Here is a 144,179-nt window from a genome sequence, read left to right as displayed (position 1 = left end):
ATACTAAGCCATCAGGGTAGCTCAAACTATCGGTGAGAGGAGTTTTGGGTTACGCTAATACCCAATAAGAAAGACAAAGTTGAGCATAGAGGAGGAGGCTATCAGTATGACTTACATCGACTAAGGAGAATGCAGATCGTATATTTCGAAATCATTGGGATATCGGACAACCTAAGAAAAAGCTACCCCGATACCCGATAGGGTATATATCATGATGGATGGAAATGAGGTTTCATCGGGATAGCCTACACTAAAGCAAGTGACTAAGAGAGCGACAAGGTAAAGTCATCGGGATGACATTGACCCTTTGGAGGAAGACATTTTCCGTTATGCTGATACCCAATGATGAATCTGAAGCAGTTATCAGGAAGGAGAACTCATCGGGGGAACATAAGCCGATGGATTTGAAAACAAATAGGCTGGATCCCGTTGTCATCGGGTCATCGAAGAAACACAAGAAGGGTTATCCCGAGACCTGATAAGCTTTGCAACACGATGACCAAGAGGGAAGTTTTATCGAGAAATCATATGCCGATAGACTAGAGAAGTAAAAAGGAAGCACATGCATGAAGTAAATGTCATCGGGTCATTGGGGAAACATAAAATAAGTTGTCTCGATACCTGATGAGGTGACCTGATGTAATGAATGAGATGTGGACTACCAAAAGGGGATTCATCGGAAGAAATTTTCACTATCGGAGGAACATATTTGGAGCTATGTCAAAACCTGATTGGCAAAATGCCACGGAGGAATAAAAGGAGGGTGTATCAGAATGACCTATGTCAGTGTGATATAAAGGTGAAAGTAGAACATAGCCAAGAGGTGAAGTGATTGGTAAGACCTATGCCGACTGAAGGACAGGTGGTTCCAAAGAATTGAATTATCAAAAAAGTTATGTTGATTAGCCATTGCGAAATTTGATCACAAATGGATCGACCAACCATTACAAAATGCAGAGAATGGGTAGATTGGTGTTCACACGAGGCAAATCATAGCAGGATTTCAGCTGTGTAAATTCTTTTAATCCATCAAATCCATATATGAAGAGTCGGTACAAGGATTTTGTATAATAGTTTGAAGTTAATAGAGAGATTGAAGCAAAATTAAACTACAGAGAATCAAACTACAGAAAGCTTGAAAGATTCAAAAATGGAGGGTTCTAGTTCCAAGGGCAAGAGGAAGGTCACAAAAGTCTCTGAAAGTGCTTCTAAGAAGTCTAAAGGGGGAGAAGGTGTGCCGAAACGAAAGCTAAACCAAGATATGATCGATCAAATGAGCTCACTAGGAGCCAAATCCTGAAGATTAAAAGTTAATCTACCCATCTATGACCAACTAGAGGATGAGTTCAAAGAAATTGGCTATGTATGGACTAGGATCAAAGGTCACGAATTATTCTTATATCATTAAACAAGGAGAAATAAGCCGACCAATTTTAAACCCATGGACGACTAGATTGGGTAAGCTTGTAGTCCCTAACATCTTTGTAAATGTCCAATTGATGAAAACATTGGCTAGGGCTTACAATGCTGCAAAAAGATGTATCCAGTTACCAAATGGCAACGCTTTCATCCATATCTCAGTAGCCACCATCCAGGAGATTTTTGGTCTAGGTTTTGAATCTAATGTTCCTTTGTCCTTTGAGAAGCTAGAGAAAGAGTATACAAAGATGGACACCGTGTACAATGGATGGAATTTGGCCATTCATAAGGCCAAAAAGGGAAAATTGACAGAAGAGGACGTGCCCCCATTTGATATCAATATCTTCAGGCAGTATATGCAATATACCTATATGGCAAGTGGTCAAGTGGGAGGAGTTGAAGTCACTGATATAGCTCGGATAGGACCTCTGGTCCTTGCTGCCGACACACAGATGCATGAGCTGAGGTAATTCGACTATGCTACTTATGTTGTTGAGAAAATACATGAGGGTTTCTTGAGCCTTCAAAATAACCCTGATAAATATTTTAAGTTTTACTCTTTGTTGATGCATGTGGTCTTGTTTTATGGATGACTTGGGGGAATGTGGCCTGAGGAGCTAAAGTTGAATATTCATGGTAAGGATGGAGAGGAGCAGCCTGTGCAGTTATGGTGGTCATTGTGGAATTCATGTTTCATGAGATCCCATTATGCTAAGTTTGAAGAGTTTTTTGTGCAGCCTTTATTCGGAGCTTTTGGAGTGTCTTTTGATGGGTCTTTTTCAGAGGAAATCAAAATACTCCTCAGACCCCATGAACATGGGGATACCAGAGTAAACCACAATTGGGGTAACTGGTATGTATGCCAGGACTTCACCTATGTTAGGGTTTTCAGATTTGAAGAAGCTCCTTATGTGTTGTTAAAGCCTACACCTGACAGGATTGCTTATCTGGAGATTGTAAGGCAGATGAGTGTCTCAAATGCAATGCATTTTGAGGGTGCTCACAAGCAAGTTTTCTTGTCTGGGACATTACATTTTGGTTATTTCAGTATTATCTCCACAAAGGCATATGATATCATTGACAAGAGGTTGATAGAAGACTACAAACTTTATGAGCACACAGGTCAGAAGAACTATGACTCTGAGGGCTATATCCACCAGGGCAGGAAAAATCAAAATATGGGTGATTACTTTCATGAGTATGTAGAAGCTTGGGATATCTTTAGGAACAAAGAGTTTGAGGAGGCTATGCAGATAGTCCAAAGTTTAGAATGGAAACTGGATGAGAAGAAGCAACGGCTATAGGAGATAGGAGAGGAAGAAGAGGCAGAGAGCGAATCAAGAGAAAATGAAGCTATTTCAAGATTTAGGAGGCCTGAAAGGGAGGAAGAACTTGAAGCATGAGACATAACTGTTGCAAGGATAAATGTGGATGTGGATGTTAGGCTAGAGGAGCATACCTCTTTTGTGTCCGATGATGAGTTCATCAAGTCAAAGGAATTCAAGTCTTTCTTGTATCACTTCAAGGGGAAAAGGCTAAGAGAAGCAAGGCCTGACATAACACTAGAGAATGAGGTAGAGATGCTTAGGAAACTAAAGGAAGATATTGATGTAGAAGTGGAAAGCATGAATCCACAATGGGGAAGGCAACTTCTTGTAGAGGCAGGGATTATCTTGTTTCCAGGCTGGGATCTTAGCGCATCCTTTATTTTTTATAGCTTGTTACATTCAGAGAAGAAGGATTTCAAATTGGACATTCAGGGCGTGAATGACATCTTCATCGGATCAAAATATGATCCAGATGATGAGGCTATGTGGTTGTGGGTTATTTATCCCCCAAATAAAAGGCCAAAGATCATAGATGTGGACAAGGATTTTGGACACATGATGAAGTTGAAGGTTGGAGAGGTTGATCCCATGGTCATGACAAATATGGGAGTTGATAACTCAAAATTAAACAAAGCACAGATGAAGATGTTGATGAAAGAAGCAGGAAAGTATAAATCATTGTATGAAGAACTTTTGAGGAGTAGGGGCCAGCCTATACCCCAAATAGAAGACAAATCTAAATTGAAAAAGAAGTGTGAAGAGTTGTACAAGGAAAACAAAAAATTGAAGGAAAGAATATAGAGCATAGGGACAAACACAATGTGAGGCCCTACCCCGAGCCGTCATAGCATTTCAGTTATATTCATGTTGGACCTACTATTGATACTATATTTTGAGGCATTATGGACATAAATTTTTATATGATCCAGTGTTTGGATAATATTGATATGATTATGTCATTTACTTTGATTTGCAGTACTTTGTTTTGATGCTAGAAATTATGGATGCCTGCTCTATAAATGATTTAATTCCATGATGATTATGATGATGTCATTTAGTAGATTATTTTATGTGGATGTTATTAGATAATTGGAAACTTGATTATTATAATTGAAATTGTATGCAATGTTTAAATTGTATTCTTTTCATATGATAATATTATATGTGATTTTTGGAAATTACTAATGTGCAAAGTGAGATGTGCAGGAAAATTATTCCATGTGACTGATGAGTTGAGACATTAGCATATTTTTATCCTTAGAACTCTTAAGCTTTTGTCATATTTTGATTTACATAATAGTAATGATGTATCAGAAGTTTACTATATGTATTTCAGATGTTAGCCTGAACCTATCAAAACCTGTTTTGTCTTTGCCAATTTATTCCTGCAGCCATGTTATTCATTCTTGTTGCCATGTGGATTGTTTAGGCAATATCATGTGTGAAATTAATAGATGTTTTGATTAATTAAAATAGATGTGATGTTCTTGTATGTTCTTTCTTTTTGAGATTGCAGGAATAAATTGATGTTGTTAGGAAGGCTCTCTTGTCGTCCCAGTTGTAGTAGGAGACATTCAAGGAGGGACTAAAAGATCAAATCAGCAGAAATGTTGATGAGCGTAAGGAATGATAGAGGGAAAGTAATTGCACAAAGTTTACTAATTTCTTACTCAAAGTAGACATTAGTGTTGAAAATACTGCCACGATGTGTCATGATTATGGTTCGGTTTAGATCCACTTTATCAGTGACTTAACTCCGGCTATTTCCTTTCTTGTTTAGTTATCCACCTCTTCAAATTGGTGTGATCTATGTAATAGGAAGTATTTGTTTTCTTTTCAATAAAGGTCTTTATCTCTTTTCTGAGGTTAGATAGAAAAGAGAGAAAGCAGAGCAGAGGATTTTGGAAATAAAGTTACAAGTATTTTGAGTTTCTTTTGATGTTGAGTCATGTAATGATTTCCAAAGAACAATGAATAAAAATATGTTATTCTGAGCACGTAGAGTTGTTTTTGGGAATCCTGGAATCACTCATCCAAGGGGGCCCACTTGGTGAGTGTTCCTATGCCTTTATTAAGATTAGTTTTCATTTTTAGCTGCAGTAGACGTTCTTGCATTGACTGTTCCTGTAGCCATTGGAAATAGATCCACTGACTGTTCCTGCAACCAAACCAAAACAGAGTAATTTATGTTTATCAACATTGAACTTAGCCAATATTGCTTGAATGATTTTTTGTTAATGCAGAATTTTTCCTATAGCCTTTCAATAGTTTCAATTCTTGCTTATCTTTTCTGCATAATGCTAGTTGTTGCAGTAATGTAGAGTAGCTATTGCAGGAACTTAGTGCATATATAGTGCAAACCCATTTCAAGTATTACATCCCTGGGTTGACAATCAAATGAACACTAGCTATGAAAATAGTGACTTTACCAAGTGAAAGTCCAAACTTCGGGTTGAGACTTCAACTAGAGTTATTATTCTTATTGTTGGGTTGAACATTTTTGGTGTCGTTGTTGAGGATGGTATCAAACTAAGAACCTGTTAGGGTTACTGTCTTTTTAGTTTTTAATTAATTATTTTTTTGGCATACCTGATTGTTCAAAAAAAATTATGAACCTGCATGCATAGGTGAAGAAGAGATGTTCTCGGTAGATTTCTACCCAGTCATCCTAATCATGCAGAAATTAATTCCCTAGATATAAATCCTTTTGCTAAACTTTATCAAACCCCAGAGAATTTCAACCACCAAGAATTTGAATTTCTAGAAGGCACTCTTTAGTTCCTTTTTGGAATACCAGAAGAAGAATTTCATTTAGTAACTCCCCCCACTAGTCCAATGCAAGGAAATCCACCTCTAGGTGGGAATAATCCACCTCTTGGTAGGAATAATCAACCTTTGGACCCAACATTTGATTTCCCCATATCTGATCAGTATGTTAATGCTAATTTCAAGAATATTCCAGCTTCTTCCCTCCCTAAATTCTATGGATTGGTCATACAAGATCCAGACACATTTATGTTTGAGTTTGATGTTCTCTATAGGAGTTTTGATTATATTGCAGATGCCCATAGACTCAAAATATTTCCTGCAACTTTGAAAGAATCATCTTTAAGATGGTTTATGAGTTTGGGTAGTAGCACAATCTATACATGGGATGAGATGAAATGATTGTTTCTTGTAAAGTATAAAGACTATTGTAGAGGCATTGATCGTCATGGGGGTGATATTTTTAGAATGACACAAAAAGAAGATGAGAGTCTTGAAGATTACCTGGAAAGGTTTCTGTTTGGTGTCAAAAAGTCCAAGCATATTACTCTTAATGAAGATTCCCTCAAGCTGATATTTTTAAGAGGAATCAGTGATGAATGCACTGATTCTTTGGATCTTATGGGAGGATGTGACATTACACAATCTACATGGAATGAGATAGGACAAATTTGTAAGAAGTATTCTAGACCAGCATCTAAAAAACCAGGTATTTCAAGCCAGGAGTTCCTTCATCAGCATCTAGTACTAAAGTTTCTAGAATGGAACTTATCCATTTGTTGAAGGACTTTCAGGAGGACATCATAAACAATATGGCTACTTGGTTGGATACACTCTCAACTAAGAAGAAGCATGAAGAAGTTGATGCATTTCTTGCAGAATTTTACCCTCATTGTAGACAGAGAAAAAAGGACTGCAGATGTATAATGGTTGCAAATCTTGAGGTTCTTGACTTGAAGCCAATACAAGGTGAGGATGAACAAGTTTTCTATGTTTCTCAAAGAAGGCCAAATTTCCAAAGACAAGGTATGCCTCCAAATCCACTTTCTTTTTCTGGTTATGGTGGAAATTCTTATGTACCAGATAATCAATGGCAATCACCATATGCTCAAAATTCTGGTAATTATCCAAACTTGTATGGTCCTCAAGGCCAATGGCATCATTTTGCTAATCAAATGCCATAGTGGCAACAGCCACAGGGAAATTGGTATCCACCTCAGGCACAAGGGAACCAGTTTCAAGGGAATTGGCAACCTACTCCTCAATGGAGAGGGATTCAGGAATGGACTACCCAATCTTTTGGATATCAACAACCTATTCAGCAGTCACAACCGCTTGCAATAATGGCTTATTCAGCTGACTCTAATCAATACCTAACCTATTCTCTATCTATAAGTGATATTCACCTCAGATCCGGGACAACTCTGCCTAATCCATCTCCTCCATTTATCACTGAGGTGCAATAAGAACAAGAAATCTCTAATCCAACAGCCACAATACCTCAAAAGCAGGGATTACCGCCATTTCCCAAGAGATTGCAAGAAAAGGAAGTTCTTACAGAACATGAGCAAGGTTTTGATATCATAGATCAACTGAAACATGTGTGTTAAAATTCCATTGTTGCAAGCAATAAAATATGTTCCTATATATAGTAAGGCACTTAGGGAGGCATGTCTAAAAAAACCTGGCAGGAAGAAGAAGGATCTGCAAACAGTGCATGTGATGGGTCAACTGGCAGATATTATGCTAGGAAAGGTTTCAATTCCTAAATATTTTGATCCTGGTAGTCGTGTTGTGAATATAGTCATTATTGGCACCCAGATAAGGAATGTTTTAGTTGATTTAGGGGCAGCCATTAATGTGATGACAAGAGAAGTGATGCAGAAGCTTGAAATCAATAGTCTCATGCCTACACCTACAGTCCTACAACTTGTTGACAACTCTACAATGCGACCTAATGGTATGATTGAAGATGTGGTTGTTACTTTGGATTCTTAGGAATACCCTACAGACTTTATGATTCCGTCTCCAAACGTGACATTGGGAGGATATCCAATGATTTTGGGAAGACCTTATCTTGCCATGACTGATGCATATATTGGATGTAGATCAAGGGATATGACTATTTCAGATGGGAACTCTACAAAAATATTAGCTTTGTATTCTCCTACTTAGCCCCAGTTTGATCAACAACAAGTCATTTGGCCTACTTTGGGAGAAGAATCTGAGGGAGTTGACTCTATTAATCACCTTATGATGATTAATCAAGGGCCATTCATGCAATTACATGATGAAGACTCGATTCTTTATAAAATTCTAACAAATGAGTTAAAACAAGAACAACAATTGCAGGAGTTGGTACCAAATATTGTAGATTTAGACTTTCCTGCAACCACTGATATATTGCATACTTTGTTGCTACATGAAGTCTGTACTTCTCATTTTTATGATATATCCCATATTGATCTTACTGTCAAAATATAAGTTTATTTGAATAAATATTTGAATATCAATAGTGATCTTGCAGATACTCAAAAAGTAGCACTCATGGACTTGGTTAAATGTCATAAACATGCCTTTGCATGGGATTACAAGGACATGCATGGAATAGATCCAACAGTTTGTACCCATCGTATCTATATAAAAGAAGAATGTTACGCACTCAGACAGCCACAAAGAAGAATCAATCCTACATTAAAAGAAATAGTTAAAGAGGAATTGCAGAAGTTGTTAAAGGTTGGGTTTATCTATCCTATCTCTGATAGCCAATGGGTATCACCTTTGGTAATAGTTCCTAAGAAAGGAGGAAAATGGAAGGTATGTGTTGATTATAGAGCTTTGAACTTAGCAACAAGAGAAGGTCATTTTCCATTACCATTTGTGGATCAGGCATGAGACTCTTTGGCTCGGAAGAGATACTTTTCATTTCTTGATGGATTCAATGGTTACAATCAGATTCAGATAGCCCCAGAGGACAAAGAGAAGACTACATTTACTTGTCCTTGGGGAACATATGCATATTATGTTCTTCCTTTTGGATTATGTAATGCTCTCGCCACTTTTCAAAGAGCAGTGATCGGTATATTTTCAGATATTTCTCAAGACATCATGAAAATTTATATGGATGACTTTACAACTTAAGTTTTTGAATTTGAAGAAGCATTAGGGAACCTGAAGAAAGTTTTGCAACAGTGTGAAGACTATAGTTTGTCATTAAACAGTGAAAAGTGCTTCATAATGATGCAGGAAGGAATAGTCCTTGGTCATCATATCTATATAAAAAGAATACAGGTTGACCCAACAAAAATTTAAGTCATTCAGAATATCAATGCACTGGTAAGGCAAAAAGATGTTAGAAGTTTCCTTGGTCATGCTGGATATTATAGAAGGTTTATCAAAGATTTTTGCAAAATTGCAAATCCGTTATATTCTCTACTTACCAAGGATATAGAATTTAAATGGACTTCTTCATGCAATGAAGATTTCTTGAAGCTTAAGCATGCTTTGACCCAAACACTTGTTCTTAAAGGTCCTAATTGGTCTTTACCATTTCAAATTCATACATATGCATCTTATTATGCAATAGGAGCAGTCTTAGAATAGAAGATGGATAACTTGGAAAGTGCAATATATTATATTAGCAAGAATTTGCAGGGGCCTGAGTTAAATTACACAATCATTGAAAAGGAAATGTTAGCAGTTATATATGCACTCAACAAATTCAGGCACTATATAACAAGGTATCCCATATTTGTGCATACTGATCATACTGCAATCAAATATCTCATGAATAAGCCTTCAATTACTAGTAGATTAGCTCACTGTTTATTGTTGATGCAGGTCTTTGATATCACAGTTATTGATAAACCAGGCAAGTCAAATATGGTTATAGATTATCTTTCAAGACTTCAGTTACAGGAGGATCCTACAGCCATAGATGATGCTTTTCTGGATGAATATCTATTCCTTATACAAGCCCACACTCCCTAGTATGTTGATATTGCCAACTATTTAGGTGTTGCTAAAATGCCACTTCATTTCTCTCCTAAGGAAAGAAGGTTGTTAGTGGATAAAAGCTTTAACTTCTCATGGATTGTTGACTGTTTGTTTTATACTGGACCTGACCAAGTCATGAGAAGATGTGTAAGAGAGGATGAAACATATGATATCCTGCATGCATGTCATGATGAGCCATGTGGAGGACATTTTGCTGCTAAAAGAACAACACTCAAAATACTGAATACAAGATACTATTGGCCCACATTATATAAGGATACAACACAATATACAAGAAAATGTGACAGATGCCAGTGCATGGGGAGACCTACTAAATCAAATGAGATGCCATTGTATCCACAAATATTGGCTGCATCGTTTGATAAATGGGGATTATATTTTGTTGGCCCAATTGATCCCCCTTCTAATGGAAAATCCTACATTTTAGTATGTACAAATTATGTAACCAAATGGGTGGAAGCTCGTGCCATGACACATGCAAGAGATAATAAGGTGGCTAATTTCCTTTATGAAGAGATATTTACAAGATATGGAGTACCAAGAGAAATTGTATTAGACCAAGGTCCACAATTTACTTCAACATTGATTGCAGCCTTAGTCAATGAATACAATATAAGACACAAAAAATCTACCCCATATCATCCACAAGCTAATGGACAAGTAGAGGTTACAAATAGGGAGCTTGAGGCTATTCTTACCAAGATAGTAGTTGTTCATAAAAAAGACTGGTCTCATGGACTTTCAGAAGTAATTTGGGCATACATAACAACTTGGAATACACCAATTGGTTTTACACCTTTTGAGATGGTGTATGGAAAAACAACAATGATGCATATTGAGTTTCAACATAAAACTCTGAGGACAACTTTGCAATTAAATATGTCACTTTTTGAAGCACAAAAGGAATGTATTCAACAATTGAATGCTTTGGATGATTGGAGAAAAATGGTTGTCCAATAGACAAAACTGATACAAAATTAGAGAGCAAAGTGGCATGATAAATACATCAAAGAGAAAAAGTTCAAAGTAGGTGACTGGGCAATATTGTATGACTCTAGATATAAAGATACTATGGGAAAGCTGCAAACCAAATGGTTAGGTCCATATGAGATAGAGGAAGTTTTCAACAATGGAGTTGTTCGTTTGACCATAATTGACCCGGTTCGGTTCAAGATTTTGGTAAATGGTCACAAATTGCGTCTTTATCATAAGTCAGCCAACAAATAGGAGTTCCTACAACAATTTGCTAAAAAGGATCAAACACAAGTTCTTGCAGCCACTGATCAAGTTCCTTCTGCAATTGAGCAAAGTATTGGAGGTAAGGTTCCTGCAGCAATTGTAGTGAACATGCTTGCCACTTCATAATTCTCCTTACGTCATTTCACAAAAATATTTCCATATCTTATCAAAATATTATTCTCCATAAATAATTTTTTTTTCCATCCACATCATCTCATCTCATTTCCTTATCTGTTATTTCATTTCAGTTCTCCATTCTTTTCGCGCGCCTGCAGGTATGTACATATTTTATTTTATTTTAATTGGGCATTTATGATTTTATTATGATTATTGCCTTTGCTAAATCCGCGTACACTTCCCTAAATCCTTCCAGCCTATGTGGACACGTGCCAAAGTAAGTTGGGGGGGGGGGGGGTATTTTATGGTTTGGTTTCCAAAATTAGTAATTACTCGTTCTTTTCGGTACCTTGATTTGATTGCTTGCCATCATTTCTTTAATAAGACATTCTTTGGCATAAGGAAGTAATGAACTCTACCACCAAATTTGGAAATAGGTAAGGAAGTTTCAATTTTTAGCCTGTAGAGTATTTTGGTTCTTCATTTCTCAACTACAGAGTTTGCTACATTAACAGATTAAGAAATGGGTGGAGATCCAATCCGCCATGAACCAATAGTCCATGATGCGTTGCTACAGGATGCTCTTTATGAGCATTATTTTAGCCAGCATGGTTGGATTGTCTACTTTCTGAAAATAAGGGATTATAATAAAGAAATTGCCTCAGAGTTTATGCATTCATTCAATGAAGGAGAGGCTATTGTTTAAAGGATTAAGGGTCATTGCTACAGAGTAGCGGATAGCTAAAGTTACAGGGTTTCCGCAAGAAGGAGAATTATTTCCATAATCAAAAGATGCGAGAAGCACCAGAGCAGAATTTACACTCCCCACAGATGGACCTCTAACAATGGACAAGCAAGGAACTAGGAGGGTTTCCCTTCCAGCAGAGTGGCCCTAGGTGGCTTTATATGTAATGAAGTACATTACTTGCGAAGGGAGGTATTCAAATTTACATTCACCTCAATTCAAATTTCTTAATCATTTACGGCATGGTCAGAGAGTGAATGTTCCTAATTTTTTATATCACCTCATTTCCACAAGTGCCAAAGAAACACGAAAGAATGGAAATCATTCTATTAGCCATCATGGTCTGATAAAATTGTTGGTAGAACGTTCTCTTAGGGATGTTTCACAGATGGAATGGGGGGTATTTGAAGACATATTGTAGTTTAGGGTTGAAGATGCTCTTGTTGCAGATGAGATAGCAGTTGAAAAAGAGGAAATGGGAGAACCCTCTTCTCCCATAATTTTTGCAAAGAATGAATTGCTCATTGTTGAAGTTGTGACTATTACAGAAGAAGAGATGGTTGAGGTAAACGTGGAGAAACCCTCTACTTCTTTCCAAAGGGAATCACCATCTTCTAAAAGGAAAGGGAAGGAATTAATGCAGAGGATGAACCTATGGTTTGGTCATAGGAAATTCAAGTTTCTCCTATAGCCAAGAGGCATAGACTGAAGAGAAAAACTCCTATAGTAAAGTTGTAGGTAGAAACCGTTCCTGCAACCACTCTAAAGGTTTATGCAAGAAGAAATAGGAGTACTACCCAAAAATTCTATCTAGTAAGTAATGCAACAAAGATTGTTTTAGTAGAAGAATCAAAAGAAGAGAGCCCATCAGAGGTTGAAATTCAGAAGGAGGATGATGTTGACAAACTTTCAAGTTTGGCATATGTGGCATGACAACTTGAGGAACCTGTTGAAGAAATTCCACATCCAAAGGTAACAGCTATTAGACCTCCATTATCTCTCAGCAGTTTATCTATTGCATTAACATTGTATAGGCAGTGGGAGATAGAAAGGGCTAGATTACAGGAGATTATTGACAAACAACGGAAGTAAATTGAAAAAAGGGATAATAAAATTGAAGAATTAGAAGCCAAAGTTGATACAATCATAGATATGGTCTTGAAGTTAATGCAATGTAGGCCTCTACCAAGAGTTTATGCTTTGCATTTGCAAGAGCGGTATTTAAATTTTAAATTAAACTGCATTGTCAGGGACCTTAGCCCTTCTTTAGAAACCCCTGAGGAATTTTATGATGCCTATCAGACTTCCCCAATAGCTGTAAAAAATTGATTGTGTGAGCTTTACTTGCATAGCTATGCTGTAACTTCTGATAGTGAGTGGAATCCCTCGTTATACATTGGGGATATCCACAAAAAAGCCTTAATGTCATGGATTCAAAATGAGATCAGCATGGGAGCACAGGCCAAAACACATAGGAATGTTGAATTTGATTGTCCATTACCATTGAGGAAAGAAGAAAAAGAACCAAGAGTTCTCTATTATGAATGGCAGAAGCTATTGGTAAGGCAAGATGTGAGGAATCAAGTGTTGCCAATGAGGGAAGAAATATTCCAAGCATATAAGCATTTAGTTCAAAATGAAAGTGCAGTTGCAATTCAAGGCCTAATTCAGCGATGGAATAATTTGCCAGAAGAATTGAAACAAGGAGAACCTCATTCACTACCAAATTTTCATGCAACTATGCAAAGGGCCCCTAAATATATCCAACTGGGCAGAATGAAAACCAATAACTGGCTACCTTTGATCTTTCAGCCCCCTATACTTATGTAGCCATTGTTGGGATGTAAAGTTACAGATCACCCTTATGACGCAGCTACAAAGGAGGCTATATGGTCTAGATTAGAAAATATGAAGGGGTTTTATTGGAATCTACCTTCAGGAGGAACATGTCAAGGAACCACTGGTGACTTAAGATTTAGTGTCAGAATCAAGAATTTTCTTCTTGCTAGAGGATCAACAAGACCTTAAAGTTGGGGGGCATGATGAGTTGAGACATTAGCATATTTTTATCCTTATAACTCTTAAGCTTTTGTAATATTTTGATTTACGTAATAGTAATGATGTATCAAAAGTTTACTATATGTATTTTAGATGCTAGCCTGAACCTATCAAAACATGTTTTGTCTTTTCCAATTTATTCCTGCAGCCATGTTATTCATTCTTGTTGCCATGCGGATTGTTTAGGCAATACCATGTGTGAAATTAATAGATGTTTTGATTAATTAAAATAGATGTGTATGTTCTTGTATGTTCTTTTTTTTTGAGATTGTAGGAATAAATTGATGTTGTTAAGAAAGCTCTCTTGTCACGCCAATTGCAGTAGGAGACATTCAAGGAGGGATGAAAAGATCAAATCAGCAGAAATGGTGATGAGCGTAAGGAACAACAGAGGGAAAGTAATTGCACAAAGTTTACTGATGTCTTACTCAAAGTAGACATTAGTGTTGAAAATACCACCACGATGTGTCATGACTGTGGTTAGGTTTAGATCCACTTTATCAGCGACTTAACTTCTGTTGTTTCCTTTCTTGTTTAGTTATCTGCCTCTTCTAATTGACATGATTTGTGTAGTAGAAAGTAGTTGTTTTCTTTTAAATAAAGGTCTTTATCTCTTTTCTGAGGTTAGATAGAAAAAAGAGAAAGCAAAGTAGAGGATTTTGGAAATAAAGTTACAAGTATTTTGAGTTTCTTTTGATGTTGAATCATGCAATGACTTCCAACGAACAATGAATAAAAATATGTTATTCTGATCACTTAGAGTTGTTTTTGGGAAGCCTGGAATCACTCATCCAAGGGGGCCCACTTGGTGAGTGTTCTTGTGCCTTTGTTAAGATTAGTTTTCATTTTTAGCTGCAGTAGACGTTCTTGCATTGACTGTTCCTGCAACCATTGGAAACAGATCCACTGACTGTTCCTGCAGCCAAACCAAAATAGAGTAATTTTTGTTTATCAGCATTGAACTTAGCTAGTATTGTTTGAATGAATTTATGTTAATGCAAAAGTTTTCCTGTAGCCTTTCAATAGTTTCGATTCTTGCTTATCTTTTCCACATAATGTTAGTTGCTGCAGTAATGCGGAGTAGCTATTGCAGGAACTTAGTGCATATATAGTGTAGACCCATTTCAAGTATTACATCCATGGGTTGACAATCAAATGAACACTAGCTATGAAAATAGTGACTTTACCAAGTGAATGTCCAAACTTCGGGTTGAGACTTCAACTAGAGTTATTATTCTTATTATTGGGTTGAACAGTGACCATGGAAACTATTTAGAGAATCAAGCCTATACCTATGTGCATTTGTGAAGCCAAAGGTTGTCTATTTGGAGAGACAACACCTTGTTTGTAAATGTGTTTTAATTTATAAATGTTTATGCTTGAATGTGTGTTTAATTTAAAAATTATTTAATTTATTAATTCCCAAAAGGGACATTGCCATGTTTATTTTAGTGATGTGTAATTCTTTTTGTGGTGTCACTTGATACATGTGTTGAAAAGTGAGTTGGCAATGACATGTCCCTTGGAAGGAATTGGTTTTACCAATGCATTTTTTAATTATCCTAGTATGGTCCCAAGAAAGTCTTGGATAGGGATCCATTAGAAAGGTCAACTCAGGGTTGACCCATAGGTGAACTTTGGGTGAGTTTCTAGAGGGTTAAACTAACTCCTAGGGTCAAGTTAGGGGCATTTTTAGTGGGTCATATGATGTACCTATGGATGAAGGTCAAATTTAGCCATGTGTCCCCTCCCTAGGGACTGTTTAGTCACCCCAAAAGTTGAGTTTTTCAAGTTGGCCGAATTTCAACTTTTGAGAAGCCTACCTAGGTAAGACAACCCTCCTCATGAGTGACATTGCTCTTCCCCATTCATTTTTACCTTTTTGAGGTGCCTTGGCTAGAGATTTTGTAAGGTGTTGGGAAGACCAACCTATGAACATCCTTCACCCTTCCCAAGAGGATTGGAAAGAGTGAGGAGTGGCTTCTTAGGAAATAGTTTGGGAGGGAGAAATTTGATCACCCACTTTTCATTTTTGGAGACTTAGATTCTTGAGTAGTTTTTGTAAGTTTTTGGAAGATTTTTGGCTAAGTCTTGAGGGGAAAAGATAATGGATCTGGGCAGTTCTTCTACAAGATTCATCATCCTTTTGGCAGATTTAAGGTTGGTTGTTTTTCTAGCTCATGTATGTTGTTGTATTTTTGAAAAGATTTCTTGTTATAATTGTTTTCATTGTTGATATCATAGTGTGTTAGGAAGATGTTGAGTTCTTCCCTATGTGTTCTTTTATTTTGTTATTTTAATTTTTGAGTTTTGTTTTGGGAGTTTTCAAGGCCAAAGTAAGTCTTGGGAGGGTAGAGTGGCCTTGGAGTGAAGTTTTGTTTGACAGCCTATGAGTGTAGAGGCTCTCTTTGGAAGAGAGTGATTTACAAGGGGTTATGGGACCCTTCTTGCATAGTGTTTTGTTTATGCAATGGGGGTCATAAGGGGAGTTTGTTGGCTTGTATGCCTTGGGGGACATAAGGAATTGTTGGGACAAGTTTGGAACTTCTGGTTACTCTTCTTGGAAGCCTAGCAAGGGCAATGTGTTATTCTACTTGCAGATTTCTCCTCTAGGTATTTGGTCCACCTTCACCCCACACAAATTATAGTCACTAAGTGACTTTATTCATCCTTGGGTTGGGAGTGTTGTGTTGTGTTTTCTACTTGCTTGTGTGTTTATGCTAGGGTGTAACCCGTTTAGCCTTGATTCTCTTAACTTGAGTATGGCTTCTTGTAAGCCTAGGTTGTGAGGTGAGCCTCCATGGTCACAACCTACAAGATTTTTTTAATTGCAGGTTTGCTTAGGAAAGAATTGGAAAGGAAGCTTTGGAATGATCCTATTTCTTATTGTTTTAGTTACAAAAATAAATGTATTTGATAAGCCCTCATTTAGTAGAAATGAGAGGCTTGATTTAGTTATCTTCTTATTTTAGTAAAAGAAGCTATGATGTACTAAATGTAACTATTGGAATAGTTTTTACCATGTAATAAAGATGTATTTTAAATTTGAAGTATTTATATTCTTGCAAAAAGAAGAATACATTTTTTGGATTATTTTTGTATTGATATAGTTGCTTGAAAAAGATTAAGAATAATATTATATTTTGTTTCTAATTGTTATTGAAAAAAGAAATGCAAAGTTAAATGTTAATAGAATAGTCACTTTTAAACATAAATGAAATATTTGCTTACATCTATAGTTAAAACTCACAGGAAGAATAGATAGATATTTTAAGAGTTAATATTGATAATGCATTAGATCTTGTTGTTTATTGAATTAGAGGATTTTTTTTGAAATAGTTAGTTGCAGCTGTAAATAAAAATACTACTGTCATATTTTCCATTTTCTAAAAGCATGTATAGTAGGAAGTAAATAAATCTAGTTATGGTTATTTAAATCAAAAGTTAGCTATATTTATTGATGGGAAACAAATTTATTCTATTCTGTTATTTGAAAATACCCTACTATAATATTTTGAAAAGAAATAGTTTTAAACAAAGAAATATATATATATAGTAAAGGATATGCCTAATGTGTTAAACTATACATCTAAACTGTTGTTCTTATAGTTAAATGGTTAATACTTATGTTGTTGTAAAAAATAATAATAATAAGAATATATCTGCATAACTAAATCAATACAAAGCTGGAAACATAAATACTTTTTACTCTAATATTTAAATCATAATGCAGACTGTGTTAAAAGAAATTATATGTTTACAAATAATATATATATATATATATATATATATATATATATATATATATATATATAAAGTCTGTTTATTTAAAAAAAACAAGAAAAAATAAACTTTATACCAAACCCCTACTTTTGTTATGGGGCTGAGGGCGGACCCAGTGTCGATGGCACTATGGGTGCGAACCCACGGTGCGGTCTCGGCCGCATTGTGGGCCGTGACTCACAGTAGCGGCCTCAACCACCACTGTGGGCCATGACCCACAGGCACGACCTCGGTCGTCCTGTGGGGCGGTGCCCACAGGTGCCCACCTCTTCCAAACCGCCGCCGCCCCAATGAAACCTCAGCCTCCCTGGTAAATATGGCCCTGTGGTTAAACACTCGGCCCCCTTCTTTGCTTTGTCGCCATGGCCGACACCTACACACACACACACACACATTCAACAAAAAAAAGAATTTAGCATGTTAGAACAAAGAAAGCCCTAACCCACTTTCGGGTTAGGATTAGCTTGGATAAGATAGATAAGTAATGGATCGTTATAGAATTACACAAACCCTAGTTAGGGTTCACAAATAAAAAAGAAAAAAAGAAAAAAAAAGGATATTAATAAAAAGAATAATGAAAAAAGGGGGAATGCCATTTCAAATTTTGAAATGGGAGAACCCCATTGTTATATAGTCAATGTTCTAGAAATGATTAATTTCTATTATTGATTTAAAAGGTAATTTATTCTTAATGTATATATATATATATATAAAGTAAATGGAGATTTTAATTTATAGGGCCAATATGGGCCGAATATTAAATATTTGATATTTAATATTTAGATGGGAATATTCTTTTATATAGTTTAGTGATTAAATTTAAACTAAGAGGCAATTTAAATATCGAATGTTGCATATTTAATATTTCATGTTGGGGAGTTTATTTCGACAATAAAAGGAGATTATTGACTAGATTATTATTATATTTGATTTTAGCTAATTTTAATAAACGAATTAAAAAAAATGTTAATAAAATTGCTCAATTAATTATTTTAAATTTGATGAAATAAGTGATAACATTACTCTAATTATTCCTAGCACAATTAAATTCCAGTTGAGATAATTAATATCTCTTGATTAATAATTAAAGGATTATTTGGTTAAATTAATCTAGTAATTAATAAAGCGATAATGACACTTTTTGGAGAATTATACCACATTAAAATGTTAACGCTTGCATGGTTAAGATAATTAAATTAACTTTAGGAAACCATTCTATTTAATTCTGAATTAACCTTTAGTTAAGACAAAACTTATTCATTCCACTTTTTAATGTAGATTATTTAGTGTACTTATGTTGTTCTTAAAAGATCTGATGGTTGTGTGTGTGCATGGATGTCGTGCTAGGGTCGAAGTGCCCTAGCCTGTAATTTGTGCTCTTCTTGCTTCGTTCTAGGGGGGAGTTCTTGCTTGCTAGGGGTTGACTTTTGCTTGCCCATGGTCGGGTTTTTTGGGCTATCACGGGGTTTTTTTGCAACCCTCTTTTGTTTCTTTTGCTCTGTGTTGTCGTTGGGGTTTGTGGGGTTTTGGGGTTGGGTTTCTCACCCCTTTTATTTTTCTTCTTTTGGTATTTTCTCTGGATCCATGGAGAATAAAGGATTATCCTCCTTTCAGATGGTCTCTAGAGATCTGGCTATGGTGGATCCATCTCATTTGATGCATGCATGTGGAAAGGAACACATTGGTCATTCCCAATCAAGGGCAGGCGTTTCTTCTTCGAAAGAGCCTTTTCGCATGAAAAGGGTGAATGGTTGTTTGGAGAGATCCCAAGATTGCCCAGTTTTGGTTATTCAACCTGAGCAAATTTTAGAGGATGTTGAATATTGGTGCAACCATGCTCTCATATGAAAATTCATCAGTCTTCGCCTCTCTATACCTGTTTTAGAGTCTTGGGAACGTCGTGTCTGGAATCCTGAAGGAGACATGGAGCTACTTATGGCAGCTAATAACTATTTTCTGGTTATTTTTTCCAACCTGGTAGACAGGAACAAGGCTTTTGAAGGTGGCCCTTATTTTTTCAACCAGGTGGGACTCTTTATCAAACCTTGGCATATTGGCTTTAATTCTACTGAGGAGCTTCCCTCTCATGTGCCCATGTGGATTTGATTGCCAAGGCTTCTGTTGGAGTTCTAGAGAGAAGATATTCTTCACTCAATATCACTGCTTCTTGGTAAACCTGTGGGTTCAGCTTCACAAACTCAAGATCGAAAGGTAATTTCCTACGATCGTATATGTGTAGAAGTTGATTTAAATAATCCTTTGCCAGACTCTATGGAGACCTGTTTGGGGACATCTTCTTGGATCCAACAGTTGGACTATGAGACCCTACCGTTTAGATGCAGAATTTGTCATGAATATGGTCATTTACAATGGACATGCCCCAGAAATAAATCTTCTAAACCAACTGTTTCCGATCCTCCTCACTCTATTCTGGGGGAAGATAGGGGGAAAGCCCATATGCCTAATGGTCCTGTTGATAAAGATGGCTTCATTCTCGTGAAACCTTGAAATAATGACAAGGGAAAGAAGAGAACCTGGTTGGATAGGCAAAATGATGTCACCCTAAAGAGGTTTGAGGTTCTAGAGGATTTGGTCCAAGCAGAAGGAGTTCCAGTTGAAATGTCCTTGGGTGCCCAATTTCAACATGAAGTGCTGGATGGGGATTCCAACAAAGAGGGCCCTATCTTTGGAGAACCTCCAAAAATCCCTCTTTCAAATTTCAATTGATGTGGCTTCGTGACTAGTCATTGAGGGATCTTATGGTTGATTGGTGGTATGAAGGGGTGCCTGCCCATGGGCGGGCTATGTACTCCTTTGGGAAGAGATTACAACATGTAAAATATAGGCTGAAGAGGTGGAATAAACAATGTTTTGGGAACCTGCATAAACATAAGATGGTAGCTCAATCCAAGCTGGATGAGGCTACACGTCAAATTAGGGATCAAGGGATGACTACGGAGCTCAGTATGGTCGAGTCCCTTGCTCGTAAGGACTTAGAAGAGTGGGAGCTGCGCGAGGAGATTTTTTGGAAACAAAGGTCTCATGTAGATTGGCTCCAAGAAGGTGATACAAACACTGCTTTTTTTCATAATTTTGTTAAGGCTCGTAGGTATGGTAACTCTATTACCTCTCTCATTTCTTCAAAAGGGGTTCATCTTTCATCTAAAGAAGAAATTGCTATGGAAGCTGTTAGTTATTTTTTCTAATTTGTTTACCAAAGAGGATCCTTAAGCTATGGTGGAAGAGAGGGCCATCCTGAACTGTATTCCCCCTCTTGTCTCTGTTGAAATGAATGATGCTATCTTGCGCCCCATTTTATTGTCTGAACTTGAGGGGGTTGTGTTTCAAATGAAAAAAGGCAAGGCTCCTGGCCCTGACAGGTTTCCTATTGAGTTTTTTCAAGAATTTTGGGAGATTATAAAGTATGATCTTCTAGATGTGGTTCAATAATCTCATAGGAATAAACAGATGCTCAAATATATGAATTCTACCTTCTTGGCTCTCATTCCTAAGAAGGAGGGGGCTAATAGCTTGGATCAGTACAAGCCTATTGCTCTATGTAATGTTGTCTACAAGATAATCACTAAATTGATTGTTGAACGACTCAGACCTCTCCTCTGCACTTTGGTTTCTTAGGAGCAAGGTGGTTTCATTAACAGAAGACAGATCCTTGATGGAGTTGTGATAGCAATGGAGGCTATTCATTCAATGGCTTCCTCTAAGGAGAAGGCTATGTTTATTAAACTTGACATGGCCAAAGCTTATGATAGGGTGAGTTGGGATTTCTTACAGAAGATCCTTTTGGCTTTTGGTTTTGGAGAAGAGTGTGTGAATTGGGTTCTTAGTTGTGTGACTTCTACCTCTTTCTCAGTTCTTATTAATGGGGAACCCTCACAATTGTTTAGCGCTTCTTGGGGGCTTTGACAAGGGGACCCTCTATCTCCCTATTTATTTAGTCTCATGGCTGAAGGTCTTGGCAGATTTCTCACTTCCCAGGTGAGACATGGTTTTATTTAGGGCTGGAGTTGGAATAATGCTTTACCTCCCCACTCCCATCTTCAGTTTGTGGATGACACAGGTTTGATGGGCAAGGCCAGAATCAATGAAGTAGTGAATTTCAGGAGAGTTTTGGATATCTATTGTAAAGCCTCAGGTTAGAAAATTAATGATGATAAATCATCCATATATATCTTTAATACCCCTCGGCTTATTCAGAATAGGATGGCCAGGATCCTCAGATTTCATACGGGGTCTCTTCCTTTGTTGTACCTTGGAATTCCTTTAGATTTGGGGGTCAGGGCGAAGATTTTTGGCAAGGAATTTTGGATAAATTTCGTTGTAAGGTTAATCATTGGACCTACAGGTGGTTATCCTCTGCTGGAAGAGTGATTCTTCTGAAGACTGTGGTGCAAGCACTTCCCATTTATAGGTGTTTTGTGCAGGCTCCCCCCTTTAGCTTTGTGAGAGAGTTTGATGCTCTTTCTCATCAATTTCTTTGGTCTGGTAGTTTCCTTTCTTCTAAGTGGAGTTTAGTTAAATGGGACTCTGTTTGTAGACCGAGACATGTAGGGGTTCTTGGCCTGAGATCTATTGCTTTGGTTAGCAAGGCCTTGGTGGCTAAGTTGTATTGGAGGTGGTGTAATAGTCAGGATCTGGACTGGGCCAAGATTTTAACCCACAAGTATCTCCTTGGTGCTAATGATCATGAGGTGCCTCATCTTAGTTTAGTGGGCATGGGCTCTTGTATCTAGGATACTCTTAAAAAAGGTGCCCAACTTATTAAAGATGGTCTTTTCTAGATTTGTAATAGAGGCTCTGAAGCTCTTTTTTGGCAGGACTCTTGGGATGGTCACCCTCCTATTTTGTCTAGTTATCCTCAACTTCAGCCTCTTTCCAATATTTTTAGTGATGCTGGATGGGTTAACGTGGAGAATTTTAAAACAGTTAAGCGCATTGGACAAGTTGAGGTGACTTGTTGGAAGGATCCTCTTGAATGGCCCTTGGGTGGTTCAGATGAAGATCATGTGGTGTTGTTTAGTATCTTGGAGGGTAGGTTATGTAGTTCCCTCAAGGAGAGAGATATTATGGCTTGGGGTCCTAATCCAAAAGGAAAGTTTTTTGTTGTTGAAGGTTATGCTCAGCTTGATAGGCAATTGCATGGCCTGACGAATGTTCCCTGGTGGAAGAAGGTTTGGAATAGATTTTCTTGGCCAAAATGTAATTTCTTCATATGGTTGGTTGCTCAGAGGAAATGCCTCTCGTGGGAGAATCTTTGTAAGAGAGGCTTCCAGGGACCATCTATCTGTTATCTTTGTAGGCATAATGAGGAAGACTGCTCCCACTAGTTTTTTCTATGCCCTTTCTCTAGGGATATTTGGCACAAGTGGTGGGAGGCTTGGCAACATGCTTGTTTTCATGTGTAGCATCCTAAAATTGCGACACTTGCAATTTCGACTGCATTTGGGTCTTCACGATGGTGGCACAACGTTGAACCTGAATGGAGACCTCGAAACCTGTTTACGACACTAAAATCTGCATCTTTTTGCACCTTGGCCTGATCCTCCTTGCACCCTGTTGTCCCGGGAGGTGGGATCATGGCGCCTAGCGCCCTAGTCCTTCAGGACCATGGCACCTAGCGCCCTGGTCCCTCAGGACCATGGCGCCCAGTGCCCTGGTCCCTGGCCCCATTTTGGGCCCGGTCTCTTGTTGGGCATCGGGTCTTTAAGTTTGCAATTCAGAAAATAATGTTCCTAGGTCGGCCTAAGGTCGGAAAAATCAGTCTCCTAACCCTAATTGACAAGTATATAAATTCCATTTCCTCTCCCAAAAAAAGGAGGAAAAACAGATGTGTGCAAGAGGCGGAAGCGATATTCAAACATTCAAACATTCAACCATTCAAGCAATCCTTCAAGCAATTGAGCATTCTAAGTCTCCATTCAAGGCTAAGTGTTGCATTCAAGACAAGGATCCAACCATTGAAGAGGAGATCACTTACAACATATAACATACAACATCATTACACCTTCGCATGTAAGAATACAAACATTCTTACAACAAGGTATTAGTACTTGTTTACATTACAAACATTTACATTTACAACATTCTCATTTCTTGGTTAATTCCAAAACCGGGGTTTGACCTAAAGGCAAACCCCTAATCCCTAACCCCCCAATCATCCTCTCTTTTCTGTGTGTAGGTTGCAGGTACATGGCTGTAATTAAACAACTGGAATCCTTGTGCAGAGACGAATAGATCCCCCTTCGTTTCACGGATTTTTCGGAGGACCGTGTGCACTCCGGGCGCCATCGTCCCGTCAACTTTCGCTCAAATTTGCAGAACAGCATCGTCTCGACACTTTACTGCTAATTTCAGGTCCGTAGCTTCATCCCATGTCCCTATCTCCGTCTACAAGCGAATCTTTCTTGCTTTTACATACATTCCTAGTTCAATCATTCTATCTACATTCTTTACAAAAGAGGGTATCCTTAATGTCTCAACCCTTGAAACTCATTTAGAATTCAATCTTGCATTGTGTGGGATTGGATCTTGTGAGTTTCAACCCCTCTTTTGAATGTAAAGTCCCTCCTAAGTGAAAACCATCAACCCTAGTGACCTCCTTTCTCTCTCCTTGGAGTGGGGGAAACACCTAGGGTTCGATTTTTCGCTTTACATTTTGGTGAACCCGACGTGAAGATCCTAATTCTGATTATTCATGGTTAGATCTGAAAAAAAATTGCTTCCTTAATTACGTTTCCATGTTTGATCTTTTGCAAATTTTAAGAGGTTAATTGCATAAAAACCCTAAATTTTCTTTTTAGTAATTGAGCTTGTGAAATGTTTAATTGTTAATGCTTGTTTCAGATCTACCCTTCTATTGCAAATTGTCAATTAATTTTTATGCTTTAATTCTGAAAATTAAGTGGTTAAGTGTCAAAACCCTAATTTTTAAAAACCCTTTTGATTCAGCCTTTGACTGATGATTTCATTGATTAGAACACCTCCAAATTGGCTGTAACTTTGGATTCTGCAACAAAATCATAATATCTCTCATCCCTAAAAATTTTGAAAAAAGTTGTGAGGACCGTGTGCACCCCGAGCACCATTGTCCCCGACATTTTTTTCGAAATTTCGGGAGTTAGATCTTACTGTATTTTTTTGCTAAAATCCAAAATTTTGGCTGATTTCATCAATTCTAACACTTTCAAAATTAAAGTCAAAGTTGGTCTAGCGATTGCTTGGATTAAGGCTTATAATCATTCAAAAATTATTGAAGTTGAAATTTGTATCAAAATTGTGTTTCTTACTGTCCTAAATCTGAAAAGTGTGTTGGTATTCATTTGAAATTTCGGTGTTGTATTCAAATTTTTGCAGTTTATGACTTTTGAAATTAAATGTTTAATTGCAACAACCTTGATTTCCACTTTCAGAATTGAATTTTGCGTGAAATTGAGTCAACTTTCAAATTTCAAAGCCTGCATTGCTTTTAGTATTCCCTCTAAAATCATAAAATTCAAAATTTCAGTTTCCCTCTCTTTTTCAAAAAATTCAAAATTTGCATTTTTCAACAATCTTGGTAGGGTTCAATTTTGAGATTGCAACTTTAATTTGGCCTATCTACAGATCGTAAAATCACTCAATTTTTTCATATTAGCTTTAAAATCATCTTAACTTTCATCCCTGGAAATTTCGAAAAAAGTTGCGAGGACCGAGTGCACTCCATTCGCCACGGTCCCTGACATTTTTTCCAAAATTTTGAGAGATTGTCCTGATTGTATTTAACAGCTTAGATCTAGGAGATTGGCTGATTTTATTGAAATTTGCTACCTCTAAAATTCAAAATCTTCTCTCTCTCTTTAGTGCATGAGTTTTACAACAATAAGCCCCACTTACACTATTCCCGTTAGACGAAGCCTTAGAATTAAGTCTTTCCAAGGTTTAATTACCGAGGAGATGGAACCTAATTTGAATGGCCTTTTTAACGAGGACACGGGTAATTCCTCTAATCCTCTTAATGATGAAGAAGTTCTCCATGAGGTTTCTGTAGAACAACTTTTGAAATTGGATAACCAATTTGATGATTTTCAGCAATGGATGTCTCAAGAATACCCCGATAGTCAAGCTCTTTCCTTAATTGAGGGTCTAAAACGTATGGTTCAAAGTGATAAGAATGGAATTGATATTTTGAGTGGTATTGCACACATTGTGGATTCGAATGTGATGCCTATGAAGAGTTGTACTGAAACTTTAGGTTATACACAACCTCCTACTCAAGTCAATCATTCTATTCCTTTGACAACTTCTATTGCTAGTATACCTACTTTTACATCAAACATAATGACTACTTCAATACAAGACATTCCGCCTATGATCACCAGTCATGGGGGCAATCCTTCTTCTTCAATCAACCCTCTTCCTTCATTCAATCCAACTTCTTCATTCATTCCTTCAATGAGTGTTCCTATTACATCTCCGCAAATGAACATGACGCAAGGGGGTAATTCGTTTAATCATTCCATTCCTCCTTGTAGTGTTCCTCCTTTCCAATAATCTCCTATGACTAACTATCATAGTGTCCCGCCACCTTACTCTCAATCAATACCTTCTTTCAATAACATAATACCTCCATCACAATCTAACACGTCTAATATGAACTCTTCGACTGAAGCGACCATTAACAATCTTGCACAAACTATCTCTTCTTTACAGCAACAAATTGCCTCTATGAATCAATCTAAGTTTAGTGTGCCCACATTTGATGTTGCGAGCCCACTTTCTCTTGACATTGTTCGAGCTATCCCCCCTAAGCATGTTGAAATCCCGCAATTAGAGCTTTATAATGGTAAAGGTGATCCTCTAACACATGTTAAGACTTTTCAAACAATATGTACCGATTTTGCTTATGACCAAAGGTTGCTTGCAAAATTGTTTACTAGAACATTAAGAGATAAGGCTCTACAATGGTATTGCTCGTTGCCTTCCTATTCTATTACTTCTTTCCAACAACTTGCAAATGCTTTTATTCAACAATTTCAAAACAATATAAGTCCTAAAGTTACTTTGATTGATTTAATGCATTGTAAACAAGGTGTTAAAGAAAAAGTGACTGATTTCATTGGTAGATATAAGCATTTGTATGCTCAAATTTCTTTTCCAGTACTTGACAATGATATTCAAAGAATCTTTATTTCTAATTTACAAAAATATATTAGAGAAAAACTTCTATTTTCTGAGTTTACTTCTTTCCAACAGTTGTGCGATACTCTTCACAATTATCAACTGACTGTGAGTCAAATGGAACAAGCAAATCCTATGGCTCCGAGTGATAAGGGTGATAGTAATCAACAACCATTTGGGAAGTTTAAACCGAATAGAGAGTCCATTAAATTCAATGAAAACATCATCAACAACAATGTGAATGCAACATCAAGTGTGCCTCCTATTTCTAAGATTTTCAAGAAAGAAAGAAAGTTTACTCCTTTGAATGAATCATTGCATAGTATTATGAATAAGTTATTGGAACAAAATGTGCTTACTCTCCCTCCTATAAAGCAAATTGATCCTGCAAAGATTAATTCACCCTATTTTGATAACAAATCTTTTTGTCAATTTCATCATCAACCTGGGCATGATACTGAAAAATGTTTTGCTTTAAAGGGTAAAATTCAAGATTTGATTGATAATAATACTATCTCTGTTTCAGGTGTGAATGATAAAGGCAACACATTTGTAGCCCCTCCTAACCAAAATCTTAAGATTTTTACTGATCCATTACCTTCTCATACCTCTAATGTGATTGAGACTAATGATTCCTCTTTCTCACCTGATAGTCTTGTGTCTATGACTCCGAATGTGATTAACTTTGTAGAGCAGTAGAAAATCCCTAAAGAACCTTCCATCACATTTGATTCTAGTGAAACTATCAGGGCACCTGATGGTCCTTTATATATAGTTGCAAAAGTCAAGAATACACCTTGTCGTGGAGTGCTTATTGATCCTTCTTGTATGATTAATGTCATTACTGAAGAATTTCTTGTTACTTTGCAATTGAATCAAGTGATCTATGATGAAACAAATGTGGTTGTGAAATTATTTGATGCATTTTCTTCTCCTACAATTGGTTATATTACATTACCTATTGAGGTCCATAACAAATCCCTTGATGTGAGCTTTGCTATTATTCCATCGTCCGAACAATTTCGTGTGAAGCTAGGCTATCCTTGGCTATCTTCCATGAAAGCTATTGCTTCTCCTATTCACAAGTCTTTGAAATTTCCCCATAATGGTGAAGTTGTTACTGTCAATCATAATCTCTTTAAACCAGCTGAAAGAACTTCTAGCGTTCCTATTGATTATTTTTGGCCTAAACAATTCCAATCTCTTCCACCGTGAAGTGATCATCTTTTCAAATCTTATCAAAAGTGGAAAAAAGATATCATCCTATCTCTAAGTGAACCTAGAACACCCAAACTTGATATTCCTATCGTTCTTGAGAAGGAATTTCTTCCTTTGAAAGATAAAACTAATGTCTTTCCTCAAGAAGATTCCCAACCCATCCCTATGGATGTGACTATGTCTATGTCTAATAAACTTTCTAAAGGTAGACCTATACCTCCTCGTCATGATGGACTTGGTCTCCTTCCTAAACCAAATATTCCTCCTTTATATGGAGTAGTTCCTCCTCCTTCCTCTTATAGAGAGAAGAGACCTTCCTCTTCTCCTATTATTCAACTTAAGAGACCACAACCTAAACACCCAAGTGATAAGGATGAGAACATTCCTCCTCCTCAATCTTCTCAACTTCCTACTAAGACTAGACGAAATCGTTCTGCACGTGAATGCCAACGAAAGCGTCGTCTTAGAGCTCAGGCAACTGCTTCTCAAACTTTGCAATCCCCAAAGACACCTTCAGCTAGTATTATTCCATTTTCTCCTCAGCTGAAAATTGAGCCAAAATCTCCTAAACATAAGATGCATGATGGTCTTGATCCTGTGCGAGTTAAAGATCCTATTTTTATAAATCTTGATGATGATATAGATGAAAATGTTATTCATGATGAAAATGTTACTCCTCTTCATTCTGATAGTGAATATGAATATGTTGATGTTGATAACCATTTATCTAACGAATTTTCTAAAGCACTTATCCTAGCTCCTAGACAAGAACAACGTGGCTTGGAACATGAACATAGCCCTTGTTTGGATCTTGTGATAGCTCCATCTGCTGTGTTGGATGTTCCTCCTCTAGCATCTTTCCTACCTTCCCGAAATATTGATCAGTAAGATCGGGGGGTAGATGACATGCTAGACTAGTTTCATTAGCATAGCAGACTCTCTCCTCCTCTCTTGATCTCTTTTGTTACTTCTTCTATGTGTTATTCTCATTCTTCTATTTGTTGTCCTTAGTGTTGTCTACTTGAGGATGATGCAAAGCATTGAGATCTCTTTTGGTCTCTCTCATGTTGACTCAAAAGACACATGTGTTCCCTTCTTCTAGGTGACCTTCCTTGATTGGGGAATGAAGAACAATTATGCATACATACATATGATATACATGAATTATTATACAGCATACTGACCCCAAGGAAAGCGAAGTCACCTCGTGCTTTGTGTTTTGTGTCTATTATCCTTGATTTTATCTCACACTTGGGGGCTAAATCCTTGTGATAATGTGTTCCTTTCCCTTCTCATTTCCTATATGTATCACTACCTTAAAGCAATCACCCCCGATGAGGTGTGTGTGATCGCTTTAACGTAGGGGGGCATACACCTCATTCATATCTCTTCAAGATACTTGAAAGTTTCTTGGCGAACTTAGCTTTGCCTTGAAAATTTTTGGTATTTTTCTTGCATGACTCATAGTGAGGGAACCTTACTACTGACAGTCATGGTTCTCCCTCATGATCTTCCCTTTTACTTTGTCAATTGAAGTCATAAGATCCTTAGTCCACTGGGGGCTTGGTGTATCTTGCCTCCTTGACGTGGTGAAAGTCTTTCAATGTTGTTTCCTTGTACTTTACTGGAAGTATGGGCGTACGCTTATACTCCCGCTAAAGTGGGGGCCAAATGTAGCGTCCTAAAATTGTGACACTTGCAATTTCGACTGCATTTGGGTCTTCACGATGGCGGCGCAACATTGAACCTGAATGGAGACCCCGAAACCTGTTTACGACACCAAAATCTGCATCTTTTTGCACCTTGGCCTGATCCTCCTTGCACCCTATTGTCCAGGGAGGTGGGACCATGACGCCTAGCGCCCTGGTCCCTCAGGACCATGGCGCCCAGCGCCCTAGTCCCTGGCCCCATTTTGGGCCCGGTCTCTTGTTGGGCATCGGGTCTTTAAGTTTGCAATTCAGAAAATAATGTTCCTAGGTCTGCCTAAGGTCGGAAAAATCAGTCTCCTAACCCTAATTGACAAGTATATAAACTACATTTCCTCTCCCAAAAAAAGGAGGAAAAACAGATGTGTGCAAGAGGCGGAAGCGATATTCAAACATTCAAACATTCAAGCATTCAAGCATTCCTTCAAGCAATTGAGCATTCTAAGTCTCCATTCAAGGCTAAGTGTTGCATTCAAGACAAGGATCCAACCATTGAAGAGGAGATCACTTACAACATATAACATACAACATCATTACACCTTCGCATGTAAGAATACAAACATTCTTACAACAAGGTATCAGTACTTGTTTACATTACAAACATTTACATTTACAGCATTCTCATTTCTTGGTTAATTCCAAAACCGGGGTTTGACCTAAAGGCAAACCCCTAATCCCTAACCCCCCAATCATCCTCTCTTTTTTGTGTGTAGGTTGCAGGTACGCGACTGTAATTAAAGATCTGGAATCCTTGTGCAGAGACGAACAGATCCCCCTTCGTTTCGCAGATTTTTCGGAGGACCGTGTGCACTCTGGGCGCCATCGTCCCATCAACTTTCGCTCAAATTTGCAGAACAGCATCGTCTCGACATTTTACTGCTAATTTCAGGTCCGTAGCTTCATCCCGTGTCCCTATCTCCATCTACAAGCGAATCTTTCTTGCTTTTACATACATTCCTAGTTCAATCATTCTATCTACATTCTTTACAAAAGAGGGTATCCTTGATGTCTCAACCCTTGAAACTCATTTAGAATTCAATCTTGCATTGTGTGGGATTGGATCTTGTGAGTTTCAACCCCTCTTTTGAATGTAAAGTCCCTCCTAAGTGAAAACCGTCAACCCTAGTGACCTCCTTTCTCTCTCCTTGGAGTGGGGGAAACACCTAGGGTTCGATTTTCCGCTTTACATCATGCTACCTCCTTAATTGAATTTTGGGATAGCTTGGGCAGACCCCCAACAAAGACCTCTTTTCTTCAAGTGGTCTGGGCTATTGGGCCAGCTCTTATTATCTGGAATTTATGGCTGGAAAGGAATCAGAGGGTCTTTTGTGTGATTCACATATAGGGACTTCTCAGCTATGGCAGAAGATAGTTAATAGGCTTCACGAGACAATCTCAGCTAAATGCAATTTGTCTATAAATGTTGATCCGGGTGATTATGCTATTGTAAGGAATTTGCAATTGGAAAACATTAAAATGGACTGTGCTGCTGGAAATAGATCTCGTCATGCAAAGCAGCGGATAAGTAGAGATGGAAGGTGGATTCCCCCTCCTATGGGAATCTTAAAAATTAATATTGATGGCTCTTCCTGTGGGAATCCTGGACATGCAAGTATTGGAGGTATAGGTAGAGGTGATGATGGTTGTGCAGTTTTTTTCTTCTCTATTTACACAGGGCAGCACTCCAACAATCTTATGGAGGTCCTAGCTATTAAGATTGTTATTGAGCAGGGCTGTTCTTTAGGATGGAGGAAGATTATTTGTGAGTCAGACTCTCAGATTGTTGTGGACATGAACAAACAAAATTTGAATGATGTGAGCTAGCAATTAGCTTCTATGGTCAGATAGATTTTATAAATGTGTAACACATTGGAATTTGTCTCCTTTTGTCATATTCCCAGGGAGTGGAATAGAGTGGCTGATTGTTTGGCCAAGTGGGCTTCAGAGCATGTTGATGGTTGGGATTTTAGTGGAAGGGATGGTATACCTCATGATTATCTTGAAACTTTAGACAGGTTAATGCTTGAAGATAAGATGATGCAAGAGCACCCTATGGTGTAGGATCAAATTCCCTTTTATGTTTGGTTCTTTTCATTGTCATTTTTGAGGCCCTTTGAGGCTCCGAAAGAGCATGATTTTTTGTGCAATTCCAAAGTAACTGGCCTTCAACCCTACTTTGAGAAACATCATCTTTTTGAGGGCTTTTCGAAAAGGTATTATCATTGGAAATCCGACGGTCGGATCTAGTGCTATGGTCACTGATCTTGTAGTGGTGGTGTTGGTGGTTCCTTTAGGATTTTTTTGTTGTTGTCTTAGTGGGCCTGAGGCCTCTTCTTTGTATTTCTATGATTTCTGAATAAATCTTTACCCCGTTTTTTAAAAAAAATGTTGTTTAAAAAAAAAATTAAATTTTTTTTTTTGTTTTGTTTTGCCCAAAGGTTTGGGCATGACACACAACATTTGTCTTATTGACAAAATGGTTTGAAAATATGCAGAAGGTATTGGAGGAATTCTGGACTGTTTACCAGAAAACCATGGATAACACATTATCGCACCAGAGGATCCTTAATAGGTTAAACATGCTACTACAGGATCAGACACTGAGTGACAAAAGGATAAATAAAGTCAAAAGGCTAATTGACACTCATCAAGAATTCACAACAGAATTAAATACCAAGTATGAGGAGTGTAAAGGGATCGTCAACCATGGATTTCCAGGTGTAGTTGATGATGTAGGGGTCATGAAGGACAAGCACTAGTGGATTACCGAATGCAAGTCTCTACTCAGTTCAACCCTTAGCGTTGCCCGTGCGGATGTGTTGGACATGAATGAAATAGGGGAGCAGGTTGAAGGTTTTGTTATAATAGAGATAGCGGTTAGAGATATTATCTTCAACGCTACTACATATAAAGAGGAAAAATATCTTCAGCACATCCAGAAATGTGGTCAGTGGCTGGATGGAAAAGGCTAATCTATGTTATTGTCATGTGTTTTAGTTATAGCAGTTAATAGGGATAGTTAGGAATTTTGTTAGTCTTTGTTTGTACAAATGAAAGGGTGTGTCCTTTCATTTATATCGTTTGAGTCATGTATGTATAGAGAGTCATTTTGTATTCTGTAAGACAAAATGTAAGTAAGATTATTATCTTTTCAAATTGTCTGTTGGAACTTATAGTGTTATGTGAGATAAGTCCGTAGAAATGAATTTCATTTTGTGCAAACAAGTGTAATCATGAAGTATCTATGAGTCTGCAGTTTTTGTACACCAATTATTTCCAGAAATCAATATACAGGGTCCGTTGTTTTCATCTTCAAATCGTTTCATGTCATGTGATGTTGATGATTTAAAATCTTTTGGATAAATCTAAAGAATATTTGTTGCAATGCTTTATCATTTGTTGGTATAGAGATAGAAAAATTGTTTTTGTTGTTCTCATAGCATACATTGTGGTTATTGCAGTGATAATTTGTTTCTTCACACCGTCTCCAAAGATTACAAGTATTTTTCCATTAAGTGACATATAAACTGACAGATAAGGCATTGGTCTATTTCTATTTTCTTGTGAATAGATTAAGTATGCACAAAGTCCTCACTAGGGAAATATATTACTAATTTTTACTTGCCTTGTTCTTTAATAATTACTCTTAGTTCCAACAACATTCTGTTATAACTTTTATTCATATTCAATTATACTCAAATCTTGAAATTAAAACAAGTTAAAAGCATATCAATAAAGTATAGTTACATGAAATTATTTTCCAGTCCTGTAAACAGCTAGATTAAAACAGTTTGAATTCACTATAAAGAAATCTCTTTATGCTTTGGAGATTGGGGTATACCCACCTAAGTCTAGTAGAGCCTAAACTGTAGAGGAATTTGGTCTTTGACCATTCCTATTCGTTGGCCAAGGCTGACTGGATCAATTGGAGATTTGGCAAGTCCTTTTGATTTCCAATTTGTGGTTTTGGGAACCAACAGGCTCTATCAATGAATCATGTTAAATGCAATCCTCTACAAGAAGATCATTTTCTTTGGGAATTAAGCTAATTGACTTAGTACTATCAATTCAACATGTCCACAATATGTTATACCAATATGTTGAAGATTTGAACATCTTTGCTTCTCAAGGGTTCTAAAAATCTACAAACATAACTTCCCCTGAATTGATACCCCTTTTAATTTAGTTTCTAGAATTTCCATATGTACCATCTTGAGTTGCAGATCCATCCTTCACTTCATCATCTTTCTTTTTCTTCTAATATTTGAACCTACATATTTTTCATCTTCTTTATTTGAGTTAGATCAACCTTCTTCTGTGAAAGAAAAGACTTGGTATTATTTCATCTACAATACTTATTAATATTTTTTGTATTTGTTACAGTTATAACATGTAATGTCTTGTGGATCATTTCCACTTCTTGTATTGGATATGCAGTTAGTTGCCTTATGGCCAAACTTGTTGCATGTATAACAATAACTATTGAAATATTGAGTATTCTTGCATTGTGTACATTCATTAAACCATTCCCTATTATTAGTAAACAAATTTGTCTTTTTTGAATAATAATTCAAATGACTTGAATTATCGAACCAATAAAGACAAATATCACTAATAGTTGAAGAAATCACTATTAAATAAGTGGTTTTTCCTCTAAATTTTAGAGGTACAATTCCCTTGTTTGATGTAATTTAACTTTTTTAGGGGTATGCTTCTAACTAGAAAGTAGAAAAGGCAAAACTAACACCTATAGATCAATACTTCATGTGAGAGAAAAATTGTATTTGACTACATCAATACTTAACACACATAGTGTTAAAAAATTGGCATCATGAAGTCTAAGAAGCATTGGTTCTTTACAAATTGTAATGTCTACCATCCGTCATCTATACATCTAGATGAAAATGACATCTTTAAACGTCAAAATATTGGCTACAAAATGACCATCAAAGGCGCTCCATGCACCTAAAATGGTGAGCCATTTCTAACATAGTGTCACCTGACACTTTTTTCTATTTACCATAACGAGATGTTTTATAACATAGTGGGTAAGTACCTAAAATAGTGCTACTGCTAATTTTACAAAATTATTCCTATTGTCTGCAACAGGGTCATAGAAGTGTAGTTTCAAGTGACATATGCAAAACAAGAAATTGTAGATAAACAACAAAACTAATTCCCAATGTATTGGAGTATGACAACCATGTTCTCTCCAATCTCCATTACTTTGACAACAGCTGATGCCGAGAGCCAATTATCATCGAAGTTGAGTAGTTTGTGGAAGGGATCTAGATTCACATTCCTCACCCCTACCCTAAACACCTCCCATGCCTCCCGGATGAATTTCTTCCTCCTCTCCCGTGCTGCCCTTTTTTGGGAAATTTCCTCATCTTCACTATTTGATTCCTCCGATTCAGAGGAGATGTAGTTGGTGTGGTTAAAATAGATGTCGAGGGTGCTTACCCAACAATCAGAATCCAACTCTAGAATGACATTTGCCAGGGCTTGTCCATCACACGAGCGGACAAAGTCGTCGATCCTCTCTATGCTCACTTCCTTTGAATCGAATATGTCAACCATAGGGCAAATGAAAGCCTCATAAACAAACCCATGACACCAGTGTTGATTGGAACACAATATAACATTAGCCACCCGTCATACAACATTCTAAAGCACATTGTTTTCTTGAAATAGCCACCTGCATTGGCCCTGGGTCAATTCCTCTCTACACAGGCAACTGAGACCAAAATGATGCACCATCGGTTGAGATCGATACTTCTAGGCTTAAGACTTCAATCTGAACCATTCCTTATATAAAGTTTTGGACTTTCTAGAGAAGTCTAGAGACCAGAACACGCTCGAATTCCAATCAAGGTTCATCCAAACAACATATCTTTACTATTTTGAGAACTTGTCAAGTCCCTGCTCATACGTACTGTTGGAGTAATGTTAACTCTAACTAAGGCTATGTTAGCAGTTGTTTCTCATTTTGTTCCTGTCATTATTTACAAACAATAGATGGTGCATGCTCTACCTCTTTCACCACAAACTTTGTTTAATACGGTTGTTATGTCATTGTTTCCTCCATAATTTCCATTATCTGCAGTGGTCTATGGTGGTTATCTTTCTGTAAATCTGCATATTTTGCAGTTGTAAAGATATCAATGAATTAATACAATTTCATTTTTCTTAGTTGCTCTTTCTTTTTCTTATGTGCATTAGATCTGCAAGTTTTGTTTTTATTTCCTAGCTAGATGTATCATGTACTTTATCTAACCGGCCTAAGACCAATCTGCCAAAGCGCATGAAAAAACAAAGGTCTCTGGTTTGTCCTTCCACTAAGGTAAGGCCTACCTCTAGCTAAAACAAAGCTCCCATGCTTGATCCACATTCACGACATCCGATGCGCAATCATAAGAGAGCTTGAGATCCACGTTGGTTCACGATGTTTGTTGGAGCTTGGGAGGTCCCACAATTCTTTGAACATATATATGCCTTTCCTAACAAACCTCTTTCCTTTAAACTTGTTGATGAAGAGTAAAGGTCGTTTGTTATACTAAAATAGCTTGTTCCACCAAATGGAAGAGATAGGGAAATTAAGACCATGCTAAAGAGATTGGTCATACCAAGTGAGGTGTTAGGAAACTATTTACCAAGGTTTCCAAATACTATTAAATGAGTCTATCTCTAATTTTTTTTTTACATAGTCTAATATTTAATTACAATCGTAATGTATAATGTTGAATCTCCAAAGTTCTTGAAATAGGTAAGTTGGACACCCATTGGTGCAGGAGTACCTAGCTTTTAACCATTTTTATGCATTTTCCACATTTTGATGTGATGATCCATATTTTGGATTAGGTGTTTGAATAATGGACTACTCAGATCTCCACATGTGTGTTTGATAGTCATTTGAAGGATGATTGTCACCTAGGTTGTTACTTTTCTCAAATCTGGCCTATGAGCCCTTATAAGCCTAAAATGGCATAAATTTGCATTATGATGTAAAACGACTTATAAAGCCTCATTAGGAATTTAAGCATGTCATTTTAATGTTCAGGAGTCATGCTAGGAGGTTTAGTATAAGTAAAAATGCATAAAAGGCAAAAATGCACATTTGAGCAAAAGTTGTCATTGTTGCTTGACAACTTTTTGCAACTTTTTGAGCAACTTTGCATTTTTTGAGCAAATCAGTGGTTAGGAAACCGATGAAGAGTTGGTTATGACCAAAATGGAATATAAAATTCTCTAAGAATTATTCTACATGGGTTGGAACATTTGTGAGCAAGTTTGAATAGATTTTGAAGACAATTTCTAGATTTTACCTTGTAATTTTGTCAATTTTGTAGCAGCAGTCTGTACCAAATGGATTGACCTTGCTACTGTTATTTCATGGTGGTTTAGTGTATGTTATTTTATTTCTTAGGAGGTGTTTGTAATTTCTTTTAGTGCAGGTTTGAGGTGTGTTTACAAATTTGTATTGCTCTTGGCCTGAGCAAGGGTTCATGAGCCCAGTCATGGTTCCAACTTGAAATCCCTTGGAAGTGCATTCAAAGATATTTTCAATGCCTTAGAAGTCCATTATCATGGTTGTGGAAAGTTACATTTGTGAAAGAAATCCTTATCTTCATAAAGTACGACTAGGGCATGCTAAGGGTTGGCAATGAATAGGGACTACATGAGGAAGTTTCATCATGACAGTATTGTGATCCTTATAAAGACATTCTTTGGGCCTATGTGATAGACTCTGATATTTATTAGCACATATGAAGTTTCCATGGAAGGTTGGAAGTGTAAACAATATATGAAGAGGAACTTAATTACCATAATTATCAAATTTGAGCTATTGACATAAGTTACCCCGACAAGACCGACTTGGAAATTAAATATGAGGAGTGTAAGGGTATTGTCAATCATGGATTCTCAAGTGTGGTAGATGATATAAGGGTAATAAAGGACAAAAACCAGTGGATCACCGAATGCAGATCCTTACTCAGTTTAGCCCTTAGCATTGCTCGTGTGGATACATTGGATATGAATGAAAGAGGGGAACAGGTTGAGAATTTTGTTACAACAGAGATAACGGTCAGAGACATTATCAGGAAGTATGTTGCAGTACTAGGAAAACCCTACTGTGACCTATTTTTTAGAATTGGACAAGTACCACTAGGGCATGCTAAGGGTTGGTATTGAATAGGGACAACATGAGGAATTTGCATCATAATAGTATTGGGATCCTTATAGGGCATTCTTTGGGCCTATGTGATGGCCCTTGTCATTTATTAGCACGTATGAAGTTTCCTTGGAGGGTGGCAAGTGCAAATGATATAATAAGAGGAGCTTGATTATTAAAATTGTCAAATTTAAGCTATCGGTGTAAGTTACCCCGACTAGACCAACTAACATAGACCATGAAAGAACCTATCAGCATAACATTCACACATCGGGGGCATTCGAAAAATGTTATGTCGATAATCAATGATATTTTTGGCACATCTTACACCGATGAAAGAGAATGCAAAGTAGAGGTCAGCGATGTCATCGGGTCATCAGAGAATGTCATCCCACGCTACTCTGATACCCGATGGGCTAGACGACAAAGGCAATATCATTGGCATAACTTACTTTGATGAGGCAATATCGAAAGGTAGAAATACTAAGTCATCAGGATAACTCAAATCATTGGTGAGAGGAGTTTTGGGTTACACTGATACCCGATGAGGAAGACAAAGCCAGGCACAGAAGAGGAAGATAAGTTTATCGGTTTTTTTCCATCATATATATTGAAATCCTCCAATTTCTTATCGAGCTAGTATAGAAACTCAATTGTGCTACAAGAATTAAATTTTATTTGTAGTCATGTATATTGAAATTCTTGAGTTTGATGTTATAGAACAATTTCATGCACATACAATAAAAAACATATGTTTTTTTCACAGTATATAATGAAATGCTAACAACAATTTCAAAACAGGGAAGATAAGAGTCTCAGTTGGTTTCAACAATTTTTATTTTTGTTCAATAAAGCTATATTTTATATTAATTCTGAAAATGTTTGCATTCTATAAGAAAAACCTCCACTGCTAGCCGGCTAGACTTTCGAAGCCGGTATACATAACGATCCATACATAACACATTCAAAAACATTTTTAAAAAAAAACAGCCATTGCTTCAAAAAAGGTTGTATGTTCCATCTCGCTACTTCACATGAACAATGATCGTGCCCTCTTCCACATCCATCACTTCCATGTTCCTAACTTGGTTCATTTTTGTCTCCCTGACGGAGCCTTCACCAAACTGCAGCACACGACCCTTCTTAGTTGTTCCTCTTCCACAAGGTTGACCTCGTAATTTTGTGCGTACAGGAACCGTTCGTTATGCAAGTACTCTATATTCCGACCAAGGTCCCCATTTTTCCATCTCCACACGCGCTTGCTAAACATCGACCACCTCAAGGTATTGCACAATACCATACATTCCAGCCTATGCTACACTTATTCTTGCCTCTTTATCGAATGTGGCACTCCAGAGAAAGAACAATCGCAAGGGAGGAGTGAATTCACTCACGTGAATCCATGCTCCGTCCACACTTTCAAAGTCATTCATGTCTCATCCTAAACCTAATAAAGCTTCCATTCCCCCCAGCCATTCCTTCTTGACACACCTGTTCATGATTTCTCTAACTTTCACAACAGGTCGGAGCTCCAGACACCATGCCATAAATAGAGACACTATGTTCGCATTCGTTCTATACTTCCATCCATCGTCTACATACTCAGGTCCAAGGATCAACTTCACCACGAAAAGGAATGTAATGTCTTTATAGATAAACAGGTTCATCAACCTATCATCGCTTATTCGTCCCCAAAATGCGACCTGTGCTTTGCTTGTCTCTAAAGAAAAGTTGGCCTCCATATTTGAAATCGAGATACCTATGATTCCAAAATGGACATGCAAATCTGTCAGACTGACAACAACGTCTATAAAATATTTGAATTTTTATCAACCTATGCGTTAATTTTTTAGTGCTTTCTAATAACTAAATTCATCTACCACATGTTCCATGTTATTCTAGAATCTAAGTACTTGTATTATGCACCATAGTTTGTGGACGTTTTTGTACACTTACACATATCCATATCATGCTATCCTATGAAGACCTTGGATTCATATGAGGCACACATCTAATAGAAAGTTTCATTCCGATATCGACTAACAAGGCGCGTACTTTCGCGCATGACCGCTCCAAAACGGTAGTATGCAATGACTAACACGCTTGTTAGTCGCATGTTTTACACCGTTGATTTTGCAATCAATGGGCAGCGATTGACTAACACAACGCTAACACGCTATACAATAGGTGCTCCTACTCCAAAGCGAACCTTTCGTACAATGTGTTAGTGATAGGTTAGTCAATTGCAACCGTTAATTGCAAAATCGACGGTGTAAAATGCTCTACTAACACGCGTGTTAGTAAATCTGTACTATCATTTTCGAGCTGGAATAGACGCCTCTGATGTAGACTCCACTCCCATGGGGGCCGAAGCCTTTAATATGCAGAGTTAATATTGCATGTTAAAGCTGCAAAGAAGTCAATTTTTTTAATGTATTTGATTAAGTATATTAAATTTTATATTTATTTTATTTTTTAATAAATCTATTTATGTAAATATATTTTGATTGAGATTGTGTGTATTAGTTTATAAGTTTTATTTTCTGGCTCCAAAACAGATCTTTCATACAGTGTGTTAGTGACAGGCTAGTCAATCGCAACCATTAATTGTAAAATCGACGGTGTAAAACACGCGACTAACACGCGTGTTAGTCAATCCGTACTGTCGTTTTGCAGCCAGAATAGACGCGTCTGCATCTCAGGAAGAATAATGAGAAAAGGCTCCCTTATGGATAGAAGAACTTCTTGTTTGATTATTACTCTTTTGTATCCTGAAGAGGAAGTAAAAATTATAAATTATGGAAAGTTACACTATCGGGCTAAGTCACCCCGATAAAAACACAGGCAACAAATACTAGCTTTTGATCTGCGTATCATATATCGATAAGAATGCATGGAAATCCAAGGTTGGACCTATCAGCATCAGTGTCGTCAATTATAGTATGGAGTCAGCGACGGTTATATCGAAGAAGCATATACCGATAAGGCTCATCGGTATAGTGAACATAAGCAATAAAAGCACAAAATTGTCTTGCTAATAACCGATGAGGCTATCGGTAAGACTTATAATGAAAATGTCCATCGGTGAAGGTAGTACCGAAAAGAAAGTCATTGGGGAAATAATGTTAGTCAATTTCGCCGTTTCGCGGGACAAAAGGAAATGGTAGCTAGGCAGTCCATAAATAAGCGAAATCGACTAACAGGGCGTGTTAGTTGCGTGTTAGTCAATTTCGCTGATTCGTGGACTGCGTGGGCACCATTTCCTTTTGCCCCGTGAAATGACGAAAGTGACTAACACACCATGTTAGTCGATTTCGTTGATTCGCAGACTGCCTGGCCACCATTTCCTTTTGCCCAACGAAACGGCGAAATCGACATAAGCCGCAAAAGCAAAAAATCGTCTTGTCGATAACCGATGAGGCTATTGGTAAGAATTATACCGAAAAGCGCAATAGTGAAAATGTCCATCAGTGAAGGTTGTAGCGAAAAGAAAGTCATCGAGGAAATAATGCTAGTCGCTCGTTTTGCACCGTCGAAACTTTCGTACAACGCGATAACAATGTGTTATTCAATCACAACCATTTATTGCAAAATCAATGGTAAATCCATTCAGCCGTTTTGGAGCTAGAACAGACGCATCCGTTTTGGAGCCAGAAGTGCGTCCGAATAGCTTTGCCCAGACGGGACCGACCAAAAACCTAACACCAATTCTAACCCTAACCCGCCTTCTAACCCTAACCTGCCTACTAACCCTACCGTCGCTAACCCTAACCCACATTCTAACCCTAACCTACATTCTAACCTAACGCCACTAACCCTGACCCGCCTTCTAACACTGATGCGGCTTGTAACCCTAACACGACTAACCCTAACGTGAATACCTAACACCCATTCTAACCCAATCCCACCTGTCCAATCCAAAATCTATAGTCACAAAGATAAAAGGCCGACCCACTACTAGACTACCATGGATTATTAGTCGGGAGTCGTGATGTAAGGCTTTTTGGAGCCAACAAACACACATCACGTGCGGTATCTAACCCTAACGCGATGGTTAGACAAGCAAAATTTCTCCCTATTCTGCCTCCAAAACAAGCAAATTTTTGCACTACATATAAAGTAAAACAAGAAACAAAAACAAACAATGCAAACCCAAAATATAGACGTCCATCATTTTTAATAAAATCCAAACACAAATAAGAAAAAGACGACTTGTAGAGGCCCTTCAAAAATGCAGCCTGCTTCAACAATCAAACGCTCTTGAAAAATGCAGCCTGCTTCAACAATCAAACGCTCTTGAAAAATGCAGCCTGCTTCAACAATCAAACGCTCTTCAAAAATGCGTTACGCCCTTCAAAAATGCAGCCTGCTTCAACAATCAAACGCTCTTGAAAAATGCAGCTTGCTTCAACAATCAAACACCCTTCAACAACACAACTTGCTTCTACAACAAGAGCCCTTCAACAATGAGTCGCAACTTGCTTCTTCAACAATAGCACTTCAACAATGACTCGCAACCTGCCCTTATGTTTTAATCGCGCATTAGTCTTCTTTTTTCCACGTTAGGCACAAAATGATGCCACGTTTTTGAAAATAAAGGTACATATTTTGGAAGAAGCGCCCTCTTTTTCCCTCCGGTATGTCGTCTAAATGTGGTTTCTTAAATCACCGACGGTTTTTTTTTATTTTGTGGATTTTTTTTTAAGCCCGCACCCTTTTTTTTCCCGCGGGTCTGTCTTCCAAACGCGGTTTCTACACTCACCGCTGGTGGTTTCTTTTTCCTGGCTTTTAATGTGCGTGTTATGCACAACACACCACCGCTAACCAACAAGCAAGCCATGACCGTCCTCCGACATATCCACGTAGTTTCGCGTGGGCCCCGACGAGTCCACGAAAAGTCCATGTCACATATTGTGGGTTTGGCCGTTGTGCCAAATTGGCATGGTATGCATGTCTCAGACATGTATGTCGATGCACGTTGTTGGTATGACATATCACTTTTGGAGCCAGAATAAACGCATCCTTTAAATTATCAAAGGGTTAATCATTCACATTCTCATCTTGAGTTTAGCATTTCTTCTTTGTATCCAACATTTGAGTATGACATCTCCTATCAAGCTAGTTTTCTTTGGGAAAAATCAAGGAAACACGCTTGAAGGAAATCTTAAAGCATCCAAAATTTCTCCATATCCATGTAGTTAAACAGATTCTGGGAGAATTTTGTCTCATGTCATACCACAGGTATCGTATAAATACATATATTGTTGTTGTTTTCTCGGCTACGGTGATAATAGTGGAAGGGGCTAAGGTGTCTATTGGGATTTTATGTTGAAAGGTGTTTAAGAAACGTTTTCTAGGTGAACTGGACATTGTGATAGCCAGCATTGACGAATTTTGTCATATCCCTTTGCCTAGTCTAGTTATTATGCAGTCCTGACTCTAGTTATTATGTAGTCCGTTGGGAGGGCGAAGAAATTAAAACGTTCCCAATTCTCACTGGGAAACCTATAGATGTCTTCTAGAACCGAGAAGAGAAAATTCTCAGAAGCTTGAGGTTCTTGCAAAAGCGTGTTGGCATGAGGTTGGTGGAAGGTGAAGACTAGATTCAAACCTACATTTGTGAGGAAGAAATTGACTATGTTGTGAATATAGTGAAGATGATGATCATAATGTGGGGAGCTTTGGACATGAAGTGGGGACATACTTTGGTGGGGCAGGATCATGCCAGATGAATCTGTGCTAAGTGTCTCTCCTCCCTGTTGTTTTCTCCTTTCCTCTCTTGACATATGGTTATATATCAATATCTACCGTTTAGTATTTTCTTTGGGTTTTTGGTGCATACTGTTATTTCCTCAGGATCATCTAATGTAGCAGTGTCGAGATGGGTAGGGTCTGAAGATTTGTTATTTCTTCAATTTTCATACTTAGAATTTTTGTGGGTATGGTGTATGGGTGGGCTCATGAACTTACAATGGATTAGTTTGGTTGGGTGGCCACTTTTATGATGTCTTTTTTTCAAGCTTGCAGTTGACCTAGAGCGAGACTCGGTCCTCTACCACTCAAAATGTAACTTTTTATATTATTAATATAAATTCCCTCAACTTTGACTTCTTAGCCCAAAAAAATAAAAATAAAAAATTATTTATTAAAAATTAGTTTTTAAAAAATTTAAACAAAAAGTTAACTAAATCACTCACAAACAAAACTAATCTTCCTTTCTCTAAAGTTTAATTTCAATCTCTATAATTAGATGTATAGATCATGTTATATCTACATCATTCATTTGTAAAAATGCTCAATTTTCGTTACCAATAACCATACTTTATATGACACCTTGTGCAAAAGAAAGAAGATGGTGCAGGAGCACCCTTTCAAGAGGATAAACCAGACTCGGAGGAGGAAGGATAAGGCATCAAACATGTCTTTAGGATATTTTATATGTGTTTCAATCATGCATTGTGTGTTTGTAATAAAAGACCCCACCTTGTGAGCCAAACTCCTATTTTGGCATCTCAATGAACCAATTGGGACTTTTGGACAATAGGGGATCAAAAGTGTGTAGGACATAGTTATCCTTGTATTTTTAGTGTTTATAGGATGTTTTAGGAGGGATTAGTCTTGAACCAAGGCATTAGGAGGCAAAAGATGACATTTTGACAACTTTTGCAAAAGTTGTCAAAAGTTGTCATAAGCAACTTTTATGCACTTTTTGCATTTTTTGGTTTTTGAACTCCTCCAATGGCTCTAACCTCTTGTTTTCAGTTGAGAGTAGTTGTGGAGTGGTTTATACACCTTGTGGATCTGATTCCCAAGGAGAGACTGTATAGAGGAAAGATTTGGTGACTACAAACAAATAAAATTATGAGTTTTTCTTACAATTCTGGAGTTTTGGTTTGGAGTGTGGTACTGTACGGATTGGGATCAATCCCAAATGATGTGAATTGGTTAGAGTAGAGAGTTACCTTTTATGTGGCTTTGTTTTGAAGTTCAGATCGTGTGTTTTGCTCCTGATATTCCAATTTTGCTGAAGGTGCCCAGAAAACTAGGGTTTACCTAGGGTTTTACTCCTCCATGGCCATAACTTGCAATTTATCAATCTGAGACTTATGGGATTTGGTGAAACGCAAGTATGGCCAGTGCATTCTAATATTATAAAAACATTTTGCAAGAGGAGCAAGGGAGGTGTGTGTTTGAACCAACCCTAGGTAGAAATCTCAATGTGGCTACCTAGTCCTTAAACAACAAAGTTACCCTTGTATGCAAATGACGATGATTCCAGGTGTGTAACCCTAGAATCCATGATGGTTTATGGTTCCCCACATGCTCTTGGGGTTGTGATTGTATGGTTTTCTCATCTGGACATAGATGCTTCACAAATGGAGGCCTAATTAACCCTTTAGGACAGTCAACATCCTACCGGTTTAGACCTTTGTTTGCCAGACCTTGACCCTTCCTTTTGGGGAATTGTGTAAGGCCCAAAAGGGTATTTGAATCCATGATTTTTTTTCCAGGGTATTTGGAAAGGTTTGGACTTAAGGTCCATTTACCCGCTTCAAAGGGCTACTAACAACTAGGCCTCATTGTGGAGGTACTATAGGGAATGGGGTTGAACCTATACAACCAATGTTTGATCTGGTTCAGGTGAGTCATGTCTGGCCCCAAACAAGTGTGCTAATGATCAATAACCCTTGGAGGTCTCAAAGAGTATGTTGGAGTAAGTTATCCAAGTTGAGTAGTTATGAGACTCATGAAGATTGTGAGATATTGAACTAAAGTTGTAGAGCCCTGCCTTGATATGATCTTATTGTAATTTTGAGGGGTCAGTGTCATACACCTTGGAGTGCTTGGCAGGTTACAAGGAGGCCTCTTCATTAGAAGACTTGGATGCAACAAAACATCAAATGGTTGAGTACATGGAATATCTACCTAAATTCGTGCCCCACAAATAGTAAAGAGATAAAGGCTTTTGTTATGGATAAGTTTCACAAGTGGGCTTGGGGTAATGAGTTAGCGCGAAAGAAAAAATATTATATCAGGGAGTTCAATCCTACTTTTGATCATCATAAAAAAGCTTATATAAGGGCTAATATTTCGTGGAAAGCTAAGTGTATTATTGCTCAATTAATAACTAACTCTCATCAGCTCCGTAGTGAAACTGGTCATTGGAAAAGACCAAATGAAACTTGGGAGGAAAGAGTGTGTATTTTTTGCACATTTGGGAAAGTTGAAACCGAAAAACACTTCATTTTAGAGTGTGACGCCTTCAAAGATGTTAGGGACAAGTATAATAAATTATTAACTAAGAGATCTTGGTATGATTTTTTCAGCGAGGATTTTGTCGAGAGGTTGGGGCCACTTGTCAGCATTTTACACAGAAAACAGGCAGATTTGCAGAAATCGGTTAGATTTAATGTGTTATCCCATAGACTTTGTTAAGTCTCATAAACATTAAAATAAATATCTTTCTTTCTTTCTTTTATTCAACTATTACAAAAATGATCTCCAAAAACAATGTGGAATTATAACATCCTCAAAGTGATTAATAGAGTAGCAAACTTAGTCCAAGATGTTTCCAAATTTCCAATGGATGTTTCAATGTCCTTATACTTTTGAGTGAATCCCCTTCTAGGATGATTATCCTCGCTCCTTTTAGAGTTGCCATTTATATTCTTAAGGTCACGTCTAGAACTTGTCCCTCATTGTTTGTGCAACAACAATTACATCGTGATCTCCAACTATAAACAAACTCTTGATTTCCCAAGATCTTCTTTGAAAATTGCTTCCAAGTTGATTTTTAGATGTTCCTACAGTAAAAAAAACTATATCACATCTCATTTTCTATTCTATAATAATCCATTTGACCCCTTAAACAGAAACAAATAATCATAACAACTATTGACTAATACTTAAGTTAATTATTATTATTATTAATTTCTGTGGACAGGATACTAACGCATCCGTTGGATGCGTTTTATTAGTTATGCCGACCAATCACGTTTAATTATTTTTTGGCTTATCTCACATTTTCCAATGTTTTGCCATTTTAATAGAATTAATAATTAAAATGAAATTATTTTTTGCTTTTATCATTGGTTGTTGCCGTTAATTTTTTTTTTTCAAAACTATGACTAATTTCACAATAGTGTCAGTAGATTATTAATTAATAATGAATTACTCCATTGTAAAAATTTAGTGGCCCCACTTCATTGGAGAATGTTCTAACGTGTTGGGTGCAATTAGCTCCAGACCAAGAAATATATTTGATCTGTTGCTTATTTCTACACTTTGCTACTGGTGCTGTTGCTGCTAGTGTTGTTGCTAGTTTTGCTTCATCTCTGTTTCTGCTATCAGGTATGGTCATTTTTTCTCATGAATAATTCTTTGTGGTTATATTTGAATCAATTAAAATTTACTTTTCTGTCATGTCTGAAACTATGCAAATTATTATCTTCACAAAATATAATATTTTGGATTCTTGCCATCATTTGTAGCATTAAGAAGCAAAAATTAGATTCTCATGAGCTACTATATCAGATTTGATTGTGAAGAGTATACTGCTACATCAAGTTAGATTGACCATTTGTCCAACAAATAAAATTCAGATGACACATACTTGTTACTGTAGATTAACTGTGAGTTAGTTTATGTAAATATTTCAAGTCCCTTAACCAAATGCGACACTAATTATTTACTTGTCTTTATAAATGTTAATCTTTGATCACATTAAGAAATGCTAATGGATCAGAAAACAAAACTGGAAAGCCATCTAAGAAAGAAATTAATTAGTGCCAGTAGCAAAAAGGCCTAGTCCGAACATTTGCCCAAATCATTTGCATCAAAATTTTAGCAACCTGTCTATAACAAATGATTTAATCCATGTCTCTCAAGAATGGAAACCCCTTTTCATGCAAACAATATACTAAGAAATGCGAAAAACAGAGCAAGTGTAGAGTAGTGGGAACAAGATTTGGGGTGAGAGCAGAACAGGGGAGGCCCAGGTGGAATCACTTGAGACATCGCGCCAAGAGCTCCATAAGTTGGAGGAATTCATCCAAGATAACTACAAACTCATGAAGCTCATCCAGAAATTATGAGATGAAATGTCTCATAACATAATGGTGGGTATTTGGTTGCTTCATTCTCATGTTTTTACGTAATTTTATATATTTTTTCTCTAAATGCAATATTTCCAAAGCTTGTTGCATAATCTTACCTTAGTACTTGGAATTCCCATCAATATTTCATACAGTAAAAAAGAATTGGTTGAATTGGTTGCATGTTCAAGATTCGATATTTTTCAATTGTTTATTTTGATTTATCATTTTAAAAAAAATTAGATTCTGCTTTTACAAAGTCTTTTAAATGAACAATCTAAACAAATCAAAATACAAACTGTGAACTGTCTAAGAAATGGACAGGTACATATGACTGCAACATATGCAACTCTACACAAAATGACTGCTATAAAGACTTCGTATATAGCTGCAAACTCTAGAACAGAGTGTTACCATTCATTAAAGCAAACTCTAGAATATAGTATTACCTTTCATTAAAGCATAACAAAGTCTAGACTAGGTACGTGGGTATACATCAAATAATTATGTTCTTGTGATTTGTAATAATTTCAGGGATATGCACTGAATGGAAAGGGTTTGGGTCTATGTCCCTAGCGCACCACCTAGGCAATCCAGGTACATCCCCGGTATGCCGAAGGCTGAATTGTGATCTAATTTAAAAAAATAGATTTCTAATTATAAAAACACTGCTAAAACAGATAATTAAAAAGCTAAAAAGTAAAATCAAGGCCTAACATTTAATTCTTCTGGCATGAAATTTGAAACATATAGCTGATCTTAGTCTCCAATACAGCACCTAAGAAGACCATAGATACTTTGTCTGCCCTGGACTTGTACTCTGGATGGAATTCAACTCCAACAAAGTAAGGATGGCCTTCTAAATCCAGTATTTGCTCATAAACATAATAAAATCAAAGGTCAATAGACAAAAAGGATTGATAGCCTGTATTTGGGAAGACCTCCGCCTGAAAGCTAAAAGAAATCAATAGATATGGAATTTGAAACCCAAATCAATTGTTGTTTTACTTGCGTTCTTTGCAGTTGCTATTTCTTAAAGAGCAAGGTGTCGTCGCCGCACCACCACTACCCATATTTAGGATTTTCTGTTTACAAAAAAAAGCATTACCAATAGCTACAAAATGTGCCATGTACCTCAATTGAGTAGTTGGTTGAAAAACAGGGGCTCACCATTGCCAAGGTAATAGCTCTACCATGGAAAATGAAAATGATTTTCTAGCCACTGTACCGTTGGTGTTATAGAAGTACCCCACCTATTCTGCAAAAATAAACAAATAGCATAAATAGTTGCAATAAACTAATTTATGCACAAAATGTATTGTGTTTCACAAAAGCCACCACAGGTAGGAACAAAAGCCTTAGCACTGAAGCCTTCCCCAGCTGCATAAGTAAATTGGCCATTTGGAAACTGTGCATCGATGAATGGCTGCATAATCCGTAAAATACAAAAAGCGTGCTAAAATACAAAATGAATGCAGTCATTGGGAGTAAAAATTCAAGAGTAACTGTTATTACTAAATACAGTTTAAAATACTAAAACATAAGAAGAATGATTACCTACAAAACATTAGCAGAAAATGTATTTCACACTTTCAATTCTTTCATACATTCCAATCATCTTAAAAGAAAAAGAACAAAAATAATCAACCTACAGATCATAATCCATTCCTCCACCTCCCATGGCCAACGCCTGTCATTGCAAATTGGTAATTTGTCCCCTCAAATTCTTTTCTTAACAAATTTCTTTGAGCTAGACTCTTGTATGTCCAGACTTCCCACATGTCCAGACGTGGAAACACCTCCAGTTGACAACTAAGAGAAATTAATAGATATGGAAATGAAAAATATTTTGGGTCCCTTTAATCAAAATATGGTGGCTTGGCCCCACCTAAAACAACCTTGACAACAAATATGCAAGATGTGAACTTTATGCCCACCCATAAATATTTAAATAATTGCATACATTAAATTTTTTAAATATGAATCTCCTTACTAAAAATGATATAATCACTTTAACTTACAAATTTAATATTAGATAGCTAACTCACTTAAAGTTTCAATTTTCACACATGTTATATGATTACAGAACATGTCTTTCTGAAGAGACATAAGTAATTTTTTTATGACAAGTTATACGCATTTCCTCTATAATGTTTCTTTTATGTATACTAATGATAAGTGCAAGCCAAATGGATCCACAAGTTTTAAAAAAAGAACGTTTTTTTTAATAAAATGAACTTAATTTTGACATATTTCGGTTTTCAAATATTTCAACTTCTTTGTGTATGATAGACGAGCATAACCTTGCATACGAATGACATTTATGGATTTATTCTTTTTAAAATGGCTCTATGCCTGAATGGGTTTCTTTGCATTGAAATATCTGAGAATTATTTGTTTAATGGTTTTATTATTTTTCATCGGATATTTACTATTTTCACATGATGTCACATTTCATTGTACTTGAGAAAAACCAAAGGTAAATGAGAAATTGATTTCAAACAAGCTCATTTAAAGAGATTTAATTTTTTTAAAGATTTAGGAACAATATATAAATAATTTTTTGGTGATTTTAGAATTATTTTTATTACATAATTATGGAGCTTTCTAGTATAAGTTTGAATTTATTTTTTGGCAATATGTAAAGTTTAAAATTATATTTATTTATTTAAAATCATATTTTTTTTTTGCAATAAGTAGTATAACAACTAGAAATATTCTCATCATAGTGCAAATAGACTAATCTTTCTACAAACTTTGCTCATTTTTTCAAATTAGTATTGTTCACAGCATGACACAAATTGTATACAATTTTCATTAAATGTGTTAAGTAGGCAATTCAAAGACTATCATTTACATTTTTCCTCTTTTTTCATCCATAATCACACTTCATTTCCTTTTATTTGTTTACCTCCCCAACAAAATACACTACGTTCACCAAACACCACCTATTATCTTTTACTTCATGTCAATCAAGAACAACATCCATCTACCCACCAATCCTCTACTTTTTCGTTTTTCTTATACTTTCCAATTTTCTAACTCTCGACACGAACATGACACTATGCGTCTCTTGTTAGCATGATTAAACGTCAGTGATACTTTTTCAATAAAAAAAATATAGAACAACGGGTAATATCCGGATTCCAAACTCCAATATTTTTATTATAAATTATGAGTCCGTGTGTACATATAATATAATTATGAAGTAGATGTTTTCAGCAAAGACAAGACTGCAAGGACAGCACACTAGACGCCATTTAGTACACGCGTAATTAAATAACAAGGAACTGTACGGTGCAGATTCATTCCGGAGCCCTTGGAGGGAATGCAGACCATTCCGTACGGATATGATTTGAGACTATGAAATACATTCTAATCTAGAAACGTCCTGTCAAGTAAAACAGGAGAATTGCAGGTTTACCATTTTCGTTAATCAGGGCGTGGGTTGGGGTTGGTGAAGGAGGGTTTGACGTGGGGCGGCAAAATGGTCGGTGTGAGTAGCAGTCCAACGTCACGAGTTCGAAATTTGACTTGAACACTAGTTCAACATCTCGTCTTCCTGCTTCCAACCTATAGAAAATCTCCACGTCTACAAAAATAAAGTGTGGTTGATATTTGCTGTTTATTTCCAGCTAAGCAAATCAAAACGTGGAGGAAATTCTGAAAAACAGCAACAGTGTCAAATCAAGTCACGAAAACCAAATCCGAATCATCACTGAAGGATTGCAGGTGCAGCTTTTGAAAAAATTCTTGTATTTTTCTGTTCAGGGTATAATTTTGTTTGTCTCGGTGTGGAAATGTGTGAAGTGAGGTCTGTACACTGCAAATTTTGCGGTGGCAACTTCAAATCACTGCAGATAAAAAATCGTTTATAGTTCCACGCGCTCGTTCAAGAGGATTGGTGTTGAGGTACGTTTATTGTGCGATAATCTTTGCGGAGTCGTTCGCGTAGAAACTTTGAGGTACTTCCAAATTTTTACGAATCAAAACATCTGTATATTCTGTTTTTCAATTTTCTGGTAATTATTTCACCGCTCAGATCTTAATAGTTAATATTTTTTCCCAAAGATTTTGCTAAAGGATCGAACCACCTGTGTATATTCCATTATTCGAGTTTCTGATAATTTTTGGTTTCCCAAAGGTTTTGTTTAAAGGATCAAACCATCCGTATATTCTATTATTCGATTTTCTAATCATTATTTGATCACTCAAATTTTAATAGTTTTTTTTTTCCCGAAGATTTTGTTTAAATGTTGTGCTCTTCTTCGTCCACCGAGAATTTGGAAGTTAATGATGAGAAGTGTCTGACTTGATCGGCAAAATGCTCATCCTAAGGTTTTTTAACTTTTTCGTAAAATTTTAGTCGAGAAGTGTAAATTTTTTTAATGGCTTCGGCGCACGATGTTATTCTAAGGCTTAATACTAAAGACAAGGTACAAATTTCTACACTTTAATCGATGAAATCGTCGTACAACAACATTTCCTTTTATTTTCGGAAATTTCAATGTTTGAAATGTAAATTTTCTGCTGCCTTCGGCTGAAAATGTTACTTAACGCTTGAATTTTTTTTAATATTTTAATCATTCTGCCACGCAACAGACCCTCGTATTAGAGTCAATGCATTTTCTAGAATTTAATCGCCGAAATGTCGACGTATTCTGATTTTTCCATAAGATTTTATATGCGACACTTTAAATTTATTGTTCTCGTGAGCCTTGATGCAATAAATTGCAATGCTAGAGGCATCGGCCATGTCAAGATATTGTCGTATATTTTTTAGAATTCCCTTCGTCTGTCTTTATCTCCTATAACTTTTGAAGTTTTGTGTCTGTGAGAGAGCTGATTACGAACCTCATTTGAATAAATAACTGCGGGAACAATGAAGTAAGAAGGATTTCCTTTGCATAGGGATCTATAAAACCACACGCAATGCTTTATTCTTTGTAATTTGACTTGAAAACCTTAATAAATATGAACTTTAGCTCACAGAAACTCAAAAACTATCTTTTTCCAGGTTTATGACTCGCTGAATCTAGTGTTATAATACTAAAACAGTCATGTTTCATTCTAGTAAGCCAGTTTTGTTTGATTGGGTGTGAAATTCAATTTTACCTTTTTTGAACTGGTGAGTCTCAGGGTTCAAACCATGCTTTGCATTGGGTGTGAAATTCAATATTATTTATTTTGAAATGTTGAGTCTCAGGGCTCAAACCAAACTTTGGATTATTAGCCACCTTAGATCAAGCTTGGCTGTTGGAGTTATCCAACAGAGAATACAAGACTGTGGCTGTGAAAGGCTTTTTGGGTGACCGTAGATTGCACCAAATCAGAGGAGGTATCACCCCAGCCCTGCCAACGGTGAAATTCCAACAGTCTCATCAGTGTGAGGTCAGATTGTCATTGGGAAGTATTTTTGCATCAATGTTATATATATCACTGTTTGAGTAGAATTACTCCCCAAAAGTTGAAAACGCAAATTATTTGTTGTGGTCTAGGTCACAGTGGATTAATTTGGAAACTTTTCTTTGGCCATTGCTATGGGTATCTGCATGTCTATCTGTGAAGGATGTGGTGATCCCTTGCCAAAGTCAAGGGAGAGGCCTCTGGAAGAAGAAGATATTAAAGTTTTAGAAATAGAGAAAAGGAAAGATGAGCAGCTAGCGTGCCTTCCAGGCAGAATATGTGTGAATGGATCAACGGCTAATGCATCAATCTACTCTCAGCAAGGAAAGAAGGGAATAAATCAGGATTGTATGCTGGTTTGGGAGGTATTTTTCAAAAAAATTAATTTCTTTGTATTCTTGATTGGAAATTCAAAATATTGTTCTCATGCAAGCAATAGAATCAAATAGAATAGCTCACTCTCCTAATGAATATCCAAAGGTGTATGGTTCAAAGAATAATCATCAATCATAGTGATTCTTCTTAATATGCAGGACATGATGAATTAGAACATTTCTAATTTGTAATTATGTGTATAAATTTCAATTACAGGATTTTGGGAACCAGGAAGATACAGTCTTTTGTGGTGTTTTTGACGGCCATGGTCCACATGGACATTTAGTTGCCAGAAGAGTAAGGGACTCTTTACCTTCAACAATAATAGATCAATGGCAAGAGCAGATTGCAGCTGACTCTAGTTCTTCAAATGGAAACCAATCCACGGACTCTAGTGAATTAACAGAAAGCAATGTGAAAGATGATTCAGATTTGGACAAGGATAAGTCTCGGATGTATTCCATGTGGAAAGAGTCACATCTAAGAGCTTTTGAAGTGATGGATGAGGCACTCCAATGGCATCCTATTTTGAACTGCTCTTGCAGCGGGACAACAGCTGTAACTGTTATTAAACAGGTATAGAAAATTTTGTTCTATTATGATAGCTTGAATCTTTTTATGTATCATTTAATGTGTTTGTATCCCTAATGCACATGATGTGGTTTCATTTAGCATTAAAAACACAGTGATTGGTTGGCAATTGGTTTTGTGCAAGGATTGTTTTTGCTATGACAAAGTGTTATTTATTTCCTTTACATTGTTTAGAAGCAAGTGGCTGGTGTTGTGTCACATGAGAGCATGTGTGTGGGAAAGAGACATGACACAATTTCAGCTTGTGCAGTCATTATTTGAGACTTCTTCTATGTTCAAATCAGGGCACGTTCTGTTACCAAATTTATAAAGTTAGAAAAAAGACATGTTTCATGTGTTTTTGCTGCATGCATACATTTATAGGTTGTACATTTCATGATAATTTTCTTAATGTTTAATTAGGGCTGTATCTTTTAGTACTTTCCTAAATTCTTACTTTGTTACTAGTGGATTGCAGGATAGGAAGTTTTTTGATACGTAATGTGATAGGATCTCGTGAATAACTGAATCCAATTCTTCCATTTCTCTATAACAAACTTGTAGAAATAAAACTTGGAAATTTTGAGAGACGGGGAGCAAATCTAAACCATGTGGACAGTAATAAACAAATGCAAAAATAAAAATGTATTTCATTAACTGTTCAACAAGGCTGAAATAATATACACTTCTCCAACACGGTAAAAATCAAATCACATGGCATTCCAACATGGCTGGAAAATCAGAGTTTTTTGGGCATGTGTGGATACAGAATCCGATGTGTATCCGAGCCATATCCGATATCCGTATCGGATATGGAAGTATTCGTGCCCAGGGAGGGGCATGGATGTATTTGGTTACTTTGGTTATTGAAAATCCACTTCCCTTGAAATGGGTGATGAATGCCTATGTTCAAGTTCCTTCTGCATAAGTTTCAATCTCTTTTGGTCTTATATACGAACTTAGGAGAATGTGATGTTCTTGATCACTTGAGCCTTTCCTCTCTTCTTTTTTGCAATATCTTGTATGAGTTGAGTAGTAACAATGTCACTCTTGTAGTCTTGAAGGAGCTCTACAAACCAAGTGAGTTGGCTTATAGAGCCAACATTTAACATAGCTGTCATGTCCCCATTTTATATGTAAAATAATTAAAAATATTTTAAGTTGGGCCGAATCACTTTATTTTCAATTGGACAACTTAATAAGGCCTATTTAAGATTGAAATAAATAAATGTTCTTAAGACTTTATTTGATATGTAATTCAAAAAGGGCTTTTGAATGTAATTTTAAAGTTTTTTAAAATACTTAAGAGAGGTCAAAGCTCAAAGCAAATCATTTGATTTTGTCCTTTCATTATTTGTTCCATTTTGGTGATTGAAGCATTCAAGGATGGAAGCCCTTGGTTGTTGGAGATCCAAAGGATGAAAACCCACTTGGTTTTCAATATTTGGATTTGGAGACAAAAATCCTCATATTTTTTGAGGCAGTTCTAGTCAAGGATTGCATATGGGCTTATTGATTGTAGTTGTTCGATTCATTTTTGGTAAGCAAATTGTACCGCATCATCAAATTAGCCTTTTTGGCCAAGTTTTCAAGTTCACCTGTTGTCACTTCAGTGATTTATTGGACATTTCAGCTTTTGGAGGGTTAGAACTATTTTTATTTTCTGTTTGTGGATATTCCAACCCTTGGACCAGCTGCTCTTCGAGGTTTTCAGCCATTGTCGACATCATTTTTAGCCCTCTAAATGGCTGTTTCAGCCTTTTGTGAAAATTTTCATCCACCCTTGGAATGCACCTAGGGTTTAAAGTGAATGTTTGTGTAAGTCAAATCAGTCCTAGGTTTGCAGTATTTTGGAGAGTTCAGAGTTTTCAGCCTTGCCAGAGGAGTTTCCAACCATCTAACATTGTTCCAACAGCTGTTGCACCATTTTGGAGCCATTGTTTAGTCCTAGCACTAGCCATACAACAGTTGTTCTCTCAGACCTGCATTTATTACAATCTGATTTCACATCATTTAGGCTGCCATACACAACACCCTTGTTGAAATTCATTGATTGGGTCATGTTACAGCCAGACAGAGTTGGATCTTCTCGTTTGTAAGTGGAATAACATCATTTTTTGTTGGCATTTGAGCTGATCATAAATTGTTTCATTACCTGGACATTGTTGTTGGCTGTAAACAGCCCCTCGTTTCTGTTATATTTTTTATTTCTGCTGTTGCAATGTCATTTATAATTAATTGTAAGGTTGCATACAAGGGTTACATATTTTTATCAGCTAATAAATGTTTAGATCTGCTAATCACCATTATTTTCAGTCACTTTTTGGCATCTACAATTGGGCATTGATGTTTGCTTATCATTTCATCTTGCACATTATTTGAGATTTCATCTATTTCCTAAGGTTGCCTAGTGGGGAACATTACAAAAGGTGTTCCATTTTGATGTGACAAAGCATCTACAACAACATTGTCTTTTCCCTTCTCATTCAATATCTGAACATAATACTTTTGCAATCAATCAATCCATTTCTATTGATCCTTTCTAAGAGTTCCCTATGACAAAAGATTTTTTAAAGTAAGATGGTTAGTCTTGATCAACCAATTATGCCCAAGGAGAAATTTATGTCATTTATCCACGATGTGGCATTGTGTAGGATGGCCATCATCTCCTTACTATGCATGGACATGTGCTTCTCCCTATTTCCTTGTGATAGTATTGCACCTAGACTAAATCCTAATGCATCACATTTGATTACAAAGCAAAAAGAAGGGTACTTCTGAATTCTTCAACTATTCTAGCAATGATACAAAATCAAAATAACAAAATAGATTAGTTCCCAAAAGATAATGCAAATTGTCAATTAGCAAAATAGCACGACAAGAGCTCACAATAGAATGAATGAATAACAAGCCAGAGGAGTAGATACAATCATACATATATAGGAAAGAGGGGAGGCAAGACCAACCAATGAGAAAAGTAACTCCAACTACCCTTATTTGATTTAGTTAATACAAATTAGCAAGCTAAATAAAAATGTAGCAAAATAAATCATATCCAACTGAGGAAATAGGTGTTTGACATCTTTCGGATGCAATGGGAAGGACTATTTGGCTAAAAAATTCCTCAAAAAATCACTGTCACTTGGGACAATGTATAAACCCTTTGTTGTAAATTGGCTTTCTTGAACTCATATTTTGGAAAAATCAAAGCCAAACTTGACTTTCTTGAGCCTCTTGGATACAATGGGATAGTAAAACTTGCTCCCCAAATTTTCAAAAAGTTGCAAATACCCAAAATCCAGAAAACCCAAATGTAAACCCAAGAGATTTTAGTTTTTCCTGTCAAACTTTTCTAATTATCTAGATCATTGAAGAGGCAAGAGAAGAGTATATTGGGTTTTGAGCAAATCTACATACAAAATTTTTAGCCCCCTCAAATCTCTCAAAACTAGAAACCAAATGATCCAGACTAGCACAATAAGCTTTGATATCATGTTAGATTATAAATAAATAGAAGCTACCCAAAAGTCTAATGCAAGAAACTAGGTCAATTAAAACTATTCTAACAATGATATGAAATCAAAATAACAAAATCGATTGGTTCCCACAAGAGAATCAAATGCTCAAAAAGCAAAATAGCATTATAAGAGCTCACAATAGCATAAATGAATAACAAGCTACATGAGTGGATAAATATATAGGAAAGAGGGGAGGCAAGATCAACCAATAAGGAAAGTAACTCCAACTACCCTTATTTGATTCACTCAATACAACACATCAAGCTAAACTAAATATGTAGAGGAATAAATAACATCCAACAAAGGAAATAGGGATTTCGACACCTCCTAGACGCAATGGCAGGGTCTATTTGGCACAAAATTGCTGTGAAAAATAGTTGATTCCTTGACACCATGCTTAAACTCTTTGTTGTAAATTGGGTTTCCAAACTTGACTTTTTGAGCCTTCTAGATACAATGAGACAATAAAAATTGTTGGCGGCATTATTGTACACGGGAATAAGATTAGTTAATTATGTGTAATTGTTTGGTTAGTTGGCAACTGAGGGGTGGTAGTTGTGGTGCAACGGTTGACGCTCGCACCCCCTCGGTACCCTTTTATACTCGGAGTGTAACTTGTAACATACAGTTATTATTGAATAGAACATCTGATATACTTTGTCTGATATTTAGGGCATTATTCTGCATTATGTTCTTTATGCCTTAAGTTATTCACCCGAGAGGGCAAACAAACGTACTCGGGAATGGAAGACACGGATGGCGCACAGACACAATGGGCCTACCCGTTGGTGAAATAAACCCAGAGGTCGACGACGCGCGAACAAAACTTTACACAGGAGAAGACACGGCAATGCGAGAATTTTCAATTTTGCTCCAGGTAGCCATTCAGACCTACGTCCGACGAGAGGCAGCGGAGGCAAAAATCCCACCAAGTGCCGTGTGGACAGCGCTGGAGGTTAGCCCGGCAGTAAACCGGTTGATGAACCACCTCCCCCGGTTGCTTGCACAGGCATTGCTGGCACAACAGGCCTGCCTGGAGGAGATTGCCCAGGAAGAGCGACAACAACAAATCCTGCAACGCTATGAAGAGAACAGTCGATGGGAAACGGAACGAGATGGCGCCAGGCCAGGAGGGAATTGAACCTTGAACTTCTTATTTTCAAATAAAAGTGTCATTGACACGAGTTGTATTTGAGCAGATGAATTAATAAAGACATGTTTTGATTTATGTATTGTGAGTTATGGGAATGTGCGACAATTAATGCCAAACCTATTGAATAAAGATAGAAATAAAAAACCAGAATTGAATGAGTGGGAGGCCACGCAGAGGGCCTTGATTCTGGAGCAGCAAGTAGAACGTAGACGGAGGCTGAGGCAACTTGCTGAAGGACGACCTGCCGAAGGGGGGGCCGAGGGGAACCAAGGAGGTGTCACGGAGGGTGCAGAGCCTGACGGAAATTTCTACGCGTCGCTAGATCATCGTAGGATGCAGAGCCACGAAGAGTTTCTAGAAGAAACAAGGTTACGACGAAATCTAGTCGAGGAGACTCAGGATCAGTTTAGAAACTTATCCCTTACGCCACGGAGTGAAGATCACCAACGGGAAGCAGGAGTGGGCGCGTGTGAGAGCAAAGGGGAGGGCAACTGTACGGGTGTAGGTGTCACACACGACAGGCAAAACACCGTACCTCCAGTCGTCCACGCAGGACACACCACCAACGCCACCAGAGGAAGCAGCGCAAGGCCACAGACACAGACACAACCACCCCCAAGAAGACGACCAGGGATGGCGAGTAAACAAAAATTGCCAAAGTTCACAGGGGACGGCAAGGAAGACCCCTTACGGCACTGCCGTACATGTGAAACCATTTGGTCTACCAACGGAGTGACAGACCATAATGACTGGGTATAGCAGTTCCTAGCCATGCTACGTGGAGTTGCCATAGATTGGTACTCCGATGTAGATAAGCAAAAAGTGGCCACGTGGGCCAACCTACAGAAGGAATTCACGGAGGAGTTTCGGTTGCTCCGTGATGACAAGAAATTGTAATAGAGATATACAGTACCAAACAAGGTACCAAGGAGACAGTACGGGCATACAGCAGGAGACTGAAGGAACTGTTGGGTAAAATGGAAAGCCAACCGGCTGAGGGCTTGAAAAAATGATGGTTCGTTGAAGGATTGAAATCCTCCCTACGAAAAAAAATGAAAATTGTACCCCCGACGTCATATGACGACGCCTATAATAGGGCGATGGACTTAGAGAGCGAATACAAAACATCAAGGGAGAAGAAAAGTAATAAATATTCATCTGACGATGATGAAGATTTTGACGGGGAAAGCAGCAGCGGTGGCGAATCGAGTAAAAAGGTGCATGCTCTCCAAAAGGACATGGAACGAATGTTGAAAGAATTCAAAGCCATGAAAGGGAGTACAAGTAAGACGAAAGAAAATGACGTGTGGTGTACCGACTGTAGGAGTGACGGACACACCAAGGGGTCTTGCCCCAAGAAGGCTTTCTGCGACATTTGTCAAATTGCGGGACATTTGACAAAGGAATGTCCCTACAATATGAAAACCAGGAACCAACAAGTTCTTCACACGAGCAGCCGACCGTCGGAACTTTGCAAACCGCCAACAATAATGCATCATCTGGCGGATACCGGAACAACCGGCGAGGGGGGAGGACCAATAATAATAATAGGAGCCGAATCCAATATGATGCAAAGGGACGACCAATGATCCAGTGCCGAGCCTGCAATCAATGGGGCCAATTGGCAAGAGAATGCACCTCAGAAGAAACTCCACAAAAACTATGCAAATGGTGTGGGCCTGGAGACCACGATGATGGAACTTGCCCAAAGTCTGGAGTGAACCTACTCAACATCGACAGGACGAAAGAACGGGTATTGGCAATCACACGGGCACAGGAAAGAAGGCCACATACCCGGACCCTCGCACGGAGAAGCAGCGGGCGCTGGAGGCCAAGGCTGAAGTGGCGAAGGAAATGTTGGCGGTGAAGGAAATGTTGGCACAAAGGAGCACGCAGGAAGCGGTAAGTACTTCTCGATCTGAGGCGGAGGAAAATATCCTGAAGCAAATGCTGCATATTGAAGTGTCGGTGAAAATGAAGGACCTCCTGGAAACGATGCCGCAATTATGTACGACACTCCTACGTACGGTCCAAGTAACCCCGCACAATCAGGCAACCCGGAATACGGATGGTTCCGGCAGAACACCTACAAACCCATTGGTCCTAACACTATACAATGGCCGGCACCCGACGGTGGTAGAAATGGGAATACTGGGAACTATTCTGATTGACACTATTGTCGACGGCGGGTCCGGAGTGAATGTGCTCCCGAAAGAAACCTAGAAGTAGCTTGGCAAACCAACACTATGGCCGTCAACCTTTAACTTACTGGGAGCGGATCAACATGGTATCAAACCCCTTGGAACGCTCATGGCGCAACAAGTGACCATCGGGACACAACCATTTGTCCTCGACTTCATGGTGATTCCGCTAGCCAAGAAAGGATACGACGCCATTCTGGGTAGAGGGTGGTTGGTGGCAGCCAGAGTGAATCACAACTGGAAACGTAACACGTTGTCAATGGAGAAAGCCGGGAGAAAATTTATTATCGACCTGAAAACACAACTTGTGAACGAAGAACTTGCGTCAGAGTCGGAATCGGACGACGAAGGCGGAGTTGACGGAGGAAAGTACGGAAGGGAACTGAACGAGGAAGGCGTTCTCGGAATCCAAGAATGTTCTGAGGACGAGACCGATTCCCTTAATGGGCTTTTCCACTGGCAAATGGAGGACTACGAGTTGCTGTATGGGTGTAACATGTTGCAGGTAGATGAGGATCGGGATGAGAACGAATTTCCGCCAGCGTACGGGGAATACACCGAAGGGGATGCCCCGGTCAACGAAGTACCAGCACACAGGTTTGACATGACAAAACCAATCCGGTACGAAGAATCTGTAAAACCTACAAACCTCGGCACAAAAGCAGAGCCAAGAAACATCCTGGTTGGCGACGATTGGAACCTAGTCCTGAAAGCCGCTACGTTTAAAATATTCATGGAATACAAGGACGTATTCGCTTGGATGTATAAGGACCTCAAAGGGGTGCTGCCAGAACTGTGCGTACACAAAATTTCACTCGTACCTGGGGCCGTACCTGTACGGAAGAGGCCATACAGAATGAATAAAAACTACGCGGCAAGAGTGAATGATGAAATTGAATGTATGCTCGAAGCCGAGATTATCTTTAAAGTGCAAACCAGCGAGTGGGTATCGCCCATAGTGATATCCCTTAAAAAGGAGGCAAACCAGATACGAATCTGCGTGGATTTCAGATGCCTTAACGCGGTCACCATAAAAGACCCGTTCCCAATACCATTTACGGATAGCATCTTGGAAGAAGTGGCCGGTCATGAAATTTATTCATTCATGGATGGATTTTCTGGGTATAACTAGATATCCATCGTTGAAGAAGACAAATTAAAAACCACCTTCATAGTGGAGGATGGCGTGTATGCCTATAATCGAATGTTGTTCGGATTATGCAACGCACCAGCGACCTTTCAATGGATAATCCTTCACATATTTGAAAAGATGTCAATAGGGAACTTCAGGGCATTCCTGGATGACTGGTCCATCTACAGTAACCAAGATACACATTTGGCTGCACTAGGCGAATGCATGGAGAGATGCAGGCGAGATCGCCTAGCACTCAACCCCAAAAAATGCAGATTCATGGTGCCTCAAGGGAAGCTGTTAGGACACATAGTGTGTAAGGTTGGACTCAAGACTGACCTAGACAAGATTCGGGTGATAGTAGAAATGGAGGCACCCACAGATGTCACGGGAGTCAAATCCTTCCTAGGACACATAGGGTATTACAGGCGATTTATCAAAAATTTTGCTCGAGTATCCTGCCCTTTGGACAAGCTGACAAGGAAAGGTGAACGATATATATGGGGGACGACTCAGGAGGAGGCCTTCCAAGAACTGAAGTCACGGTTGGTGGGTGCGCCAATCCTAACATACCCTGACTGGGACAAAGAGTTCCACGTACACGTTGACGCATCCAACTTTGCCATAGGGGCCACACTGGCGCAGGTTGGCGACCACGGGCTAGATCACCCGGTCTACTTTGCAAGCAGACTCCTGTCGAAGGCAGAGAAAAATTATAGCACCACAGAAAGGGAAGCCCTCGGGATGGTTTACTTAGTCCAGAAATTTCGACATTACTTGCTCGCCACCCCGTTCACATTTTATGTGGACCACCAGGCTTTAATGTATCTGGTAAACAAGCCAATTATCCAAGGACGAATCAGCCGATGGCTGCTATTGTTGCAGGAATTCACATTCAACATTATAGTAAGACCTGGGAAGAGCCATGTGATAGCCGACCAGCTGTCGAGAATCCAGTCAGGAGAACCAGTCGAAGGAGTGAACGAAGATTTTCCAGGCGCTCACTTATTTCGCATCGCGGTTCTCCCCGCCTGGTACGCAAGCGTGGGGGAATATTTGTCGACATCACGGTTCCCGAGGGAGATGCCACCAGGAGAAAGAAGGAAACTGGTACTGAGGAGTAGGACATTCCAACTCATTAATGGCCTATTGTATAAAATGGGGCCCGATCAGATCCTACAGCGATGCGTCCTAGAAGAGGAAATTTCGGGCGTCTTAAGGGAAGCACATGAAGGCCCCGTAGGTGGACACATGGGGCCCGACACCACGGCGAGGAAAGTTCTGTTGGCAAGACTGTGGTGGCCGACACTACATAATGACGTCAGGGAGTGGGTAACAAGCTGTGATACATGCCAACGGGTCGGACGACCATTAAAAAGGGATTTTATGCCCCTCAACCCATCAAATGCCCAGGAATTGTTTGAGAGATGGGGATTGGATTTCGTCGGACCATTAAAACCAAGTAGAGCCCGATGATGCAGATACATTGTAGTGGCAACATAATACTTGACCAAGTGGGTGGAGGCACGGGCCTTACCCGACAATTCGGTGGTCAATACAGCAAAATTCATCTATGAACACATCATTACGCGGTATGGGATTCCAATCCAACTGACGAGTGACAAAGGAGGCCATTTTATAAATCACATAATCTGATTGCTGACAACAGAGTTTAAAATCTTCCACTCCTTATCAAGCCCCTACTATCCACGGGCGAACGGGCAGGCCGAGGTGACCAATAAAATAATAATGTCGGTGATATATAAGTCTTGCGGAGTGGAGAAGGATGACTGGGAGGAGTGCCTACCGTCAGTACTCTGGGCATACCGAACAACTTACAAGGTAACTACTGGACAAACTCCCTTCTAGCTAATGTATGGGCAAGAAGCCGTGGTGCCAGTTGAATTCATGGTGCCGAGTCTACGGATTGCCATCGATAATCGACTTGGCGACATGGAAAGCCTGAGGGAGAGATTGTATGCTTTGAACAAATTGGACGAACGAAGGATGATGGTTCAATGGGCGACAGAGACAGCCCAGCAAAGACGGAAGGTTTGGCACGACAAGCATCTCCGGCGAATGAAGTTTACTCCCGGACAGCTAGTTTTGAAATTCAACGGGAAGAACGAAATTAAACCTGGGAAATTCAAAGTCCGATGGTTAGGGCCCTTCCGGATACGCGAGGTCAATACGAACGGGGCAATTAAGTTGTGGACGCTGGACGGGAAGGAGATACCAGACGCAGTCAATGGGTCGAAATTAAAGGTCTATCACGAACGGAGGGAACCGGAACCCTCTAGTCAGTCAGTCCGCTAAAAATTGGAAAAAATTATTAAAAAAAAAAAAAAAAAAAAAAAAGGAAAGTGGCCACCGTACGGTGGGACCACTGAAGGTGGCATCACCGTGCGGTGGTCACACCGACGGTGGGGCCACCGGCGGTGGAAGCCACCGAAGGTGGTCATCGCACACCACACGCACTGCACTTAAAACCCCCGCGCGAGGCAAACAAGGAAACATAAAACCCCCGCGCAATGCATAGCAAGGAAAAAAAGCATGCCACACAGCAGGGAAAAAGAAACACGCCGCACCAGTATAAAACGGACACCACGCAGTCACGCACGAAGACAGCCCAGCCGCACAGCAACAACCATACACAAAAGAAGAGGGCCGTTATGAAGGTGTATTTTAACAGGCAATCAGTTATACAGCGATTAATGGATTCAGCAGGGAAGAGAAGTTGGAAAAAACAGCTGCACGTTTCTTCCAGTAGCAGCCAGAGGGATAGGGATAGCAATATCAGGATTTTAGCGTCAGGAGTACGTGTTGCAGGCAACACCATGGATGCCAGCACCCGACAAAAGCAAAAACAGAAGGCACCACAGGCTGCCATAAGTGCGAAAAACATAGTGATGCCACAGAATATCACTTTTGAAGGCCTGAATGGATCGGAATGCCGGAAATGGTGGCAGGACACCCCCGACAATGACCTGGTGAAGCAAAACCTCCGTAAGGCACAAGTAGAGTGGGCTGTTCGGATGCCCGTGTTCCCTATCCGGGAGTACGAGGGTGCCCTACGTTTCATGGTGGACACCTTCGGCAGGCACACATGCACTAGCACGTTTGAATACCTCCGGAGGGATGTTACTATATCCTTCAAAGCAGGGGATTTCACGAGGGTATTCGACATTCCAGGCAGCCAGGGCAAGAAAATAGACTTGAAGGCCAAAAAGATGATGCGGGAGAAGGAGCGATGGATTAAATTAATCTCCCGGAACTTGACGACAGCAGAGTTGGACAGCGTGGCTAGTGCCACGAAGGGTCGCGGAATCCGTAAGACTTTTGTTGCGGAGGGCCACTGGAGATGCATTATGGATGTCATCAAGAGTAGATTGACAGGGTCGGGTAGGACGTTGGACATCACCCTCCCTCAGATTATGTTGATAAACGGGTTGATGAATGGCATCGTGTATGATTGGGCCGCGTTACTTGCAGAGCGCATGTATGAGTTTTTGACGCTCTAGCATCGCACATTCTATATGCCTCACTACGCTGAAGGGTTATTCCTGGAGGCCACGCGGGAAGCAGTGCCGGAGGACGAGTTGGAGGTACGGCCGCAGGGACCATTGACAGCAGGAGAGCCTCCAATAATGTATTGGAGGCACTTGGACATTGGGCACTCTTCCGCGAAGCGGAAACGAGCAATAGATATGGCCTCGGCCTCAAGGGAGCCTGACAACGGGAGGGATTCCAGCAGCGCGGAGGATTCAGAGGCGGAAGATGAGGACGACGATAGCAGCCAGGCGACGGAAGAGCCTGTACGAGTCCTGTTTGCTCCACCCCTGTTACCGATGGGCACGCCTGTGCCTTCATCTAGAGTGGGCGACACCTGTATTCCGGCCTTCGAGCAGAGCCATACGCCTGTTACACTTGGTTCCCTCCAGCACGAGCACCAGGGAGCATCACCGGGCCCAACCACGGCGGCACTTACCGAGGACATGGCAGAGTCAGGGACGGAGGAGTTGCTGCATCGGGTAGTGGTCGCTGAGGAGCAGGGGCTGACGAAGGTGGAGGTGGTGGATACCGAGCCTCAGGTGTGGTTGGACGTCGTGGGTAGTGACGCAGTAGTGACTGTTTCTGCTTCCTTGTTGGAGGAGCCGACGACAGCGACCCATCCCCTGGACACGGAGATGCGTGCCGACCTCGTGGCTATGCAGAGCTGGCTCACATAGCGGTTTCAGATGACACTGGCACAATCAGAGGGAGCTGTTGTATTCTCAACGTGTCGAGAGACTAGAGCAGAGGTAGTCGACTTGGATGACTCATCAGGGGAGGCACATGGACTCACGGTTGGGAACGAGGCGGGGGAGGTCGCCTTTGCTGGGGAGGCACCAGGAGATGGTACACCTTCGGTGGCGGAGGAGGTACCTTCACAGCAGGATAGAGTTGTGCCCGTTCCACCAGGGACTTCATAGCCTTCGGCGCAGACGGGGGAGGATATTGAGACCTATCTAGCTGACATGGCTGATATGGTGATGAGGGGTAGGCGGGTGGTGGCCGCTGCCTAGACGCAAGCATTGCAGCAGGTGGTGGTGGAGCTAGAGCAGGTCTTACAGTTTATGCGGGTGGGCTGCCTGGCAGCCTTTGCTACCTGCTTTGAGTCTCAGGGGTGGCCGACTACGGAGACAGAGGAAATGCTCCAGGCTTGGAGGCTGCGTCAGCCCATTGTGGAGAGTCGGGTGACGACAGTTGTCCGCGAGATCGAGTAGGTCTATTGGGATGCCTATTATACATTGAGGTGTACACAGCAGGAGTCTACAGTTAGGGAGGCTGCACAAGTAGCGTTGGAGAAGGAGGTGGCCAAGCAGCAGGCCTCATGGGCAGCCGAGAGAGCGCAGTTGTTGGCACAACTGGGGGTGGCCCGTGCAGAGACGGCTGAGAATCGGGCAGCGAAGGCCGAGGTAGAGACTCGTCTGGCGGCTGAGCAGAGTGTGAGGAGCCACGTGCAGCAGGAGTTGAATGCTGTCAGTGCTGAGAAGAGTCTGTTGCAGACTCGGTTGGTCTGCGCGATAGAGGCAGCGGATACAAAAGAGAAGGAGTTGCTGGAAGCCGCACACATGGTGAAGACAGCTTTGGAGAAAGTATTAGTGGCAGAGCGAGATGTGACTGTACGCACTCAGCAGGTGTATGAGCTCCACGCCTGATTGGTGGCCTTGACACCGACATCTCACCCTTCTGCTTTAGGGACGCTTCCTCAGCCCCCTCCCTAGTTTTTCAGATATGTATATCGTATAGGTTGCATTATCTCCATTTTTGTAAGTCACCTGGAGACGACTTTTCTTTTTGGGGGGGATGATGTTGGCGGTATTATTGTACACGGGAATAAGATTAGTTAATTATGTGTAATTGTTTGGTTAGTTGGCAACCGAGGGGTGGTAGTTGCGGTGCGACGGTTGGCGCTCGCACCCCCTCGGTAGCCTTTTATACTCGGAATGTAACTTGTAACATACACTTATTATTGAATAGAACATCTGATATACTTTGTCTGATATTTACGGCATTATTCTGCATTATGTTCTTTATGCCTTAAGTTATTCACTCGAGAGGGCAAACAAAAATCGCTACCCAAATTTTTAAAGAGTTGGAAATACCTAGAATCTAATAAACACAAGTGTAAACATGTGAGATGTTAGTTTTTCCTTTCAAACTTTTCTAATGCTCTAGATTATTTGAAGAGGCACGAGAATGGTTTGCTAGGTTTTGAGGAAATCCACATATAAAAAATTTAGCCCCCTCAAAAAATTTGAAAACTACAAACCAAATGATCTAGGTAAGCACCATGGTTGAAAAAGTCAGACTTGGCAATAACTCAGCAAGCCTAAAATTTTTTAAAACTTGAGACTCCACAAAAGCTAAGGGGAAAAACTTGGCAATTTTATCAAACATTTTAAAATACATAAATTTTTAAAAATATTTTTCAAAAACACATATTACTAAATTTTTAGATCATTTTATGGATTTCCATTATATATAAATCAAATTAGAGTTTAATACATACCATAGACCAAAACCGAGTTCAACCTCTAAAGAGATTTTTGCAAATTGTGCAATAATAACGTTGAAGTTAGCACAATCAAGAGTTATATTCCAATTACTCGTTACCTCCTCATTGTACTCAAGTTTCTAGTATAACAAAAGAGATCCCAATAACCAATAGGGATTTGATAGTGGAGACTCCAATGGGGTTGAGGGGCTTAACCCTTCCTGGGGCTCTAGGGTCAATGCTCCCTAGCAGGGTCAAGGGGCAGTGCCTCTTGTGGAGGTTTGGGGGCAATGCCCTGAATGGGGTCAAGGGGCGGTGCCCCTTGTGGGGGCATGGGGGTAAGGGGCACTTTTCTGTGGTTTGTGCCAAATAAAAGTGCAGCGGACGAGTTTTGGGGTGTTTTTACCATTTGAAATATGCACCTGACTTGTATTACAGTATTGGGTTCCTATATATGCTAGGTACATGCATTTGCCATGTTTTAACTGTTGTGGTGAAAGAGTTTGATGGCTGCACCACCATAAAACTGCAGACTAGCTTGTCTGCCCGAAATCAGAATATATGACTATTTTTGCCATTTTTCTGCTGTATTCATCATACTGCTATTTGTACCTGCATTAGATGCCCTCTTCTGCTTAGGAAGCAAATGCCTTATTCTGCTCCTTAGTGCAGGATCTGCTATTTACTGCCTTTATACAACTGGAAATGGTGAATGCATGTATGATTTTAGCCTACATGTATATATTTTGCTCAGAATTTTCATGTAAGCCAGCCCTAGGTAATTCTCTATTTCAGCTTTAATCAAGAAAATTTTCAGGGTTGTAACGATACTGACCTTTGAGTCTGAATCTCAACTCTCTACTTAATTTTCTAACCTGGATCGAATAGTGAGAAAAAACACAACAATATTGGCATCTGCAATGTTAGCCAAATAATGGTCAGAGAAAAATTGACTCTCTGATCACAAAATGTTCTATTTTAAAATTTTAAAACATTTTGATTTTTCATCAACCAGGGTCTCTTTAAAATAAGCAACTTGAAAGGTTATATTTTCCCCAAAATTTGGAAAAAATGCCAAAGTTACCAATACCTAATTAATTGGAAAAATCTTCAACTAACTGAGAATTTTGGTAACACTACTACTGTTTAAGTGACACAAAAATCTTGCACTACATTGATAGTTAAACAACAACGTTTCACCGTAGTTCTTAAATGGTGCCTTGGGGACTATGTCATCTGCCATACTTGGGTATTTTAGAAAGGTGGGCTTAAATACAATGAAATTGATTTACATTTGCTTATAAATGCAGACAAGTTGGATCCTCTACAATTTCAGCATGGCTTGTGCTATTAATTTCCACTACAACCGATCAGCCTGAACAATACCAACAGCTTTGATCATTTTTTTGCCTGAATCAGTTCACAGGATGAATGTCCAGTTAAAGTGTATTTTGTAGAAGGAAACTGGTGATCGTTTCTTGTTTCTCCAAGAGATTAAATTCCTACCCAAAATCTATAACTCAATGTGTCTATAACTCAAACCCACTCAGAATCATAAAAGTATGCAAGTTACAAACTTGATCTGGTATTAAAATTGATACTGAATTTATTAGAAAATCAAAATAATACAAAATTCTTGTGATTGTCAACCAAGAGCTGTTGCCCCATAATCTGTGCACATTTTCAGCATATGCAATGTCAGAAGGAAGGCAGATTTGTGCGTAAATTTAAAAATCAATGACTTCCTGGTAAGGAACAAATTGCATGATGCCCCCTTTAGAAGTATCAGTCATAGCATATATTATAGCCTATTGTAAAATGGTAAACCAATGCAATATGCTATTGGGATACTAGCTTGAGTATAGGAAAAAAAATACAAAACTAATATTTGAATTTTGAGATGTGTTACTACTTACTTCCTTGATAAGATCAAAACACATAGCTGGGCATTGATAATTGAAATTGATTATCTGTGAAATTAGGAAATTAATGTGAAGTATGAAGATACTCATCTCTAGAAACAACAGGGAAGAAGTAGATCAAGGCTCATATATGTAGGTGCATGCTGGAAACAAAACATTGATCTCCAGAGGTCATCTGTGAGTGTGTGTATAGTTTAGCTTTTTATAAGTAGTTGGACGAAGGTTTTCCACTCTTGCTCGTTACCTGCGATCATAATTGCTACTTTTCTATCACCATCTTCATCTTCCGATTGGCGATGCATCTTTTGGGAATCTGGTGTTAGGCTGTGCACATGTTCCAACTAACCTGTGTGCTTTCATTGAAAAATATTGTTTGACTGGAAAGTTTTCTGTTTATCACCTCTGTTTTTGTATGCTTCAATCCCCAAAGAGTGACATTTTTCATATGGAACGGTCATCTCTTATCAGATATGAGCAAATACTTCATTTAAAAAGTTTAGACTCTCACTCTAAGAAAAAATATTCATTTGGAAAAGTTAAAGACTCTCACTCTAAGAAAATAATATCACCATGCATTAAGAACAATGTTTGCAATTGAAATATCTTTTCGGTTGACAAAGATATTAGAACCAATTTTTACTGACATGAATCATGTTGATTTGCTCACAGCAAACTCTAAATGTTTGCCACAACCCATATATGGTGTTCTATATCCAGCAAACCAAATATTCTTTGTCAGGTTAACACAACCTTCTGGTTTCTCCATGTAGATTTCTTTGTCTAACTGGCCACTCAGGAATGTAGCCTTCACATCTATTTCACTAGTTTGAAAATGTACACGTCCTTTGTTGCTGCTATCACCAATAGAAGTTTATTAGTAACCTATTTATGCCCAGTCAAAAGGCATCATGGTATTCACCCTTGTATAATCTGCTACTAGTTTGGTATTGGGAAAATTAACATAATCTCGGGATCATAAAATTTGCAACCTACCAGAGCAAGTCCACAAAAACACAGTTAATAATGGTACAAATTTGAACCACCCAAAAAGTGGATTAATTACAACAAACATGCAACTAGATACTAAAGTATGAATTATTAATGACATTTACTCTGGAATTTATGTCTGCCAATAGTACCATTTGGCCTTTATTTGCACTTGAGTAGCCATTTGTGTCAAATTAGTGTGATGTTCCCAATAGGACACATGCAATATTTATCATATTTTTGTGATTTTATGAGACTAGATCAATCCAAAACTACATGTACAGAGGCTGATTACAATTTTCAAACCCTTATTTTGCTGATGTCATCAAAACATAAACTCCAGGAGGATAAAATGCTCAGTTCCAGAAATATAAAACCTGTAAGACTGTTTTATTTAATTGCATTGCTGTTCAAAATGTACAGAGATGATAACCATCAACAATATAATTTGTTATTGATTTTTTTTTTCACTAACAGCTGCTGCATGGCGTGGGACATGTTGATGTGTTTTTTAGACACCTCTAACACAGAATAAAATACTGAGTATTCTATTCTGCCTTGAACAAAGACCTCTTAGATGCTAAACTACGTGATCAAGGTTCCTTTAGTCAGGTCTTGACTCCAAGGTTCCTTTAGTCAGGTCTTGACTTTATAACATGAATAGACTTAGTGTATGTATGATGTGAATTTGCTGTTTACACAAAGGGACTTACACAATTGTTCTTGAGATTTCAAACCTATCATGAATGGATTTGGTTTGCCAATGATTTCAAATGACTTAAGATTTTGCAATGCAAGCTCTCAATCTAATTCTAACAAAGATTTTCAAATAACATGCAAAATGATGAGGGCTTAGAAGTTCTAATCTAATCCTATCTTAAACCTAGAATGCGAGAGATAGTGAAGGATTCAATGAAATTCAACTAGTCTAGGTCTTGTCATACGATGAACAACTCAACACAAGCTTAGTGCAATCATCTAAGGTAATTCATAGATGTACAAATTCATACTAAACCACATTAACACCATCAATTGGATGGATATCAATGAGCAAGCACAAATTGAAGTTAAGTTCGATTTAAATTCCAGTTGACCACACAAAGCAAACTCACAATCAGCAAGAAGCTAGTGGTATGGATATAACGAATTTCATGCAAATGCATTCAACAATTTCTTTCATTCAATCTAAAATACTTGAAAACGAATCCTAATATAAATTTTGGAGGTATGAGAACCACACAATGCTTCAAAATCTCAATAAAATCACCAAACTTAAATGATTAAATTCAAACTTGCAGCATGAGAGGAATGGGCCTTATATAGAGTCTCAAACTGAAATGAATGGCCAAGATTCATTTAGAATCAAGGGCCAAGATCATGCCAACATTGCCCTAATTAGGGTTTACATAAAAAAGTGGAATAAAAAAGGAGGTCCAATGGGATGACGCCTAGTCATCAAGTAGAGAATCTTCTAGAAGATTTTGGCCTACATCCTTCTCTCTAGTTGCATACTCAATGAATCTAGCTAAGACTGAGTTGAGTTCCTCCATCGTAAAACTTGGTAGACCCTCTTGCTGCAAATCGATCACATCCAAGGCATCTGAGCAAGCATCGAAAATGCTCTCCCAATTTGGCATCAGCTTCTGCAAGTTGTTGATGTGAATCATGAGAGAAACCAAGTCATCTAGCTGATTCTTCCTTATGAATTCCAACTGTTTGAAGTAAAAAAACTTAATCTTCTCTTTCAACTCTTCCAAATTCAAACTGCTGGATGCCTGGACATCTTGTCCCAATAGCTCTTCAATATATGTAAGGATCTTGGATTGTATCTCTTGGATTGATCCCTACATCTCCATTCACTCTTTCTTTGCATGATCATACACCGACTTCCGCATGGCCAAAGAACAATACCAACCATGGAAATCATAAACATTGCCTTCTTGAACAACTCCCTCCTGGATCTATGTAGAAGTAGGAATCCGCTTCAACACCCTGGGGCCTGAGGCGAGGAATAATCTTTTCCTGCACTGGTTGGAAATCTTCCCATACTCCCTCCAAATATTGCATCCTGAATATGAGCATCATTGTCTTATCAAATGCTTGGACAAACTGAGCTAGGAAATCATCTGCTTGTCTTGAAACATCCTCTATCCATTTTCAACCTCTTGATGTATATTCCTAATTGCCTCATGATCAAAGGGGGATCCATGAGCAATAGCAATGGGTGAGACAAAGGTAGGATCCTCACGCCTTAGGGAATTCATCCCTTCAATATACTTCTTGAGTCTCCTGTTCTCAATTTCTAGCATCTCTTTCTTTTCAGTAGCCTTGTCCAATCGTGCCTTAATTGCCTTGACAGTATCATCTAACTCTTGAAATTCCCGTTTCTTTGTAGTTGGTCCAAGGTTAATTGTGGTAACTTGATAATCCATAGGAGTGAACACATCTCTAGTCTTATCACTTATCGGGACGACCACAATGCGTGCTCCTATATCATCTCTAGTAATCCTAGAGAACATCTTTGCCTTTTCTTGGTTAGGAAGTCATCAATATCTTCTGCGGGTTGCGCCTCTATCACTTTCTTCTTCTCCATGGTGCTCAACAATCAATCGGGAATCATAGAGAACTCCATCCCATCTTCGAGGTGTTGATCTTCATCGAGTCCTCTCAAGGCTGAAATAACCTCATCATCTTTTTTATCCTTAGTCAAATCCACCACATCATTGCCCAAATTGACCTCAAGTTGAATCGTGGGAGATCTTGACTGCTCTTCATCATCTTCATGTGGTGTCGATTATGCTGATGCATGTACATCTTGATCATTCTCCGATAGGATTTTCGTGTCCAAACCCTGTTTGGACTCATTGTCTTTTTCTGTCATATCATTCTCCTTCACAGATGAGGAACTCATGGTAGATTGAGGAGTGTTAGATTTATGTTTCTTGTGCCTTGACTCTTGGCTAACAATCTCCTTGCCTTTTGTTTGCGATCCTCCAGGCATACCTTTCCTTCTTTTAGGCGCCTGACTCTCCTCATCATTATGCGTTCTAGCATTGCTTATTGTCCTTTCATCATCATTGAGAGAGGACCCCTCATTTCTCATCTTCTCATAGGTTAGGGTGACCTTTTGTTTTCTCAACTCGTTAATTTACTTATCCACCCATTCCTTAGACCAATCATTCACATCTCTCATCAAAATATTCAAATCTACCAGCTCAGGTTGTGACCAACTAGGCAACGTGATAGGCTTGTCTTTCTCCTTTGCATACTGTGGATGGATGTGATCACCATCATCTTGCACCTGATCTGGAATAGAGAAGAAGTTACACTTCCTCATGAAGTCCACTAACATCCGAGACCACATCTTCCTTCTAACTGTGAGCTCATCCACGAGATTAGCCCAATAATCTTCGATGTCAATTCTGTGCGTAAACATCCCTCCCTTAGTTGTTACAATTCTCTGAAATGGATCAAATCGATCCCTGTCTCTATAAATTCCAAGGTGAAAGAATTTCAATTCTTCATTTATAGTCTCTAGTCTCTACTGCTGCTGTGGTGGGGCCAAAATGTACCCCTTAATTTTTTTTGGATTATTTCCCAATTACAAACAACACCAACACCCGTTAGAGTTAGATAATGAAAATCAAACACTGCTGAAAGTAACCCTTTCACTTTCTGATCACCGAGAGCCCAATGTGGGAGGGAGAGAGCATACGGTGTTAAGGGGATCGTTAGCTCGATAAATTGCTGGAAATGATAATTCAAATACAATACTAGGTGGCATGCTAGCCCCTTCCACGTATCCAATGGGTGAAAGAAACTTCTGTAGCAGTATGGCGGTGCAACCAGCCAATTAGAAGATTACAAGAACTGAAGTAACAACAATCACTCAACCACTTATCCAGTGGGAGGATTGAAAATGAAATTACAATCAACTCAATTGCTTATTCAGTGGGAGGACAGTGTTACAATAAATAAGAAAGGCGGCAAGCCAGCCTCTTCCACTTATGCAGTGGGACTAAGAACAACAATCCAAAATAGATAGCTGTTAGTACCACTAATCAGCTTTATAATGCATAATATGGATTTTCAGAATTACTAGAAATAACTGTCCAAAGATAGGCGCAAAGCCAGCCTCTTCCACTTATGCAGTGGGACTAAAGAGAAATCAAGAGAAAGTGCTGTTAGTAGTAGTACTACTAACCAACATTACAATATGAATCATAATGGATATTCAAGTGCTAATAACCAGACCAACAACTGCAACTAATTACCACGACCTTTTTCACCACACCTAAGAACTTACACACCTGAAAAAAACAACTCCAAACTTGAAGACCAAAATCTGATATAAATGAACAGCAGGCTGGAAATGCAGACCAACAACACTAAACTCCCACAAAACACTTCTATCTCGCTCCAATCACACCCAAACAAACTCTAAACACACTCAAAAGGACCTAAGGCATAAAAGGACTAAGGGAGAACTGAGAAATAGCATTTAACAAAGCACAACTGCATAACACGCAACCCCAAACACCTCCCAGCATAGGACATTTACAGCAGAAAGTTCGACTTGCAATATAAAATCCACTACTCCAAGATAGTCAATGAAAACTTACAGGAAGAATCGCCCAAGGCATAGGAATTGAACAAGCAAATACCCAGAATGAGCTGACACACACACACGACAAGCTACGAACGAAAACACGCTTCAGCTACATTGGAAAACAACTACCTGGAAACACACGAACAACACTCCAAAAATCAGAAACCACCAAAATCTTCATCTTCGTTGAGCCCAATATGGTCCTCTGGATGAGAAACGGTCACAAATTCAGCTAGGCGCTATCTGTCAAGCACAAAATTGAAAGCACTAGGAGGTATGCATCCCTCGAAGCAAGAGTCTGATAGTATTTCGACAACACTTTGTTATCATAGCAAAATGGATCCAAAATGAGAGCCCAAGGCCCTTATTTATAGCTTTTTGCCAGGCCAAATTCAAATTCAAATGCTCTCCAAATACACCCAAATCAAATGCCACTACATTTCACCTTCATTAGGCATTGCATTTCATTTTATTTCCTTTGCACAAGTTCGCCCAAATCACATTTACCATTAATCGCCATATTTTGATAAATATAAGACTCATAAAATAATGTGTAAAGTGGGCGTCCAACAATGACTTCCAAATAAAAATATAACTCAGGCAATATACTTAGAAAATCGCCCCATTTTGCCTTGAGTTATAATTTAATCATTATCACCATGTCAACCCCTTGAAGTCATGTAATTTTCGCCTATGCCATGGAGAAAAATAAAGTATAAATAGATACCTCCTCATTCAAATATTGAATATTGCCAAAATGAGCTGAGGCCAAGGGACTGAACTGCATTGCAGAAAATAGTCATCTGAATTGAGCTGCAGAACCCTTGCCAAAAATAGTACTTACTAAAAATAGCATACTGGTGAAAATAGTAAGTGTTTCCAAAGTGATTTTTACCATGTTTTGAGCAATTGCCAAACTTACTAAAAATAGTAAGTCCAAAAAAGGTCTTCAGATTGATTTGCATGTTATACCATCGCAGAGCTCTTAGAAAACCCAGAAAAACCCAGAGAACTTAGCTGCTTCCGCCTTCACTTACTAAAGTCTAAAAATAGTAAGTCAGTCAAACTCCAATGCTTGCTATGCATGTACCCTCATTGCGAAGCTTTCTGAAAATCCAGAAGGAATCCAGAACCCAAACTGACAAACTCCAACATGCAAGCCTTCAAAAATGCTGAAACATCCTCTCAGAGATGAGAAACCCGAATTTCTGCTTCCGACTAGCCTATGGGTCTCCAGAATAGGTTAATGGTCAGTTAAGTTGATTACTACTTCTTGTGACCTTTTTCACACATCACCCCATTGCAAATGGGGACCCTCCCTTTTGCCTGCTTTCTAGGGTTTTTGTTAGTGTCCCGTGGCCTTTCGCTTCAATTTTGCCAAGTGTGTTAGCTTAGAATGATTTGAGTCTTAAGGATTGAAAGTCAGTTTTTGCAAACCAAGTGATAACAGAGTCTAGACGTCGTCAAACTGCCCAGAAACACCAAAGGACGAAAAATGCAATTGATTTGAACGAATTTAGACAACTTTCTATTTTTGGAAAGTTTGCTTTTTTGCTTTTTCCTGTTTTTTAGGAAGTTTTGTTTTTGGCATTTTTGGATCGATCCCTGAGATGGCTATTTTTAGAAAGTTTTCACTATTTTTAAGGGATGTTTTCTTTTTGCTTTTTCAGAGTGGTGACCTAGTATTTGCACCAGCAACACTGACCTGCATCGATCACGATCGAAAACTTTCAAGTTTTGACCCAAAAAGCTAAGTTCCTATATTTTAGGGGTCATGGCGCTTCAGATGGGTTACCTAAGTATGGATTTCAAATATCATATTAATCTGGCTAAAATTGAAGAAGTTGTCAGATTTTGAAGTTTTCCAAGTATTTCCCTAAGTGTGGCTAATCATGTTTGGTGGTGAATAAATGACAGGAAATCCAAAAAGTCCGCCCCATGATGGAGAAGGTGCAAGGAAGTCTCAAAAGTCCACCCAAGGTGAAGTAAAAAGTGCATGTCTCAAAGTCCGCCATGGAGAAGAGACAAAAGTCGGCCCTATGGATGATAGAGATGGTGCAAGGAGGCCAACAAAGTCCGCCATCCATGGTTCTGTTGATGTGTTTTTTGTACACGACCAAACACAGAATAAAATACCCAGAGGTATCTTATTCTCTCTTGAGTAAAGTTCTCGAATGCTGAAGATATCACAAAAAGGATCAATCGGAGAAACTTCAAGGTTCTGTTATGGAGGATCTCTACTCGTGGATAAGCACCAGTGGTCGTTGTGTTTGCTGTTTTACAAGGGTCCTTACGTACTTTCAAGGAAAGCTTGTTCGTGCAACTACTTTTCAAATGAGGAAACAGGATTCTCTTAATACTAACTGATGTTTCAAAAAGATCAAAAGATAAAGGTTTAAGGAGATGAGACTAAACTAGTCCTAAGAATGACTCAATGATGATTGGTCTTGATAGAACTCTACCAATTTCAGTATTGCCAAAAGATTACAACTCCGCTAGAATTGGTGCAATCTTCTAAGGGGATTCAATGATTTTCAAGTCATCAATGGGATAGATACTATCAGTAGGATACATATCAATACCTCCAACAATGATTGAACTCTTAAACAATCTTAATGTTTTCAGTTGACTACACAGGGCGTACTTACAATCAGTAAGGAGCTAGTGGTTTGGATTTTGAGTTTTATCAAATATCAAGCACAACATTCGTCCTTCAATCTTAAAACTTAAATGCTATCTCTACTAAGAGTGATTCAAGAAGATAAACAACCATGAAAATAGCCACAAGGATTGCAATAAAACACCATAACTTCAATATTTCATTGATCTCATAGCCAAATAAAACAACAATTGTTCAACTTTCTCTCTTCACTACTTATTTCTCTGCTGCTGACAATATTAAACTTATTTCTCTTTTTTGATTCTAACTCTCTAACTCTTTTAAAATGAAATGAGTGAGGGCTTATATAGCACCCTCAAATACAATGAACGACTTGGATCAAAAGAAGATCAACGGCTGATATTGTTACAAAAAAGCCCCCATTTAGATAAACATTAGCAATCCATAGCCAATAGGAATTGGCACAAATAACGAGGAAACATAGCCCAATGGGAATAAAGCTGCCACATCATCTCATAACAACTTTTCATCTAGAATTTTGTTCCCTTAAATATGTTCTTTTCTAGCATATTCAATGAATCTGGACGTAATCCCCTCAATTTCAGCAATGGGAATCTCATGAAGATTCTTCATTCATTCTTCCAAGTGGAGGACTTGATCAAAAGTTGTGAGAAGGGTCGTCTCCCATCCAGGCTCTAGCTCTTTCGTTTTCTCGATCAGGAACTTAGTAGCATACATCTGACCTCGTTGCTCCTCTGTGACCATGTTCTCTTCCTTGCAAAAAATGATCTTGATCCTGTCTTCCAACTCTTGGACATCCGCATCTGTCTCGATCTCAATCCTTCTGTCAAGGATCGTACACAATATATCAAACACCTTGTCTTGAATAGGGTGGATAGTGCCTTCAACTCTGCTGCATCTGGTATTGATGTCTTCGAAAATGACTTCCTTCATCTAGAGCAAAGTTGACCATTTCAGAAGGCTATGAGTTCCTCCATCCATTATCTTCTCTTGTCCTAAAATCTGTCTTGGTGTACTTCTTATTACTTGCAAGACCGGGATGATAACGTCTCTAGTGTGAGTGAATGCATCTACAGTTGTCAATAGATTATGAATGATCTCAAGGACCTGGATAGCCCGATGGACTGTTTTCATCATTCTTGTTGCAAATACAATGGCTACCTTGTAAGATTCATCAATCCAAGAACTCATGAGTTGAGCTAAGTTCTTCATCCTTTCGGCCTCATTTATTGATTCAGGAGGAAGTGCATGCAAAGGTGACACTGCTGGATGTTGTCGCCTTAAAGGTTGACTAAGGTGACCAAAATAATTCCTCCAAGCACTAACCTCTCTTTCTAGCTTCTTATTCTTTTCCATTTCTTCTTTGAGTTTGTCATTAAGTGCTCTCATTGAATCAGTTGCTTCTTCCATGGCTTGCTCGAAGGTAAGTGGACCAAGATCAAATGTCTCTAGATCATATTCCTTTGCTAGAATCTCATCCTCATACTTGTCCACCACTGGTGTAGCTATCTGTACCTTTCTGGATCCTGCTTCATCTCTAATTACCTTTGACATCTTTGTGGCCTTCTTTTCTATCTCTTCATGGGAATTTCCTATGAGACTTTCCAAGTCGAATACTTGTTCTTCCTCTTCGATCACAACTACCCTTGTTAGTCTTTCTTTCAGCCAATCTGGAATAGAAGACTTTCTTTCTCTTACTTGTATTTCCTTAGGCAGGGGTCTATCTTCTCTGAAGGGAGATGTTGCTTCATCATCATTCCTTCCTTCTTGTTGTTCATTAGCACCAACCTGGAGAGATTGACTTGATGAATGCTGAGGTGTTTGTCCCTTACCTTGTTTATCATTCTGCACCATGGATTCCATAGACTCATCAATCTCATATAATATCTGTCTTTGATCTTCTCCTTGACTTGTTTCTTTTTCATGCCTAGAAGATGTACTCGGTGGACGATCAGGATTCACTTTTTGTTTCTTCTTGGAAGGTTCTTTCTTCTCAGGTCCTTCCTTTCTCTTTGATCCCTTGGAATGAGAAGCATTCTCACTCACACTTGCTTCTCCTTCTTCTGTTCTTGTTTCCAGGGTGAATGTCATGGCTACATTCTGCTCCTTCAATTTTTGATGTTGTACGTCCACCCATCTGCGAGTGCAATTCAACATAGGAGCCATTAATGCTCTTAGGTCCGAAACTTCTGGCTCATTCCAATCTATCTTCACTTCTTTATCTTCCTTCTCATAGGATGATTGGAGATATCTACCACTGTCCTGGGCTTGATCGGCTACTCTGTAAACCTTACATTTCCTGATGAGATCCAAGGGTAATCTAGAATGCATCTTTCTTTTCACTTCTATATCATCCTGAATATTCATCCAGAAGTCCTCTACTTGAAACTCATGCTTGTATTTCTTCCCAACTGTTTCTTCCATGTGACCATGAGGGTCGAAATTCTCCCTTGAGGCAAAGGATGTGAATGAATATAGAGATAACTCCTTCTCTGCATCCTCCGCGGCTTGAGAATTAGGACACACTTCAATTGAATTCCCTAGTAGAATGGGTACGGGGATTCCATTTCCGTGCTTATGTCTTGATGCTCTAGCATAAGCTGCTAACTGTCTAGTCACCTCAAGTAATATTATTCTATTTGTAGGATACCTTGGCAACATGTAGGGAGGTGAAGGGCATCCATGGATCCTGATGTAAGTGAATTTTGGAAATTGAATGAACCACGCACCATGTTTCTTCACAAGCTCTTGTGCTTCCGGAGACAATCAGTGATGAATCCCTCCTTGCAATGTCCTGGTGATATACATCGTGAAGGTGTCATTGACTAGCTTGTAGCAATTCTTAGGTGGATGGTGTAGTTGAACATAAGAATCACAAGCTCTTATTTCTCCGGGTCCTCTCCCAACAATTCCTCTATGGGCTAGCCTTGCATACTCAAAACTTCTGACCAAGCAATATATAACATATGAACTCATGTGAAATGACTTGGTAGGGGTTAGCCTCCTCAACTGCATGTCTAGGTTGTTGCTAATGATTCTAGCCCAATTGAGCATTCCCTTTCCTTGGATGATCACTTGTATGAAGAAGAACATCCACTTGTTGAAGAAGAAGGCTTGAGAGGCACTAGTAACCCGATTGAGCATGGTTATCAAGTCCTTGAATTCTTCTTGGAAATCAATTCTGTGTGGCGTATTGGGTATTTTGTTCAAGCGAGGCCTACTCTTTAGTAACCAATTCTTGTTGATGAAGTTCAGACAGGTATCAGGATCATCCTCATAGATAGACCTAGCCCCTTCCAGGCTCTTGTAGATCATATCTCTGGGCTCCAGGAGATGAAAAGCTTCACTTATAGCTTCTTCTGAAAGATAGGCTAAGACAGTTCCATCCTTGGCTACGATCATCCTTGAATGTGAATCATAGTGTCGGGCGTATTCAATCATCAACTCGTGACATTTGACGGCAGGAGGAAATCCTGCAGCCTTGATGATGCCACTCTCAATTATCCTCTTCGCAACAGGTGACGGCTTGCTGATGTAGGGCGCTTCTCGAAACTTCTTCACATTGAAGTTTCCTAGATTGGTGTCTCCGATATTGCTCCACTTGGACACGATCCTGGTCTCCAAATCATCGTTTTTCTGATCCTCTTTGATGAGAGCTTGCCGGGTAGTGGATCCATTGGCCTTGGGGGTCGTCATTTGATACCTACACAAAAGGCTTAAGTTAGGTTTGAGCATAATATCTCAAGATAGGAGATTTGATACCTTTCAAGGAAATAAATAGATTACAATTTAAAAATAATGTGATAAACCCTTAGAATTATGAATTTTCAAATTGATATTACTTATGAATTAAATCAGATTATGCAAGACTTAACCTCACAAAGGATTGATATAGAAAATTAAATCAAATCTTCAACATGCCTTCAAAAATCTGATTGTACATACCTCCTCCTTGATTCCTAGCTATCAAACTTTCCAAGGATTTCGCCCTGGACCCTTTGGAAGGGTCAGGAGCGATTTCCTTGATTTTGTCTTAATTTCCTCATTTTTTCACTCCAAATTCCTTTTAAAGGCGAGCATATGCTAGTTTTAGCTCAACAAAGCCTAGGGATCCAATTTTTTAGCTTCTATCATGGGTAAATTAGGTGATTATGAGAATTTCGCTCTGGACCCTTTGGAAGGGTCAGGATCGAAATTGACCTTTTGGGTCAAAATTCATCCTTCTTTCATTCACCATCTCTTCTAAGGCAATCTCTAAGGCTTGATCACTGACTTGGCTCAATACGACCTTGGAGGAGACATGACATTTTATGAATTTCGCTTTGGACCCTTTGGAAGGGTCAGAGCGAAATTCAAGTCTTAGGCTTAATTCTTCATCTTCTTCACTTCAACTCATCTTGCAAGGCTAAATAACCTTACTCCAATCTCAACCACACCCCAGGAATCAAAATCCTAACTTGACACAAGGAGGAAATAGTGGATTTGAAGAATTTTGCTCTGGACCCTTTGGAAGGGTCAGGAGCGAAATTCACCTTTTGCTTGTTTATCCTCAGTCAATTCCATTCTTTTTACTTTGTTTCCTCTAGACTTCCCTTTTTGAATCCATTTCTCAACCTGGCAACATTTGCTTGATTCTCAAAAGCCTTGAAAAGGAAAAATTCGCTCAAAAACCTAGCCAGGGACAAGACCTATCCAGAATTTCGCTCTGGACCCTTTGGAAGGGTCAGGAGCGAAATTCACGTTTTTAGCTCAAAATTTGTTTTTTTGATGATCAAAAATCATTCAAGGGCAATCCAAAGAGCTTTTCTCACCTAGGCCTAGGCCTGACTTCACACAAATTTTGGAGAAAAAGATGGTTTTAGGGTTTCTCGCTCTGGACCCTTTGGAAGGGTTAGGAGCGAAAATCTTGTTTTAAGCTTATTCCTCCATCTTTCAACCTCAATCAAGTTCAAAAGGGCAAGGAAACCTCTCCTCACACTCATCCAAACCATAACAACCCAAAGTTTGAATTGACCTGCAAGGAAAATAGATGATTGTAGAAATTTTGCTCTGGACCCTTTGGAAGGGTCAGGAGCGAAAATCTTAGTTTAGCTCAATTCCCTCAAATTCAATGATTTCTTAGCAACTTAAAGTCATTCCTAGGGACCTCTCCCATCTCAATTCATCTTGATCCATACTTTCCTTGGCATAAAATTGGGAAAAAAGGTGGTTTAGTGGAATTTTGCTCTAGACCCTTTGGAAGGGTCAGGAGTGAATTTCCTTTTCTAGGACAAAATCTCCACCTTTCATTGGTTTCAAACATTCCCTAAGGCAAGAACATATCCATTTTCCTTCCAACATGCCTTGGATACTAAAATTTTGATCAAACAAGGAAGAAAATGAGGCCCAGGTAGATTTTCGCTCTGGACCCTTTGAAAGGGTTAGGAGCGAAAATCATGTTTTAGGCTTGATTGTTCATTTTTTCAACTCCAATCTTCTTTGGGAGGCAAACATAGACTACTCTCCTTGCATCTCCACCAAGGTCCTGACTTTGGCTATGGGGAAAATGAGTGTTTTCAAGAATTTCGCTTTGGACCCTTTGGAAGGGTCAGGAGCGAAATTCAATTTTTAGGCTAAAATCCTTCATCTCCTCCACCTTTAGTCATTCCCTTAGGCAAAAACATGTCAAACACTTCCATACATGCCTTGGAAACTACGAATTTGGTCTTGATAAGTGAGAAATTGAGGTTTAAGGGGATTTTCGCTCTGGACCCTTTGGAAGGGTTAGGAGCGAAATCCCTACTCTTGGCTAGTTTCTCACCCTCTTTCATCTCATTCTCCTTCAAACTTGATCAATTCAACTTCCTCTTATCTCAATCAAGACAATCCATCATCCAACTGGCCCTAGGCAAGGTCAAACTAGGTCTTTAAGGCCAAAAGAAGGCTAAATGGAGGATTTCGCTCTAGACCCTTTGGAAGGGCCAGGAGCGAAATTCTCCTCCCAGGTTGATTTTTGCCATTTCAAAGTCTCAACCTCCTCTCTAAGGCAAACATGCATCAAAACCTTATCAACTATGCCTCAAAAGTCAACAATCTTGGTCATATCCTTGAGCAAAGTGGAGGAAAAGTGGATTTCGCTTTGGACCCTTTGGAAGGGTCAGGAGCGAAATTCATGTCTTGGGTCATAATCTTCATCCTTTAATGCTTTCAAACACTTCTTAGGAAAGAATCATATCAAAACCTTCACCACATGTCTAAGGAACAAGACTTTTAGTGCAAACAAGGAGAAAAAAGGTGTCTTCTTGGAATTTTGCTCTGGACCCTTTGGAAGGTTCAGGAGCGAAATTCATGTTTTGGGTTGATTTCACACTTCTTTCCTACTCAAATCACTTCAGACTTGATCAAATTCACCTCTCCCTAGCACCATCATGTCTACTTGCCATCCACTTGACCCAAAAATCTTCATTTTCCATGTCTTAGGCCAAAATTGAGGGTCAAATGAGGATTTCGCTCTGGACCCTTTGGAAGGGTCAGGAGCGAATTTCCTCTTCCAAGCTAACTTTCATCATTTTGTCACTTCAAACCTTCTTCCTAAGGCAAATATGCATCCTAGTCTTTGACACCATGCAGTAGAAGTTTCAAACTTGGTCAGGACAAGGAGTAGGGTAGAGGAATATGAATTTCACCCTGGACCCTTTGGAAGGGTCAGGAGCGAATTTCCTAGTTTTGACTCATTTTATACCTCAAAACTCCTTTCCTTGCCTTGGATATAACTTTTCGGAACTCCTTCAATCATCATCAAGTGCATTTGCTCATCAATTCCTGAAATCGCCTCCTGAATCTCCCCTTGGCCACTGATTTTGCTTAATCGACTCTGACCCGGAGGAAAATAGGACTCTGACATGAAGACCAACACTCTTGACCTACTCTGACCTAAGACCTTTCATCTCTTTAGCACAATCTATCCATCTTCATTCCCCTGAAAGGTAAAACTCCTCTACGACAACCCTAGGGTTCAAGGTAGACAATATCTGACTTCCCAAATCCAGACTTTACTCAGCTTTGAAAGAAACCCTAAGACGAGCTCTTGGAGAGAAACCCTAATCTACCTAGCCCAGGCGACCACTCACTCATTCAAAACACCTAGCAAGCAGAGAAAACCTAACTAAAGGAAAGCAAAACCTAAGAAAAAGAGGGGGTCCCCATTCTAATGGGGCGATGTGTGAAATGGTCACAACATCTGGCGACACCACTAAGAATGTTCGCAAACATTTGAGAATCAATCCATCTTTAAAGAATACTCAGAGAATCTCCCCCAACAAATCAAGGAGTTAAACAACATTTACAAGAAGAGACTTTCATATTGAGATAGAGTACTAAGTCCATAGTTATCCATGTGTGTGCAATGAGTTAATCCCTCTCAACAAGACAATCATGATCTCCGGGTTCCCCTGTGATTAGCTACGTAGTTTATCTGAACCTCAAAAGTATCCTGGATAGAGCCTCGCTGCCAGTCAGACGTCCATAGTCCCGACGAGGTTATCGCCGCAATCTCACGAACATTGCTCCATTGCCAGCCGGGCGTCCATAGCCCCAATGGAGTTATCCGTATATTCCCATTAGTCAATTTTGGTATTTCATTTCATTTCATTTTTTCTTGATTTTCTCTTTCATTTTCTCATTTTTTTCTTTTTTGATATTGCTTTTTCATTCCGTCAATTCCTTTGGCTTGTAAGCAGTGAAGCTTACTAGGGTTTGAGGACTGCGGTGGCGCTGAAGTCAGATTTTAGATTTTTCACTAATCACAGCTTTGCCTGGAAACCATAACGACTCGGAGATTATTAGTGTGAAAAGATATAATAACCGAAGGACACTAGTGTCTCACTTCAATAAGCCAATCTTACTTCACTGCAAATACAGTTTGACTCAAGATTCCATCAAGAAAGATTTCTTTATGTTCCTAAAAGATTTCATGATTGGGCAAATGAAACGGACAATCCAGCGGGATGTCAGAGTGCTTCATAACAAAATCGCCCTTTTCAAATGGATACCCATCAAAACAAGTAGACTAACCAAACTAAGACGTAAAAACCACCTAAACCAAGACCAAAACAAGGACTAGAGAAAACCCAAAAGACACACCACACACCAACCCAAGCAAACCGAACTCAAAAGAACCTAAGCTAACTATATACAAAGGCAAACCTTTTGAACTTTAGGACTGGAAATAATGCTTGAGATACCTCCCATTGACAGGTAATGGGACATCTTCCCCAGTTAAGGTCTTCAATTTGAATGCGTTCTCTCCTAGAATCTCAGAGATCTGATAAGGGCCCTTCCATAGTCTATCAAATTTATCATGTTCTCCCTTCTTTTCATGGGCTTTATGCTAGTATAGGACAAGATCTGAGATCCTGAACGCCTTGATTCTAGCCTGTCTATCAAACCATCTTTTGACAACTCCCTGATGTTTTGCAAAATTTTCTAAGGCTTGATCTCTCTTTTCTTCAAGATTCAGCAGTTGTGTTAGTCGAGCTTGCACAACGTCGGTGTCCTCCATGTATTCTTGGATAAACCATAATGTTAGGATCCTTAGCTGCATTGGGAATACTGGGTCTTGACCATAAACTAGGAAGTAAGGTGAAATCCCTAACGCAGTCTTGGTTCTGATCCGATCTGCCCAAAGGGCAAATCTTAGTTGGGTATGCCATTCTCTTGGACTTCTCTTCAGCAATTTCTTGATTACAATGAGCAGGTTTTTGTTTGTCGATTCGTCTAACACATTTCCCTGAGGATAATAATTGGATGAAAATTTAAGGGTTATACCATATTCAAAGGCCCAATTAGAAAATCTTAATGATGTGAAAGCTGAGTCATTATCGCAAACCAACGCATAAGGACAACCAAACCTTGTAATAATATTTTCCTCAAGGAATTTAATCATAGCCTCAGTAGTGCATACCTTAAGAGCTTGAGCCTCCGACCATCTGGTACAATAGTCAGTGGCAGTGATGATATACCTGTGCTGCGCCGAGGATGCAGGGTTAATGACACCAATAAAATCCATCCCCCATTTCGCGAATGGTCTTGCTTTGATCACTGGATTGAGCGGCATGGTAGGATTCTTTTCTCTGAAAGCGGCGACTTGGCAAGTATGACAAGTCTGGACATGATCAAATGTATCCTTGAATAGTGTGGGCCAATAATATCCTGCTCTCAGAATTTGATGGGCTGTGGCCAGGTTAGCACCATGCCCTGTACTGAACTTTGAGTGAAAATGTTCAATTATCTGTTTCGCTTCGTCCTTGCCAACACACCTTAGATACACTCCTTCATGATTCCTGCGATATAAGACGGATCCTTGAAGCATATAATTCTGACTCTTTAACCTCAATGCTCTTTTCTGAGTAGGTGTCATATGAGCAGGGCACTTCTGATTGAGCAAGTAGGTCACAATTTCCTTGTACCATTCATCTGGGGTGACATCATCCAATTCGTACACCTGCTGAACTAACTCGGGCCCGTCGATTGCCAGTGTCTGAGCTAGGGCTTTCCCTCGAACAAGTTTCATAGGTTGGATTTCAATATCAAATTCTTGAATAATGGCGACCCACTTGCCTCTTCTCTCGCCTAGTTCATTTTGCATGAGGAGGGTTTTCACTGCCGCATCCAGCACAATTGCATAAACTTTGGCCCTCAAGAGGTAATGTCTAAATTTTTTAATGGCTTTGACCAATGCATAGGCTTGTTTTTCAATGTTAGGGTATCTGAGTTCTGCATCCTTCAACAGAGTGCTCATGAATGCAATCGGGTTCTCGTCTCTCTCTTCACTCCTTTGTGTGACTATAGCTACACAAGTATATTCAGAGGCAAATGAATATAGATAAAAGGGCTTCATGTAGTTAGGACTGATCAGGGCTGGAGCCTCTGCAATTGCTGACTTTATTTCTTCAAATGCTCTCCTTGCCGGTGCCGTCCATTCTATTTTGGCGTCCTTCTTCAACATCTCATTCAATGGTTTGACTATCTCGGCAAACCCTATGATAAACTTTCTGACAAAATTAATCTTGCCAAAGAATGATTTAAGTTCTTTCTTACTGGCTGGTAGGTTGATGGTTGATATAGCTTTTACTCTATTAGGGTCAATGGAAATACCCTTCTCTGATATGACATGCCCTAGCAACTTTCCTTTTGTCACTCCAAATATGCATTTTTTAGGATTGAGGGAAACACCATATCTTCTACACCTTTGGAAAACTTTTCTTAAATCATCCACATGATCTTCCCTTTTCCTGGAGAAGATTGTGATATCATGCATGTATATGATGATGCATTTCCCTATCAGGTCCTTGAAAGCGATATCCATAGCTCTTTGAAACGTGGCGCCGACATTGATGAGTCCAAAAGGCATTCTTTTATATGCAAACGTTCCCCACTTAGTAGTGAAAGCGGTCTTCAATCGATCCTCAGGTTCTACCAACACTTGATTATAACCTGAATATCCATCCAGAAATGACATCATTTGTGATCCGTTGACGATTTGCAACACTTCGTCTAGTGATGGCAGTGGATAATTATCCTTTTCTGAAGCTCGGTTGAGATTCCTGAAGTCGACACATAGTTTGATCTCTCTGTTCTTTTTCCTGACAGGGACCAGGTTGGCGACCCACGTCGAATGTCTTACTTGAAAGATGATTTTGGCTGAGAGCAACTTTTTGACCTCTTGATATATCAATGGTTCCAATAAGGGGTTGATCGGCCTTTGTCTTTGTACAAAAGGTTTGCTTCTTGGTTTCAAAGGGATTGTATGAGTGATGATTGTAGTGTCATAAGTTTTAAGATCTTCATAGCTCCAGGCAATGACATCTGGGAAATCTCTCACATTTTTCAAGATACCATCTCTCTCTTGCGAGGTACAGGAAATCTCTCACATTTTTCAATATACCTGCTGAGTGTAGTACCGGTGGAGAGCAACAAAGCAGCTGAAAGAAGTGAGTACCAACAGAGAGAAAGATGAACTGGGAAAGCAGCAGCAGCAAAGAGAGGAGTGTATTGGTGTAGCAGAGAAGGTGTCTCACCGACAAAGTGAGGTATATGAAATGGTTACAAGACTCACTTGTAACAATATAACTAATTTTGTATTTGATGCTATCATGGTGTTCACTGAGTTGTAGCTCGGTGCAAGGGTTGTAGCTCCTTTGGGTTGGTGCCCATAAACTAGCAAGGGTTGTAACCCATAAATCAGGTAGGGGTTGGTGCCCTAAATCAAGGGTTGTAGCTCCTTGGGTTGGTGCCCTAAACTTTGTAACTGATTTGATTGTGAGGCTGGATTGGAGCAGTAGACTACAGCAGCATTGTTCACTGAGGTTTTTCCCATCTTGGGTTTTCCTCGTACATGATAGTGTTATGTGATGTCACTTTTATGTGTGATTGCACTTGTGATTAGTCTCCCCACTAACCGGTATGTCTGCATTGTGTTAGATTCCATAACTGGTATACACACATAATTTAGTTAAAGAGAAAAAGTTGAGAACCACTGATTCACCCCCCTCTCAGTGGTACATTGTGTCTAACAATTTGGTATCAGAGCCTAGGTACCCTGTTTATCAAGCTTTCTCTTGCTTGGGTAGATTCTGGCTTAAGGACACAATGGTTTGTTTAGTGTCAATCCCTGCTCCTGTTTTTGATGGTTCAAACTATTGTATTTGGAGCTGTAGAATGGAATTCTACTTGTCCTCCCTAGGTTATGATGTCTGGATGGTGGTTGTTAATGGTCTCCCTAGGAATGTCAGTCCTCCCACCAGTCCTGCAGAAGAAAGAAGATGCAAGTGCAACGATGAAGCCGTGAAGGCTATTTTATGTGGACTCACCGGTGATGTTCCCTCACAAGTGGATAAGTGTAGATCGGCAAAAAGTTTGTGGGATAGACTAAAGAAACTCTATGTAAATGAACCCTGCAACACTGAATCAGCTTGTGAGAGTGAGAAGAACAATGCAGTAGATGACAGAGGCAGTTTAGATTGTTGCAGTAGCATTGGTGATGAGGAGACTCATCTCTTCATGGCCCATGAGACAGACACTGAGAATCACACATCAAAAGGGAATAATGCAGATAGATCCCACCGGTATGATGTGTTTGGCAGCGACCTTGAAGAAGATGAAGAGGAAGGAGACAAGGTAGATAAATCTAGCCGACAAGATCTATTTGGAAGGGATGATGAAGAAGAAGAAGATGCAGAAGTTAATCTATAAGGTGAGCTGCTAAGCGCCCTTGATGAACTAAAAAATGTTAGAAATGAACTTAAGGATTACAAGAAATCAGTTCATGAAGAATGCAGCAAGTTGAGAACATGCCTTGAAGATTCAAACAAAAAGGTTAGCTTACTGACCACTCAACTAGATGAGGTAAAAAGAATGGCAGATGATTTGAAGTCTATCTTGGATGCCAAGGAGAGAAGATGTGAGGAGTTGCTGCTAGATATGAAGTCTAAGGACAAAGGATGTCAAGACCTGAATAGTGAAATGGAGAATTTGAGAAATGAATACAAGCTGTTTAAGAATGTTGCAGTTGTTGAGCAAAACCGATTGATCAGATGCCTTGAAGATTCTGAGAAATGTATCTTAGAGTTAAAGACTCAACAAAAAGACACCAAGGAATGCAGGTTCAAAGATCTAGAGGCTGAGCTAGAGACAAAGGATAAAGAGCATCAACAGATAGTAGGTGAAATGGAGTCCCTCGGGAAAGAACTTGAGAAATGTCGAGATGAGCTCAAACTGAGAAAGGAGTATGATGGTGGCACTAAAGCCTTGGATAAGATGTTAAGCCAACAGAAACATTCCAAGGACAATGGAAGATTAGGATGTGGTACCGGTGAATGCTCTACAAGCAAGGAGACCTCCCACAAAGATATTCAATTTGTCTCCTCAAATGGAAATGGAAAGGGTCAGACCTTTACTGTCAGGAATGCTCCAAAGAAAAGGATAGATCTGGCTACAACCGGTGAGGACATGAAGCTGAGGATGAAGAATGGTTCTGCATGGAGGAACAATGCAGATCTGAAAGGAAAAGGGAAAATAGGAGAAGATTGCTTCACCAGAAGCAAGAACATGAAAAATCCACCAGTAGAAGACAAGGAGATGCTGCTACCCCACATCATGTCAAGTATGGAAGAAGAAGGGATCTGATGGAAGACCTGCAGAGAATGGACAACCCTGGATTCATTCCCGGAGAAGCAGAAATGGAGATCCCAAACCAGTAAGATCACCTCATGTTAGGCAAAACAAATTTGTAAGAAATAAGCCTCCTTTCTCCGGTTATTGTTTTACATGTAAAGATTATGGCCATAGGGCAGAAGAATGTAAAATGAGGTCTAGGAATAGACTGAGTGTTTTTCCTAGGTATAATAAATCAGATGGCTATAGAGTTAATGCATATAAGTTGAATGTTTCACAGAGTAGAAACATGCATGTTCCCTTTCCCGGTTATGCTAACAAGAATCCATGCACTGCTCCTAAAAATGTAAACATTGTGTGTTATAACTGCAATGGATTAGGACATAGAAGTTATGAATGCAGGAAGAAGAATATGCTTTCCTATGGCAACTGGAGGATCAATCATGCTCAGTGTGAGAGCAGTTACAGGGGATATGAGCAACATAGACCTGCTTGGAACAAGAGGAGAAATGTTCTTGCACAATCAAGGAATTCAAGGAAACCGGTAACAGCCAAAATGGCATGATCAGAAAGGGAAGAGCAAACCGGTATGTTAGAAGGTTCCCCAATCATGAGATTGGCATGGATGTTGTATGCTACTATAGCACTGTCTGCAGAGAGAGGACCAATGAGGAGAAGAAGGTTAACACTGCTCCCAAGACTGCAGATGTGGAAAGGAAAGAAATCAAGCAAACATGGAGGAAGAAGCCGAAAGATAAGAGCATGGATCGGCAGCATGCATTCAATGCACAAGTGATATCTCCTATGGCTTAAAGGAGATGCAGGACTCAGGGGGAGTTACATATTGACCAGATCATTCACCCCTTAGTTGAATGTGGACAAGGAGATGAACAAGCCGCTGCCGGTAAGAGGAAGAAAATGTGATGGCAGTGTGTGTGTAGTTACCACCTTGACTACACATGGAAGATGGTTTCCTGCTGCAGGTGAAATGAATTGTAGCAGAGGTAATTGGAACCGGGAGATAAAGGTAAAGAGGAAAGTGTCCCGGTAGAGATAAGAGACCAGTATGTGCAGCATGTTACTGGCACAGATGTTGATCAGTGTTGCAGGTTATGTAAGTCAATGTGTTGAGGGATCATTGCAGTAACTCCGGTAGTCTAGATGGATGAGGTTATGTCTCAAGTGATATTGAAAAGGCCCTGAATGACATATGTTGGTTCGGTACCTGATCTTATGTGCATACATCTTTATGGGTCAATCGGTTGGATATGTGACCTGTAGTTGGCATTGTGGTCATGATGATGGATGTCACAGGTATTGATGTGAGTCTGGGTTTAGGACATGATCGAATAAGATAAAGATCAGAGGTTTGTGTTTCAGGGGGAGTTCAGGGTCATATCTTCTGACAGATATCAGATATACTGAACACAGAAGCAGTTCAAGCAAATGCTTGATATTACTGGTAAGGAAATTGCTCATTTGACTATGGGTCACCAGTTGAAAGTAAGAGAAATCTGGCAAACTGGTAGGACCATATGCACAAGAAAAGAAATTCATTCCTCAACTGGTTCTGAGTGAAAGGAGAGAGACCGGTGTATGCTGTTAAGGGTTGTTTGGTACCTAAGCTTTCCATCTCAAGTGTTGATGATTGAGATGATGTTGTGCATAATCTTCATAGGGGGAGATGCACCCAGTAAAAAGGGGGGGGAAGATTCCTGACAGTGCCCTTTGCCATTGTTGTCAAAGGGGGAGAAATTTACTGTAGTATACTGGATACTACATGTGTTGACATCAAGGCCAAAGGGGGAGATTGTTGGCATTGTGTTGTCATTGATGTCAATCGGTATAGGATATTACTGTTATCACTGACATTGATGTCAACTAGTGAACAAGAGGTTGTTGGCATTAAAAGTTTGATTCAACCGGAATAGAAGATGGAACGGTATGGGAGAAGAGTTGATGTGTTGTCATTGGTGACCATCTTCATGCAGAAGGAAGAACTGGTGTGTACCTGTATGCTAGAGGTGCAGTAAAGTGACCAATCTGTAAAAGGGTTGTTGATATGGTGTTGCATACAACCGGAATGAAGAGACTTCATGATAGGCATTGATTGTGTTGAAGTGGTGGAATGCTATTTGGATCACATCAACACCAGAGGTGAAGTTTGTGCAGGCCACCCGATTGCTTGTGTAAGGATAACTAGTAGGACTCCCACCGGATGAACAAGCTATCACAGATTAGGTGATAGGTTGACAAAGTATGTTGTCTCTATGTGCAGGATGACATATGGAAAACCACTGGGACATATGTCATGTTGATGATGTATCCTCCCCTCGGTAAAGTCACACTTGTACCGATAGAGTGATTCCTTGAGATTGGCAGGTGATTGAATGCAGAGACTGGATGAACGAGTGGAAGATAAGGAAGCCCCCGGAGCATGAGATCAGAAATGCACATTGGATAAGCAAGTGAAAACAAGGTGTGCTACCAGGACAGTGAAGGAAGAATGAGGAGTTGAAATGGTGTGTTTGTCATCTTGACAAACCAGTTGAGAGGAGAATCGGTTTGATGAAGAAGGACGCTAGTGAGTCTGCAGGAATATACATGGTGATATCGGGATGCTGAAGGAAGGTTGATGCAGAACAGTTGGAGTGTGATGACTTGGTGTCATCAATGTGTCTCACTGGCAAAAAGGAAAGTATGTTGTCCATCAACAGACACATCTACTTGAATCTGCATTGGTGATAGTTGACATGTTATGTCAACCGGTGAAACATCAGAGAAGAGACAAGGAAGATAAGGTTCTCACCTGATAAAGAGGAGTGCAGCAAACTGAAGGATAAGGAGAGTTGTTAGAGTTGCCATGGTGTCGGTAAGTGAACATATTCACACCGGCAGAGCAGTGAAGTACAGACATAAGGGTTACACCGGCAGGATAGAAAAGGAGATGGCAGGAAGGATAACTGACAAGGTGATTTGTGCCGGTAGGGTCAATGGACCGGTATGTGTGTACTAGTTATGTGGGTGGTCGGTGATTGAGCTGAATTGACAGAGCAGTATGCCAAGGTGGATACCAACAATAATGCCACGTGGAAGTGAAGTGGCGAACTTGCACAGGTCGGTGTAGAGTGACGATGAAGTAGTTGGCAGTTGGTCCAGCATTTATGGTGACTGCGAAGCTCGAGGGAAGTTTGCAGACGGGTTGCGGCTGGAGGCAGGATGAAATCTGACCATATCCATGGCATGCACTGATCGATGCAGATTGTCTGGATGAAGATCGAAGTTGTTGAAGCAATCCATCAAGCCATTAATGGTGATTGACCAAGGGGTGTGTCGACAGATTGATTGCAGGTTGCTGAAATAGAAAGGCGTGTTCTGGGTGGCACGGAAATGGCGGATATGTGCAGGCAGCCATCTCTGAGTTGTGATCCGATCAGATTTGATTGGATTCGGTGTGCCTCGTGTTCTGTGGAGAAAACCCTAATCGCTTGTGATTTGAATTGGCTTTGGGCGGGAAGACTGGGATATAAATATGCAAGCTAAAGAGATTGTTTAGTGCTGCTGAACATAAGATGATAGAGCTGCTACATGTGAAAGCATATCAGTCAAGTGCTCATCAAGGAGATAGAGAAGAGACTGAGCGTGAGGGAGAACGAGGTTGAAGTGTTCAATCCGTAGAAGTGCAGAACTAGTAGTGTTCATACCGGCAGAGTAGAAGAAAAGGTAACTGCAGAGAAGACAAGCATAGAACCTGCTGAGTGTAGTACTAGTGGAGAGCAATAGAGCAGCTGATAGAAGTGAGTACCGATAGAGAGAAAGGTGAACCGGCAAAGCAGCAGCAACAACAAAGAGAGGAGTGTATTGGTTGAGCAGAGAAGGTGTCTCACCGACAAAGTGAGGTATATGAAATGGTTACAATACTCACTTGTAACAATATAACTAATTTTGTATTTGATGCTATCATGGTGTTCACTGAGTTGTAGCTCGGTGCAGGGGTTGTATCTCCTTTGGGTTGGTGCCCATAAACTAGCAGGGGTTGTAGCTCCTTTGGGTTGTAGCCCATAAATCAGGTAGGGGTTGGTGCTCCTTGGGTTGGTGCCCTAAATCAGGGGTTGTAGCTCCTTGGGTTGGTGCCCTAAACTTTGTAACTGATTTGATTGTGAGGCTGGATTGGAGCAGTAGACTCCAACAACATTGCTCACTGAGGTTTTTCCTATCTTGGGTTTTCCTCGTACACGATATTGTTATGTGATGTCACTTTTATGTGTGATTGCACTTGTGATTAGTCTCCCCACTAACTGGTATGTCTGCATTGTGTTAGATTCCATAACCGGTATACACACATAAGTTAGTTAAAGAGAAAAAGTTGAGAACCATTGATTCACCCCCGTCTCAGTGGTACATTGTGTCTAACAGGCTTCAGTAGAGCAGGGATTCTATTCCATGTCTTTTGGAATTTGAAATTGAAATCTCCCATGAACTCATGAGGTGCCCTCTTAATTGTAGTCAACTGCTTCACAAGTGATAGGTGATCACTTTTGTCTTCAAAATGGTTGCACAATTTCTCCCTTAATTCATCCCAATTGTGAATGGAGCTAGACGTCAACCCTCTATACCACTACAAAGCTTTTTCTTTCAAAGATGTGGCGAAGAGTCTAACAACAACATCATCCTGAGTGACATTATGGACAGAGCAGATGTTCGCAATGTCTTGAATATGCTCAATGGGGGTAGTAGCTGTTTGACCAGTGAAGTATGGTATACCCTTTAATGCAGCCACTGGTATATCATTCCATTGGGTCAAAATAAGAGGACTGCCCCCATTGAAGGTAACAAAAACCTGAGTTTTGGCCATGTGAAACAATGGTCTATTGATATGAGTGGTGGGAGCCCTAGACAATAATGGTCTTGTAAATGGAGGGGTAGAACGAGACCTGGGAGATGGAGTGTTTACGACCTTGACACCCCTAACTGGTGACAATGAAGGTCTACCTCTCCGCCTTCTAGAACCTGAAGATGAGAGTTCTACAAATTGGAAGCTACCTCTAGAAGACGCCCTTGTATGAATTCTGGGCATGAAATCAGCAACAAGTCATGAACAAGAGACTTGACTTGTGAGCAGAGTCTCCAAGTGCTTGAAAGATGATTGCCTCTAAAGGATGAGACGCTAAGAACAACACTGAATCCTTAGCATGTAAATCGAAAGCTTGTCCCACCGGGTGTGCCAAAAACTGTTATCACAAAAGCTTGCACCCTTGCGAAGCTATCAACTCAACAACCTTGTGAAACATGGAAACAACCCCGTAGTGTGGGACCTTGCGCAAGGGGGTTGAATCTCCGGAGAAGGCCGACTTCCTTCTCAATTCAAGTGTAGGTGTTGAACCAACTCAACACTTCAAATCTTACTTCTAAACCTATCCTAACAACTTGCAGAGGAAAGGGGAAGAGAGAAATGCTAAAAATGAAAGGAGGTGATGCACCAAGATAAGAGATGTTTCTCTCCCCACCCGAAATGGCACAAATAATCAACTGAAATACCCAGGAGATGCACAAACTTCAGTTGCATGAATGACCTTAACGCACGTATGGAGGTTAGGACTTGTTGAATGTCAAGAGGGAAGAAGGTTTCCCACAAGTCACACCCTGAAACAGGTTAACACAACACATATGTGAAAGAAAGCCACAAACATACACTTACAATGAAGGTAAGAACACATACACAACATACATAAGTTGAAGTAAGGCAAGAATGATGATTTCAATTCATTATAAGGCCAATGGCCAAACTTACAGTTGCAGAAATGCAAGATAAATACAAGTCTTTAAGAGAAGTGAAAGAGCATAGAATAGCTCAAGCCAACAAAGAGAGAACCCTTTACAATGAGGCATAATGGCCTTATATAGAAAATTGGTCGCATAGGAGATACCATTGGTCAAGGGAGAGAAGCCTTGACCCTTGTGTGTGCAAGGAAAAGTCAGTCAAGGAATGTAGGGAACTGTATGCACCTGACATTGTGTACATGCAAGCAACCTGGCCATACCCTGAAATGCAATCCCAAGAAGAAAGGTACTTCTAGAAGGTGGATTGACTGACATTCCAAAGTCAAAGCATGCAGGCATGATATAAGTAACCACAAATAAGCATGGCCCTGTACTTCTCTTGATGGAAATCCTACAAAAATCATTAAATGTGCCCCTGTATGTAATATCCCGGATAATTTTTTTTTTTAAAGTGCAATAACGATTACAAACAAACGCATAACCCGTTAAGGTTAGAAAATATAATCTCGATACTGTTGAAAGTAACCCTTCCACTTTGTGATCACCAAGAGCCCAATGTGGGAAGGTGAGAGCATACGGTGATAAGGGGTTCGTTAGCTCACTGATATGCTGGAAATTATAAAGCAAGTACAATACTGGGTGACAAGCCAGCCCCTTCCACTTTTCAATGGGAGGAAGATCAAGAACTTGGCGGTAAACGAGCCAAGGGAACAAAAGCATAACCAGAACCAAATCACTCTACCGCTTATGCAGCGGGAGGACTTATGCATAAAAACTATCACTCAACCGCATATTTCAGCAGGAGGACAATACCACTCCACTTATTCAGTGGGAGGACAGAAGTACAAAGAAATTACAAAAACTAAGGCGGCCTAGCTAGCCTCTTCCTTTTATGCAGTGGGGATTACAGTGAGCACTTCAAGTCAATAAGAGGTTAGTACTACTAACCAATGATACAAGATGATTACAATGAAGTACTACAACATTCAATCATAGACTAAACTGATTTCAGGCTAAAACATAAAAATAACAATTCTAATATAAATACCAGCATCTCCAGAAATGGGCCAGCAACATAGAAATGCACGTAACTCTTCTAAATCAGCTCCAAAATGCTTACGAACTTAGGCGAACAATTGCTATGACCAAGGCGAACCAACCAGAAGCTCAAACCAACACCAAAATCACCACACAAATGACACGCAAACCAAGGCACTCCAGGAAGGGTACGACTAGCTGAGAATTTCGATTTGCTCTTAAAAAATACAATCAACACCAAATCCAACGCCCGTCCGTAGGAATGAATATCTCTCTAGTACGCTTTCGACAAGCCTCTACCCAAAAGAAACAGACACTCAGGCAGAAAGTTATGAACAAAAATCCGTTTCAGCCACTCCAAACCAGCAACATAGAAAACTCACCAAAACTCTAAAACTGAAAATCCTCACACCAAAATCCATTCTCAATCACACCCACCAGCTAGGTACTATATTGCAAGCATGAAACTGTGCTAGCTAGGAAGCCTCAACTCCGAAGCTCAGTTTTGCTCTCCATTTCGGCAGCATAACAATGCAAATTCTTTAGATGATCCAAATGAGAGCGCAAGGCTCTTATTTATAACTTTTTTTCTCCCTAAATTCAAATGCAAATGTGCCCAAATACATCCAAATTACATGCCACTTCATTACTTCCCCCAAGGGCGCCCAAATACATTTGAAAAATATAAAATGTCCCTCAAGGATGGCATCCCCTTCCCTTAGGCAAGTTCAAACTTTGCCTAGGATAACAAATTGCAAACAAGATATTGAGTGATGCTCATGAAATAATTCGATTTCCCTTATGTCATTGGCTTAGGAAAAATTGATAAAATCACTTGAATAAAATAAACTTCTATTCTCCAAAGTCGTCCAAAATAATATAATTAAATATTAACGTTAGAATGCAGTTTTAATATTTAATAAATCATCCCGCAAGCCAAATATTGCTCAAAACCCAAATGAATTGAGGACTAAAGTGCCGAACCATCCACTGGATTGAACTGAATCCCTAAACTTCCCTGCTATAAATAGAACCACCTGAACTGATTCTTACTAAAAATAGTAAGTCAAGCAATACAGCTCCGAAAAACATAATCTTCGCTTCAATGACAGAACATGGAAAACTCAGTAAGATAGCACTATACAAACAGTCAACCCCTAACTTACTAAAAATAGTAAGCTCATGTTGCACCAAACTCACTAAAAATAGTAAGTTCATGTTGCACCAAAGTTTGAAACCCTAATTCTTCATTCCACATAGCCTACGGGTTCCTGAGATAGGCCAATGGACCACTGAAAACACATCATTGAGAAGGGGACATTACATTGTAGCTCCACAAAAGGTGTACAAGTCGCAAGAGTTGTTGGAGCATTAAGAGCCTTGAGTGTTGATCATGCCATCTAGAAGTGTTGCAAGTCGGAAGGAAGTTGGGAAGACTTCAGAAACACAAGTTACCGAAGTTGGGAAGACTTAGGCTTGGGATTTCAGGATTTTGGGGTTCTGGGGTTGAGGACTTAGGAACTTGGGAACCTGGGGGTTCTGGAGTTCTGGGGTTGAGGATTTAGGAACTTGGGAACTTGGGGGTTCCGAAGTTCCGGGGTTGAAGAAGAGAAGACTTAGGAACTTGGGAACCTAGGAATTTTGGGGTTGAGGACTTAGGAACTTGGGAACCTGGGGGTTCCGGAGTTTTGGGGTTTAGGAAGAGAAGACTTAGGATCTTGGAAACTTGGGGGTTCCAGGGTTGAGGACTGAGGAACTTGGGAACTTGGGGGTTCTGGAGTTTTGGGGTTGAGGAAGAGAAGACTTAGGAACTTGGGAACCTGGGGGTTTCGAGGTTGAGGACTTAGGAACTTGGGAACTTGGGAGTTCCAGGGTTCCGGCAAGACAACACTTCATACTTCATGATTCCATTGTTTTCACTTTGATCAACTTAGGCAGCTCTAGTCCATAGAACATATCTCTGATCGGTTCTCACTGATGGACCAAGGTTGTCATAAAATGACAATAGTATCCATGTTTATTCAGAACGAAGTGCTGCCGAAATTCCGATTGATTGCTTTGAGGAATTTATACCTCCTAGCTGGTTCTTGGCTTCTTGCTTGAAAGATAGCAACTAGGTGAGATTGTGAGACTGCTCTTTACACTGAAGAACAAATGGAGTTCATTGATGAAGTAACTTTTGATGTTTTTCTGATGTGTTTTGGGGTGTCTGTGAGTTTTCAGGTTGCAGGTCGGTTGTAGAGCTGAAGTGTTTTTTTCATCATAAGTCCAAGGGTGAATTTTTGTGGCTTCTGGGTATTCTTGCTATATTTTCCTAAGGCCTAGGCGATCCTTCATGTCAGTTTTCAGAGTCTAATTTGGAGTTGTGAATTAATTATAGAAAATCACCCTCTTTCCAGGTCATACCATTTCTGGGGCTGTCTTGAAATGCGTGTATTAATGTTTTGAGCAAGTTTGCAGTTGGTTGTTGGTCTTGGCTAAGACACTTCCTTCCTAGAATTCATTTGTATCCAATTTCGAGTCATTTTGTTGAGTTTGGGAGAAGTTGTGAGCATTTTAGTGTGATTTGGTGTTGTTGGTTTGTGTTTTTCAGTTTGCTAGAAAAGTATATCTGATTTAGAATTTTGTAATGTGGGGGTTGTTTTTGGGTAGTTAGTCTCTTGTAGCTTTGAAGTGAATTGAACATCATTTGCAGCTTTGGACAACAGTATCTCTTGATCTGAAAATCCATGTTATGTGTTGTAAAGCTGATCAGTAGTACTAGCAGCTATCTTATTTCTGGATTGTTTCACAATACCCACTGAATAAGTGGAAGAGGCTGTCTTGGTTGCCTATCTTATTTCATTGTACTCCTGTCCTCCCGCTGAATAAGCGGTTGAGTGGATAGTTATTGTTATTTCCAGTCCTCCCGCTGAATAAGTGGTTCAGTGATTGTGTGTTTACTTCAATCATTTTGGATTTGTAATTGGCTGGTTACACCGCCAAGTAGTTGTTAAATTCCAATTTTCTCTATCTCGTTGAAAAGTGGAAGTGGTTGGTCCAACCGCCAATTTGTATTGCTCTCTACATTTTATCATGCTAACGCTAACGAGTGAATATATTATGTGTAAAAGTTAAAAAAAATTGAAGGGGACATTTCACTGAGGTGGCACCACATCGTCTTCCAACCAATCAGATTGTTCCAAGTCAACATGTCCAAGTTCAATGAACCTGACTTATTCACGAAAGCTTCTAGAAGGCACACTCCACAATGCAACAACCTTCTATTTTATTATTGATTTATATTTAGCAAGAAGGACAAGTGTCCCCAAATGTAATTCTCTCATTGGTCGAGAGGTAGTTAGTTGTAACAAACCCTAATTAGGGTTTTATTTTGTAATCTCGATCGTTGATTCGAAATCAATCCTGGCCATTGAATTGTAATTGAAGAGCCTATAAATTGAGCTCACCCCTCATTTGTAAAACATGGGAGCATGTTGCAAAACATGTTGAGATAAGCAAATTGTTGTTTATGACTGCCAAAGTAATAAGTAATGCATTGTTTGAATTGATGGTGATTACTTCTCTTATTTTGGAGTTTGCATGATTCTTATCCCTCATCATAGTTTAGATTTTATTTCATGTATGTTAGACGAATGCAAGATTTGATAAGTATTGATTTATGGTGAATCTTCCGCTCATACTTTTGATGAACAGATGATTTTTGTTCATTGTGTGATGTTAGTCCGAGCTTACTTTGTGGATGCTTAACTTCTGTCTGGATAAATATTGTTCAATTTGATGGTAGTTATTTCATGACCTGAAAATCATAGGAACATCCCCTTGAAGATTGCACCCACTTTGCATACTTGTCCTAGTGTGGCGAAGAAAAACGTGGTTATTGGTTTCACCTAGTCAATACCCTCTCTTGAATCCTTAGGGATAGATTAGAACTTCTAAACCCTTATCTCCTTTTCAGTTTTCTTGAAGTCCATGATCCAAGACCTAAATGATAGAGTTTCATTGTCTAGACCTTCATTGTGAAATGAACGAGCCAAGTGTAAGTCCTTTTGTGTACTACCAGCATATCACAATGCCCATTAAGCTTATCCACATGTCAAGCCCTGACAAAAGAAACCTTGGAATCGCCATACGATCTTCTCGCAATCTTAGCATATGCAGTGATTTTGTTCAAGAGAGGATAGAGTTTCTTTGGACATTTTATTCTGTGTTCGGTGGGTAATAAAACACGCACCAACATGTGGTACCTTCATCCAGAGTGGTGGATGTTAGGGCAATTTATATCTTTGTTTTGGTGGAATCTTTGAGAATAAAGTTTATCATTTAATCTTTCTTTTAATCAATAATTAAATTTTTTATTATGGTTTAAAAATTTAAATAATTTAAGGACTATTATTAAACTATGAAGGTTTTATTTTTATGACTATCACTAAATTGATGTAAGGATTATTTAGTTATTGAAGAAAAGTCTTTTAGGCTTTACCATTCAAATATAGACAAATAAAGGTGAAGTATTCTCTCTCTCTCTCTCTCTATATATATGTGTGTGTGTGTGTGTGTGCATATGCATATGTATATGTGTTGATGTGTTTTTTATGCACATGCGAACACAGAATAAAATACCTAGGGTACCTTATCCTCTCTTGAGTAAAGTTTCCCGACTGCTGAAGATATCGCCGAAGGATCAGTCGAGGCAACTCCAAGGTTCTGTTATGTAGGATCTCTACTTGTGGATAAGATCTTCGTGGTATGAGTGATTTTGCTGGAATCACAAGGGGACTTACACTCGATGACTTGAACATCTGATTTGCTGGAATCACAAGTCCTATTTACTAACTGGAAGACAAACAAATGGCAAAAGATGCAGGGTTCAGGAAGTCTGCTCTACTACCTAGAATGCGAGAAGATGGATGAATGACTAGGTGGAGTCCTACTGGGCTGAGTCTCACCATCAGGCTTGAACAATCCGACATCAACTCAGTGCGATCTTCTAAGGGATGCTTCCAATACGTTCAAATCGTACACCATCAGACACTGATCACCATTCAAGATAATGCATGAACAATAGACGTGTAACGACTTAAGATTAAGCTCATTTATGCCAGTTGACCACGCAAGGCGCACTTACAATCAGTAAGAGGCTAGTGGTATGGACTAGACGGATTCCACACAGGTGCATTCAACAACTTCTTTCATTCAATTTAATTATCTATCATCTAAAATGAAGATTCAACAAGAGACCATGCATATTGCAACGAAACAACACACTTCACCATAACTTCAATGAAAATGGAGTTTGTTTACAATCACTGGCAACAATTTCTTGCCTTGCCCTCCTAATTTACTCTAATTGCTATTCTATCAGCTGACTATTCACTATTTCTAACTATTCACCGGCTATTAACTATTGACTAACTATTAGCCTTTACAAATGAGGAGCCAGGGCTTATATAGTGCCCACAATACAATTCAATGGCTCATATCAATTTGAGATGAATGGCCGAGATTTTACAATAAAAACCCTAATTAGGGTTTGTTACAACAAACTCAATTCTGACCAATGAAATAATTGCATTATTTAGACACGTCTTCTTTGGAATATTCGACCAATGGATAACCGGGGTAGGTACATCGAAGTTTGTGCCATCCCCAATGAGTCAGGTACATTGAATCTGGACACGCTGAGGTGGATCAATTCGATTGGAGGAGTGATGATTGGGATGCCACCTTGTCTGACACTTGTAACTTGGTAGATGCTCAATTTGATGACGCTGAGAAGATAATTTTAATTAACTCTTCTTGAAACTATTTGCTTCTCCAACGGACCCTTGCTTTAACCTCCTTTGTCTTTGATGTGCAGGATGGATGGTGTACCTTTCCTTCAAATGCTGGACTGGAAGAGGTCGTCCTTGATGATGCTGGGCTGGAAGTGGTTGTCCTCGATGATGCTGGACTGGAAGTGGTCGTCCTTGCCCTGGCCTGGTCTTGTGGAGGTCGTCCTTGATCTGGCCTGGTCTTCTTTCATCTGCAAGACAAACCATAAGATGATTAAGGACACATAATATATTTATTCTAACATAGCATTTTATACCTTAAATCATCAACAAGAAGACATCAAAATGAAGTTTGTTCAAGATTCTTTCTAGGGACAGGGCCTATAAGAATTTCGCCCTGGACCCTCTAGAAGGGTCAGGAGCGAATTTTGCATTCCTGGCTCATTTAGACCTCACCTTCTGACCGTACTTGCTTAGATGAATGCCTAAGGATCCCTATATTCTCAACCAATACCAAGTTTGATGTAAATTTGGGGCAAAATAGAGGTTTTAAGAATTTCGCTCTGGACCCTTTGGAAGGGTTAGGAGCGAAATGTGTATTTTAGGACAAAATCCATTATGTCTCTACTCCAAAATTCCTTCCAAGGAAAGCATACACTAGTCTTCTCCTCACCAAAGGCTAGGAATCCACAACTTGACCTTCCTCATGGGCAAACTAGGTGATCCTGGGAATTTCGCTCTGGACCCTTTGGAAGGGTCAGGAGCGAAATCCACTCTTTAGCTCAAAATCCTTACCTCTTGGACTCAAAACCTATTGAAACACATGCCTATGGCCATCTCTAGGTCCAATTCGCCTTGATCATCGTCTTGGCTTAGCTCAAACTTGAAGGAAAAAGGACATTTTGTGAATTTCGCCCTGGACCCTTTGGAAGGGTCAGGAGTGATTTTCATCATTTGGCTCAATTCCTTCAAACTTGATAATTATTGGCAATTTGAAGTCATTCCTAAGGCCTCCTTTGATCTTGATCCACACTAGATTTGGCATAAAATTGAGGGAAAAGATAGGTTTTGCACAATTTTGCCCTGGACCCTTTGGAAGGGTTAGGAGCGAATTCCTTCCTCTAGCCCAAAATCATCATTTTTTGAGACAACAATCAATTCAAGGGCAATCTCAAGGGCATCCCTCACCTTAGTCTAGGCATGGCTTCGCACAAATTCTGGAGAAAATGATGGGTTTTAGGATTTTCGCTTTGGACCCTTTGGAAGGGTCAGGAGCAAAAATCTTGTTTTAGGCTCATTCCTCCATCATTTCAACTTGAATCCACCTTAAAAGGCAAAAAATCACTTCTCCTCACTCGTCCAAGCTACAAAAACCCAAGTTTGACTTGACTTTGCTAGGAAAATAAGGGATTTTAGGAATTTCGCTCTGGACCCTTTGGAAGGGTCAGGAGCGAATTTCCTATTTTGAGCTTGTTTTGATTACTCCATTACCTCAATCCAATATTCAAAGGAAAGAACACATCAAAGTCCTCCTAACCATGCCATAAAACTCAAGAATTTGACCATCTCCAAGAAGAAAATATGAGTTTCCAAGAATTTCGCTCTGGACCCTTTGGAAGGGTCAGGAGTGAAATTCACCCTCTTGGCTAAAATCCTTCATTTTTCAATGCTTTCAAACATTTCCAAAGGCCAAACATGTCCACTCTTCCTTTCAAGATACCTTGCAAGTCAAAATTTGGTCAAACAAGGAAGGGAATGAGGTCTAAGAAGATTTTCGCTTTGGACCCTTTGGAAGGGTCAGGAGCGAAAATCATGATTTGGGCTTGTTTGTTCAATTTTCAAACTTTCAATCTCATTTGGGAGCAAACATAGATCATTCTTCATCAAAGGAGCAAGGTTTCAAGCTAAAACAAGGGAGCAAATGAAGTATATAATGAATTTCGCTCTGGACCCTTTGGAAGGGTCAGGAGCAAAATTCATCTCCTAGGCAAAAACTTGATTTTCTAAAGCATCCCACTCCCTCTAAGGGCAAGAACATACTAAATCCTCCTTCATCATGCCAACGCCTAGCCAAAACAAGGAAGAAAACAAGAGATATAAGGATTTTCGCTCTGGACCCTTTGGATGGGTCAGGAGCGAAAATCATGTTTTGACCTTGATTCTTGATTTTTCAAATTCTAATCTTCCTTGGGAGGCAAACATAGACTACTTTCCTTTCATTTCCACCTTGGTCCTGACTTTGGCTAAAAGAAAAATGAGTGTTTTCAAGAATTTCGCTCTGGACCCTTTGGAAGGGTCAGGAGCGAAATTCCTAATCTTGGCCAAAATCCTTCACATTTTCACATCCCATCACCTCAAAACTAGAATGTTGGTCTAAACAAGGGAGAAAATGATGTTTTCAAGAATTTCGCTCTGGACCCTTTGGAAGGGTCAGGAGCGAAATTCCTACTTTAGGCTAATTTCCATCATTTTGTCACCTCAAATCTCCTCTCAAAGACAAATGTGCATCAAAACCTTCCCATCACGCCCTAGAAGTCAGCAAACTTGGTCATGTCAAAGAGCACAGTGGAGAAAAATGAATTTCGCTTTGGACCCTTTGGAAGGGTTAGGAGCAAAATTTGACATTTTGGTCTCTTCGTTAGGATCATTTTATGGAATATAACATTTGAGTATAAGTGACATTTCCTTATATCTTTCTTCTTTCTTATATTTTAAGTTATATTCCATATATATTGTTAGGATGTTTGAGAGTGGTTTCGGACCTCCAGGAGTTATATTGCAAAATCTAGTTTTTGGAGGATTCTTTAGTTTTCCAGACAGTCAAATTTCAGGATCAGGACATTCCAGACTTAGCCAAATTTCAGGATCAGGACATTCCAGACTTAGCCAAATTTCAGGGCATTTGAAGATCAGGATGACATTCCAGACTTCATCACTCACCAACTTGACCTAGCTTGGACCTTCAAGAATGATACTCACTCACCAAGCAAGACACAATTAGCAACAAGATCAAAACCAGGCCCTAAGGAAGACTTTCAAAGAAACCCTAATTCTGGGGCCCCAAAGACTCAACCTAGCTCAAGCAGAGCCTGCTATCCAGGTGATCCCCCTGGCGACACTTGAAAAGAAAAGGCTAACAAACAAATTCTAAAACCTAGAAAGCAAAACCCCACAAAGCGAAAAAAGTAGGGGTCCCCATTTGCAATGGGACGATGTGTGAATACGTCACAACAATATGTATATGATTTTTATATGTTTTTGCATGAATAAACCCAAAACAAACCTAAAACCCAAATTTCTTTTCCCAATTATGTGAATGAAATCTGTGAGCCTGAACTCAACCCAAAAATTTAGAAAAAAAACTATTGCCATTTTGAAAAATCTGGTGGTTTTTTCGGTAAACTACATGTTAACACATTATCCAAAATTTCCTAGGCTCTTGATAGTTTTACCCATTTTTGATTGGCGTTGACCAATTTATTGAATAACCTAGGCGTAATGGTTCTAATTATCATGGGAAAGGTGAGGTGTTGAGTACCTGTGGATAGTGGCAGCTTTGTCTTGAGTTTTGCTACTATGGGATCTAGATACTCAAGGTTTTTAGGGGTACTACTTATAGTGAGTTTTGTGCTGATTCTAGCCCATGGACTTCCCCCAATTAAGTGGTTGGGAGTCATAGCTGATATTGGAAAGGGTATTAACTTGTTGCAAGTACTTATATGCATTGTCTCACGAATTGCCAAGACCAGTTGCTGCAGTGCAAAACTTGGATTCGAACTATGCATGGAGCCCAAGAAAGAGCTTTGCTACCACTCGCAAAGAACCTACAATGATAGATGGACATCTTTCAGAAAATATCAAGCGATAGCAAATTCATTGATAGCATATAATGAGTTCATCAAGATGAATTCACAGTCCTCTGAATACAATATTCTCAAAATATCCAAGGGCTTGAGCCCAATTGGTTTGAACATTGGGTTCTTGTTGTGGAGACCCAAATTCAAATCACCAAAGGGACATCTAATGTGGAATTCTAAGTTGTAACTCGTGGTCTTGCATTGTTGGCTTCTAATGCAAACATAATATCTAATGTGGATTTCTTAGTTGTGACTAAGGTATTCCATTGTTGGCTTGTAGTATGTATATTTGAGTTAGTAGCTAATCTTATTTCTCAAATGGAGCTAAGCATTGGTCTCATTAGTGCTCATAAGGAGATAAGTATTAGTGTCATTAGGTCTCGGAAGGAGCTAAGTATTAGTCTCATTTGTAACTAGTTTCTTGCATTAGCCATATTTATAAACTTCAATATAAAAAAGAAAATAATTTCCAGACGATTCTCTCTTGCCTAGGCACCTCAATATATAGCACTCAACTACAAACAAGTACTATTTCCCCATATGTGTGGGATAAATACTTTTGTTTTAACTAGCTTGTTGGACTTATAAAACATATTCACATAATATATTATATATTAATAACTAATATATTTGTCAAAAGGGGGTTCCTAACATGGAACGAGTTGCAATTGTTAAAATGCATGAAATACAGAACAAGAACTGAAAGAACATCAGAAAAACAAAGCACATACATGAGAGAGTTGGAGATAGCCATGTGGTAACCAGAAAAGTAACACCTAGTCTCTCAAGCTGTATGCATGATCATACTTTGTTGAACTCCCTTAAGCACTGGAACTCAATGGATGGATTTACAAGATTCCCAAGGGATTCATCTAACAAGAATTCAACATAGCATTGAATGCAAAACTCCTTAATGTTATTAAAATCAGAAAGAATGGGATTGTGAATGCTTCAGCTCCTTGAATTCCTGTGAAGTTTGTTATTTTGTCCATGTATGAACACTTTCAACTATGATCAACCTTGTCCAAGAGCGCTCTGCTTTGAACAAGACAACTTTGACGCTACTGATCATGTTGATTTGTTGTTGACCATTGCCAAATGACTAATCAAAGGCTATTTCTGTTCTCTGAGTGGCTGGATCTCTCCTGAACTTTTTGCATCTGCATTGTGTTCTGCACCTTTCAGTAAACTATGTTTTTGCTGAATTTTGTTACACATTAGAGCGCTTACAAGTGTTCCAAATTACACACTTTTTCAAGATGAGTTTCGTGACTTATTCAACTAATTTTGCTAGCTTATATGATCCAGTTCAGATCAATTGTGAAGACGTGTCTTCTTTTAGGAGATTGGGCTTCTTAATGCAACTTCCTTATCATTTTTCAAGTTATGTTTTAGGTGGGATGTTATGAGTGAGGGAAACCCATCTTGTTGGGTTCCATTCAGTCATTCATAATGACATTTTATGTTATTATAACATTTGGCAATATATATTGCAATTGTATGGGTGTAACTTGCATGTGTTAATGTGCTTATAAATGCAATATTATGCAGTATCATATTTTGGTTAGATCCTTAATTGATCAGACTACACTTTTATAATTTATTGAGAGGTGTATCAATAAAGATAATGCTTACTACCTTATGAATCAATTTTGTAGCAATTCTTTCCATTTTATAGATTGATTTTTTTTCAAGTGTATCTGGAGTTCGAAATCTGAACACTTTCACATATTGTGTTCTCCCTTGTACTTCTGGAATTTCATATATTTTTTATTATGGACCTGTATTTCTAAAGCATCAAGCTATGTACAATCTAGCGTTTTTGAGTCAGTTCTATGGCTTTGATTTTATTGTCTGAATATGTGATGCAAAAGAGCTGTACCATTACTACGATATGCTTCATTAGCCAAACATCACTGACATCTTCTTCACTAACAATGTCCAGATCACATATTCTACTTTGTAATATGCCATTAAGCCTGGTTGCAACAATCCATGTTTTCAACTTTTGGGTGGCAATGAAATTGATCTTCATGTACAAACCCTGTTAACATTTCTTCATGCTCCTTTCATTACAATTTCAGTTGATGAATTAAACAATATGAAATTGTGCCAATGATTGGATTATCAAGCTTGCTTCTACAATCATACCTGCAACAAACAAACTGTTCCCTGATATTGGTATATTGAGATCATTGTACACCATGCTGTTTACTCTTTCAGTTGATGTTTGTTGGAATGCTCCCTTTCCAACTACTTGAAGGAAATTGTCACGAGTCTTATGACCATGAATGACTGTCTTCTCATTGGGTATCTTGCAATAAGAAGTGAACACTTCCCCTTCTGGTACCATGCTGTATGGCACCAGAACGTAGGGACCAATCATCAAAAAATATTTCAAATATACTCGTAGTGAAAATCTTGTCACATCAGCTTCTATCTTCTTTCATGTATCTGCACTTTCCTTTTGATCATGTCCTTGGCTGCGACATGTGTGATTTCTTTCTGGTTCAGAGATAATAGAATCTAGACACTAGTGAGCATTACCAACAAACATGCTCTAATGCACACTGTCAACTGTAAGCTTGAGTTGCTTCTTTCAGGAGAAAAGTCTTACAGTTTTAAAGTTATAACCAAAGTCATTCCTTTGTGCCTTATCTTGGAAAAAAATTGAAACAAAGTTTTCTAGTTTAATCCCTTCTGTATGCTTGACTTCATGAATACATTTTCAAATGAATCTGGGAGGCTAGTTAGGTGGGTCAGACTCGTTAAAGTGTCCAATTCTTCAACTAAAATGCAAATTGTAACTTTCTTCTTTGTAAGTGATTTCTACTGACTATACTCCAAAATAATTGATTCTAATTATGCCATTTTCAATTGGAAGAGCCTCCATATTAAATGAAGTCTGATATAAACTTCATGTCATTATACAAGTGTTCCTGCTTCTTTGAATGTTTGGGAATTTACTTACATTAATCTTGACAGGTTCAACACCACACATGCAAGCAAATTTTCGGCTTTCTTCTCCTAGTCAGTGATTTCCTGTCTCTATACTAAATTCAGATTTTACCAAATCCACAACTTCAAGATCTCTCTGGTTCTTAGCATCTGAACATAAAATATAGTTTTCCCTTTCTTTTTCATTCAGCTGATTTTCAGCCAAAGATGGTTTCTAGCCATATGCATTTCAATAAGCAAATAATGACTACTGAAATAAAATGTATTTACATCTAATAAAGATCCATTAACTCTGGAATTTGATACCAACTATTAGAAATAAACTCCAAATAGCCTTTCTAGCCCATGTGTTCATCAGATGCATAACTAAAGGAAAGGACGGGAGAAAATGTAATGTAGAGAAAGTAGGCAATAGGCATAACTGCACATTAGACTCTTCCGTATTTTTTATTAATGAATGGAAGAATCACAGTATATGAATTTATAGTAAAGACTTGTGCATGTATTGCGACCATAAACAAGGCTGACAAAGACGACCAATATTGTATCTCAACTCACATGACAGCTGAAGTTCCAGCAAAAATATTTTCAATCAGTCAATCAAATTGTTTCCAGAATCTCTGTTTCAACATACCTTCAGACTTCTGAAATGTTAAAAAGTTCAAGTTTGGTGCCTAAAAGGATAAACAAACGGATATATCGTAATCTAGTTTCCATATTAGTAGATTATAGGATTGAAGCAAATTCCAGTTACACTTTCTTGTCCCTTGAAGTCTTATAATCATTTTTCTGTATCTGCTCTAGTTTGTTCCTGTCCCCACAGAAATTCCTATATGTATTTGACTTCAAAGATTGTAATCATCAACTGCATTGAAAATGGTACACTTTTAAGCCTAATGCAACAACTAATAAATCACAGGAGGAAATATTCAAAAATTTGTTATTACAAGGGAAGGACTCCTTAATGTTCACAATATAAACATTTACGTCTATTTGACTAGGGCCATCATTATTATTTAACTAGAATTTTCAGTATACCAAGGAATTACATATTTATTTGATGTAAATGAATATACACAATTCTTAAGCACATTAGATGGTGGTTTGAAACAACTGAGCATATTATATGGTCACATGAACATCTAGTGGCACTGGCAGAGTTGGAGGATGTGGCAATGTGGGTGGGCTCTGTAGAAGTGCAACTCTAAAATTTGCGTCATTTTATCTATTAAAATTCAATATTTTCAACCCTTTCCCCGACTTGTAGGTAAAATTATGTTGCGCTTTGAGGCACTTTGAGGCATAAATGTAGGATGGTCAGTGGTTCTGTTGTTTCACTAAGGTAGGAATTTCACGAGGCTAACTTTGTCTTGTGAGCCATGATGATTGGGAAAATTATTCTTAACCTTGCATATGTATATGGCCAAATTAAGAACTTGCTCCTGAATATTGGAGTTTTGAGTTGTGATATGCACATGGTTTTTAAATATATAAATTTGGCTTCCTTCCTCAGTTTTTTGACTAGTGTATTTCCTTACTTTTAGTTATCGTGTATCAGGATCAGGACCTTGTGATTGCAAATGTTGGAGATTCACGGGCTATTTTGGGAACATTGTCAGATGATAACAAATTGATGGCCGTTCAATTGACTCGCGATTTAAAGCCAAATGTACCTCGTAAGCTTTTGCATTCTACCATTTAGCCAAGAGATATTTAAATTGTCTTGGCAGTTGGTACTAGCAATGTAGGTTCAACTTCAGATACAGTGTTCATTTTTCTGCACCCCTTGTTTGCCATTAAGGATTCATTAAATTCTACCTATCTTTGAGAAGATTTTGCTTTAAGAAACCATCAAATCCAAATGATCACCTGAGAAGCAACTTATGCAGCTGTGAATGGATGTTCATTTCTTTCAAGAATGGAACATAGTTGCTTGCTCGCTAATGCATTTGAAGATGCAGAAGTCGAGTGATTGTCTGTAAAGTTTTCTGTTTTACTATGATTGCTTTCTATTTTATAGAAACCATGCTTTTTGCATAGCTTGCTAAGATTATCTACTTCTGTTGCAGAGGAGGCAGAACGGATAAGGCTATGCAGAGGTCGAGTATTTTCTTCAGAAGATGAACCTGAGGTATATAGAGTCTGGTTACCAAATGATGACTCCCCAGGTCTTGCTATGGCTCGAGCCTTTGGAGACTTTTGCCTTAAGGACTTTGGGGTTATTGCTGTTCCAGAAATCACATACAGACATCTCACAAGTAGAGATCAGTTCGTTGTGCTTGCAACAGACGGGGTAAATTCCATACTTAGCAAGCTTCGTAGGAGAACAATTTCTTTTACTTTCTCACTTTGGATAATTTATAATTTTCTTTGATTAGACTGTGTGTGAGTTTTTCTGAAATTGGCCGAGGATGTGCTGAATGATGCAGGTTTGGGATGTTCTTACAAATGAAGAAGTTGTTCGCATAGTGTCCTCTGCACCTAGGGAAGAGGCTGCAAAAGTAGTTGTTCAGAGAGCAGTCCGTGGTTGGAAGCGTAAATACCCAACCTCCAGGATGGATGATTGTGCCACAGTATGTTTGTATGTTGATTCACAATCTGCTGTTAGGAAGGACAACCATGAGCATTTGGAAAGTATGGATGTAAATGTTAATGATACCTCTCAAAATAATGCTGTGAGCAGTAATACTGTTGGGGAAGAGAAAACTGAAAATCCATCAAAACAAGAGGGGCAAAATAACAAAGAATCCCGTCGGACCCTTGCTGAATGTATTGCTACGGACGAATGGTCTGCTCTTGATGGTATGAGTAGAGTGAACTCTCTTTTAAGATTGCCCAGATTCATTAAGGGAGATGAAAAAATATGAAGAATAACTAGCCAAAATTCTTCAGTGAATCGCGGATATCGAACTTCTTCTGCCACTGCCTAGTGCCAGATTCGTTGCAGAGAGTGTCAAGACATTCAGTGTGCAGCGGTTTTTTGTGTCAAAATATCTTGTATTTTACGAGGGATGTGGTAAGAGCACTCAAGATGCAATTGATGGTGGACTTTTGTCCAACAATTAATTTGGTTTTATTAAGTTTATTTATTTATTTTTAAATTCATAGATTTGTCTGTTTATTATTTGTTTTATTTGTTTATGAATATTTAATAATTATTTATTATTACAATTTATTTACTTACAATGGTAATATTATGGATATAATACAAATAAGACTAGTGAAAGATTGACCAAAACATTCCAATTACAATCATAATATTTATTATAATAATAATATGAAAATAAATAAAGGCCGTGGTCATATTATTCTAATGGTAAAATTTGCATATTCATGTCATTTTTCATTTAATTTTTAGTTCATTTTGAAGAAAACGTCTTGATAGGTAAATACATGTTGGTAAAGTGGGGTCCCTAGCCCTATCTTGCATGCTTGTCTATTATACACTTATATAATTACATCCCATCCTATCTATTTGTGCATGTACATATAAGTAGATTATTTTATCATATCTAAATATAATGTTTGAATGTAATTATGTTTTTTTTCTTAGATGATGATGTTGATGTTTATGTTTCAAAATAAGGAAAACAAAAAATACAAAAATAGAATTTGAAAGAGAACTTGAGAAACGAAAACTTGGACTAAACTGGAATTTGGAAAATGTCCTAGAAAACTAATATCACATGTATGTATGTGTATTTGTGTAATTATGCATGTATATGTATGTATGTACATACACATGTATGTGTACCTATGTATGTGTACATGATTGTTATTTTGGATAATTTTTATTGCCTTTATAGTTCACATACTTGACTCAAGCTCAACAAGCCAAAAATGTTATTTGAACAACTTAAAAACAACTATTTGTTTAAATGTAAATATATGTAAAATACAATTATTAATTTTTTTAAACAAATCTATTGGGAATTTCAATGTAGTACCCCTAGCAAGTTCAAGGGGCAACGCTCCTTGTGTGGGTCTAGGGGGGAACACTACTTGTGGGGTTGAGGGTATAGAGATAACACCATCAATGAATTCTAGGGGCCCTTGCCACCAAGGCTAAATGAAGGCTTTTTAAGATCACATAGAGCTTCATGGTATATGTCATTTTCATAATTTTTGTAAGCATCATTATTCTTTAATGTTCGTAAGCCTAATTGTATTTAGAATTGAAGAATAACAATGCTTATAAAAATGAATATATATACAAATTCAATTGGAGTGTGTGTACTCTTAATCCTAACTATATTTAGAATAGAAGAATAATAATGCTTATAAAAATTAAGTACTAGTAGTTTGGGTCTTTAGAGATGCTAAATATCTTGTGTATGGAGTAAAAGAATATATTATTTACAATTTAGGAATGCTAACAATAGAATGTAAAAGTCCTCAAGCAAGATGGACAAGGAGTTGAACATTTTATGAATATAGAAAGCACAATGAAATTCTACAAGAACCCAAATGCTCACAACACAACAAATAAAGATTGTTAAGAAAAAGATAAAAATATTTTTAGATTATTGGTAAAAACCTGAAACTAAGTAAAAAAGCAAGAAATGAGAGAACTAGAAAATGAACAAAAACAATATCCTCTAGCCTAGGAAGCTAATGAAGAGAAATTTCATGAACGGTGTAGAGAATTTGTTCTTCTTACTAGAATTGTCTTTTTGAGAAATATATAATAGATGAAAATATAGAATGTAACTAGAAGCATGCAAGCTTTAAATAATGACCACAAAAAACTATGAGAAACAATAAGATTCACGATAACAAAAGCTTATAGTGGTAAATGTGATGTAGCGATACTATAGATCAAAAGTAACATAAGAATGTTGTAGGAAATCTAGAATCTAAAGAGAGCTTCACACTAGAAAGATATAAATACTAGTTTAATGGATGTAGGGATCCAAGGAGGATATTAGTAGTAGCTAGGGTTATTGTATAGTCAAGAGTTCAAGGAATATTGATTACAACTTGACCGAAGTTAGTGAAATTGTCAACAAAGAATAAGCCAATTGCCACCATCCTAGCATGTAATAAAAGTCCACATGAATATGTTGTTGTAGGGTGAAAAAATGATTATGTAGATGATGTGTAATTTTGATTTAATCATAAAGGAGACACTACAAAAAACATTATATATGAAGGTGCAAAATAAAATAAATATGAAAAACATGAAAACTCAACAAAATCATAAACACAAAAAACACAAATACAATTGGCATTTACATTAGGTAAGATGCTCAATATGGGCCAAAATGAGTCTAAAAAATATACTATGGGAATGATCACTAAAACTTGTACAATTTCTAGTGTTGAAATTAAACATCACAATGAGGTCGACTCCATGATTGTGGATTTGACCCTCTCAAATTCAAATTTTGGTTGACTTCCATCTATACGCTTCCCACCCAGGGTTGACTAATCACAAATTTGAGTGACATGTTGATATACCCTTCTATGTAAGGGCATTCAATGCACTTATTTTCACATCTCTAAGATCTTATAATCCTAGATCATTTAAAGTATTATCATTTGTATCTAAGGAAGGAATCACTTTAGCTTGGCGCACTAAAAGAAATATAGGGGCATATCAGATGAATTATTTGGTCTATGTTTGATATAATAAATGATCGACACATGGATGAAACATTCATTTGATATGAATATCACGCTTCACAATAGATATAGAAAACTTCCCAAAATCTTCATCAAAGGCATGCATTCTATGATCATAGTGTTAAGTATCACCTTCCTTTGAATTTTCTTCCTAAAATGATTGTGAATTTCAAATTTTTTAATCTTAATTGCCATTAATTAATCTAAGATGATTAATGTTTAAGTGGTTGCATTTATTTAATTAGCTTAGGTTAACTAATAGTAAGGTTTAATTTCCTTTATATTTTTAGTGAACTTATCTATTCTTACACAACCTAGCATTATTCTAAGTTTTTCTCATCAAATTAGGTTTTTTTGATCAATGCTTTTTTTATTTTACTTATTACTTTTAGATCTAATCTTCCTTTTCTACCTCTATACTTCATCTATCTATCCTCCTTTTAGGGTTTTGTATATGTTTATTTACACTTCTTATCTATCATGCACCCTACCCACCCTTAACTTAGCTCTAGAGTTTGCACTTTACATTGATTTTAGATTTGATTTAGGATATTTTTTTACATATTTTTTAACATTTTACATCCTCAAATTCCTCTTCTTAATGATGGATCATGGAGTGTGATCTAAAATGTCAACTCAAAAATAGCTCGCATTTTTTTGTCTAAGCATGTCAATTAATTGGGATTGATGTTCAAATATATGACTAATTGTACCTCATTTCCATATCATTTAACTATTTTTGTTGTTGGGATAAGGTGTTGTACACCTTGCATAAAGTGATTTTATTATAATTAAATAATTATTTAGTTGTGGTACATCTAGGGGATGTGGTTAACCACACTAGGCAATTATTTGGATCCACTTTTAAAGTTGATTGCAACATTGGGTTAATTATTTTATGTTTGTGGGAGACAAACTAATTAATCGAATAAAAGTATTTAATGCTTGCATCAAAAAGTAAATGTGGGGTCATCAATATTTTTTATGTTCTCATGGTTTTGAGGTACATGATTTAATCTTTCCACTTGGTTGTATTTGTGTGAGCTTGATAATTTATAAGCAAGTAAATGTTTAGTGATTAAGGTTGGCTGGATAAGTGAACTATCATATTATTAAGTATTTTTATGGAGTACATATGTGAAACATGGCATGAGATTTGTGGATTCATGCTTGGACCACATGAAGGATACATTGGAGATGATTGATGTTTCATAAGTATTCATTATAATTTTGTAAGTGCATCTATTGTTTAATTGATAAATAATAGATGGAGTATGGATTCTTTTGGAGGTTGAGTTTTTTCTTCTTAAGGGTTTTCCTAAGGTATATCTTGTGTAATCTTGTCTAATCTTATGCATGTATATTCTATCTATGGATTATGGTTGTTTTATATGCTTGTGTATATGCTTTTCTCTCATGGGATTATGTAAGAAATTGATTAAGTGAACTAGGATTCGAATTCAAGATTTCCTAACAAGTGGTATCAAAACCTTATCATGGTTGTGGAAGTTGTGAGTTGTTCTTAGATTTAGCTATAAAACCAGTTTGAGTAGATTTGGTGCAAATTTGATATCATTGATATTTAGGTTAAATCTGATCCATTATAGGGTATGGACACATCGTGAAGATACTATTTTGCATATTTGGGCTTCTAGAGTTTCTTGGAATGGGATTTCATATGAGGGTTTTGTAGGAAAATTTTCATAGATGACCTTTTGAGACAAAATAGAGCCTACCACCACTCTTTTCTTAAAAACTTTAAAATTAAAATATAACCCACCTTTATTTAAACCTTTAAATTATTGAATTTAATTTTGTTTTATCTTTTAATATTAAAAAATAAATTATTTTAGAAATGTAGGAACACAATGGACCACTGAGAGGGGGGTGAATCAGTGGTGATCAATTAAACCATTGACTTCTAAAAGATCTAAGCTTTAATAACAATACTCATAAAACAATTGTTAGGATAAGGGTTGGCTAGAAGAAGGTTAGGTTAGGGAGTGGTTAGGAGTTAGGACACGTGCTTAAATTTGAATTTAAAATTCAAATTTAATGGGGAGGGAATAATTAAATAAACAAATTAACTAAATTTATTTATTTAATTAGGAAATAGAAGAAATTGATTTTGGTGGGATGAATTAAGAAAATGAACCATATAAACAAATTATTTAATTCATTAATATAGTAGATTGATTTTTAGTGTATACATATATATATTATAAATTTGGATCATTCATTATTAGTTCTCAAATTTGACTATAAAGATTATGTTGGCTTTGTTTTACACAAAAGGCAACTCTAGTTTATGAGGGCATTGCATTATTACTATGCATTGATGAATTGTGTGAAAGTCTAATAGTTGTTGAGTTTCCAACGAATCTATGGTTAGTGATACTATTGTGAAAATATTGCTCTATAAGTATATTGCATATTGATTTTAGAACAACATATTGGGTGGATTTTTAAGTATGGTGTTTTTCTCCCAAAAGGCATAAACCACTATGTTATAGTATGAATGCAATTTGTGTTTATTTCTATTTAATTTTGTAATCATTGTAAGGATCTATAGCGTCATAAATTACAATCAGTACAATTCATACCTCATATTTGTGTTCCTACTTTAGCATGTCCTATCTCCATTCCCCCTAGGCCTAATTTGGCCCTATTTTACTTCAAATCTAATGCCACTTGTTTACATGGCTAGGAGGATTCCATCCCATGGTTGTGTCCCACTCATTTATTGGCTGCTTGTCTTGTTTTTGGAGGACAAGGTCGATGTGGTGCCCTTGTCTAGACCAGGGTGCCATGGCACCTTGGTTCCCCTTAATTAGGACCCATTTTAAATATGGGTTGACACTCCCCCTCCCTGATGAATTTTAGTCTGTGTGCCTCAATGTGATTGTTGGAGGTCATCCTAATTAGTAATTTACCTAGGGAACCCTATGTAAGGACATCCTATCAATTCGTTTTAGATCTAAGAATCCATAACACATATACCCCATCATTTTTGCATTTGTCAAGCGTTCATCATCAAGCATTTTTAGGCATTCAAGACAACATTTCATCTTTCAAACACTATGGAGAAAAGTTACATCAATATTCATGCAAGCATATATGTGTTTGATTAGGTCTTTCATGTTCATGTGTTTGTCATGCTATTACATCCAACATTTGTGATCTTATATAAATAGCATTGCATCATCAATCTTCTCATCAACGATTGTAGATATGAGGTATATCTCCTAGCATTTACTTCAGTATTTACATTATTCAATTCAAGGTTAATTCCTAAATTGGGGTTTTACCTAAGGCAAACCCTTATCCCCAACCTTTTCCCTCTCTTTTTGTGTGAAAGGAATTGACTTAGGAGCTGTAATCAAAGATTTTGACAAGGTTGGCGATGAACAAATTCATATTTTGACGGAGTGAAAAGAGGACCAGGGCAACCTACCTTCTCGGTCCTAAGAACTCATCATGAGCTTCTGATAGTGAATCCAACGCATCTCCCTGATCTAGAATAGATCCTACTTGTTAACCTCAAAGTTAAAGGACCTAGGTGACCTACCTTCCTAGTCCCGAAAAATCAGCCCAAACTTTCAAGAGCAGGTCCTAATTCTCTTCTTTTTCTCAAATCCTTGTTTGTGGCTCTGTCTGATACCTGTAACATTCCATTATTTCTCTTTCATCCCAATCATCCATTGCTTCATCCTAAACTCTACAATACAAATCCAAATATCAACTCAAAAGGGGGAGACAACAAATTGGTAAATCTAATCAATATTCTTAGCCCTTTTCCCAAATGAATTGTGGCTAGATTTATTAGATTTATCCCCCTCTTTTAATGTAATGGTACCTTAGGTAAGATTAGTAGTTTTATTATCTTTTGTTGGTGAAACCCCAATTCTCATCACCAATACAGGATCTAAAATATTTTCCATAACCCTCCTCTCAATATTAGCGTAAGAAGTTAGTCTCCAATACCTTAGCTTCCTTCAAATTTTGGAACTTGTGTGTCTAATTAATGATTGGATTAGGAATGTTATCTATAAAGAATATAGGAACCTAGCAAAAATATTTAATAATGATGTATAGTTTTAATCACTTATCATTGATTTCTAATTATGCTAGAAATCCAACTTTTCCAAAGTTGATATTAAAGGGGATTCAAATCTTGTGATTAATGTGGTAAGGAAAAATTATTTACAAGGTTTGAAATTTAATGCCTTGTTAGATGTGGCCAAACCTTTTCTATCAAAATTATAAGAATATATTTTAAATCATGTTTATCATGAGGCCAATGTGGAGATAGATTGTCTTGCCAACTTGACAATCGATGGTAATGAAGTGTTTGTTTTAGAGACACCACATCAAGATTTAGTTTTGTGTTTTATGATAGGTGAGAGTTCAAAGGTATAATTATAATCATTTCATGATTGCTTGTGAAATAATATCATATGATGGAGTAATGGGCTTGTTAAAAATTCATTCATTAGCCTTCACTCTTGGCCTTCCTTGTAAATGTGAAACAAATGAGGTCAAGATTTTACTATCAAAGAAGGTTTCTCATGCCTCATCCCTGCATTAGAGATTTAACATTGTCAAGCTCCTTATCACAAACTTCCTAATATGATCGGCGATCTCTTGATTCTAGATGAATATTTTGGGGTTATTTAAGAAAAAAAAATTAAATTCTATTTTCAAAAGACACCATAGCTTAATCTTCCTAGTTATCCAATGGGTTTAGGGGATGATTTTAAGAAGTAAGATCATAAATATAGGGTTAATACATACATTTACTCCATGTTTGTGGCCTCGCTGTTGGACCTCGATGAGCTAAAAGATATGGTAAAATCCCTTTCTCGAGCTCTTATTAAGAAACAATTCTTGGGAAAATAAGATGAGGTTCTTAGAGTCGCTCACTAATGATGGGATTAAGAAGTCTCAACCTTAGAGTCCTAACATGTCAAATTATTTAATTAATTGGCGCTTAATTGACTTATCCTAAGTTATAAACTTCCTAAGTTGTCATTCACTTTGCGGGATCTCTTGGCGAGGTGGCATCCTACATGGCAGGTGATGATGTGGCATATTACCTAGTTTTTAGGAAGTTGGCACCCACTTTGAAGATGCTATGTTTTGGGAAGATATTGTCATATATTTTAAAGTGGAAATTGATTTGACAATTTCCTATGTTGACTAAAGATTCTTGGTTTTTGACTTATATTATGTATGTTCTTAACAACTTACTTGTTATATCCTTTTCTTCAATAGTTCCACTTGCTCCTTTGATTTGATTGACAATCTCTTTTAGTCTTGTACTATACTGAGTTATGTTCTCACCTTCATTCATCCTCATATATTCAAGTTGTCCTCTTCGACTATCTACTTTTGCTCTTTGAACATGTTCATCTCCTCCATATACTGATATGAGCTTATCCCACATAGCCTTTGCATCATTGCAGCCTTCTAGATCATTAAACTCTGAGTCGGTCAATGCAGATGTTATTTCAATCATTGCTTGGATATGTTCTTGCTTTGCCTTTATCTCTTCCATTGTCAATGGATAGGTTCTCGGTGTGATGAAATCATTCTCCAGATAATATACAACATATTCTCCAACTCCTAATAGGTGCAACTTCATCCTTTTCTGCCATGTAGAGAAACTTGACTTGTTCAGCTTCGGTGCATCCCTCTTATACATCTTCGGATCTTTGCCTCAAGTACCTTTAAACTTTTCTTCCGGAGTCCAAAGCTCTGATACCAATTGATAGTTCTGATACTTAATGTAAGTATAGATCCAATATCCAACAAGATGAGAGGAGGGGGGGGGGGTGAATCATACAAACTTAATCTTCCATAAAAACATCAGATTCAACCTCGGTAACATATACTTAAGTAATATAACCAAAACTGCTAAACATGCAAACTCAAAAGCATATAAACATCATAAACCTCATAACACCAGATTTAACGTGGAAACCCAAATAGGGAAAAACCACTGTGGGATTTCAAACCCACTAAGAAATATACTCTTCTAGAGTATGCTTGGTTAAAAGCAAATCCTGTTAAAGATTACAAACCACATTGCTAGATGTGACCCGGTTAAGGGATTTCCCTCAGATCTGTTAGGATCTTCATCTTGTTAGAAGTGACTTTGTTAAAGGATTTCAAACACTCAATCAGAATGTCACCTTGCTAGAGGGTTTTACAAATAAGACTGTTAAGTCCACTTGGTTAAGAGATTTTCTGTCACTTCACAAAATAACAGTAATAAAAATCTATCTGCAACTTCACATCTAAAATGCTAAAGCAGATTCTTATTTGCTCAATACAATCTAGACATAGAACTAATCTTGTCCATCAGCTGGGCTTCTATACTCTGTTATTCAAACAAGTCTTCAAGCTTTTGTGATCGGTAATCACTATGTAGCATCCCTGTGCATACATTTGCCCGCATGCATTGTTTATCAATAGTTCCCTATTTATAAACAATTAGCTAACCGCTTAATCTCCTTGATCACATTTCCCATGATCAATCATAGCCATCAGATCTTCAAACTTTGACTAGGTTCAATGTATCCTTCGATCTGAAAATGTTTTACCCCACCTTGGAACTTGCATACATTTCTTGGAACTTGTGCTAGGGTATTGTAGTTCAATCTGAGCTATATATCTTCATGCCGATTTTCCTTTGCCATAGATTCATTAACAAACTTCATGCATGGCATACCAATCATCTAATCAGTTCCAGCTCATCAGCTTCCTTCATTAAATAACGCATGTAACCATTTAATGTATTCTGTTACAGCTCGGTTACAACTCGGTAATAACTCGGTGAATACTAAACTTCACTCGTTAGACATTCTGCCTTCATTAACCGATAGCGATAACCTTAGGGTTTAGCGATTAGGTTCTTGCTCGGTAACATAGTATAGTATTAGCCTTACAATTTACAACATATGTATGATGTTAAAACAATCTAAACATCATGATCTCATCATTGTCTGACTCGGTAATAGTTGCCCATTGAATACCTTATTCATCCCCTTATTCATCATATTCTTTCTGTGTCTTTTACCGACATCTTTATACTCTTTAAATCATACTTCTCAAGATATGGCAACATCATACTGCATTAGAAAATCAATTTCTTGACATCAATGACAAAATAATAATATCAAGACAATAAACATCCTTAATCAGTTATATCCATAATCATCAACAACCTTCTCGATATCTTTATTGAAATGCCAACAATCTCCCATTGTCTGTTATAATGCCAAATGCTAACAATCTCCCCCTTTGGCATTGATGGCAAAACCAATTGTTTTGACCTTAAAAAGATTCAGATTGCTGTGATTCTGAAATGCTGAAATGCTCTCTTGCTGTCAACAGACTTCTCCCCCATACATTAGACTTCTCCTATTTTCTTCAGTCTTCTCCCTCCTTTTTTTTAATCATCAGTTTTAGTCTTTTCAATCAGTCTTCTCCCCCTTATATTAGTCTTCTCCCCCTTTGACAACAATGCCAAAAAGAAAAGAACTAAAACATAATTTCTTCCTGTATGAAGTGATTTCCTGCTGTTATGTGTCAACTTAGTCTCGATCAGAGCATTTATGTCTTCAATTCTTGTTCCCTGTATTATTTCCTGTATTGTTTCCTGCACACCTTTAAAAAAACATCCTAAAGTGTGTAAATCAACATCAACTCCTAAAAAGATATTCTGTAGAGTCATCGAATTAATGCTTTCACCAAACTCGGTCAGTGAGTAGAAGATAGGGGTAGGACCCCTAACTTACTTCTGAGATATTCAAAAGTGTCCCTTGGTAGTGGCTTGGTAAAGATATCTACTATTTGTTCCTTTGTGCTAACATACTACAACACTACTTTCTTCTCTTGAGCTTCTTCTCTAAGATAATGATATTTGATAGAGATGTGCTTTGTCTTAGAGTGCATAACAAGATTCTTTGAAATGTTAATGACACTATTATTGTCACAGAATATAGTTACTGGCTCGGTAACTTTCTCATTTATACCTTCCAACAGTTGTTTGATCCATGCTATGTTGGTACAATTTAATGCTGCAGCAACGTATTCAGCTTCTGTTGTTGTCTGTGAAACACATCCTCGTTTCTTGATAAGCCAACTCACTAGTCTTTCTCCTAAGAAGAAAGCTCCTCCACTTGTGCTTTTTCTGTCATCAATGTTGCCTGCCCAATCAGCATCAGTATAAAATTTTAAATCAAAATTATTTCCTTTCTAATATACTAAGCCATAATCCTCTGTGCCTTTCAAGTATCTAAAAATTCTTTTGATTGCTATCATGTGTGTTTCCTTAGGATCTGCAGAGAATCTTGCAACTATACCTACTGCATGTGTTATGTCTGGTCTGCTGTGAACAACATATTGTAGCTTTCCAATCATGGATCGGTAAAGTGTCTCATCAGCAGATGCAGATTCATCATTCTTTGATAGTTTATAGTTGGTAGTCATAGGAGTACTTACTGGTTTTGAATCCTCCATTCCAAATTTCTTCAAGATTTCCTTTATGTACTTGGATTGAGTAATGAAAATCTCATTTTTCATTTGCAGTATTTGTAAACCTATAAAATACTTTATCTCACCGATTAATGACATCTCAAATTATTTGCTCATTTCATTTCCAAAGTTCTTACATAGAGAGTCATTTCCACAAAATATAATATCATCAACAAATATGGCTGAGATTAGTATTCCATTTTCATCATTCTTCATGTACATATTGCTATTCTCACTTGTCCTTATAAAACCAATCTTAATCAAATAAGAGTGCAATCTTTCATACCATGCTCTAGGTGCTTGTTTCAGACCATATAATGCTTTATTCAATTTACATACCCGATCTTTATTATTGTCTTCAACAAATCCTTCAAGTTGTTCAATAAAAACTTCTTCTTCTAATACTCCATTCAGAAATGCAGATTTGACATCCATTTGATATACCTTGAAATTTTTGTAAGCAGCATATGCCAACAATGTTCTTACTCCTTCAAGTCTTGCTACAGGTGCAAAAGTCTCACCATAATCAATTCCTTCTTCTTGGGCATAACCTTTGCAAACTAGTCTTGCTTTATTTCGAATGACTTCTCCTTTTTCATTTAGCTTGTTTCTAAAAATCCACTTTGTACCGATTACATTTTTGTCCTTCGGTCTTGGGACCAGTGTCCATGTGTCATTCTTCTTGATTTGATCAATCTCTTCTGTCATAGCATTTATCCAATCTTCACTATTAAATGCCTCTTTCACTATTCTCGGTTCAAATTCAGATATCAAACATGTGTTTTGTTTCAGTTTGTTCCTTGTCATCATTGGATCATCCTTATCTCCTATAATCTAACTTGGTGCATGATGTCTTCTAACATACTTGGCTAATACAGGCTCGGTAGGATCTGTATGATCTTCTTCATCACTCGATAACTGGATATTCTCTTCATTTTCTTCAACAATTTTCTCGATAAAACTTGTTGGTTGAACATAGACAAATTCATCATAATCTTTTGGTTCTTTGGAATTTCCTTCATCATTTCTTTTTGCAAATTCATCAATTTTCACATTTGCACTTTCTACTATTTTGTTAGATGATTTGATCAAACATTAAAATGCTTTGCTTCTAGAAGAATAACCTAGAAATATTCCTTCTTCACTTTTCTGATCAAACTTGCCATTTCTATCATCTTTGTGTACATAGCATCTACTTCCAAAGATTTTAAAATAATTTACATTAGGTTTCCTATCATACCAGATTTCATATGGTGTCTTCAAAGTACCTTTCTTCAGTTGTACTCGGTTTAGGGTGTAAACTGCTGTGCTTATTGCTTCTCTCCAAAATGTTTGTGGCACTTTCTTTTCAATCATCAAGGTTCTAGCACAATCCACAATAGATCTGTTTCTTCTCTCAGCTATTCCATTCTACTGTGGAGTTCTCGGTGTAGAGACTTGTCTTTTAATACCATGATCATTGTAGAATAAGTTGAACTCATTAGATGTGAACTCTCCTCCTCTATCTGATCTAAGACATTTCAGTTGTCTTCCTATTTCATTTTCAAATCTTGCCTTGTACCATTTAAACATTTGAAAAGCTTCTGATTTTTCTTTTAAAAACATAACTGACATCATCCTTGAATAGTCATCCACAAATAATATGAAATATTTATCACCATAATAACTTTGAACTTTCATAGGACCACAAAGATCAGTGTGCACAAGATCTAAAATTCCCTTAGAAGTGTAAGACTTACTTGTAAATCTTGATCTTGTCATCTTACCCATCTGGCATCCTCGGCACATAGCATTCTTGGGTTTTTCAAGACTCGATAGACCTCTTACTCGGTGCTTCTTACTTATTTTGATCAGATTATCAAAATTTACATGACAAAACCTTTTATGCCATAACCAGGTATCATCTATCTTTGCATACAGACACTTGTTCCGAGTTGAGTCAAGGTGAAATGTGTTACCTTTTGTTTGTGTCCCTGTAGCAGCTAACTTTCCATTCTTGTCATGAACTTTGACAATTCCTTTTTGAAATTCTATTCTGTAACCTGTATTGTTTAGCTATGCTACACTCAGCAAATTGTATTTCAAACCTTCAACCCAATAAACATCATTGCATCTTGCATTGTCAAGAAGTGTTATAGATCCTTTACCCTTCACCGGACATGGTGCATCATTACCAAATCTAACATAGCCTCCATCATAATCTTCTAACATAACAAACTTGTGTTTATCACCTATCATATGATGTGAGCATCCACTATCTATGATCCAAGAATCATTAGTGTTTGTGTGAGATATTAGGGATTTTTCTTCATACCTTTCTTCATCTGAACCATCTTCTTCTCGACATCCTTATTGAAATGCCAACAATCTCCCATTGTCTGTTATAATGCCAAATGCTAACAGACTCCTCTCATGAATACATTCCTATCAAATCATCCTCTAAATATAGTAGCATGGTGGTTTATAACAATCCCATTTATGAGGACCTATATCCTTTTGAATCTAAATATAAACCATTTAATAGATATGATCATGCTATGTTGGATGTTTCTCTTGATGATTTCATGTCTTTTATAAGTTTTTCAAACAAATATCACACATCTAAAAGATTGATTAACATGATAAATGTGAATGAACATAGAAAACCCCTCTTTATGGTTCAAGGTGGTTATGGAAATGATCCTTGTTGTATCCCTCGTAAACTTGTTATCACTGTGCAAGGAGGATATCCCAATAAGAGTCCTTATGAGTATGCTGAACAAATAACTAGAGAGAGTTATCATTTGGTTTCTCATACCTATAACACAATGTCACAACAGGCAACCTAACCCTCCTTTGGTTATTCCGACTTCACTACCTAATCCTCAACCCATTCCTCTTCAAGTACCTTGCATTTCACAAGCTCTTGGCAAGGAGTATGATCTCATTGATTAAATAAAGGCCACTCCCACCAAGATCTCACTTTGGGATTTAATTCAAACTTGTTCAACATATCATGGAATGTTACAAGATGCCTTGAAAACCTTGAATGTCCCACCAACTGTGACATCCAATAATGTGGCTTCTTTGATTGACTCTATAACCACACCTAAAGCTCAAATTGTGTTCACCCAAGATGAGTTACCTCCTTGTCAAGTTTAATGTCAATATGACCCTCTCATGATTGTTGTCATTATCAACTAAATTTCTATAAGAAGAACCCTTGTGGATAACGGCTCTAGCCTTAATGTTTGTAGTGTTAATTTGTTGCATAAGATCAATGTGGACACTTCTCTCATCAAACCTGATTCCCTTACTATCCATGGCTTTGATAATGTGGCTAGGTCTTCATTAGATATCATAACTTTGCATGTTAAGGTAGGACTGGTTACCTTATCTACACCTATTCATGTCATGCCTGATAACCTGACCTACTATTTGTTGTTAGGTAGACCTTGGATTCATAACATGCAAGTTATCCCCTCTACTTTGCATAGTCAAGTCAAATTTATTTATAACAACAAGATGTATAACTTTCTCACCAATACTAATCTCCAAGCTTGTTTACAAACATCTACTTCTAAATCTTGTTCTACTAGTTCCTCTCCAACTGCTTCTGAAGTCCCTTCTAGCATCCCTTCTCCTTCTAGCACAACTTTCTCTTCTACTAATCCTATTCCTCCTAGTGATCTTGAAGTCCTTGAAAAATATTCTTCTCAATCTGAATCTCTTCCTAAAGATGTCTTTTCCTTCGAGAAGGTACTCTCAGATGATGATTGGGGGTCCTTGGACTTTAACCTTACCTTTGTAGGAGAATACGAAATCCCTTCAAGAGAATATAAGGTTAAAAAAAAGGACGAGGATGAACCTGAAAAGCAACCCAGTTTGTCTAAACCATTAGGTATACACTTTGTGGCTGCTTCCAATTCTAAATATCCACTTATTTCTACTCCAACTAATTTTGACATTCAAACCCATGAAAACCTCCTTCCCTTACTGAAATGGCTAACCTATATGGTCCTAGTTTCCATATCCTAGCTAAGAGTGGATATACTGGTAATGGTTGTGGTTCTCAAGAACAAGGGATCAAAGATCCTATATAAAGTAATTATCGCGAGACATCTTTTGGACTTGGATACAATATCCCCAAACCCACCAAAGCTTCCAAGAGAACATCTATTAGCATTAATGTAATTTCCTTCTCTCCTAAATCTCTTTCATTAAAGCATCCTGAATACATTAATTCTGGTTCTAGTGTCCTCGCTTTGGATGTCTTTTATATTGATGATTCATTAGTTGAGTTCCTAGGGGCTTATGATAATATTCCTTGTTACCATCATAACCATTGGTTTCCCTATTGTTTGAATTCAGAAGCATATTTCGGGGAAGAAACTGAATTAGCTAAAGATAAAGATGCGATGATTAAGGAGTTCCCTCAACTAAAGGATATTCCTCAACAAAGTAATCTCCTTATAAGTGTCACCATTGACATAAAGATGGATCCTTGCAATGAAGACAAAGCGATCAACATAGGAAAATGCCTAACTGATGTGGAACATAAGGAATATTCAGGCTTATTACAAGGTAAGTGCACAAAGTTGTGTCCACTTAGTGTGGAAGTTTTACACTTAGAAAAAAATGGCAAATCTCACGGAGTGCATGAGAAATGAAACGGGATCCTGAGCCAAAATTTGAAACGGGATCTCGTTTAGCTTCGGGATCCCGAGACTAGATCTAAGAAACGGGATCCCGTTTCAAAAACAAAACGGGATCCCATTTCCTTTTTTTTTTTTAAAAAAATTTTAAAATTTTTTTAAAAAATTTTTTAAATTTTTTTTTTTTAATAAAAAATACAAGCTATATATACATGAAATATAAAATTTATATATAAGTCACATTTCTCTTTGTATTTTTTTCCCTTTCTATCTCACTTTGTCCCCTCTCTCCCAAATTCTAAAACTATGTCTCTACCTCTCTTTGACGTCCTTAACTCTTTACTCTTTATCTTTGCTATCTCTATACACCCCCCCCTTACCCTCTACCTACCTATATTTCTCTAAATATACATCTCTACCTCTCTCGTAACGTACCATCTCTCTCTCCCAACCAACTTATCTTTCTCTACATATGTCATAATAGGTCCTACTAAGGAGTCTTATGTCATAATCGGTCCTAGTAAGAGGTATAATGTCTTAATAGATCCTCTTAAGGGGTCTTATGACATAATAGGTCGTATTATGTCATGATATGACTTATTATGTCACAATGGGACCTATTATGACATAATAGGTCACATTATGACATTATAGGTCCTATTATGTCAGAATAAGTCCTATTATGACATAATACCCCTTAACAAGTCCTAGTAAGGGGTATAAAGTCATAATAGGTCTTCTTAAGGGGTTTTATGACATAATATGACCTATGATGTCATAATAGGACCTATTACATCATCATAGATCTTATTATGTCATTATTAGTCCTATTATGACATAATACCTTTTAACAGGTCCTACTAAGGGGTACGATATCATAATAGGTCCTCTTAAGGGGTCTTATGACATTATAGGACCTATTATGTCATAATAGGTCCCATTATGTGATAATCGATCTTATTATGTCATAATAGATCCTACTAAGGGGTCTTATGTCATAATAGATACTCTTAAGGGGTCTTATGACATAATAGGACACTATTAAGACATAATAGGTCGTATTATGACATAATAGGTCGTATTATGTCATTATGTCATAATAGGTCCCATTATGTGATAATCAATCTTATTATGTCATAATAGATCCTACTAAGGGGTCTTATGTCATAATAGGTACTCTTAAGGGGTCTTATGACATAATAGGACACTATTAAGACATAATAGGTCGTATTATGACATAATAGGTCGTATTATGTCACAATAGGACCTATTATGACATAATAGGACCTATTATGTCACAATAGGACCTATTATGTCGCAGTAGGTCCTATTATGTCACAATGTGATCTATTATGACATAATAGGTCGTATTATGACATTATAGGTCCTATTGTGTCACAATGTGACCTATTATAACATTATAGGTCGTATTATGACATTATAGGTCCTATTGTGTCACAATGTGACCTATTATAACATAATAGGTCGTATTATGACATTATAGGTCCTATTATGTCACAATAGGTCTTGTTATGACATAATACCCCTTAACTCTCTCTAAAAGTACCATCTCTCTCTCTCAACCAACTTATCTTTCTCTACATATGCCATAATAGGTCCTATTAAGGGGTCTTATGTCATAATAGGTCCTAGTAAGAGGTATAATGTCATAATAGGTCCTCTTAAGGGGTCTAATGTCATAATAGGTCCCATTGTGACATAATAGGTCCTATTATGTCATAATAGGACCTATTATAACATGACCTATTATGACATAATAGGATCTATAATGTCATAATACGACCTATTATGTCATAATAGCTCACATTGTGACATAATAGGACCTATAATGTCATAATGGGTCCTATTATGTCACAATAGGTCCTATTATGACATAATACCCTTAACAAGTCCTAGTAAGGGGTACAAAGTCATAATAGGTCCTGTTAAGGGGTTTTATGACATAATATGACCTATGATGACATGATAGGACCTATTACATCATCATAGATCCTATTATGTCATTATTAGTCCTATTATGATATAATACCCTTTAACAGGTCCTAGTAAGGGGTATAATGTCATAATAGGTCCTCTTAAGGGGTCTTATGACATAATAGGACCTATTATGACATGACAGGTCCTCTCAAGGGGTCTTATGCCATTATAGGACCTATTATGACATAATAGGTCCTATTATGTGATAATCAACCCTATTATGTCATAATAGGTCCTACTAAGGTTTGTCTTATTTCATAATAGGTCCTAGTAAGAGGTATAATGTCATAACAAGTCTTATGACATAATAGGACCTATTATGACATAATAGGTCCTATTGTGTAATAATTGACCATATTATGACATAATAGGTCCTATTATGTAATAATCGATCATATTATGTCATAATAGGTCCTACTAAGGGGTCTTATGTCATTATTAGTCCTATTATGAAATCTTTGCTTGGATATACTCTTATATGCCTGGCATTGATCCTAAGATTGTCACTCATAATATTGTCTTGGTTCTTGATGCTAAACCTGTGAAGCAAAAGATTAGAAAAATGAATCCTAAGATAGCTTCACTTGTTAAAGCTGAAATTGAGAAATTATTGGATGTGGGATTCATTCGCCCTATTGATTATTCTCGTTGGATTTCGAATATTGTTGTTGTGGCTAAACTTGACAACAAGATTAGGATGTGTACCGATTTTTGAGATCTCAATAAGGCTTCCTTAAAGGATGATTTTCTGCTTCCTAACATTGACATGATAGTGAATTCTACTGCTGGACATGCCTTGTTGTCCTTTATGGATGGCTTATAGGATATAATCAAATCTTCATTAATCCTCAAGATCAATGTAAAACCGCTTTCACTACACCTTGGGGCACGTTTTGTTGGGTCATGATGCCTTTTGGATTGAAAAATGCAGGCGCTACCTACCAACGTGCTATGACTCTTATCTTTCATGTCTACATACATAAAATCTTAGAAGACTACGTTGATGAGATCTTAGCTAAATACATACTCCGTCTAGATCATGTTAAGATCCTTCGTCAGGTCTTTGAAAGAATTCATAAATAGAACGTGCACTTGAACCCCTAAAAGTGTGTTTTCGGCATGGATAGTGGAAAACTATCAGGGTTCATAGTCTCACATCATGGTACTGAGGTGGATACGAAAATGATAGATGTTATAGTTAACATGCCACCTCCTAAAAATGTTTCCCAATTGAGGAGTTTGTAGGGAAAGATACAAGCTATTCGTAGGTTCGAGTCACAAATCGCGGATCCAAATTTCCCTTTCACTCAATTGCTTAAGAAAAATATTTCGTAGGTTCGAGTCACAGATCGCGGATCCAAATTTCCCTTTCACTCAATTGCTTAAGAAAAATATTACCTTTCAATGGAACAAGGATTGCCACCAAGCTTTTGAATATTTACAATCTTATTTGGCCAACCCTCCTATTTTGCAATCTGCTGATCCCACTAAACCATTCCTTCTATATACAACTACTTCTTCTCATACTCTTGCATCTTTATTGGCACAACGTAATAGCGATGGTAAGGAATGCTCGGTTTATTATATAAGCTGCACTTTGATCGATTATGAAGTCTGGTATGTTGTGATAGAAAGGTTGTGCCTCGCTCTTGTTTTTGCAAGTCAGAAGTTGAGGCATTACCTTTTGAATGCCGAGGTTCATGTTATCATTAAATTTTATCCTTTGAAGCATCTTTTCTCTAAGAAAGACCTTTCAAGATGACTAGCAAAGTGGGTTATGATGTTGATTGAATTTGACCTTAAATTTGCTTCTCAAAAAGCGATTAAAGGACAAGCGATAACCAATCACTTAGTTGATGCTCCTTCACCTCTCACGTTACCTAATCAAGAATCCTTTCTTGATGAGTTTCTTCTTCCTATTGAAATTGACAAAACTTGGGAGTTTTATTTCGATGGCTCTAGGTGTCGTACAGGCTCGGGGGCAGGTGTTGTTCTATTTCCTCCTAATAAGAAACCTTTTCTGATATCTTACCATCTTAACTTCTTACGCACCAATAACATTGCCGAGTACGATGCCCTTATAGCTGGTCTTAGAGCAGCTTTAACCTTGAATGTTAAGCATATACTTATCTATGGTGACTCTCGATTGATTATTAGACAAGTTATAGGAGTTTATCAGGCTAAACAAGAAAAATGATCACAATATCGAGATTTGGCCTTATCGTTGTTAGAAGAATTTGATTCCTATACTATGGAGCCTGTCCCTTAGAAAGATAATTGACATGCTGATGCAATGGCGTGTTTTGCTTCCCTCGTATCATTAGAGGACCCCATGGTAGACCTTAAATTTGTTATTCTTAACCTTTCTTCTCTGGATATAGCCAATAATTCTAGTGACGTGACTTATTGCTACGCCATAGAATTTAACGAATGGTACTCGCATATCTCAAGATATTTGACTGATGGTACACTTCCAGATTACACAAGTAAGAATACAAGAGCTAAGATTCATAAGTTATCCGCAAGATACATTATCCTTTCTAACATCCTTTATAGGAGGGGTTATAATGGTTTGCTTCTTTGTTGCCTCAACAAAACAAAGATCCCAATTGCTCTTGAGGAGGCACATTCAGGTGCTTGCGAAGGGCATTTTGGGAGTAAAACTTTTGTTCAAAGGTTGCTATGAATAGGATATTATTGGCAAACCATGGAGAAATATTCCTTTGTGTTTGTTAAGAAGTGTCATTAGTGTCAGCAACATAATAATTTGATTCATGCTTCTACACAAGAACATAAGTCACAAGTGTCCTCTTGGTCCTTTTCCATGTGGGGCTTGGATCTTATTGGAAAAATTTCCCCTTCTTCATCCCAAGGACATACCTTCATCATAACTGTGGGATGCAAAATTCATCTTCTATTAGCAAAGTAATCAATTAGAAACAAGGGAAATCACGAATTCCTATCCTAATCAGAATTTAACAAACAATACAATAGAATAACACAATTAAGAAATAAGAATTATAAATCAATTCAATAAAAACTCCCTATTCCGTGACTGCGTAGAACTTCCATTTCTCTTCTCCTCTTTGTAGTATGATGACTCTTAGATATTGCGCTAGTAACCTACAAGTGACACAAAGATTCAAAGTTCGTGATTGATGAAAATGGAGATTGGATGCTCAATTTATAGAAAATCGGAGAGGATTGATTGAAAGGTGGAACAGATTGATCAAGAGGTGTGAACTCAGGTGAGATCAAATGAAAATTGATAGTTGAACTGTTGATTGTAGGAGTGAAACATAATAGATTGAATAGATTAATTGAGTTAACTGATTGAGAAAAAGCTGACCGAAGGAAGAAAAAGAATGATTGGAGGAAATAAAGAGGATGACAAAGAAAGATTAATTTAGAAAAAGCTAACTAAAAGATGGAAATAGAGATTGGAGAGAAAAATGATTTAATTAATTAATTGATTTAATTAATTAATTTAGCATGTGCTTGCACTTAGACTTAGATTTTCAATTTAATCTTTGCATGAGATTTATTCAAATAATTGAATTTATTTTAATTGAATTTAGTATTTGAATATATTTAGAACTTGACTTTGATTCTCAATTTGGTTTTTGAAATCATGCACATGTAATTGAATTTGGAAGAAATTAGAAGAATATGAAATTAAAATTTGGAGAACTAGAAGAATCAATTAGCTAATTAAATAATTTAAAAAAACTATTTAATCATTTAGAAATGGAATTTAATTAAATAATAAAGATTATTTAATTTAAAGGATTAAACCATAATTAATTAAATATCAAATATTTAATTAATATTTAGAAGAGGGTTGAATGATTAGATGATTAAAGATAGAAATTGAATAATTAGTAACTTATTTAAATAATAAAGATTATTTAAATTGGGGAATTAATCACAATTAATTAAATAATAATGATTTAATTAATATTAGAAAATGATTAAAATGATTAAAGAATAAGAAAATAGAATAATTAATAAGATGATGAGGAAATATGAAATGAGAAGAAATAGATTCATTAAATTAATTAAATAATAAAGATTATTTAATCAATTAGAGGAATAATTAGTACATGATCAATGAGACATTTTTAGGTGTCTATAGTAACTGCTACATATTATTTTATGAAGTGGGTAGAAGCGGTTCCTCTTCGATCCACTACTGCTGAAGTAATTTATCAATTCATCTTAGATAACATTATTGCTCAATTTGGAATTCCTTCCACTTTGGTCTCTGACAATGGTACTTCATTTAAAAACAAAGATGTGAAGAAATTTCTCAAAAAATGCCATATTCAACATCGTTTTTCTACACCCTATTATCCTCAATCTAATGGCCAAGTTGAGTCATCTAATACAATTCTGGGACAAATTCTTCATAAGATTGTAAACAAACATGGTAAGGATTGACACGCCTAGTTGACCTATGCTCTTTGGGCTTATAGAACAAGTGTGTGTATAGCTACATGTACTACCCCCTACAATCTTGTTTATGGTGCTAAATGTTGGCAATATGTGAACCGGTATAAGGACATAATGATATTGTATGTTGTCATTGATGTCAATATGTGATATGAAGTGAACCAACATATGTGATATGTGAGAAGAAAGAACCGGCATATGTGTGAACCGGTATATATGCCAAAGTGAAGCTATGTATTTGCTTAAGGTGAACCAGCATATAGTTATGGGAACCAACACATGGAAGCATTGTATGGCTACCGGTTGGTAGGTAGTTTCCACTGCAGGATTTTTGGCTGGAGTACCTCAAGCCTGTGTGATTCAATCGGTGATCTTTGTGTGATGAGTTAGTAGTATAACAGAGAACAGGTCGTGTTGCCACGTAAGCCCTGTGCGTGTGAAGGATCTTGCATGAAGAAGACTATTCCTATCTACCTCGGGAATGTGCTAAGTTTGTCAAATGGTGATGGGTTATCAACTACCATGAAATTGGTGGATAATGGATGATGGAGAATGTCTTGAGATCGATTCAAGATTGTTGCATTTAATGCAATATGATTCAATGGTCAGGATTGAACCACTTGAATTGCTTAACCTAACAGGTTTAGGGTTTAGGGTTTTTGCTACTGACCTGTCTATTTTCTATAAGGTCGATGTTGTGTTTCTTTCTAAGGTTGCTGGCAAAAGTTGTGAGTGTGTATCCAAGGGAAGTGATACATGATTCTTGCCAGACCAAAGGAGAGAGAGATACCTGCAAAGTGAATATGCAGAAGGTGAAGAGGAGCCAAAATGAATCTGCTTTAGCATTGAGTGCTGTTACTAGATCACTGTAATTCCTGTTGATCTTTAACCACTTCAACAGTTGTGAAATCCCTTAACAGGGTAGCTTTAACCAGCTTGATACAAATCCCTTAACAGGGTAGCTTTAACCGGCTTGATTCAAATCCCTTAATAAGGTAACTCGAAGTTATTGAGTTTTGGGAAGCTATAGAGCTCTAGAGATCCTTTAGCTATTGAGTTCTTGAAATCCTCTAACAAGGTAACCCTAATCGGGTTTAACCCTTAACCGGGTATTGTAGCCATCCCTTAACCGGGTGATCCCTAACAGGATCAGTTCCTAGCAGAACCTATTGTAATGTCTTTAACTGGACAAGGTTCCTAACAGAGCGGACTTCTAAAGAGTTCAAAAAGCAGCTTGTGGGTATTCATCCCCACCATGGTTTTTCCCAGTTGGTTTTCCACGTGAAAAAATATGTGTGTCATGTGTGATGCTCTTATCTTGTGATGCCTTGTTATTACCTGTTGAGCATATGATGGTTCTGTGTTTTATGCCTGTCTATAAAACATATTGAACTAACTATTGTGAAGATCTGATGACAGTTTACCTATTCATGCATGAGGGTGTAATGGTACTATAGTATTGAGCTAAGAGGAAAGCTTAGTGAGTGACCAGTTTATGATTGTTTTAGTTATTCTGGGTCTTACCGATTGCACTCTGTTTCAACTAGTATCACTGCTTGCCAGTCACTTGGAGTATTTGCTGACAAACTAGTTTTGGATAGTATTTTGCCTGTACTGATTCACCCCCCCCTCTCAGTACCAGTTTGGTACTAATCGTTCATCATTGAGTTATCACTAAAGCTATTATGCCTTTAGAGTTGGAGATTCTCTATTACAAGTATAGTCGACGATGATTTTTATTGAGAACAACGCCTTCAACAACTTGTAATGCTTGAAGAACGACGTATAAACACTCTTGAGTATATTCATGCATATCATAGATCCTTGCAGCAAAGTTACAATGATAAGGTTATTAAATGTTCCTTCTCAGTGGGTGACCTTGTGCTCTATGAGAATCAACGTAACGTGAATGCTTCACCTGAAGAAAGTGAAAATTTTAGCCTAAATTGGCTTGGACCATATATCATCACTGAGGTCTACGGGTCAGGTGCTTACAACATAGCAAATGTGGAAGGTACACCTCTTAAGGAACCCATAAATGTTATCCATCTTTGTAGATACTATGCCTAATCTTCTCCTTTCTCTTCTTTTCCTTTCTTTTCTTCTTCAAAATTGTATGGTATGGTAGCATGTCTTCATTAAAGAATGTAGTATTAAACTATGAACATTTGATCTATATTGCTTCATTCTTGACAAACATGTTTTAAATTCTTGGTTGTCTTGAATTCATTATGTAAATTTTTAAGGAATTTACATTCTTATGTGCTAGTATATCATGCAATTTTCTTTATGTGTTTTGGATTTAGGATACATCATGTTGTTTTTAATTAAACCTTTAATTAGATCACATTAGTTATGCTGTCCTTAACATAAAATACATTTATTTACATCATCAATGTTGTATTTAATTAAATACTTAGTTATTTGATTATATCACACATGTATCAATTTAATCATGAGGTATTGGGAAACCAATCACATGAGAATTAGATTAGACATACATGTACATTTCCAAAATTGTTGCTTTTGATCAAAGCAATATATACATCCATTTTTTTGAAATTAAAAGAACAAATTTAAGGCTAAGATCATCATATACAAAGCCGACCCCTAGATACAAAATGCGGTCTCGGCTATATCAACACTATCTATGGCTATTGACTACCCGAGCCCTCAGGTCCCTGTCATGGTGGTCCCATGAGTGTATAATGGGATGAGGACCATGAGTGACTGCAAGTAGACTCCTCCGATATCGATCCATGACTATACCTCAATACATGGTTGACTCTGCTTGGGACTCTACTAGCTCATGTTGTAGCCACTCCCCTTCTTCTCGTCTGATCTGTAGCTCTATTGTGTCAAATAGATCCTCGTGTTGTCTAGCACTCCTTTGAGGTCTATGCATGATCTGCAAAGACTGAGGTATGCGTGAAACAGTGACAATATCAGATAGGGTTTGTTGGATAAGGGACCGCCACTCCTGTACTCTGACTATAGAAGAGGGAATAAAAATCAAATCACATATACATCATAATGAAAACTCCAAACATATTCAATTAAATAAAATACCTTTACCTGGATCTCCCACCTGCTAGTGTGAATCATGTGTCGTGGCCATCTCCGATCTAGAGCCACTTCCCTCTCCATGCTCATAGTGTTTATGCACCCTAGTAGGTGGTACTATGAGAGATGATCGGTGTAGACTTGAGGTTGGTCTTCTAGAATCGGTTCCCTCTCCTTTAGATGGAACTACTGGTGGATCTAGGGCCATGGTATCATCTCCGGAGTGATGGGGAACCTCTTCCTCCTCCTCCTCCTTCTCCTCATCCTCATCTTCGTCCTCCTCTTGTTGTCCCTGCTCATCCTCTCCCCTTCCTTTGGGTCAACATCCCCACCCGACCTTCCTCCCCACCAATATATCCATCTCCTCCTCCTCCCTCCTCCTCATCATCTCTAACCTGCTATTCTCCCTCCTCTCTCTCATCCTCGTGATACGATGTATCTCCATCAGTTGGGTCCTTAGATGTCTAGTGATCCTCACTAGTTGATTGCGTCCATGGCCCAGGATTACCCCTCAGATAGTCTAAAGGAAAAATGGCTTTGGGGAAAGTCCTGTCCCACCATCTGATGTACTCGTGGTGAGCTCCCACATAATCATCAAAGGGGACCATGACATCTCAATAAAAATCATCCGAATCTGTCATCTCAATCTCATCACTGCAAGGCCTAGGAGCTGCTCTCAGCCTCCCCATCGCCCAAGAGTGGTATATAAAAATTGGTACATCATTTGGAACACCCTGCTCTAGCCCAAACTGTCACTGGACTTGGTCAAAATAGAATGGGACTACGATGTGGTTGTAGTGCCCCTTGAGGAAGCGGTTCCTCTGCACAAGCCAAAGTTGACTGCACTGTCTAGGCCATGTGGTCATGTGCTGGTATGTCATCCATGTGATGACATCTGATCTCAATCTATCAATCACAATATTCTAATGCAATAGATCACCATTCTGCCATGGTCTGGTGAGCAGGTATGCATATACTCTAGGGTCATCTAAGTCAATATCAACTAGTACCCTTGCTGGCCTAGTGCATGTGATATGATCGAACATCCAAACTTGAAGAAGGGTGCATGTCATCAAGCTACATCCATCACCATAGACGTAATCTCCTAAAAGAAGATGGTGTATGACTTGTCTGATATCTCATTGTGCATCCTCTAATGAGAAGCCTCAGTATACGGTACATGTCCTCAAGTGTCACCGTCATCTCCCCCATTGGTAGGACAAATGTGGAGGTGTCTATGTACCATCTCTCCATGAGTACCATAAGCATCACTGGATGGAACTTCATGGACGACATGTTGCAGATGTACCACAACCCTACTACCTTAAGCAATTATTTGTCATGTTGAGACAATCGCGAAATCTAACTTTGTAGACTCCAATATGTATGTCTAGCAGTGAGCTCTCGTATTTAGGGTAGTTTTTGTAAAATTCACCCAGTCAACAATAAACATCATTCTCTCATTCACATAAAAAATCTTGATCCTATACTAACCCTTGGTCACGTTAGTCAGGGACCAGGAGGCCATGGAAGGACCAGTGTGCTCTGGAAGGACCAAGGTGCCCTAGTAGGACCATGGCGTCTAGTTGGGACCATGGTACCCTCCTGGGGGCACATGTGCAATCATACTTTCCCTCATACCAAAAATTCAAAGTCAACCCAACAGAAAGTACAAAGGTGGTTCGGTACACTCACCTCATCAAGTGGTTGATCGGTAAGTACGGACTTTCGTAGGATCTCCATCTAGGTAGGAATCTTAGGTCTTCGTCGAGGCATCATGGGTGCTATGTGGGCTCCTCTGTTGCAAATAAGACAAAAGTGAGAAAATGACAAATGAAAGTGTCATTTTCACTATATATGAGGTATGTGCTTCTCCCTTTTTTTGAAACCCTATTTTTTCTTTTCTACCTAACTCTCATATCTTGAGCTAGAGTGATTCGTTGTGAGCATTTTTCATCACCTCTTTTCACAATTCACTATGGTAAACATGATACCCTGTTTCACCTCACTAATTAGCAAGACAAAATAGGGGGGCATATAACTACCCGCGAATTTCATCACTTCCCTAATAAGCATTAGGTGAATTTATGATTTTATCTAACATGTGGTTTTGTAGGGCATGGTTTCTAATAGGGGCTTCATCCGACACATTATGGATATATCCTTTTTCATTAAATGTTTACTTTTCTGTACTTTAGTTTGTGTATGCATGTAGTGTCATATGACCACTAAAGTGGGGGCTAAATGTAGCATCATAAATTGTACACCCTTAACTAGGGTGGTACAATTCCACGCTTAGGTTAGCACCCACCTTAGTGTGTTTGAATTTTGCATTTAAAATTCCCTTTAATCATTTAATTAATTAATTTAATTAAATCTAAAGTCTTCTTTTATCACTCTACACATCATAAAATTGGGTCCTTTACCCTAAGTGTGCCCCTTTTAATTTTATTCTCCCAATTAATGATTTCATCAAATACCCTAATTATGTCTTATTTCGACCTTCAAGCTTTGATTTCACATATCTAAATGTTGCAAATTCCCACATACTTCTGGAATTTTCTTTAAAATCACAATATATTGCTTCCCAAAAAAATGGCGAAAAGTTGGTTGGACCTTGTTCGGACCATGTTGGTACCAACATGGTGTGGAATTTTTCTCCTCGAATTTCGAGAGCATGTTTTGGCGATATTTTAATATTCAAATCCAAGAGATTGACGAAAAATATTATTTCTAAGTCGGCCTATGACTCAAAACAAAGTTAGGGTCTCCTACATAAACCTTTCCTTTCCTCATTTGAAGATCTAAGATCTAGCGATTGAAGGAGATTCCTATGAAGTGAAAGTGCAGGTTTTATGAAGTCTACAACAACAAATAAAGCATTCACCAAGTCTACATCAAGTATTTTCAACACCCTTTTGGAGCTTTGAAGGCATTGAAGAATAATAGGAGATCATTGACTGATGATTGGATTGTACCTATCCCTTAGGGTTTAGCATGATTTCATGTCTTTGTATGAGCTTCATTTTCATATTTACATTCATGCTTTAGATCTCTAGATCATTTGTGATTTGAAGCATTTGCATTTACATTTACAAGCATTTAGGGTTTGCTCTCCAAAGCATAGGGTAGAACTCTAGATTTACTTTCTTGTTTATTTAGGATCTTGCATACACACAAGATTCTTGCACACACATTTTTGGTACAATATTGGCCATTTGTGGAGGTGGAAATCACCAAAACAAGGGGTTTGACTAAGGCAAAACCCTATATAGCCAACTAGACACCCTTTTTCAAGTTGTAGGTGTAGGTACACGAATCCAGCAGACGAATGAATTTTGGGACCGACGGAAGACACAAAGACTATCTCAGGGCCAAAATTTGATCTCAGATTATAGAGATAGGGGCGTGGCGCCCTGGTCCTTAAGGTTTTGCGACCCCAAAAATAGAAATCCAGCTTTCTGTTTGCATAGGGACCAAGGTGTCGAACACCCTAGTCCTACCAATTTTGCTCCTGTTTTTAGCATCAAGTGCACCTCTGAGTCCATTTTTCAGCCCTACTTTCTTTATCTCAGCTTCAATTTACACAAAATTTGCATTTTTTAGTTTATGTGTGCTTCATTTCTCATCTCTTAGTTTAGTCGATTTATGCATCATATTTTGCATATCTATTCCTCACTTACAACAAAGGTGTAGAAATCGTAAGAGATATTCCTTGACTCTCTCTTCCCTACAAGAAGTAGTCAAAGTGAGATATCTCCCTAGACTCTTTCGTATTGCACTGTGTGTACATGAGAGTGGGATTAGGTCCTAGCTACTTGGTTCCATTTTTATGCATCACACTTTATATTTTTTGAAGCATGGAGAAACAATGGAATGGTTCCCCTTTCTCTCCAATTTCAGGTCTTCCTCTTTGACCCATCACCATGTTAAATTTGCAAAAGGATTTTCATTCCTGAAGAAAATTCTAGGACTGGAGGCCTTAGAAGGAATGAAATGGCTGGTTGATTTCATTAGCGAGGATCACGATGGGTGACATGTAATTGTATTTGGTAGTAGATTGTAAATTAATTATTCATATTCTATAGTCATAGTTTACATTTTGAATGTATAGTTTGTATGCCTACCAAGTTTTGTCTTTCCTATATTTATGGGATGAATAGATAAGTTGCTCAATGTCAATGTCTATTATAGGTCCTATAGAAGCGCGTCTCCAAGATTTTTTTTCCTCCTAGGTTTTGGGGCTGAAATGGACAACATCCCAAAATAAAACTTTATAATTTTTATTTCTAATCAATAGATGGGATCAACCCCAAGGTTGCAGTTTATTTATCAAATTTTTATTATTTATTTATTGAAATAGTTATATAATGTGGAGACACAACTTATTATAATAAGTAGGGTGTAATATTTTTTTACATTTCAATAAAAAATATTATACATGTAATGTATGAAATAGAAAACAAACAAAAATTATTGCTAATTTAATGCTCAATAGTAATTAAAAAAATTATATATAAACTATAAAGTTTAATAGAATTCTATAAAAAAAATAGAATACTATATTTTGTATTTGTACATCTGATTATTTTTCATTTATTTATAATAAAATAAAAACATTTTAAAAATGTCTCATACACATCTATATAAAGGACATTTAATAATATAAAAATAATCATACTAACTTTATAACATAAATTAATTAGTAGTCGAAAGATGTCCATTTTTAATATCATGAGCTTCACATAGACAAGTTAAAGTGATGAGTAGCCTAGGTGCAGAGTGGCTCCTCTCTTTTCAAAATAAAACCAGAGAAATATGAAAAGGGTGATATTAGCTATGGTAGTGATGGTTTTACAACTTTGTTAAACACACATTATCATTTCTTTTATTCAATAAGACCTAAAATAAGAAC

At 38.0% G+C, this 144,179-nt stretch overlaps 1 protein-coding gene across 3 annotated transcripts; it reads left to right on the top strand.

The window, feature by feature from the left end:
• The first annotated feature begins 51,319 nt into the window (after window positions 1-51,319).
• On the top strand, window positions 51,320-114,056 carry LOC131054465 (probable protein phosphatase 2C 33). Of its 3 annotated transcripts, XM_057988996.2 has the most exons (7): window positions 51,321-51,802; window positions 53,044-53,228; window positions 53,336-53,608; window positions 53,835-54,194; window positions 112,510-112,627; window positions 113,021-113,244; window positions 113,381-114,056. In XM_057988996.2, the coding sequence occupies exons 3-7, from the start codon at window positions 53,378-53,380 to the stop codon at window positions 113,816-113,818; spliced, it is 1,371 nt and encodes a 456-aa protein (XP_057844979.2). In that variant the 5' UTR covers window positions 51,321-51,802; window positions 53,044-53,228; window positions 53,336-53,377; the 3' UTR covers window positions 113,819-114,056. The 3 variants fall into 3 exon arrangements, with proteins under 3 accessions (XP_059072563.1, XP_057844979.2, XP_059072562.1); XM_059216580.1 differs by having other exon boundaries at window positions 51,320-53,228; window positions 53,343-53,608; XM_059216579.1 differs by having other exon boundaries at window positions 51,321-53,228.
• Window positions 114,057-144,179: the final 30,123 nt, after the last annotated feature.

This window comes from Cryptomeria japonica, chromosome 2 (genome assembly GCF_030272615.1).
Source record: "Cryptomeria japonica chromosome 2, Sugi_1.0, whole genome shotgun sequence".
NCBI classification, from domain to species: domain Eukaryota; kingdom Viridiplantae; phylum Streptophyta; class Pinopsida; order Cupressales; family Cupressaceae; genus Cryptomeria; species Cryptomeria japonica.
The sequence above is the reverse complement of the archived record's forward strand: the minus strand, read 5'-3'. Positions and strand labels throughout refer to the sequence as shown.

Bases quoted from the DNA above. Each gene is read 5' to 3' on its own strand.
- LOC131054465 (XM_059216580.1), top strand. From the start codon at position 53,378: ATGGGTATCTGCATGTCTATCTGTGAAGGATGTGGTGATCCCTTGCCA. The intron at 53,609-53,834 runs GTATTTTTCAAA...TTTCAATTACAG, and splicing joins ATTGTATGCTGGTTTGGGAG to GATTTTGGGAACCAGGAAGA. The intron at 54,195-112,509 runs GTATAGAAAATT...ATCGTGTATCAG, and splicing joins CTGTAACTGTTATTAAACAG to GATCAGGACCTTGTGATTGC.